Raw genomic sequence first — 121896 nt, forward strand, 5'->3', positions numbered from 1 at the left:
AACGCTGAGATCTCAAGGGGGGCAGAGTGAGCGGAGATGGAGGGTGCTGCACAGAATGATTAAACTGCAATGGGCTCCTTTCAGAGCACTCTGCGTTACAGACAGAGCAAAGGAGAGCAGAAGTGGAAAGGAGGGGGTGGATAAAAAGGTAAATGATAAAGAGACAAGAAGCTGGAGGAGAAGATCAGGGAGAATACGATGAACATGAAGAGAGAGGAGGAAGAGAATTAGAGAAGTACAAAAGAAGGAGGAAGGGAAAGGAAAGAGATGAATGAGAAAGGATGACAAGAAAAACAGGAAGAATAAGAACAAAATGTGAGGAAAAGAAAAAGAATGAGAATGAAACTAAGTACAGAAGAAACAGGAGAATTATAGATGAACAGAACCAGATAAAGAACAGAAGAAAAAAATGAGAAGAATAAAAAGAAGAACAAGTGAAAAAGAAAGGAAAAAAAGATAAGAACGACAACAAGAAAGAAACCTGAAGAAGGCGGCAGCGACAAATAGGTGGATCAAAAAGAAATAGAAGGAATGGAACAATGGTAGAACAGCAGAGTTTTCTGTGGTGTTTTGGCGTGAGGTTTTTCTGGGTGTTTACTTCAAGCTAATGAACAAATGAGGAGCACTGACCTCCTGCTCTTCAGGGAGCTGAGGTTTCTTGGTCACGGCACTTAAAAAACTTCATACGAAACCCGGTTAATTAGTTGCTCGTGGTCCTAGGACGGTGTGCAAGGTTAAAGCATGTGGAGGCACACCTCATTAATCTGCGTGCAAGCACACACACACAATCCAGAACCTCAACACCTTTCCTCCGTCATTGATGCATGGCCGCTTATGAGCTGTCAATGTGTTTCTACCAGCTTTCCCAACACATCAGATTAAAATAGCAGTGCAGATCCTTGAAAAACGATGAATCATCCCAACAGTAGCGGTGAATCATCCCTTCTGTACCTGTGCTCCTTAACGGTGCTGCGAGGGGCTTCCAAAGAAGTGCAGGGGGCCTAAGTGTTGATTCATTTGGAGACCACCACACCGCTCTCCAGTGATGATGCAGCTATTCAAACACAATTGGCCTCACTCTCTGGATGGAGAGGATGGCCCTCCTCCTTCCCTCATCACAAGCACAATGCTGGCCAATGTGGGCGTCTGTTAGCTAACATAGCCAATCTGGCAACCACGCGGTAGTCTTTACCCTCCCTGGTTGGTGTGGGAGTTGTATGCACTGGGAGGCGATTCATAGCTAACAGGAAGAACTGGGGCTGACTAAACAGGGAGAAAATGGCTGCCAGTTCAAAAGCTCCATAAGTATGTGTGTGTTGTGAATTTGTCTATTTCAAGTGCTCACACACACACACACCAGAATACCAAGTGAATACACACACACACACACCACTTATATTATCGCCAGCAAAAAGCAGGACTCTGGAGCAGCGACACATAAGCCTCAGGGAGAGCAGAGCACATAGACACTTTCCAGACCAGCTTTGGATTCAACCTGCAAATTAACTTTTGGAAAGCTGTGTCTTGATCAGACCAAAGCAGAACTCTCAGATCCAGAAAACAAAGAAGGTCAGTGCAAACAAACAAAAAAAAAAACTGGACACACTTTGTATCAAAAAGGTTGCTTTGTATTTATTCATTGGAGCTTCTGTGTCATTTCTGATGTTCAGCACTTTTTCTTAATGCTTTTAAAAATAAATAAATGCTGTGCAGGTCTGACTTTTGCACAGCGGTGTGATATTCACAATATGCAAAAAAATAGGGAGCTCTACTGAAATGTCATCTTTTCAGAAAACACTTTCTGAACATAAAAATAATTTTGTGAAAGTGTTTTTTCTTTTGTGATTTTCTTAAGACGTCAGATATTTAACGGTAATTCTTATAATCAATGTTATAATTATGTTTCTGTCATCCAGATTGTCGTACCCTGTTTACTTCACCACGGCTAACCCTGAGGAGGGTAGTCACAACCTGCCCACTCCTGTGCCCCTAGTGGAAGCTATTCCCATATGACAAGATAATTACAATTGGATTTCAACAGTTCTTCGACGTGCATCTCTGATATTACGTTTACATTCCAATTCATATTAACATAAGGTTTTGTCCCCATCTATTGATTACTGGGCTGGACACAAGTAGGAGCACTTACTTCAAAAACTCATGCTCAACGCTGGTAGAACTAAATGAATAAGCATGAGGCATCATCTAGGCTTTGAACCACCTCGCTGCGCCCCACCCCACCCCACCCCCTCCACACACCATTATGCTAGAGCCCTTTCAAGAAGGTTCTGAGACTTCTCGCAGCCTGAGTTGAACTTGAAGGCGAGAAAGAAGCCTGGCCTTAGGGAATTTCTCCTGTGAATTACTCTCCACATCTGGCCAGACCATGCAGTTCAACAGAAACCCAGAGGCATCTCAAAAGTCCTTTTGGAACTGAGGCCACACCATTCCCCAGGCCACACGGCTGCTCTTTTAGTAGCTGTGGAGTGCCCTTGACGGAGCGTCACATTTGTAGACATTCGGCAATGTGCTTTCAGCTGGCAATTCGGGCTGCCAATCACCCTCTCCAGTGTTTGAAAACAACGTATCTGGGATTTTGCACAAGAAGCAGGTAATGATTTCCATGTCCTTGAAATGGAAAACAACAGCTTGGGTAATATTGCTGGGGACTTATCATCCGTGGAGTTTTCTCTGGACGGGTTCCTTCGGAGACAAACATGCACTGATGCATTTACTGCCAAGCCGTTTGCAGTTGAGTACTTCAAGCCTAAGTTGAAGTTTGAAGTGTTCTGTTGGATACGAGGGAGAAAAAATACACACGAGCAAACGTGTTTATAATTCTGACTGCACTGCTTCCAACTCAAGTCGTTACATTGAGTTAAATGTCACCTTGTGTTATTAAGTACAAAGAGAGCTGTGCTAATATTAGCATTGATAAATTGAACCAATGACGTGGCCAAAATGTACGGGGACACACATTTAAGTTTAAAAGACGACTCTCGATTAAGAAGACGTTCTTGAAACTTGGGCATTGAACTGTTACATGCCAGTTGATTTCAATATAAGCTGGAGAACTGGAGTGAATTTGGCTGGCCTTGTGTTATTAAATTTGCACAGTTCACTCACTAGTATCTGGTGTCTGAAGTTTGCTACTCTAGTTTTGTGCTTGAGCTTAAAGCAGAGGTGTCTACAGGAGTGCTGGGGTGGGCACTGCTGTATAATGTCATCTTCTTTCAATCTATCGATCCATCTCACACACCAACCTAGTCACGGATTGACCCACAGTTAGAACTCCTCAGCCGAGATTAGATTGTGTTCTCAGAACCAAGAGTTGTAGAATATATTTTATACATTATTTGGGAAATACAAACAGCTGCATTCATCATTTTGTATTTCTGATCTGTTTATTCTGTATAATGAGCATGACTATGTCTTTATTAACATTGCTTCCTTGTGTACTGACCTCTAGAGCGTTAAACAATGACAGATTTTGGTTTAGGCCACATAAATAACATTCTCCACATGAATCCTCCCTCCAGTTCATTATGGCAGAGAACTCTGCCTCTGAGCTTTGAGCTGCACTGGGCACTGGGGTGGTCAGGCTGTGAAAATGATTCATAACAATAATAGAAATGCACAGAAAAGGATCCATGCATGTGTGGGCTTAGGTACTGGAACGAGACAAGCCATAGCCTGTGGAGTCGGAAAGAAAGATCCTGGGGAAATGCCAAATTTAGACGAGTCTGCTGTGTTTTTTAAAGCACTTCTCCAACTCCTGACAAACCCAGAACCATAGTACAGCAGGGCTGATTCACAACCCTGTTCACACATGCTGCATAACAATTGTGCCGAAGCCAGTTCCATCAACAATCCTATATTTATCTGGTTTTGGCACTGGTGTGTCAAAAGTACCTCAAAAATAATGACTTATTATATTAGAACTATTACTTACTGTTTTGAACATCAAGTCCTGACGTCAGGTGTAAATTATTCAGGTATTATGTTGTTGGGTGGCATGATGGTGCTACAGGTAATTTCACTTCCACACAGCTCTGATGTCTCTGGGTTTGTATTCAATCGATGCCTGTCCATGTGCGAGAGCATTAGTGACTGGATGAGTGTGTGAAATTGTTCATTTGTGTGTGAGTGACTGGATGAGTGTGTGATACCCTGTACCCTGGAATGGCCCCCTGACCAGTTTGTGCTCCTGTCTTTGCGACACTGGCCAAGGCGCCAGTCTTGAACACACACATCGCAGATTCCGAGTAGGACCGTGACCCTGACCATTAAGACAGTATTAGCGCCCTGACCAGGGTGTTTTCCCAGGGTTTGCACCCAGTGATTCCAGGTAGGTCCAAGGACTCACTACAACCATGAAATGGATAAGTGGTTACAGACCATGAATCCATGAATGAATGAATGAATGAATAAAGAATGAACAATATGCACATTTTGTAAGAAAAAACAAAAATACTCAACATTGTGGGCCTTACCTGGGTCAGGAAAAAAAATCCTGATTATTTCAATATACTTAGTCAAAATGTCAAGAAAATGGGGCTTTTTTAAACTAAAAAGTATACTAAAAGATAAACATTAAGTGTTAATTCTGCCATAATAATAATAATAATAATAATAATAATAACATTTTTATAACAACATCGTGTTTTCTTTATAAATTGTGCAGATAAAAAAATTCATTTTCCACATACTGCAGACAGTATAAGGAGATGTTTTTCTTCTACCTGAGGGAAAGGGCTTTGGCAGATTTGTAATGCACACAGGGAGAATAAATGTTTTCCCTCTTGCATTTGTCATTTGATTTTGCTGAGGGGAAAAAAGGCTAACTAATAGGAAAGGGGTTTAAAGGGTTTTTTTTTCCAGGTGAAGCATCATAAATCCTGGAAAAAAGAAAAGGTACTCCCATCACATTGAGGAAACAAAGTACATTTTTCATAAATATCCTAAAAGATCACTTTAAATTCAGCCTGGAAATCTCTCGCCTGACAGGCCTGACACTTCATTCATAACAAAGCCGCAAGGGAGCTCAGCATAAACTCCTCCACACGGAGAGACGGGCCTCAGCTGGGGACCACTTTTATACTCTTACACTTTTAGATTTTTATACTTTTATACATTCATACTTTATCTCAAAAATTGCTGTTGTTCCTTCAGCCTTTTCCTCGTCTAAATCTGCTTTCTTCCGTTCTATCTCAAACTCAAGTGAAAACATCTAAAGTCAATAAATCTAATGTTTCTCATTAGGAGACTATCAGCAAGAGTATTATTAGATTATTCAGTCTAGTTTTAGGTGGTTTCTCTTGTTTTAAATGATTTTACCTGGAGATTAAAGTGTCTAACTGCATTTGCAGATCACTATATATTTATATGGCAGGTTGATAAATAGAAATACAGGTATAATTGATTGTATTCAGATGTGATGCTCAATATACAGCTAATCTTTCGTCACAATTAGCCAGCTCTCTGATCAGTTTGCACGCTGGAAAAAGCTCCGGTCTTTGTACGGCACCCTAGCTCTGTAAATAGCAACCAATGGTCTCTGTCCAAAATGGTTCTTTCTTTGTGTCACTGGCTGAGCCATGCCAAGAAAAGGCATCTGAATGCGTCTGAACCTTGAAGAAACCTCCAGAATTTGAAGTGACAAGGACATCAATCTACTTCTGCTCAATAGGTGGGTATCTTGATTTATTTTGGATGTCATATATTTTAGAGATGTTCTCAATTGTAATCACAAAAATAATTTTTTTTAAAATTCAGAAGAATTTGCTCACGATTTGCCAGCTCCACAGTGCAACTGATGTGTTTACAAAACACATTCACTGCAAAAAATGAAATCTAAGCAAGTAAAATTTACTTAAATCTAGTCTAAATATCTAGTATTACTCATTTGGAAATTGTTGTGAGAATATAATAAGACAGAAAGTGTCTTATTCCATTGGCAGGTATTTTTTCTTAATTCAAGAAAATGATGCTTAAAAGAAGCAAAAATATCTGCCAATAAAATGCCACTTTCTGTAGATAAAATGATTTAAAACAGGTAAAAATAAGTTAGAAATAAGTTGAATAATCTTATTATATTCTTACAACAATTTCCAAATGAGTAATACTAGATATTTAGACTAGATTTAAGTAAATTTTACTTGCTTAGATTTCATCTTTTGCAGTGTAGTTTCAGTATACAAGGAAAAAAACCCAACATGGCTCTGTCAGACACGCTAGGATTCCTGTCTGCTCACAGCAGAGAAACGTCAAAGACCCCTTGAAATGTTGAAAATCAGCATATTGCTTTATTCTTTATTTAACTTATTTTAGCATCATCATATTTAGGTAGGACCCAATCGAAATTCGGGAGGCCACTAACTGTGTGAAACTGCTACAAAAACTAAATAACTCTGGACACAAACAAGTTTCATTCAAACAAGGCATAAAAAGTTAAAGACGAGTTAAACTTCAGCGACGTTGAAACAGCAGAAACCAGTTACAGTGCTGTATTTCCTGCGTAATTGTAACACAACATTTCGAGAAGGGTATCTCTGCAGGCCGGAGGCAGCTCTAAGTGGGCCGTACAGCTCCAAGTGAGCGCGGAAGAACACTTTAAGCACGACTCAAGCACGTCGCTGGCTTCGAGATATGTAGTTGGCTTAAAGTCTCTGGAGATGACCCAGAGGCTAAAAAACCCTTTTTATTTGTTTTTGAAAAAAGTGATATGGAGCTGTTTCTAAAAGCTTGTGTTGATGAGCAGGGTCTCAGGGTCAATGCGATGTTTGTGGTTACACAATGCCCCTCACCCCAGAATTTTTAAGGCATGGAAACTGGACTGTAGGGCCCCTCACCTCAATTCTTGAGGCACAGATACTAGACTGCAGGGCACCTTATACACCACAGTTCAGACAATGTGTATAGTTTGATACTTTTAGAAACCTAGGCTGTCTGGTTCACTGTGATGTCCTGCTTTGTGTAAAATGCCCTGCACAAAATAGATATCCTAGTTATTTTCTTTCTTCTAACAGATTTCTATAACTAGTGCAGCTCAAATTGCTCTGTTTGAGCATTGTTTGGACGTTTAAGAGAATGTCAGTGAGTTCTTTGGGACATTGTGTTAGAATATTGTGTATTTTGTAGTACAGCTGTGACCATGTAATAACTGTTTTGTTTAGTGTATTAATATTGTACCTTGTAAACATTGAGTACATTATATGGAGTACATTTTGTGATTTACAGACTTGTTTGCGGTTGAATTAATAAGTGAAATTCTTGAAATAAATAAAGAGAATAACCATTTAACTGAGACCATGTACTGAGAATGATAATGTTTGCTCATGTATAGGCTACCACTCACTTCCTAACAAGAGACAACACAGTAAATATGGGTTCATCAGCACAGCTCAGTGCTGGGGTGCTATATATTCTTCGCCTGGCATTAGATTCATATTTCTCTACTCCAGAGAATCCAATTCTACTGTCAGTATTTCTCTACAGGGATTAGAGAGGCAGTGTGTGCACGTTTGCACATCTGTGTTAGTAATGGATGTAACTTAATGTATAATACATTCATTACAACTTTGTCCTCAAATATTTGTACATATGGTCTATTTCTGAAATAAATGATTGTATTAAAATAAATTGATAGCCCTTCGGGCGACACGGTGTTGCAGCAGGTAGTGTTGCAGTCACACAGCTCCAGGGACCTGGAGGTTGTGCGTTTGAGCCACACTCCATGTGACTGTCTGTGAGGAGTTGGTAGGTGGATTGGCGCCTCAGCGTGAGTGAATGTGTGTGTGTGTGTGTGTGTGTGTGTGTGTGTGTGTGTGTGTGTGTGTGTGTGTGTGTGTGTGTGTGTGTGTGTGTGTGTCGCCCTGTGAATGACTGGTGTGTTCCAGCCTTGCACCCAGTGATTCCGGTTAGGCTCCGAACTGGACCCACCGCGACCCTGAATTGGATAAGCAGTTTCAGACAATGAATGAATGAATGAATGAAAGTCCTTCTACAAATTCACATGCACAATCCAGGTAAGAAGAAAGGGAGGCGTTCTGACAGTCTAAGCCAGTGTTATCCAACTCTGATCCTATTCTACCAGTTCAAACAAACTTGATTCAACTAATTTTGTGAGTAGGGTGTTCCAAGACCTGGTTCTGATGCCAAATCAAAGCATATGTTATCATCTGAACACAAAGAGTAATACATAATACTCTACAACAAGGACATACTTCAATAAAGAATCATTTAAAACCACGCAAAGGAACTAGATGAAGTACAGTGAACATCTCTGAATGTCTGTTTATATTCTTAGTTTTAAGTTGAGCCAAATTTCCTGAAAGGTTGCACCACTATCTTGGAATTCATTAAACCATAACTACATTACAGTGAACTTCCGTCTTATTAGGTTCACCTACCTTGTAGCTACATGCACTGACTACACTGTCATATACACCCACTATGACCTCAGTGCTCAGGGTAGGTTTGCTGAATATTATGATTATTTGCAAATTATTTTTTATAATTATTTGCACCATTTTCCCCATGTCCGTTAATGGAAAGGAGCTGCTTTAAATATTTATTTGAATAGTGGGCCATTTTCTGTAGTGTTACTGAAGGGTTTACACATTTAAACTGATTATAATCCAATACTGTGCTGAGTACAAACAAATAATACAGTCCTATAATATTCTGTAATCAAATTAAAATAATGATTGTAGACATAAGAGACCTAATGGATTTCATAAGTTTGCAGTTCAACCCATAATCAGATTACCAAAAATATATAATTAAAATATCAGAGGTTTTATGTATTTCGTTTTCACTGAAACCTAATATTTTAAACTATATATCTAGTAGAGGGTATATAGTTCTGTTGGAGAGAAACTATGCCCTTTTTTTAAATCACAAAGGCTGCTTTTCCATTTGCTGGTTTCCGCCCACTTGCTGCGTACGCCCCTCCCACTTGCTGGCCTCCGGCCTGCAGAAATATGTAGTTGAACATTTCGAGGCTACTGGCGCCCAGAATATGAAAGGTTTTTACGTAAAGTATTCGTGAATTTAAAACGTACGGCATTCCTTTGTATAATCCGCATTTGCTTTGAACCAATAAACGCTCCGTGGGGGCGGGCTCAATACAAAGCTTTTAGAAGACTGGTCATAATTGTGATTGACACATCTGTAAACCAATAGTAAGGAGGTATACGAAAGCAAAGACTGGCGGTTTACAATGATTGGCCAATCACTGGGCTTCTGTGGAGCTCTAGAGAAGCACGTTGTGGAAGGAACTCTATGGGACCCCATTCAGGCGAAAAAGGTTTTTTAAAAAACCTTTTTATGACATATTATCTCCAACTTTTAGGGCACAAAAAAGGGTCTGCTTTTAGAAAAGACCATGTAACTCCAGAATACTGTAAAATGTTTTGTTTTAGTCATTTCGTTTCATTTTAAACAACAAACAAGACTTCTCATGCAAAAAGAAAACATTTTAACCTGACAAACTCGCCACCCCATCCACTTTAAATGGTACAGTAACTCGCCTCTTTGTTCCATTTTAAATGAGTTTGTTTAATCGTTTACTAATTGACTAATCGATAAATATAAACATATTAGTCTACTACCAAAATAATTGGTGGTTGCAGTCTTAGTTTGCACATATTCACATTTTCACTTGCCAATACAGGGAGATAATTGAATGTAATATATTTACTTAGCAATTAAATAATATGGTTGCAATCTAAATAAACTAAAATATGCATACACCAATCTAAAATATAGAAATGTTCAATAAACTGATTGATTTAAGAGGATTTCTCTTGGTTAGAGATCAGTTTTCGGCAGAGAGAGAGCACACAGTGTGATATTTTGGCCCTTTGGCTTTTTCAGTGCTGTTTTCAAGGACCTCCATTCAAAAAATCCACTTACTTCAATTTCAGATTCTGACATTGACATGGCTCTCTGTCTGGTCTCAGCCATGTTTTTGGCTTCAGACGTCAACCACAGATTGTTTGATTGTGAAGGACTGAGAGACACAAAAGGCCATGCCTTAGGAACATTTCCCTTTGAAAATGCAGCGTCCTGAACAATTTACATCTGAAGGAGGCACACTTTCAAAAGCAAAATTGTTCCGCAAACCACTTGAGCACTCTTTGAAAACACTTTTACACTGAAAAATGTTGGCATGCTAAAAGAAATATTTCCTCTAGTCCAGGGTTTCTCAAACACTTGGCTACGAAACATTCAGTGGGCTGAAAAGCATCATTCGGTGGTCCTTGGGTCAATACTGAGGTTCTGTATCCCAAGAGCTCAAATAAATTGGAGCTCAAAAGAACTCAGTCAAATGGAAAATATGCTTTTAGTCAGTTGTGCTGTTTTGATAGTAACTTGAATGCTAATGCATTGCTAATGTTTTAAATGCTAAAGCCAACCCTGTCTTACTGGAAGGCATCTTTAGGGTCACAAAATAACAAATACACAAAATATAATTGCACTAAATGCCACCATGTGTGACATATACTGGCATAAGCTGAAAAAGTAAATTGCTCTGTAGTTTTTGAATAAATTGTTATTTTCCGTTTAGAGCAGGGCACCCTCCATGTTTATATCACATGACAATCAACAATGCGAAATTCTCCAGCTGAAGAGGCCCCAAAACTGTGCTATTAGCATTAGCCCTCGTTTTCTGTCCTGTTTCAAATTCCTCTCCCAGGGATCATCGTGTTATGAACTAAAACCTAATTCTGTCATCAAAGCACAAATGTTTTATTACAAACAGTGTCTGCAGCTCAGAGTATTCACTTTTAAGCAACACTGAACGCAGCAAATGCAGTTTTGTCAACCTGTCTAAACCCTCAGCCACAGGCCGGCTGCTCACACTTGAGATGACATTCTTTCCCGGCAGTAGTAAGTGGTTTTTGGCCTGGTTAAAGTGGCAAGAAGTACCAGACCACACTCTCCCTTGAGAATCTGGCAAAGTGAGATTTTATTGTCTAATACCTCTTCCGCAAAAGTGGGCTGCGGTCTAAAAACACCATGTCACCCACACCTATTGGTCTTAAGGTCATTAAAATAAGGTTTGAAAATAAAGAGATTATATCCGCGGAAGGAAGCTAAACGTGTAGTTTTTCCACGGTATGGAAGTTGTGTTCGTATTTCGCAATCTAGCGGCGACAGGGTGCAACTAGTGCAGCATTTAAAGTGAAAGAGAAAATCCTAATGAATCCTTGGTGTCCCGGATGTGTACTCTGAATTTTTTGTAACCAATTTATTTGGTATCTGAATTTCGTCTGCCGAATTTGAGCAACTTTTTTGAGCTTGAATTTTTTAATCTGAATTTATTAGCCTTTAATATAACAGTGAAAACGTGTTCTTGAAAATTCACGAGTTCAATTCAAGGGCAATTATATTCAGATGCATAATTTCAGTGCAAAAAAAATTCAGTGCTACAAATTCAAAGGTGGTAATATTCCAAAGTCTGATGAGACAGATTTGCTTCCATACAGGAGACTGTAATAAACAAATCACTGGTGAAAATGGTGTTGTTCAGTTGTTGTACAGCTCTAGTGTCCACACATCAGCCATCATCCTCCTGCTTCCCTGCTGCAGACCATTGGTTTGGAATTTTGGGATTAGAATGTTTGGGTTCAAACGCTCGGATGACATCATCAACTCTGCAGGTATGTGTTTGGTTTTGAACGTTCTGGACTCAGATTTGATCCTGACTAGATCAACACAATACACGTGAGATTTCTCTCTGACATTTTCGCATATTTGCTTCAACGATGGCTTTCTTCAGACCGACGGTTCTTCAGCCTGTGGTTCAGGTCCATCGATTCATCGAGGGACCAGCAGTTTTCTTCAGCCACGGTATGATTTAAAACATTTCTGTTAATGTTAATGTGTTAATGTCGACCGAAGTAATTTGTTAAAAATGTAAAAATATTTAAATAAAAGTAAAAACTCATTTTTACAAGAAACTTGGATGTTTACACAATGTTTAAGGCCTTTAGGTCAAACATTAAGAGGATACAATGTTGATATCTTTAATAAAGGCAAAGTTATCAAATCAATATTTAAAAAATAATAATAAACTATTATTTTAAATAAAGCTGCTTTGCTGCCATTTGGTTTTCTGTATACAAATCTACAAATCTGCTATAACTGTTCCTAGGTCTGCCTTATGCCTCAGCTGGGGTCCAGTTTATTAACATCCAGCCAGTTTTCCATCGTTACGGACTGGAGAACCACCTCTATCCGGGTTTCCTCCGTCCTATTGGTGGGTTTCACCTCAGTTTTTAACATCAATTATATTAAATCTTACACGTCTGATTGTGAAAGGTACTTATTCCTTATTATTTATGTGTTGTCCATGATTTTTTATTGTAGGCCCAGCAGTATCACCGAGGTACTTCGTGGCACCAGCAAATGTTCAGTTTAACACCGCAACATCTGCAGGTAAGAAAATGTTTGTAAATTGAAATGGCTCCAGCTTTGTTTGGTAGATATTTCTGATAACATTGCCAGTGAGATACAGTACAGTATAAATTTGCTGAATATGTTTTCATATTTAATTCAATTTCACTGTAATGTCTGGAGCTGATGTCCATTCTTAATAGTTTACTGTATAATTTACTGTACTTTCATGTAAAAATTAATTTAATTACAAAACTATTACTCTATTTTATACTGGAAATGTTTTAGAAGTTATAGAGTAAAGCTCTAGTTGGGTCAATGTTAACATCTTTAGAAATACCATAAATTATACAAGAATTATCATACTGCATTATGTACTTCCTTTAAAATATTGCATGTTGTGTTTTAAACCCAACATCAGCTCAGACCTACTCTGTAGCACTAGCAGAAATGTTGATGATTAGTTTAATTCAGAAATGACCAACATTTATAATCTTAACAGGGGGATAAATCTTTTACACACACACACCTGCAGCAGATGAACTGAAAGCTGATTAGAGTATTCACTGGTTACTTTGATATTTGCAGGTTTGTGCTACCCCCTCTGTGCAGCTGGCCAGCTGCCCCTTGCACAACCTTCGGCTGTAAACATCTGCCAGCAACAGCTCTTCGGTCAGTGTCTACAAGAGCAACACTGCAGTCTGCACTTTACTGTGGAGACGGGGAGGAAGAGGATCAGAGAGCTCTCTGATGAAGAGGATCTTGAGCCCCCTCACAGGAGACCTCGTCTCAGCTCCACCGAAGACACCTGCGACGCAGTTGTGGACAAGGAGGAAGACCTGCTCTTTCCTGACCTGATTGAAGAACTGAACGAGGAACCAGGCATTTGGGAGCTGGCGGAGGAAATGATCAACCTACTGGATGAAGTTCCTGGTATCTGGGACGAGGGCTTCTCAGTGGCTGTTTAAATTTCTGCTGCATTTTGTAAATATGTAAATAATGTGGGATATTTAGACGTAATTAAGTTTCCTTTCATGTAGGTTAATATGACTGATAAATAATTAAGTTTCCTTTCAGTGTGACATTTTAATCATTAACTCTGTTAAGTTTCCATTACAGTTTTTAATTTTAGTAGATCGTTAACTTTAAGTTTCCTTTCAATTCTTAAGTTTTAATACATAATTAACTAAGATTCCTTTCAAGTTTTACATTTTAATAGATCATTAATCTTAAGTTTCTTTTCAAGTCTTAAATTTTAATAGATCATTAACTTTAGGTTTCCTTTCAAGTTTTACATTTTAATAGATCATTAATATTAAGTTTCCTTTTAAGTCTTAAATTTTAATAGATCATTAACTTTAAGTTTCCTTTCAATTTTACATTTTAATAGATCATTAACTCAAAGTTTTTGCTGAAGTCTTAAATGTTAATAGATAAATAGATTAATAATAGATAATAGATTAACTCTAAGTTTCCATTCAAGTCTTAGTTTAACATATTATTAACAGTTAAATGTCCGTTTAAACCTTAAATTTTAATATATATTAACTCTTAAGTTTCGTTCAAGCGTTAAATTTTACTATATCATTAACTTTATTAGGTTTCCGTTCAATTCTTAGTTTTAATATATTATTAAAAGTTAAGTTCCGTTCAAGCGTTAAATTTTATTATATCATTAACTTTATTAGGTTTCCGTTCAATTCTTAGTTTTAATATATTATTAAAAGTTAAGTTCCGTTCAAACGTTAAATTTTATTATATCATTAACTTTATTAGGTTTCCGTTCAATTCTTAGTTTTAATATATTATTAAAAGTTAAGTTCCGTTCAAATGTTAAATTTTATTATATCATTAACTTTATTAGGTTTCCGTTCAATTCTTAGTTTTAATATATTATTAAAAGTTACGTTCAAGCGTTAAATTTTATTATATCATTAACTTCATTAAGTTTCAGTTTAATTCTTAGTTTTAATATATTATTAAAAGTTAAGTTCCGTTCAAGCGTTAAATTTTATTATATCATTAACTTTATTAGGTTTCCGTTCAATTCTTAGTTTTAATATATTATTAAAAGTTAAGTTCCGTTCAAACGTTACATTTTATTATATCATTAACATATTTTTAACTATTTTATATAAACATAAATTAATATAAATATTTTTATTATATCATTAACTTTAGTTAAGTTTCCTAAAGTAGTTAATTTAGATTAAGTTAAATTAGGTTTTCAAATAAGTTTTCATTCTTTTACATTCTATTAAAATTGGCTTCTTTAAACTTTTCACCAGTCTCTTCTTTCTTCATTTCTTCTTTGTGTTTCACTTTGTGTGTAAAAGGCTAAACACTATTACTTGGGTAGAAAATGAGTTATTTAGTCTTTAAACTGTGAGGCTGTCTCTCACTTTGATTTGGGCTTGGTCTGTAGTTATCTGACAATCCTGAGACAGGTAATTATTCACATTTATCTTCACAGTATTATTCAGATAATGCATTACTTTAGCAAAATGTGTTTTTGTTCAAATTATTAACCAAAGGGTTACAAAACAGTTCTCTCTGCATGACTCAGCAACTTTAGATCTATATTCTTTCCGCAGAGACTAGCGCTCCAGAATCAATAGCGGCAGTTCTAGGGGTCGGCTGTAAAATGCAGTCTGCAGCCAATATCGATCAAACTCAGCTTGACAGCCCAATATTGGATTTTGATGACAAGAACTGATACGTTTATCTAGGAGCTAGCTCGCGCACTAAGGCCGGCTCCTTTGCGAGTGCTGAAATGTGATGAGTGCAAGATTTTTCTTCCTCTACTCAGATGAGAGCAGGGATGTCAAAAAGTGATGTGCCATTAGGAGCACATAATCCACCCAGACTGCAAATCTGACCAGGCACTATTGCAATTTTTGGGAAAAGATTTCTATTTTATTTATCTCCTTCACTTCAAAATAAAAGTGCCTATGAGTGTTCTTTGGGTTCTGTGTGCTTGGTGTAGTGTGGTGCGAAACACCACTGCCTTCCACACAGAAAGTGCTTAGGCAAGAACATCCCCCTAGAACAAAAAGTGTCCTTGGGCAAGACTCTTAATACTACATTTGTCTGTAACATGATCCAATTGGAAGCCGCTCTTGATAGACACATTTGATACATACCATAAATGGATATCTTTGCAGTAAGATCATTGATCCTGTCAGCAGATAAAGAGCCTATATTCTACATTTTTTCCCATAGTCTTCTCTGCAAACTGTCACGCCCTCGTCTTGTCACCTCTGTTTTTCCGGCCATGTGCTGAGAGAGAGCATATGGCTATGTTTGTTTATGTTCGAGTCTCCGCCTTTGTTCCGCCTCTTAGTCAGTGTCATGTGTTAACCCGTCCTCCTTGTTATCTGTCCAGGTGTGTCTCGTTTGTGTCAGCATTTAAGCCCTCTTGTCTCACGTCCTGTTTGTCGTTCATTTCACATTTCACTTCGTGTTGTGGCCCAGTCATGTCGTGTTTATACTATGTTCCGAGTCATGTCGTGTTGTTTCTTTCCCTCTCCTATTCCAGTCGTTTTGTTTTCTAAGTCATGTTGTTTTGTTTCCTTTCTACCCCGAGTCTAGTCTTTGTTATTTCCCAGTTAAGTCGTTTCGTTTTGCTTCCTGTTCATGTCTTGTGGTTTCTTTTGTTAAATTAAAGGATTTTGTGTTAGCAAGTGCATCCGCCTCTGTCAGTCCGCCTCGTGATCCGTGACAGAATGAACGACCCCAAGGACGCAGATAACACAGACAATCTTTCGGAGAGGAACATAAAAACGGCAGAGGATATACTGGCTGTGAGGGTTGGTGAACAACCTCTCGTTTTGCAATCCTTTCTGGGAGTTCCAGCGGAATATGAGGGAGGTCCTAATTGGAAAGGATTCGTGTTCCAGTGTTGAAACTATTTCGAATATTTGACTTGTCCTCCTCCTCCTGCTCTGGTCCAGGTCGTGTTCATGAGATCTCTCCTTAGAGGAGAGGTGTTACGGTGGGCTGAGGCCGTAGTTAAGGAGAGATCTCATGACATTGATGTAGAGACATTTTTTGAACTCTTTACGGAGAGATTCTCCCATTCAGCTCCCAAGGATGTCTCTGCAGTTACCCCAGCTTCCGAGGATAAATCCCTCAGGTCCGGGGAAATTTTTTGGGGGGGGTTAAGGGTAGGGACTGTTAGCCTCAAACCACTGGACATGGGAGATGAGGCTAACGGGCGCATCTCCGGGGAAACTACAGTCAAAGAATTCCCTCGAGAGTGCGCCCATCAGTGCCCCTAAACTCGCTAAATCTAAAACCCGTGCTCGACGAGCAGCACGAGCCCCTGCCTCCGTGGACGTCGTCACACTTTCTCCAGTCTCCGTGGACAACGTCGCAGATTCATCTGCCTCCGTGGACGTCGTCGCAGTTTCTCCTGTCTCCGTGGACGACATCGCAGATTCCTCTGCCTCCGTGGACGTCATCGCACTTTCTCCAGTCTCCGTGGATGACGTCGCAGATTCATCTGCCTCCGTGGAAGTCGTCGCAGTTTCTCCTGTCTCCGTGGACGGCGTCGCAGTTTCTCCTGTCTCCGTGGACGTCGTCGCAGTTTCTTCTGTCTCCCTGGACGACGTCGCAGATTCCTCTGCCTCCGTGGACGTTGTCGCAGTTTCTCCTGTCTCCGTGGACGACGTCGCAGTTTCTCCTGTCTCCGTGGATGACGTCGCAGATTCCTCTGCCTCCGTGGACGTCGTCGCAGTTTCTCCTGCCTCCGTGGACGACGGCGCAGATTCCTCTGCCTCCGTGGACGTCGTCGCAGTTTCTCCTGTCTCCGTGGACGTCGCCGCAGATTCATCTGCCTCCGTGGACGTCGCCGCAGGTCCCCCTGCCTCCGTGGACGTCGCCGCAGGTCCCCCTGCCTCCGTGGACGTCGCCGCAGGTCCCCCTGCCTCCGTGGACGTCGCCGCAGGTCCCCCTGCCTCCGTGGACGTCGCCGCAGGCCCCCCTGCTTCCGTGGACGTTGCTACAGGGCCTCCTGTCTTCGTAATGGCGGTTCCCTCGGCCGTTCCGGCCCCTGTGACTGTGGCCTCGGCCGTTCCGGCCCCTGTGACTGTGGCCTCGGCCGTTCCGGCCCCTGTGACTGTGGCCTCGGCCGTTCCGGCCCCTGTGACTGTGGCCTCGGCCGTTCCGGTCCCTGTGACTGTGGCCTCGGCCGTTCCGGCCCCTGTGACTGTGGCTTCCTGTTCATGTCTTGTGGTTTCTTTTGTTAAATTAAAGTATTTTGTGTTAGCAAGTGCGTCCGCCTCTGTCAGTCCGCCTCGTGATCCGTGACACAAACTACATGAAATGAAAGGCCCATCCTGTTTGTTAGAGTGGCTTTGGTGATCCAGAAGAAATCATCCAACATTAGTACCTTGCCTCAATAATGTTTGTGCATTTGGACTCAATCAAATCCTCACAGCTATGTTCTAAAATTTAGTGTAAATCATTTTTAAAAATGGTTATTTAAGCAAAATGGAAAAAAATAGTTATAAATACAGTTGGTTTCATAAGAAACCTTGGATGGGTGTCCACAAATCTTTGGACATACAGTGTATATTGTAAAGCTCATAAAATTGAATCCCCGGTTTCTCTCTCTCTAATGTGCCATTCACTATGGTCCCTGTAGAATGTGCACATCAGCCAGCTGTGGCTGCTTGCTGAGGCTTTAATCAGAGTGTAATGGTCTTGGTGAAGGAAGTGAATGAAACAAATTGCTCTCATTCCTCTGCTGTGACAGGAAAGTTGCCCAGCACGCCAAAGAAATTTGCACTGCCACAGTGACAAGCCTTTATTTATTCCTAAGGCTGGTGAATCTACTGAACAACCTCTACAACTGAACAATACAGAGGAACCTTGTTTTTAAGTTTCTACACCTACTACTTTACAAAGGCCTTGTCTGTTGCCTCAATGTTTGGCAGTGTGTCTCACATTCCTGTAGTGCTAAATGCTAACAATACTAGCACTCCACAAAACATTCTTAGAACCATTAGCAGGTCACACAGAAACAACCATAAAAAGATAATCTGCATTTTTTTTAGTTTTGAGCAAAGCCTATTTTAGACTGACACGGCAATGAGTAATCACTTCCTGTTAGTACAAATGATGTATTATGTTTATATTTTATGTACTAACCTGCCAAATCCACATTATAGAGATAAGTATATAGTCTACTAGTCTACACAACTGTGATGTAAAGGTTTAATTCCCAGCTAAGGCAGAAACACTATGCTACACCTCTAAAAGTCCTTTGACCAAATTCTTAATGTTATATGAACCTTGCTCTGTAATGTGATTAAAACTGTAAGAGACTCTAGTTAAGTGTCTTGTCAAATGCAGTACAGTGACCCCTCGTTTTTTGTGGCGAAAGTTCCAAGACCACCCGCGAAAAACGAATTTCCGCGAAGTAAAGGAAAGATATTTTTTTTTTATGTATTTAACGAGTATTTGGACTTTTAACACCCTCCCTGTACTGATAACAACCCACCCTTTGCATTAAACAGTCATCCCAGTAAACAATTAGCCGTTGATTCAACGTTGAAATAACGTAATGACTGCCGTCTAATCAACATTCTCTTAAGGTTGAAAATAAAAGTTGAAAAGACATCCAAACACAGACATTGAAAAGACAACTATTAGACGTATTTTGGACGTCCATTGATGTTAATAATTGGTCCCGAAATAAATTACTTGTATAAAACGCGTTTTGGACGTCCAATGACGTTATCGATTGGTCACCACTTAACTAACTTATTAAGATGGATTTTGGACGTCCATTGACGTTTAAAATATGTTCTTGACGGACAGACTACTTTTAGACCTATTTTGAACGTCCAGGGACGTTCCTTGTTTACTGGGATTCTATAATGTTTTTCAGCTGGAACTACATGTGAGATCCTACCAGTTACTTTAATAGAGTGGTTCCTAAGCAGTGATTTTGCGTGAGTAAATTTCACTCGGATGTGGACATGAACGATACATGTACTGTATTTAAGAAATACTTGTAAATGATATATTTTTTCACCTATAGGCCTAGTCTAATACATGTAAACAATAATAAAAATACTTTTAATTTATATACAGCGGCCATTAGCCCCCTTGAAAAAACCCGCGAATCCGCGAAAGATGAACCGTGAAGTAGCGAGGGATTACTGTAAATGTGAAAGAGAAAGTGGAACTCCTGAAAGTGCGTAATATTTTAATATACAAAATTGTAAAATTCTTACATATTTTTGCAAAAATCTCAGCATTTTACATTCAAATTTACTGAAAGTAATAAGTTAAATTAAAATAAAGCTGCACAAAAAAAAATAATAATACAAATACTCTAAAAATACTTCTTTTTCTGATCACAGGAGTGTCATTGTCCAGATATTATATTTGAATGGCGGCCCATTTCCAAAAAAGCTGTGACACTGACTTGATAATGTGTGTCTGTGTGTGGTGTCAGTCTGAGTGCATTAGACACAGTCGTGTTTAGTTTCTGGGATTTCTACCCAAACCATCTGGACATAAGCATTTGTGTTGTCAAACTCTGACCACTGATGCGGGGCTAATGGACAGCTAATACAAACTGGACCTGAGAGAGTATGTTAGCCATCAAGGTGTAGACGTAAGGTGATAAAGTGACAGTTTGTGCATTGTATGCAGGCGAAGGCAATTATCTCATTTGAGAAAGAATTAATATCATGTGACAAAGTGTGGGATTTACTTTCTCCCCCACATAGCAGAAGATAATTATTCATATTAGTGAACATTTGAAGTGAGTCTAATTCGTGCTAACAGCTGTGCGTAAACAGCTGATTATCTTTGCACTGCAAAGTAATGGGAGGGTGAACGGGTAATTCAGCTCATGATTTCTCCACATAGACACTCAGCCGGATTTACACTCTCCTCTCTTCAGCTGTGACACAAAACCAATAAGCATTCTTGTACCTAATTGTATTTATGGGCCTGTAATAACCCACAAGTCTGAACAAGGGGGAGTGTCTCTAATGTTATTGACAACCAATTACAGGTATGACACATAACCCATGTTTACAAATGATGGGTACCCATCAATCATGCAAGCATTTTAAGGCCAGGGGAGGGTGTCCAAAATGGCTCCAGTGCCCAAACAGCCAAATAATTTCTCCGTCCACCTTAACCACTTATTAGTACAGTGGCTCGGTGTGAGCTCGGTGAAATAATTACATTTCAGCTATTTACACCATCACAGTCAGAGCTGTTTCTGAACCAGTAACAGAGTAGAAGCTGTAATGACATATTCTCTGCTCAGGCTTCATAAATTAAAATCATAGTTTTTAACTTATTGTAATATCTCAGTGTAGTTTTGATTATTGTTAATTAGGATCTCAATTTGCTGAGTAAAAGTTTCAGGGAGAGCTTTAGCTTTGGAGCTTTAATAGAGAAAATGTATGCTATAGCACAGCTCGTGGCTAAAACATAGAAGAATTAAGCAAAGTAGGAGGCAAAACAGGAGCTCTGCAAATGTGTGTGTGTGTGTGAGAGAGAGAGAGAGAGAGAGAGAGAGAGAGAGAGAATTATAATATTTATGAAACATTTACATGTTACATAAATAAAATTCTGATGTCAGAGATGCTGTGTTGTCATTGGTAGATAAATCTGAAAATCATTAATTAGCATTTTAAAAATGCTTAGGTTCAAGTGTGCATTAACATGCATTAATGCGTTAATTTGACAGCACAAAGCAATATACTTTTCTCAAAACACATGTCCATTAACACAGTTGCTAACAAACTCATGCTAAGAGGTTTCTTGCCAGTAGTCTGTGCCCAATTTGCCTCTTCAGCATTTTTACGCTTTTTGACACCTAATAGAGACGTGTGCTTCATTATCTTGATGCCCATCTGACATTACCATGGCAACTTATGTGCCTCCTGCATACTTCTCAAGCCCCACCATTCCCCATCCCCCAAAAAAGCCTGAACAATAATAAAAGCTTACTGTGGAGCAAGAGCTAAACTTTGTAACACCAGTTAAAATCCTGCAAAAAACGTAAAGAATCACACACACTCCTTAAAGGAAAAATCTGTCATTTTCTCTCATTTCTTCACACTGTGAAACCACCATTTTACTGACACCTAGTGTGTTATATGTATCTGAGAAGCTGTACTAAACATGTCTGCCACTATGTTTTATCTGCTCTGTGGTTCAGTACACACAGGGACTACAAAGGAATTAATTACTCTGTTTTTTTTTCTGTAGAATGTAAAAATAAGTGTATAAATTCACTTTCATAAATATTGTTGCTACTTTTTGGTGGAAAAATCATGTATTGCTAGTTTATAATGATGTGTTAAGTCATCTCAAACAGACTTGCTCATGTGGTTTCTGTCACCGCAGTCAATCACATGTTATATAGCATTAAATCAATGTCAGAAACCACACAAGCAAGTCTGTCTGAGCTTATATAAGTACTTGAAGAATGTGCGTGATTAGTTAAGCAGTCAGTTTGTCCCAGTGGTTTGCTGCTAACATCTATTACTTGTTAGCCACATTAGCTTCATGTTCCCAGTCAAAAAACTAAGAACTGAGAAATTCTTCCATGCCAATGAAATTGCTTTCTGAAAGTGTTATTGCTTTTAAGGATGAAATTCAAAGGCACTTAATTATATCCTAGAGTCTTTATTCCAACCTTAAGTATATAAGAAATAGATTGTCTTTATGCTGGATTCAAGTGGAAAGGCATAGAACTCTGAACAAGCCTATCCTTGAGTAAGATTTAATAGATTTAAATGATTTGGAATGATGTGGAGTTATTCTGGCTTTGTCTCCAAGACCAGGCCATGTCAGAGGTAGAATAATAACAATGCTTGTATTAGCAACTCCATCTGCTGGTTAATTATGATACTGAACAGGAAGCTGACAAGCTGAAGGCCACAAAATGGAAAACTAATTGACTGTAGAACCTCTTGCAAGTAGCACTCATAAAATGTCATGTAGTATTAGTACTGCATATCTGATCACTAGTACTGGGACGCCCCTCAACCCTGTGGAGGTGGTGGGAGATATGAAAATGATGGCTAAGTTGTCATCTGTGATGGAAATCATGTCCCATCCCATCCAGGAAGCTCTGAGTTCACTGGGCAGTTACAGGCTACACTTTAGTGACAGGCTGATTCATCCATGGTGTGTGCGCAGGTAAGATATCACAGGTCCTCCCGTCCAGCTGAAGTCAGACTGACTCCATAACAAAACAACACAATTGTGCAGTATCTTATGTGCAAATAAAATACCTCAGTTCCTCTATGTTATTATCACTATTACTCACTCATTCACTCTCACAAATAAATAAATGCAATTTTTATAGTCATATTTTCCCTCTTTTTATATATATGTAAATATTAACTTATTGTATAATGCCTCTGAAGCTACTGTAAATATATTTTGTTACTGTAACACTGCAGATTTCCCAATGTGTATGATTAATAAAAGATCTTATAATACCACTACAAATGGCTATATCCTGCAGGGAAGCTTCTGCACATTTGGGACCTGAGGGAACCACTCATCGGCTTCAGTCATATTGAGAAAGAAAATAAATATAAACCCAAGTATCTTATGGACTTGTTCATGAGTTATGGAAAGAGGGAATGTGAGACTGACCATGTTTTAGATGCGGGAAGTGAAGCAAGGTGAGGTGGTTGAAGCATCTGATAAGGATGCCCCTGGGTGCCTTCCACAGAAGATACATCAGACACAGCCATCTGCGAGGAGGCCTCGGGGTAGACCCTGGACTTGCTGCAGGGATTTTATCTCCTGGCTGGCCTGGGAACATCTAGAGATCACCAAGAATATTTAGAGGAAGCAGCAAAAGACAAATGCCTGGGCGTTACTCATCCTGTTGAACCTATAAGAAAAGGATGATGACAGTAATGTTGACAAACCCATAGTGGCTTTCAAAAAAGACTAAGTAATATTTTTTCCTTAAAATAGCAGTTTTAAAATGATTGTGATGCTCCAGTGTCCTGTAATAGGGAGAACAGAGCCTCTGTCGTTGCTAATCTGGACTCAGCACTGCATAAACTACACTGTGTAACTTGTTTCTGTGGTCATGCTGTCGGCTATGAAATTATGAACTTAGTACAAAAAGTAAAGAAATTTGTGTTTGTAGATTATTTATTTGTTGTAACAATGCTTCTTGGCAATAAATTTTATACAGTTGAAAAGCCTGTTAAATTCCCTTTTAAATGGTGCCACATTTGTAAGGAACATGCATTTGTGGGATGAGCAGTAGAGCTGAGCATGTGGGTTGCGCCCATACAAAATTTGCCAAATCTTCTCTGCCAATGCCCATTTCTGAATTTGTGAAAATGAATCACAAGAAGCAACCTTTAATATGTGTTCTCAGTAAATCATAGTTTTGTGTTTACCTCATAAGAGCAGCGCTTTGCTGATGGATTTGTCTCAGCCAAATTCACTAACACTTCATGTATTATGATATTTTCAACCTAATTGCTCACGTTCATCTGCTCCACACAAATGAATTTACCCACCGCCAGTCTGACATTAATGTTCAGAGGCATGGTCAGCTGTAGTCTGGGTGCAGATGGGGTTTGAATACATTGCTCAAGGGCACCATAACAGCAGGCAGAGCAGAACAGAATGAGGTAGTTCTCCACACCTCTTTCACACCTGCCTCCTCCACAGGGCAATATCCTGGAGTTGTGTGTCTGTCTGTCATGAGTGGTTGCATTTAAACCTCTTCATGAATCTCCGGGGTGTAAAACTGAGATTTACAGCTCTAGCACCACATTATCAGCAAACAGCAAAACAAGCACTTCCTGTATTGAAGAGTACTACTTCCTTATTTTCCTGGACTGTAACTCAAATTGTTAAATTATTGCCAAACACTGTAATAAATGACATGATTTAGTCAGAATCGAAAAAAATGACTATATCAAGGGATATATTTGCATTATTATGTATTTTTTAAATGATGCTGGATACATGGCAATGGAATAAGACACTTTCTCCAGAAGAAAATGAATTGTGAGAAACATCTATAAATCTTTAAATATTCTTTCATTCTAAAAACGGTAAATATATTGATGAGATTTAAGATGATTTCACATGTTAAGTCCTGCATCTTTCTAAATGTGAAGCTGAATATTACGTACTGTGCAATGCATGGAACAATGGTCCAATATTATTTTGTGACTCCCTACAGCAGTATTTTAAACATAAGCATGGCTATCATCTATTACTCACTCACACATCAATGTAATTATTAGGTTACTTGATTTCCAGCACAATGGAAAGCTAGCCCTAGATGAACAGTACTGAGCTTCCAACTGCTGGAAAAGGAGCTCACATCCAACAGGGACTCGGATGGAGCTCAAAAACGCAGACCAAGTATGAGAAATATTGCTTCATATGATAATTGGGACTATTCTGAGTATCCACTTGGAAATGCATTATCATTATCAAAATGGAAGATCTGTAATAGAGCCTCTCACCCAGACTCACTGACTCCCACTCTCATCATCCAAGTGCTTATATCAGATAATGGAGTCTGCTAAGTAATTAAATAACTACATCTGGCATGTTATTACTTCTCATATGGAAGAAAGGAAGGCAGGGTAGTAAAGTAGTGGAGTAGAGACATGGATGAAAACAATTATGCCTATAGTCGGAAAGTAATTGCACATCTTAAAACCAATTAGAAAATAATAATACATAATTACACTGTAACTATAAATATGCTCACACTATGTACATTTATTTAAATAAATGTATTTGTTTCCACGCTGATGAATGTTAAAAATAAGTCTATGCTGAACCGGCTTCCTGTCTATTATCCGGTCTATTATTAACATGAATTTTGTCAGTATAACAGCACTTCTATCAGAGGCAGGTCAGTCAAAATACCAGGAAATATCCGTCTGTGAGGAAATAATTCCTGGACAATCACTGCCTAAACTCGTTTTATTTTCCTGAGGCTTTCTGCACACTGTCAAGGTCTTCCTCTCCACAGTAAATTTCCAATTTCATATCAGCTCAGTTTATGACCTTCTGTGATCATCTCAGCAGACATTGTCTTTCAGCTCTATCACCACAGGCAAAATTAAAGTCTAATTAAACGTGGACGAGAGGGGAAAATCATCCCTGCTCTAATTTGTTGATATGGTGTTGGAACAAACAGAAACACACATTGCTTTCTCATCTGATCAGAATTAACTCTGGAATACATTCATAGCTAAAAATGGCCAAAACAACAAGTGGATTTGTAAAAACTGAACTGTTTTAAAAGATCTAATGAGAGAAAAAAATGATAGCATTGTGCTGGCAGGCCTACTCTATTCAGGTCTTGTACTTACGAGATGCCCTAAGGCCAAAGGCAAAGCTGAGTGAGAAACAAATAATGACGGTGTCTGACACAAATAAGAGTTCCAGGAACCCTCTTTCGAAATAGTGTCTCGGCACAGAAGTAAATGGCCCTCCCTCTCCTGGGATTGGGAAATCACCAGAGTGCAGCTGCTCACACAAAGTCTAGGCTTACAACACCGACCACACTCTAGACTAAGGCTGTTTACACTTAAGTGGTTTTCATTTTGGAGCTGACCAAAATGTACAGACTGGGCCTCCTGTCCTTCACTCTCCCGCTTCTTATGTGCCATGTTAAAAATGTCCAAATTCTCACACTGTTTGTCATTTTTTAAAAATGAGTAATCTCCAGTGCCCTCTGGTGGACATGATATTCAACTCCATATCCTTTAATACATTTGTACATTTTAAAACCAGCATAAAAGCAAACCGGATATTCACTTGGAACTGTTATATTCAGTCTGACAGCACAAACGTTTACCACCAATACTGTTAAAGGCTGACAAGTTCCATGACGCCAGGTGCCCCTTCACCCCCGCTCTGTGCCCGATGGGCATTGCACCGCACCCCTACTCTGGATCTTGTGGGTGGTGAGCCCACGCTGCCATTTCAGGCTGAGCCTGGCCAGGTTACGTGGGCTGCACAGCCACCAGGCGCTCGCCGTCAGACACTACCCCAGGCCTGGCTCCAGGGGTAGGTCCCGGTAACCCTCTCGGGCAGAGTCCTAATGGTTGTACCCACAGGGATGCTTCTTGGATCATGTTTGTCTGGATCTTCACGCCAGACCCGTTCGCAATGGGAGACCAACTCTCAACGAAACAGCCCTGGAGGTCATGAGACCACACAAGCCCTTCCACCACGACAAGGCCCTGATCCAGGAAGGATGACAGATGGCATGCTCCCTTCAGGTAAGGGGTGAGAACCTACCCCAGTGAAGGAGTTCAAGTATCTCGGGTTCTTGTTCACGAGTGATTGGAAGAGGGATAGCGAGATTGACAGTAGGATAGGTGCAACGTCTGCAGTAATACGGTCACTGTACTGCACCGTTGTGGTGAAGAGAGAGCTGAGCCATAAAGCAAAACTCTCAATTTATATGTCAGTCTACGTCCCCACTCACCTATGGTCATGAGCTCTGGGTAATGACAGAAAGAACAAGAAACAAGCGGCCGAAATTAGCTTTCTCCGACGGGTTGCTGGATGTACTCTCCGTAATCGGGTGAGGAGCTTAGTGACTAGGGAGGAGCTTGGAGTAGAGTCGCTTCTCCTTTGCGTTGAGAGGAGTCAGTTGAGGTGGTTTGGGCATTTGATCAGGATGCCTCCTGGACGCCTCCCACTGGAGGTATACCAGGCATGTCCAACTGGAAGGAGGCCCCGGGGTAGACCCAGGACACGCTGGAGGGATTATATCTCCTGGCTGGCCTGGGAACACCTGAGGATCCCCCAGGAGGAATTGGTGGATGTTGCAAGGGACACAAAGGTCTGGGCTTCTTTGCTCGCCCTGTTGCCACCGCGACCCTGAAATGGACAAGCAGAAAAGATGATGATGATGACTGTTAAAGGCATGATGTATAATTTATGTTGAAAGATTTAAAAGTATCAAGAGTCAGATTCATGGGTCTGTTCAAAATCTAGGCCTCTTTACACAAAGGAATTAAAAGTGAATTCTGTGAGTGATGTGATACATGTACCAAAAAAATAATAATTATGTTTTAGAATGTAGAAACAACTCATTACAAATTCGAGTATAAACCAGTGTATTAAACAGGAGAAATGTCACATTCTTGCAGCCTTTCTGAGCAGGCCCCGGGACCCACATTTACCCACCTGGACCCTGAACATTTACCCAGTTCCATGGACTGGAACCTAATTTCTGATTGATTTCTATGTTCCTGAGTATTTATAAATAATATTTTCTAGTGTTATTTAAACTAATACTATTTTGTCTCCATAAAGGCTTTAAAATTTTAGGATAATATCATTGTTAAAATGTTAACCAGTTCATTAAGTTATTCAATGTGAAATGCTCTGTTCTAGAAATTCACACTCACATTTGTTCACGCTGGCGGCAATAGGACCCAGACTCTAATAATGAATGGCCTCACAGAACACTATAATAACTAATAATGACAAAACAAATAATGACTGACACCTAAGAATTGAGAGTTCAGAGTTAAATATTTATACTAAAATGTATTATTTTAAAATCCTATTATCAGGATGTTTTTTCAAAGAAGTTGCTGGAGGGCCTCTGGTAGCATGGCACTGAGGAATGGCTCCAATAAAGTGCCCAATTCCCACTGTCAATATAGCGAAGGAGTCAGATCTTAACCACTTCCACTGTCATTTTGTGATCTCTGTCCTCTGTCTCCCACAGGAGCCAGTACTCCCATCCACTATCGTCCTCTGCCATTTGTTGGGCCCTGGCTTTCCAGCTGACATCACAGTCTCTCTATACCGACTAACTCAGAGAGGTTGAGGGTGGTCACGATGGTCATTAAACAATTCTCGCCCTCAAGACAATAACCATTGCATATCTTTAACATGTCTGTATCTTCTCTATCTCTTAAGCCACACCCCACTTCCGAGAACAATGTGGTATCAGTGTAAAAAAATGTAAGGGTAACAACAACAAAAAATTACAGTGAACGAAAAATTAACCAAAAGCTTTTTATAAAGAGTCAGAAAAGTCCTCAACCCTGTGCTTACACAGCACATGCAAGAGGTGTAGCAACGGTGAACACACTCTGCAAGACTGCAATGCACGTTGGGAGGCCCTTTGCTCATCCAGGTCCCCCGGAGCTCTCCACCAATGAACGCAGACCATGTGGACTCCATATTTCTGTAGGACAGAAACTGCAGACGTTCTTGTTATTTTACGTTTATCTGTTTTAGAACACTGTACAATCTTCCCAGCATACTGAATCAAGAGCTATACGTTGTGTTGCAGACTTACATGTGTGTTTAGTGTGTGTTTATTAACTCCGAAGCCCTGAATTTTTACTCGTTTGAGAAAAAGGCGGCACACTGGGAGTAAGAGCGGGGGCCCTTTAAGAGCTGAGCGAACTGCACCCGCTGTATGTGACGTCACCGTCCGCTGGACGAGGGAATAAAGTGGACTGCGTGTGACGTCAGGATCGGGTCCCTTATACAGTGCTACACTCAGAACCGGTGAACATCACTGAAGCGTTAGCTTTAGCCTCAAGGCGAACTACTCCCTAAGAATATCAAGCACTCCACCAAAAAAACCTCTCCTTCTTCTCGGTTTCCTTTTATTTCTTCTTTGAGAACCCAACCAAATCAAAGCTGAAGGTCTTTTAAAAAAGGTACGATGTTTCTCTTTTACTTTTAGCCCCTTAAAACCCGCTGTTGCCCGGTGTGGTAACGTTACCTCTTCGCTTTTATAAAATGGCTCCGCTTCTTGTTTAGCTGCCGGAGATTCGGAGGAGGAGACACTTTACATTATAAACGTTTTAATTAAAGCGGCTTCACATTTATCGCCTTAGACGAATTTCACCTTCCACCTTAAATGGCACAGCAATTGTAATGCAGTTTAAGGTGGAACGGAAAAGTCGAGTAAAAAATGTGGCGAATAAGAAATCAACCAAGTTTTCTTGCCAGCTTCGGGACGGTTCTACTATAAAATGGCGTCTGACAAACTAAATATACGTTTGGTTTTTATTGGGGGGGGGGTTAACGTTTTAAAATCTGTTATGTTGTATTCAACGACGGAGGTTTTACCTGCTAGCTGGGTACCTGGTTTTTCCGTCAGGACAATAAAACGTTTTTTAAACTGTCAGGCGAACGGTTATGAACAGTCCTGTTCGTTTGTATTTGATATATACGCGGACACACACGGTGTTACTAAAATTAACCCGATTTTAAAACGATTTCACCGCGTGTTTGAGGCGTTGTGTCCGGCTGTACGTCGTGTTCTTTCCTCTCACATCGGATGCAACATCATGGCAGAAGTCTTTGTCCGAGAGTCAAGGCCACACTCCTGTAGCTGCAGCTTAACGCTAAACACGGCCACATTCTCGATAATAACACACACCAGTGACTACGTTATCCAAGGGCTAGATTGTTACATTTAACATGAATGAAAATTTCTACGCTTATCTTTTTCTTACAAGGCTAGGCCCCCCTCCCCCATCTCGGCTCTGGCTTCTGAAGGCCTAGGCCATCACTCAACTGTTCTCGGTCTCTGTTAAAGGACACACATCCTGCATTTTCTTAGCTTTGGTTTTTATAGGTTTACTTTTGACAATGTTGTGAGTTTATATGTCATAAAGAATAGCTGCTTATTACCTGACTATGTTTCAGTGTCTCTATGCTGCAATTAATTTAACTGATGCTTTACCCTTATGACTGATGTGTAGTTGACTGCTGTTCTGTTTCTCATTTATAAATTAAATTATGAATTGTGTTCATTGACAGGGCTGAATAAACTTTTTTTTTCAAGCAAGCAAGATAACTTTTCTGTGTTTTGGACCATTTTAAACAATGTCTTTTCTTTCCCCTTCAGGTCGTTTTCTCCACCCCCACCCTTTCTGTATTATTCTTTTTGGGTATCCTTCGTTGTCAAGCCGCCAAAGTGGAGAGTGTGGTTGCAGAGGGGGGTGCTTCTCGTTTCAGGTGAGTTTTAAGAGATTTGCCCCCTTTGTCTCTCTCTGGGATGGAGCTGAATCTGTTCTGCCTGTCATTTGTACTTTTAAATGTGATGGTTTTGTTTTTTTATTCTTTTATTATTAGAGCTGCAGATGGTGGCGCTTATGTGTTCTGAAATTCAATTGTGAAATTCCTTCTTGAATATATCGCACATTGATCTGTATGCAGATAAAACATATTTAACTTCTATGTAACCTGTCTTGCAGTGCTTCTTCGGGCGGAGGAGGAGGTAGGGGTGCACCTCAGCACTATCCCAAGACTGTCGGCAACAGGTCTGTTTAGTATATATTTGTCATTTTCTGGTGTGTTTCTGGAGATATTATGTAATTATTTATTAGGTGCCGTGGTTAGTTTGTGTCCAGGATTTTATTTCCTAATGTAACATTTTTTTTTTTTCTTCAACAGCGAGTTCCTGGGGAAAACCCCAGGGCCTAGCGTAGCGAGATGGGTTCCTTCACGAAGCACTAGACGAGAGGTCAGCTCCTCCAATGAAAAAGAAAGACACGATGCAATCTTCAGGAAAGTGAGAGGGTAGGTTAAATTTATATTGGGTTAAATGTATAGCTAGTTTTTGATATTTAGTAAATATTGTGTAATTCTCCCTCAGCATACTTAATAAACTGACTCCTGAGAAGTTTGACAAGCTATGCCTTGAGCTTCTGAATGTGGGCGTGGATTCAAAGCTTGTCCTCAAAGGAATCATCTTGCTGGTGAGTATCTTCACCCACTATCTCTCAGTATCTATATTAATGTGTTAGGAGAGGTGTCTAGTTTTAATGTTCATGTACTTCTTTCTACTTTTCCGTTTATAACAGATTGTAGACAAAGCCCTTGAAGAGCCCAAATATAGCTCACTATATGCTCAGCTATGTCTGCGTTTGGCAGAGGATGCACCAAACTTTGACAACCAATCATCTGAAAGCCAGTCATCACAGAAACAGACCACTGTAAGCCTCATGAAGAAATAATTGTATGTAAATTTGGTTCCTTTTTGTAGGGTTTTGTGGGTAGTAATTAGCTTGGTTTTTTTTTTTGTTTGTTTGTTTTTGTTTTTTTTTTTGTAGACATTCAGGAGACTTCTGATTTCAAAGCTTCAAGATGAATTTGAAAATCGTGCCAGAAATGTTGACAGTAAGTTAATAGTTAAACATTTTGATGGTTTGCTCTTAGTGAATATGCGTGTTTATGGAAACTATTTACATTTTTCATTTCAGTCTACGACAAAAATGATGGCCCTCTTACCTCTGAAGAGGAGGAGCAGCGTGCCATTGCCAAGATTAAAATGCTCGGCAACATCAAATTCATTGGGGAGCTTGGCAAACTTGATCTCATTCATGAGTCTATCCTTCATAAGTGCATCAAAACAGTAGGTACCAGTCACCTGTCTTCTGTGTTTTTGTAATTGTTTGATTTTCTTATTAAATTTGCTGTGTTTTCTCAGCTTCTGGAAAAGAAGAAGAGAGTCCAACTTAAAGATATGGGGGAGGATTTGGAGTGCCTCTGTCAGATAATGCGAACTGTGGGGCCTAGACTTGATCATGAGAAAGCTAAGGTAAGCTTTCTTTATTGATCAGTGTACATAAGGTTTGAAAAGAACATATTCAGTTTTTTTCCTAGGTATTGGCTGCATTTGTGCTATTTTTTTTATTTATAACACAATGAATTTCTCTTGCAGTCTTTAATGGATCAGTACTTTGGCCGGATGCGATCCTTAATGAACAACAAGGATTTGCCTGCAAGGATTCGTTTCCTGCTGCAGGATACCGTTGAGCTGCGAGAGAACAACTGGGTGCCTAGGAAAGCTTTTATAGATAATGGACCTAAGACTATCAACCAGATCCGCCAGGATGCAGTGAAGGCTAGTATTTTCCTTTTACTTGGGTTTTGGTCTGTTCAAGAAGTGATGGCTTATGTATTGTAATACATGATATGATGATATGATAAATAAATGAACATACACTTTATTTGTCTACTCTTTAATTTATTTACTTATGTATTTTTTCCCTGTAGGATTTGGGTGTGTTTATTCCAGCTATGACGTCAGGAATGAGGACTGACTTCTTTCAAGATAACCCCTTCTTGCAAACACGCTTAACCAGAGAGGCTCTTGGAGGATTGGCTGATATGTTCGGACAAATGCTAGGTATGTCCTGACCAGTGTCCCCTCTTTCTCTTTGGTATGTACTGTGTAGTTTTAAATGCAGTATATCTCTTGTATGAAAATTAAACTTTCGTAATATCTCACTAGGTAGTGGGATTGGAACTGGGCCTGGAGTCATTCAAGACAGATATTCCCCCACAATGGGTCGTCATCGTGTAAACCCACTTTTCAATGGCCACATGGCTCCTGCTTCTCAGTCTCAGTTTGACAAGCCATTCATGAAACCCAACCAGGTAAAAAGAAAAAAATTGATTTATATATTTGTAATTTTTCTTAATGTTTATGGTAGTGTTCATGTGTAGTGTATGGATTGATATCCTTCCCCTTGTTTCCTCCATAAGGGACAGAATCTGCTTTTCCAGAACCAGGCCCAGCAGCAAACTCAGTCCAAGGATATGCCACCACGCTTCAGCAAGAAAGGACAACTGAATGCTGATGAGGTTTGTGGTGTTTTTGTTCCTCTATAAATTTTTGGTTCAATTATAATGAGGGAAGCTTGCCATCGCAAAGTGTACTGGGTTTTGTTTGTTTAATAAATAAGATTACACTCATGAAAACATTAAAAATACAATTTCTAAATAAGAAATGGCTTAATTGTCATTTGTATTAAACAGATTTTTTTTGCTATTGCATTTACCTTTTATGACAAAGAGCTGTATAATGTTTTGTAGAACAGAACAACAGTCTAACTGCCAAGGTCCTGGTTTGAAGCAGTTTCATGCATAACTTTCTTTTATCTATGCAGATCAGTCTGAGACCTGCTCAGTCGTTTCTTCTGAATAAATCCCAAGTGCCAAAGCTGCAGCCGCAGATGACCACAATGATTCCTCCCAGTGCCCAGCCTCCACGCACATCCACTCCTCCTCTTGGGCAGGTGATTATCTCCACCGAACATTTAGTACAAAATTCTAAACCTACAAATTACTTTTGTCCTTAAGTAGTTTCATCTTTGATTGCAGCCTCCACAGCTTGGCCTGAAAACCAACCCACCTCCCATTCAGGAAAAGCCTCAAAAGACAAATAAAAAACCACCACCTGCCAGAGAGGAGCTGCTCAAAATGACTGTACGCATATTTTATAATTACTGTTCAAAGCATTAAACATTGCAGTTGCATCTTTTAATGTGCTAGATTAACTAACAATGTTGGCTTTCCAGGAGACCGTTATGAACGATTATATGAATAGCAAGAACATCAGTGATGCTGTGAATGGGGTTAGGGAGATGAGAGCTCCCAAACACTTCCTGCCAGAGATGCTGAGCAAGATCATCATCTGCTCACTGGACAGTCCAGATGACCATAAAGAGCATGTCAGCAGTCTGATCCATGCACTCCGTTCTGAGGGGCTGATCACAGGGGAGAACTTCATGCAGGTGTGTGAAAGACTAACCTTTTTAAGGCTGGATTAAACATTAGATGGATTTTACTAAACGGTTTGACCCTTGTTTTCACAGGCATTCCTTAATGTTTTGGACCAATGTCCTAAGCTTGAAGTTGACATTCCCCTGGTGAAGTCCTACCTGGCACAGTTTGCTGCCCGTGCGATCATTGCTGACCTCATGAGTATTGCGGACTTGGCCCACCCTCTGGAGAACGGCAACCACTTCCCTCTCTTCTTGCTATGTCTTCAGCAAACAGCTAAGCTGAAGGATAAAGAGTGGCTGACTGATCTGTTTCAGCAGAGCAAAGTCAACATGCAAAAGATGCTGCCAGGTACCCATCTTTGTCTTTGTTAATGCTTGCAAGAAATCATTTAGAGCATGGGTTGTTCTAGAACCTTACGTGCAGATTTAGTTTATTTGGTGTGTTGCCGTCATTCGATGTAGCCCATGGCATTGAGAATGTTTTCTTTCTGCAGAAATAGACCAAAATAAAGACCGCATGTTAGAAATTCTGGAGGGCAAAGGTCTCAGCTTCTTGTTCCCCCTTATGAAACTGGAGAAGGAGCTTCTGAAACAGATTAAAGCAGACCCATCTCCCCAGTCCATCTACAAATGGATCAAGGACAACATTTCTCCCAAGCTTCACACCGACAAGGGATTTGTCAACATTTTGATGACTAGGTACAGTATCTCTGCATTTGTGTTTTAGTTAATTAAAAAATAAATTTTTTACTTGTGCTTTCCACCGTTTACCCTTCGTTGTTCTTCAGCTTTTTGCAGTACATTTTCCATGAGATTTATTCCAACGATGACGACGAGCAGTTATCAGCACCTTCAAAAGAAAAGCTCGACCAGGAGAAGCAGCTGCTACTTGCCTTCAAACCGGTGATGCAAAAATTCCTGCATGATCACGTGGACCTTCAAGTCAGTGCTCTGTACGCGCTACAAGTGCACTGCAATGTTAAGAGTTTCCCTAAAGGTATGCTACTGCAAGCAAGCTGTAGTTTTTGGCATTATAATTGATTTTGGGAGTGAGATTTTAATTTAGGCACTAAGTTGCTAATGAACAATGATTTGCTTCCAGGAATGTTACTGCGCTACTTTGTCAACTTTTATGATATGGAGATAATTGAAGAAGAAGCCTTCCTTGCATGGAAAGAAGATATTACCCAAGAATTTCCTGGAAAGGGAAAAGCCTTGTTCCAGGTAGGTTTGGTGGAAGTTGTCAGGTTATTTTGAATTTCTGTTCATGTGTTCTGATGTTTGCTTGTCTGCTCTTTACTCTTCTAGGTGAACCAGTGGCTCACCTGGCTGGAGACAGCTGAAGAAGAGGAGTCTGAGGAGGAGGCTGACTGAGAAACCAGCTAAAGCCTTATGGTGCAAAGATGTAACTGTGTTGCTTTTTTTCTTTTTCTTTTTTTTCCTCTCTCTCTCAACCCTACTGTATTGTCACACTTTTGCTTCCACCCTTGTTCTTTTTGTTGTATAACCTTTTGCTTCAATGACTTGCATTCTCCATCGCTGAACTTCAGTCTGCATTTTTTTTGTTCCCTCCCAGCTTCCATCATGCAGCATGTAATGGTTTACTGTTTATGAACCACCTACGAAATGGTATTAGCATCTTGAAACTACTCCATTTTGCTTTTTGAAAACACCTATTTGCAAGACCCCTTCTTGCTGCTGTTCACTAACACAACTGTAGAAACGCACTTTGTGCTAAGTGTCATGAGTTGTTGCAATACGCGCTCCCATGATTGTTACAAAGAATCCTTGACTGTAATCATTGGAAAGCATGAGTTTTAATGGTCATCAGTTTGTTTCTACCTCTTCAGTAATGGGTTAAGTGCCGGGTTGAATTAAGTCCCTCCTTAAACGGGGCCTGAGCTTTTCAAAGGAGCTTGTGAAAAGAAAACCATGGTTTATTTTTCTTGCTATAATCTTGATTGTAAAGGTTTTTTTTTGTTTTCCTCCTTTCTTGATTAACAGAAAGCCATGTGGGAGAAATGGTTATACAGCCCTTTTTTTGTCTTGTTTTTTTAATTATTTTTAATCAACCCATGTTTGTCCCTTCCATTACTTGTCAAACTTTTGATACTTGAAATGTTTTCTTTACAGCATGTTCAGGGATTACCAGACATGGCCTGTTCAGATGTGACAACCTTTGAAACAGCAATGTGTAAACTTGAGATTTTTAAATTTAAAGAAATCTTTTAATTGGTGAAATAAAGTTAAAGAAAAAGTATGAATATCTGAAATTGGACTAGCCAATTGTTTTGTGAACCTAACAATCTCTTTGCCATAATGTCGAATGAGTATTTATTGAACCTTATCATGAAAGAAAATCAACGGATGCTTTATTTCTAGGTAGAACAATGCACTTGTGGCAAACATCTGTACAATGAAATAATTGCTATTTAAAGTGTTACTGTAAAACATGAGAGCTCAGAATGTTGTGTACCACTATTGCTTAACTTTCAATAAAGTTACACACCAGGATTCAGTGGGCTTTTGTATTTGTGGGCATGGGTAGGGAAGTGCTCTGAATTACAACATGTCCGGGTTTGTGGTCACTTCTTTGCTGACTCAACTGTGCACGTACTTGTAAAATATTGCCTTGACTAATAGAATGAGATGCTTTGGTGGAGCTGCACCTGAGCCTAAGATTACACAGGCTACTGCAATGCATCTGACAACTTGGTATAAATTTGTTTTGCAATGTAAATGTAGGAATAATTCTAAACCATTTCTGCTGTAGTTTCAATTGAGAGTCCAGAGACTAGCTCTGAAGTTGGAGGGTTCAAAAATAATGGAAAGCCCCATCGGCATTGAAACTTTGTTTCTTTCTTCAAAAAACAGACCTGCTTTTACATGCGACAGCTGGGAACAGAGACAAAAGTACAGGAAGTTGTATCCGGTTCTAAATGTTAACTTTCTGAAGCTAATGAAGCAAAGGTTTTGTTGAGTCTAAATCAAGCTGTGTGGTTAGTTACCATCTTGTCCATCTGTCCTCAGTAGCACAATAGATCCAGATTTCATTTGTTTAAAGTTTTCTTTTTTTTTTTTAGACACCTCTCAACACGAACTTAGTTCCCAACAGATGTCCCTGGCCTAATCTCTGTGCCTTAGATGATTGTGTGCTGTTCAGCACAGGAGCAGTTTTAGCCTGGTCATTGTAATTACAGCATTTGACTTTATTTTTTTTTATTTATTTATTTATTTTTTTTAAACATTTCCATGCAATTCAATTGTTCAGATGTAATCAGTGTGTGCACTTACTGGCCCTGATTTTATTTACTATTATGTGGTGATAAGGGGTCACAAAATCTACAATTCAAATAGCCAACTTATATAAACATAACCATCCACATTAATCTATGAATCTTCACTTCTTAAATGGTTGTGTAAAGTTGATAAGGATAGTAGTATATTAGGAATAAAATGTAATAAATTTTTTGGGAGACTTGTGCAAGTGTTTTTCCTTCTCCCATAAAGTCACTTTTGTTTGGAGGTATAATTTCCAAAAACAATCTTATTTCAAAGTACATTACTGACTTTGCAAAAAAAATTTTATTTGTATTCCAGTGCAGTTCATAAATCTTTTCTGCATATTTTCCCACACATTGAGCTCATGAGAAACCCATCAGAAATTGATCTACCATTTTTGCTCAAAGCTGGTTGATGATCTCTCCCCCAGAATGAACTCTTAAGGAAACAAATGTGGTTGAAGCTTCAGTAGCAGCTCCCCAAGCTGAGGTACTGGCCCCAAAACTAAATGACAGACAGAATAGCTACAAAATCTTGGGTGGAATATGTGGGAGAAAAAAACAAAAACTATTGGATATTTTACAAAAGGAGGGTTTTTCTCTCATCCAGATGATTAGAGTCCAAAAGCATGCTTGCTCAATAGGACAGACGAGAGCCATTTCTACCAGGCCATGGTCATTTACGTTATCCAGCTAACCAGAAAAACCCCCAGATTCAAATCATGATAAACCTGACAATCACGATCAGACTCAGTCACTCTCGTCGTCAGAGCCTCGGTTGGACGCCTCGTTGTTAGACACATCAGGCTCTGACTCATTGCCTGACCTCTGTGGTGACCTCTCGTTGTCTGAGCCCTGGTCCGAAGCCACTGCTGGCGAACCAGGCCGAGACTCGTCCTCAGAGCCTTCTGAGCGGCTCCGTTTGCTCTCGTTGTCCGACTGCTCCGAGTCCGACTGTGGTCGCAGTCTCTTCCTCCTCACTGGCTGCTCACTGCCAGAATCATCATCGTCCGAGTTTACTGAACGCCGAGGACTGCCGCCTTCGCTGCCTGAGCGGTTCCGCTCTCTGTCCGATTCGCTGTCCGAGGCAATCTGCTTCTGGTGGCCCCCAGCCTCAGAGCCGGAACCGCTGTCCTGTGGGTTCCTGAAGCAGAAACAATGCAGAGATTTTCAGACAGTCCTGAGTGATATTACTGCTGGAGTGAAACATCCAGGTTTGTGTCTATTTATTACGCTGTGGAAGCTGTGCCCTGATTGAAGAACAGCAAACTCTGTATGAATAATGGACATATATTACCCCACACGGACTGTGCTTTACAGAGAATTAGCTGTCAAATGCCCAGTAAAGATGTTTCAGCTTCACTTATCACTATCAGCTCCCTTCATTAAACCTAGATGTTTCATTTTGTCCCCCTCAGTCGTGCCAAACCACGTAATCAAACAGAAATTAAGAAGGTAAAGAGAATATCAAATAAGATATTACACACATGACTCATGTTTTCATAAAGAAAGATAGAGAATCTATACTGTGGGAGTATATTAAATCACAGCTTAAACTACCTTTACACTCTAGTAGTTTTATTACCAATTGGTAAGAGAGGGCTAAGTCTTCACAATCTTTTTGTTATTTGTTTGTTTTTTTTTAAGACAGGTTAAAAACGATGGGAATAGGACCGTTATGATGGCATGCAATTGTTGTTCTTTATTATGAACATTTCAGAAGAGTATTTCATCGTGGAAGCTGAAGCGGTTTTATTTACAAAATTACACCAGTATTTTGGGCTGTATGATATGGCAAGGCACTGAAACCCCAGACGGATGGCTGCCTGCCAATCTGGGTGTGTGTTCACAGCCCCAGTGCACTAGAGTGTGTGTGTTCACTGACACAGATGGGTTAAATGCAGAAGACATTTTGTTGTACAATGACATAATTGCACATTATTATACATTATAACACGTAGTTGGGATTTTTCTGACCAATATTGCATTCGCGATATGGTTCCAACTATATTCATTCATTCATTTTCTGTAACCGCTTCTCCAATGGTCACAGTGGGTGCAGAGCCAACCCGGAATCATTGGGTGCAAGGCAGGAACACACCCTGGAGGGGGCTGCAACTATATTCTATAAATTAAAATCCAGGCCTGTTGTGAAAACCAAGTAGCATCTAGACCTAGTGGTTGCCGTCGTCATGTACACAGCACTATCTGGGTGCCTTGTATTGGTCTAACTCAGTTATGCATGCTAGATGTGCCCATTTAAAACAGGTTAAGACAATTTTCTTGATAATGAAAGCTATAAATAAAATTGCAAATCTTCAGCATGCAGAAAATTACACTCTAATTGTGATTTCAATATTAAAACAATGAATCTTTCAGTTCTAATTCTACTACTTAGCTATGAAACTGCTATCAAGCCATTCACAACTTCTTTTCAAACTGCCGATTCTACATCACTGGTCAGCTCAACACACTTGTAGGGGGACTTTTATCGCTGCCTTGCACCCGATAGAAGCCCAGGGGTCTCATTAATAAAGGGTGCGTAAGCACAAAAAGAGGTCTGAAACGTGCGTACACAATATCTCATGCAGAAATTGTGACTTATAAAGAAACACATTGTGTAAGAGCTGTAACTTGCACAGAAACACAGGTCTATAAACAGGCAAGAGGCTGATGCACTATGTCATAATGGCTTTTATGGCGCTACTGAAACCTAGCTAACAGGCAAATAAGGCAACGACATGTTTCAGAGATCATGAAGATATTTTTGCAAACGATGTAGACTGGGTAATGAGCCGATTTAACACAGTTCACTCAAACTTGCGTTCGTTTGTTGGTAATGCCATGACTGAGGCAACCAATTTTACACTGCCTCGACCTCTGAAACAATAACTTTTACCGTGCAGTCTCCAAAGTTTCTTTTTGTCTTTCAATCCTCCATTGTCTCCGCAATCTAATGCAGAAACACATATTTAAATATTCAGGAGATATTCAGTTATTTGCATTGACCATTTATAGATCAGCGTTCAGGTGTGCGTACTCACGGTTTTATAAATCCCTCAGATATGTTTTTGGGCGCACGCCATTTTCTGGCTTTTCTGTGCACACTTTCACTCCAGAATCCAGGCAGTTTTATAAATAAAGCCCCTCCAAACTCCATCTCCAAATAATGGGACAAATGCTTAGAGGGTTGTGTAACCGAAGAGGTTGTAGATACTCCATGTTTAAAATAACGTAATTAATACAATGCAGCTTATCAAAGCAGTCAGCCCAACGCTTACCTCTCCTCTGCAATTTTCAGGCCATCCTCATCAGAAGAGGAATCAGACGAAGAAATGATGGCTTTGGATTTGATCTTCCCTTTAAGAGATGGTGGCATGCGCTCAGGTTTGGTCTAGAAGGAGGAAAAAAGGACAGTTAGCACTGGATCTTCAGGTAGAATATGCATACAAAATAACTGCAGACAGTGTAGAATGAGGCCTGTACCTTCTCAATCCTCTTGCGCTCCCTGGGTTTACGCTGTTTCTTGGGCCTTGAGCCTCCCTCCTCATCATCACTCCCATCATCTCCACCTTTAGTTGGTCTAAAGAAATGGTAACAGATACATGATTTATAAATAAATAAAGTACATGTATGTATGTATACATACACACACACCACTGCTCACCTCCTCCTTTTCTTGCGAGGCTTCTTCTCACCCTCTTCTCCATCTTCCTCCTGTTCACTTCCATCCTGAAGCTTCTTCTTTTTCTTCTTCTTGAGAGGCAGATCCTCGTCAGAGTCGTCATTAACGAAGTCGTCATATTCTGCTCCTTTCTTGCGCTGAGAAACAAGAACATTGGTTTTGATTTCACACAGCTTTCTAAACACATCCCACACAAGATGCAGCTAAGCCTACTGACACTCACCCGCCCACCACCACCTCCCTTCTTCTTCTCTTTTGCAGACTCCTTCATTTCCTCAGTGAACGAGAGGAGGTTCTTGGTCTTCTCCACATACTGAGCTCTCTGCTCCAGTAACTTCTTCTGCTCCTCTGCCTCCCGGACCTTTCTCTCCTCTTGTTCACGCAGCACCTGCTGCCTCAACTGTTCTCTCTCCTGATCCTGCTTTGCACGCAGCTCCTTCTCTTCCTCATCTTGTTTACGAGCCCGAGCCACATGGTACTGCGCCTGGCTTAGCAAGTCAGTGCACTGCCTGGAAGAACAATAGGTGTGTCATTTCAAGTTGGCATAATTAAACATAGTTTAAGTGCTTTGCTTAAGGACACAATTGCAAAATCTATCAGCCCGAACAAAGCCATGGCCACTAAAAGCAATAGTTTGTGAGAGAATCACTTTCACACTCTTTACGCAGTTGAATATCTGCCCTTAATGCTGTTCCGTGTAATGTTCTGGTGTGTTACACAGAGGGTTTGAAGTAGGACAATTCATTCCTGTATGTAAATTCAATCACTTTCAATTATTTTAGTTCAGGGATGTTCTGATTTTTTTCTTGGAGAGTTAAGGGCTAAATAAATTAACAGTAAAGAAGGCAGTTGGCCAGGTTTCATTAATTTTATGTTTGTATTTTTAAAAACAGGAAATGCATTTTATTTAACCATCTTATTATGTTGGCTACAATATTCATGAAATAAGAAATGAGGGTACTTAAAGTTAAGAATGCTAAGCGACATCCAACAACTAAGTCCTAATTTGACCGCAATAATGTGAACCTACCTTGCTTCACTTGCTGCAAGTGCTAGGTCAAACCTCATCTTGTCTCCAGCTTTACTGAGATAACTGAAGTACCTGTTCAAGTAGAAAGAGATGTGTTGGAGTTAGAGAGATGTTGAGAAGCCTAAAATTGGCTAGTTAAATGAACAATGTGGGCTGAGGGGTCAAATAACCTGTGGGCCAACTCCAGCTCCTTCACTGCACACAGCACAGCTTTTAGGTTGCTCTTCTCATCCTTCAGCACCAGCGTAGCCAGCCTCTGCAGCACCAGAGCCACATTGAACATCAACACCGTGTCACTCGGGGCCACATGGCGAGCCTGATGACCCACAGAAGAGAGAGAAAGATCACCAGGAGCACCAGAGAGAGGAAGGAAGAAAAAGACCCAAGTCTGGCAACATTTTGTTGCAGATGTTCAGTCATGTCTCTCCATACGACTCATCCATTTGTTTACCCACCCTCAGCAGCATCTGTTTACACTCCTGCAGCTTTCCACACTTAAACAGCGCTCGAGCGAGATACAGGAGGACTTCTGTGTTCTGGTACTTGTAGAACTTCTTCAAGCAGTTCTCGTACTGAAATCGCAAAGTGAATATGTCATAAGGACGGATAAAAGCTTTCAGGTCATCAATGAGTATTTGCTTTTCTGCCTCTCACCATTTGCACAGCACTGATGTACTGTTTCTGTTCCACATAAATGTGCGCCAGGTTCAGCCACACATCACTGATCTCAGCTGTCGCTTCCCTGACTTGGGCAAACACATCACGGGCATCACGGTAATAGCCCTTGTGAGCTAAAACTGCCCCTGTGTTGGAAATAAACATAGCAATGCGTCAGATTTGAAAAAGATTGGAATGATTTTAATGAAGTCTGGTTCCTCTCAACACCGCTATAAATAAAACTATACAATTAAGCATTTACATCAACTACTAGAAGATCAAGAAATGGACACCTCCATGTAATTACACTGTAAACTAGTCATTTATGACCATCATACTTTAATATGAAGTGGGAGCTTACCTATTCCATTGGCTGCATACAGATTCTTGGAATCATTTCTCAGAACTTGCTTGTAAATTGCTAGAGCTCTATCCTGGTGTCTCTTTTCCTGTTTAAAAACAAAAAAATAAGAATGAGCTTCTAGGAGTGGAATATTATTTCAAAGGATCTGGAAGCCAAGCCATGTTCACTGCATTAACTGAAGAAAAAAAAAAAAAAAAAAAAAGAATGATACACATCAAGCACCTTCTCCCGATCTCTTGTGGGCTGGTGCAGTGTCTGCAGCCATACATTGCCAAGTGCCAGCATAGAGTATGTATCATTCTGTGTAGATGGTTGCTTCAGGATGCGCTCAAACTTCTTCTGGCCTGGTCCCCACTCCTGCTTGGCCAAGTGAAGATTTCCAATCAGGGACCAAGCATCTGGGTGATCCTGACAAATATAAATTATATGATCAAAGCTCCCCTCCCAACAAATAAATAATGTAAGACAATAAGAATTTAATAAGCAATACATACCTGGTTGATCTGCAGAGCTTCTTTGAACCAATCTGAAGCTTCATAGAAGTTGCCTTTGTCACGGGCCATAGCTCCAAGACGCAAGTAACCTATAAAACAGGACAAAGAAATATGTAATAATATGTAAATATGCAACTCCCAGAGAGTGTGGGAATATTCAAAACTGAAGTATGGATACTTACAGTCCACATAATTTGGATGCTCTCTCAAGATGTTCTTGTACAGCTTCTCTGCCTCATGGAACTCACACATAGCCTCATAGAGCCTAGCCAGATTGTAAGAAGTGGTGACGGAAATTGCGTTATAGTAGTGTTCGTCATGTTCCCCTTCAGCTTTGGCCCTCTCCAGAGAAGCCAGGAAGTATTTCTTTAAAGAACCAATGAAATGTAAGGTTCAGTAAGGTACAGTACAGCCAGTTGTCCAATTATCTATTTAATTACAGTATATCTATATGTTTAATTTGATATCAGTTTTACCTTTGCCTCTCCAAGGTTCCCTAGTCTGAAATGCAAAGCTCCCAAATTGTTGAGGATCTCAGGAGGCACGTCAGCCTGTACCTTCTCCTGGAGGATACGTGTGGCTGTGCCATATGCAGACAAAGCCCCCTGAGAGAAACAGAAAGCATTAGATTGTCACCCAAGCAAATTTCAATTCAAGCAACCATTTTTTTAACATTTTGTAGCCATGTTCTCCGCAATATGAAACCAACTAATTAACTACAAAAAGATTCTAACAGGTTAGATATTTCATTACTGAGAATGCTGCATCACACATAAGATAAATAAAAAGTAACGAAAAGAAAGAAATGCAAAATAAGTCATTCTTAATGTGGAAAGTTATTCCAAGTATACATTTTGGATGGGAAGTTTATACCCACTGTACCTGAATATCTGTCTGTTCCAGTATCTGTGCAAGCTCAATCCAAGCCTCAACATCATCAGGATACTGCTCAGTGACTTTCTTTAAATGGCCCTAAGAAAACAAGAACGTACATTTGATTTTCTTCATTTAAGACAAGAAAAAAAAAACATTATCTACAGAAATCAAGACATACTTTAGCAATGTCCCTTTTCTCCTGATCATCCGAGGCTGCGTAAAGTGACCCAAGGATTTTCATGGTTTCATAATTGTTGGGGTAGGCTTTCAAGACCTTCTCAAAGCATTGCGCAGCGTTTTCTTTATCTCTACGATACACATACATCTGACCCAGACCAAAGAATGGCAACACAAAAGTGGAAGAGGCAAACTGAGTGGCCTGGTAGTAGTACTGAAAAGCTTGGTCATAGTCCTCCTAAAGGCAAAAGGAGCAAAAGATTAGCACCAACAAACTTAGGCAACAGCCATTTTTCATTGAACATCTTGGAACTCTGTTTTTACCTGAACATGGAAAGAGCGGGCTAACTGATAACAGCTTTCTGCTTGCATGGCTTCCACCTCTGTGTTGTGAAATGCATGAAGAGCCAAGTGCTGTACTTTGCTATAGTCCTGGAAAAAAAATATACACTTCCAGTGAAATTAAGTCTCAATTTTGAAGCACACACACACACATTAAAATGGATATCTCTCTTCACCTTTTTGAAGAAGAAGTGATTAGCAAGGTGGTTGAGCACCATGGGGTTGCTGGGATCGATGGTGTATGCCCTAGAGAGCAACTGCACTCCATTCTTGATGGAGTCAGCCTCTTTATTGTTGAGCTCCAGCACAGCCAGCCCCACCAGAGCTCCCACACACTTGGAGTTGAGTTCTAGGGCACGGCTGAAAGCCAGGCGAGCTTTCTCCAGCTTGTTGAGCTTCACAAAACAGTGACCCATTCCAAGCCTTACTTCAGCTGCAGATAAAAAAATAACAAACGTTCATCCGGAAACAGTACAAGAAAGAAAAATGTCATAGACTAAGGTAAAATTTGCATAGCTTACCTGGGCAACCCGGGTTTGTGCGAAGTGCTTTTTTATAGTAGGCCAAAGCTCCTCTGTAATCCTTTTTATTGAAGGAAATGCAAGCCTTACCTACAAGTACATAAGGTTAAAATTGGATATGCATTTTTGAGAACTACACAATTAATTTATGTCATGTTATTAATCCATAAATATCCATGTAATGCATATAAATTAGCACAGAATTCCAACTACATATTTTTTTCAATTTTGGACTGCAATAAAACAATCAAATACCATTTCCACAATAAGCATAGTAATAATAATAATTATTATTATCTGCAGATAACAAAATGATTCGGAAATATTTCTGTATCCCCGTATTATTGAAAAATACTCTGGACATCTTTTATCAGTCCAAATGTCATTAGACGTGTGCACACTATATAGGACACCAGCTCTTTTCAAATGATATTGGTAAGACCACCTTATAAGGTTTTGATATGAAAGATATTCATTTTGCATATCCCTATCAAAGAATGAGTGGTTTCACACAATCTTTACTCACCCAACAATGCAGGGATGTTGTTTGTGGACTGGTTCAAGACAAAGTGAAACTGTGCATCTGCCTGATCCATCTTATCCCCCTCCAGCAGGCAAAAGCACGCTCTTCCCAGCAAGTGGTTCTAAAGCAAATAGGTACACATACCATGTTTATACTATACAGAAAACACAACTGACCATAGCCATACGAACCCTGCTGAATAACACATCTGTGAAATATTAAGCCGTCTCTCCCACCTGATCGTACATGATGATCTTGTCTGCCATGGTATACAGAAGGGTGGACTGGTTGATGAGATCCTTCTTTGCATCTTTGTTCTTTTCTTTGCGCGCCTGCTGAACATAGTAAGCGGCTAAAGTGTCCAGACAGGTCATCTGGTCTTTCTCATGGTCTCTGTAGTCAAGGTTTCCGTCAATGCGAGCTGCCTCCAGCAGCTTGACAAAGTCCTCTGTCTTTCCCTGTTTGTAGTACTCCAACTGTGAATAGCCACAAAGTTAGATCAAATGCAACCGCATAGTTTCACAGCAAGAAACAAATGTCTCTGGTACAAACAACATTGTTGTTAACATATTTTTGTTGAAGTTTCACTCCACCATTAGTTGTCTCCAACGCCATCCTCTTAGATATTAGATATGACCCCTTCATCTCACACAATTCCACCAACACTGGGAGACTGAGGAGAAGCACCTGAAGAAGAAGGTGCTTGTCCTCAAACAGCTAACCCAAAGGGGCTCATCACCAGGATCCCTCCAGCAATCTCCCAAGGATACGGAAAATAACTACACCACTGGGCAAAGGGAGAGCCCTAAAGTTTTTATGTTAAAAATAATAAATTAGTAAAAAAAGGGCAAATTACAACTTACAGCAAGTGCAATCCATATGTGCAGCTGTGTGTGCTCTTGTTTGAGGATACTGATGACTTCATCTCCTTCAGGAAGCTGATCAAAATCAAGCTCAATAACCTAAAAGACAAAAAGTTCAAGAATGGATTGTTAGCTCAGAGAGCTCCATGATATGTGCTGCAGCTCTGTGAATATTATAGGCTTTAAAAGACCAGTTCGGAACATTGATATGATTCTGATATCTGAATTCCTGATGTTGATAAGTATAATAAATCTTTCATCAGTTCTGTGGGTACAATACTCAGGTTGTGCTATTATTAAAGAGCTTTGCTGCTGCTTGTACATCTGTGATGTTGCAATACTGACTGCACAGATTATAATGCTTTCACTGCTAGTACTGGCATTGCCATGTTTGCACATACAGGCAATATGTTGTGTTTTCTATTTCCTATTTCCATAAAGCATCAAGCAGTCTGCAATCCTAGTATCGTGCAGTGTCAATATGTCTAGCATGATTTATTTTACTGTACTTGCAGCCTTCAACGTTTGATTCCACCTGTAAGAATCATCATAAGGCGGGGAGTCCTAGCCTTTAAACTAATAAGCAATATATACTCTTAAATTTCTTATTTCGGTCGGGTTGTCCCTTTAACTTAACGTTAGCTTGGCGTAGCCATAAGTCATACTATTAATTACAGTAGCACTATAATGTCGGTCCTGACTTAGCTACACTTATTCATTTAATAGTATCTGACAAAAAATTCCGATGACTGTTACATCCAGACGCACTTCAGGCTCGCGGGCTGTTAGCCGTTAGCGTTAGAGCACTTAGCCGATGCTAGCGTCAGGTGAGCAACAAATACAGTGGATAAAGGACAAAAGTGAAGGAGAGAAACGTCCACAAACCTCGTCCGTGTCCCTTAGAGGGATTTCAATAGACCCTCGAGACATGGCGAAGACCCCAAAGCCCGAGATTCACCTCAGTACAGTTATTTCACTTGTTCTTTATTCAGCGGCGCCACAACCACTCCGCTCTCGGCTCCAAAGTCAGGAGCTGAAGAGGCAAAATAAAAGTCCTCATAACACAAACTCACTCCGCCCAAAACACACCGGGTGGGTTCAAAACCACATACTTCCACACGACAGACACTACACTAATGAGTGCACTTCTACTGGAGGTGTGGTATTTTTGGCACACTTTTTAAAGACGGTACTATGCGGTTCTGGACAAGTCGAGTTTCAATAAAAGCGCGATTCCGTGATTATCACACCATTGGTACTAGTGATGGGAATTTCGGCTCTTTTTGGGGAGCCGGCTCTTTTGGCTCGGCTCTTCATAAAGAGCCGACTCTTTCGGCTCCTAAATGGCTCTTTGTTTTACCACTTATTTCCACTGGTACAGAACAATATTACCTACATTTTACATGACTATATGGACAAAATATTATTGTTCAATATTAAAAATAATAAATAGTGTTGCAATGACCAATTTATGGCTGTCTTGTAATAACTCACTGATTGCACTCACACATTCAATTGTATAAATAACTGGATTTGTATTTAAACACCTTAATAAAAAATCACTTGTAAACTCTGAAGTATAGCCAATAGAACCCAAAAGGTAGGTATTACAAAATAGCTTATTGAATTAAATAATCATCCATTTCTGGGTAATAAAATAAACAAATACTCTGCAAAGAGCAAAACAGCAGCATTCAATGGTAGTGATTAAAACAACCACAACTGTCAACAAATATTTAACTGATTTAACATTTTCTTCAACTATTGTTGTTCTCTGATTGGTTGAATGACAAGCCTTAGAAAAAATGGCTCGGTCTTAGACGGGAACCGGCTCTCATCGTTCACTTAAAAGAGCCGGCTCTTTGAACCGGTTCGTTTGCGACCGACACATCACTAATTGGTACGGATTCCCTCAAAGGTCAAGGGAAGAAAAATGAATATCCGCAAATTCAGATTCAAATCAAAGTTCATATTAAGTAAAATGTATTGCACCATATCGTTTAAAATACAAAACTCTTAATTCTTCATAAACTATATGATAAAACATAAAGTAATCTCCCTGTAAACCGCAGGTGATGTGTGCAAGATTATGTCCGCAAGAGCCTGATGGCATGGAAAATGTATATTAACTAATTAAACTGCTATTTTTATAACTTCTGATTTTCACTAACCAGTCAGTTCACTATGTGATTTTACATTGAGATTTAAACACAAAATCTAAAAATAATAACAATTCTCTCAGTTTAACTCAACTGTTCACCTGTACTAATCAATCAATCATTATCATCATTTTCTGTGTGTGTCTAAACTGTGCCATATTCATTTTATATTTCGGAGTTCTGCCATTTTGTTGTGTTCGAAAACATGTACAGTGCACAATTTTCAATTCACTCAAACAATCCCACAATGCACCCAGATAATAGTGTACAACAGAGGATAACTAAAATACAGACCATAATAATAATAATAATAATAATAATATGGGATTAGCAATGAGCCTGTGCAATCAGTCAGTTTTTGAGTCAGGATAATTCTTTTCAGTTTGTTTATATATTTGAATGAAGAGTGACAGATGAGTGAGTGGGAGGGTCGATTAGTGTGGAGCATCTGTGAATCATTTGATATGGAAAACTGCAGAATGTTAATTAAAAATGGTCCATTACAACATTGTGTGCTGTTACAAGCACACAGGCAGTGGAATAAGTGGGTTATAGGCTGGGGAGATGGAGTGGGTGTGGGGGGTGGGGGTGCTGCATGTCAGCTGGATTTGATGTGTGGCAGTGTGTGTACTTAGATGAAAACAGACAAAAGCAGTGCTCAAGATCAGCTTTGAAGGGGCCTCTATTTGAATAGGGCAGTCAGCTATGGACAGCAGGACGCTGCCCATATATCAACCACACAACATACAGTCGTTAGCCATCAGTGTCCACACGCTCCATGTGTGTATATCTGACGCCTGGGGCCCTGTTCTGTGAAGTATTAATTGAATGGAGGTTTCTAAAGGATGATTATCTGAAAGGTATGTTTCTCTGAATCTCTTTCATCTACTTTTTCATCAATTTTTTCAGATGTGATTCACTGTTCATTTTTATCAGTTTCAATGACCAAAAACTGCACTTTGTAATTCTACAATTAAAGACTGTAGTCCATTTGTTGCTGTGCATGCTTTGTTAACCCCTTTTCATCCTGCTATTTGATGATCAGAACCCCAACAAAGCAGGTATTATTGGAGTGGTGGATAATTCTCAGTGTTGCAGTGAAACTTCTGTGTTAGTGACGTTTGTGTATATTGCTGAGAACAATATAGATATAGATATGATATAATGAGTAGATAGGACACAGTAGAGTTTTTAAACACTGTGCCCACTCACTGTACACTCTCACTCTAACTCACGTTAGACACAACTACCTTGTTGGACCAACTCGATCTAGAAAGTGTGATCCATTCATACCCATGCAACACAAAGTAACACAGCACCACCATGTCAGTGTTGCTGAAAATGATCCACCAGCCATAATACATCTTGTGGTCATGTGGGGGTCCTGATCATTGATCACAGGGTGAAAAGGGACTAGAAATATGCAGAGCAACAGATCTGACAATTACAGTCTGTAATTTACAATACAGACTGGTCATTTTAATATATGTATAAAATACTAAATAACATTATACAGTATAACTATATAACATTGTTTTCTAAACCACAAAAAAATAATAAAATTTTAATCAGTAGTTTGCAGTTAGACCTTCACTACAGCTTTTACTTTCTTCTGGAATTTTTGAATGAGACCTGCAGTGTTATTTCCCACATTTCCAAAGTACTGTTATAGACGTTGTTTGCATTTTCTGCTTTTTGAAATCCAAAGAATTCAAACATATCATCGCTGTCTAATCAATAACATGTATCTCCATTTTTGTCCATTTTTAGATTACTACATCATTTGAATAATTGGAATAAAATCTTTTTACATTGACTTCTTTTGAAATGTCATAAGGTTTTTTCCTTCTCCTCTGAAGTTGCGATTTTGGAGATACATGTTTTTGACTGGACAGCAATGATATGCAATGATGTCGAAGTCTGGACTCGGGGGCATCCAGGCCATTAGCCTAAGATCACAAAATTATTTGGTTGATTGTCTTGATCTTCTGAACAATGTTTGGGGTCATTCTCTTCTGTTAAAATAATCTGTTACAAATATAGCATGCAGTACAATACTCCACAGAATATTGCATGGTGTAGTGTATTGGATTGGCATTTTTTTTGCTGTTGTTATCAAAGACATGGCAGATTTGGCACAGTGATCTACAGTCAAAGAATGGTGTGTTGTTTTCTTTCCGCTTGGTTCCTTAGTGGCTATGGTGATTTTTAATGGAGGCCAGTAATTTCCCATGGATTTTGCTGAGGATATTGAGCCCACCTCTCCATCCTACCAACCCAAGACAGAGAACAGCAACCAGACCAGAGGCCAGCATGGCTATACCGCTCCAAGCCTGTCGTTTGACTCTGGGACCTGGTCCATTGAGCAGTCTCCGATGCTTGACTTCAGTGAAAGTAAGTCTTGTTTTGAAAAACAGCTTTCATCTGGCTGCTTGTTTTTTCATAAGTGATGGCTATGACTGCTCAATACTCTGCTATTGTTTCAGCCTTCAGGCCTGACAGCATGGATTTATGTGAGCTTGACATGAATGGCTTTTCAGAAGAAGAGTTGCTGAACATTACTTTCGAGACTTGTGATACAGCAGGCCAAGGTAGCGGCTCCTATTTCAGTGTTGAAAGTATTTGTTTGCTGTTGGGGGCAGTCCTTAGAAATATCTCATTCCAACAGGAGAGGTCCAGGCCTCCACTGTGGTGCAGTATCTCCAGACCATGACAGAACACAGCCACGGGCAGGACAAGCTGACTGTTCTGCAGCACATGCTGGACCCAGAGGGCACGGATGCTCTCATCAGCAGAGACACGTTCCACACCATCATGACAAAGTGGATTGCTCAATGTAGCCAAGACAGGTGAGAAATACCAGAGAAATGAGGTTACTATAGTTTTATGTCACACTTATTTTGATTCTGAACCTAATTTTGGGATACCAGTAAATGAATGTGTAGCAGCTGTGCAAATGTAAGAGGCCACCTTTCATTTAATCAATATGGAGATGTTGAAGTTATGTGTTTGGGTTTCCTCTGGGTGCTGGTGCATCCTACAAAAATCCAAAAATACATGTTGGTAGGTGAACAGTCTGTGTGTAACTATCCACAGTTCTTAGTGTGTGAGTGACTGTGTGAATGTGTGGTGCCCTGTGATTGACAGTTGAGCTGTCCAGGGTGTGTTCTTGCCTAGTACAAAATGATCATGGGTAGATTCTCGCATCATAGAGCAGGATGACGCTAATTGGCTAATGTAGGATTTTGCCCTTCATTTCTGTGTACTTTAGTTTATCTGATGACTACCAGACAACTGGAGCAGATCTGTGCAAAGCAAGTGGGAATGGTGAGCATCAGATCATCTTATTACATGACGGTTTATAGACTGTTATAGACTGTTAAAATACATTTGCTATTTATTTCTAGGAACTGAATGCACCTCTCAGCTGACTGAAATCACTTTCACAGACCGAGCCGACTGTCACTGGTTAGTAGAGTTATTTCATTTCTTCAAGCTGTGTGTAATGAATTGATTACACCGCGGCTAAAGGTTTGTGAACATTCTTCGTGAATGAATTCAGCTGTATATTAGATACTATCTTTGCTGACACAGGTGTCACCCACAGAGTGTGTAACCTGCATAGACAAGCACTGCTTATAGAGTGAGATTTCATGGGCAGTTGCAGCTGAAGAAGGACAGCTTCCCTGTTAATACACTTGACTCAAAGATATATTGGTAGAGCAGATGACCACAAACAAATATAATGTAAAGTTTGTTGCCCTGAGATGAGCTTTTTTGCTCCCTTGCAGTGAACCTAGTGACTTGTTGGGCCTGGTGGTGGAGCTGAAGCATGCTCAGCACAAACTGACTGGACAGAACAGCAGTCTACTGAAGACCATGTCCCAGTGTGAGGAAGCAAACCTTCAGCTGACCCTGGAGGTGTCTGAGCTGCGCAGCAAACTGGCCAGGTGCACAGTCATTACCCCAGAAGTAATTAATTGTCATTGTTAATGAATCAATATGTCATTTTTACCCCTAAAAATGTAACGATTATATATGAAAATGAATATTTATTATTTGTACATTTTATCTATGATGTGTAACTCACACAAGAAGAAAGATTACGTTTCTGAGTCACTTTATGAACATATTAATGCTCAAAAGAGAGCGTCCACCATATGGGGCAACCATGTTTAAAACAGGGTTAATATGGAATCCCTGATACATTCAGCCAGGTCACTAGGGGGCGGTGTAATGATTGTTGAATAATGATATCTTTATAAATAAGAGGTTTACTCTTTAGAATGCATTTTGGAGGGAATGTATTTTAACCATCTGTGTGTGTGTGTGTGTGTGTGTGTGTGTGTTTGATATCCTTAGTGCTCAGCTGCGTGTGGTGCGAGCTTGCTCTCTCTCTGAGGAGCTAGATGAGGTCAGGAGAGCTCTGAGAGAAAGCCAGGAGAGATTCACCAAAGTTCAGAACAACAGCCATGCACTGGTTAAGTCTCACTCCTAAACACTTCACTCCTGACTGGTCAACGTGATAGTTCCACTTTAACTGATTTGTATCATTCTGGTGGGCACTGGCTGGTAATTAACAGCAAAATAAATTTTTATTCTCATTTGATTTCCTCTGCTCTTCTGGTGCTCTATTTTCCTCCCACAGTCCAAAATCCCATGTTGTTAGGTTGTGGAAGAATGTCCACAGGTGGGAATGAGTGGGTGACCATGTGACTATGTGAGAGTGTGATGCCCTGTGATGGACAGGTGCCTTGCCTTGTGCCTTTCTTGTCTGGCACCCAGTGATTCCAGGTATGCTCTGGACACACTGCGACCCTGAACAGGATGACGTTCATTCATTGTCTGTAACCACTTATCCAGCTTAACCATTGGGTCCAGAGCCTACCTGGAATCACTGGATGCAATTCAAGGATACACCCTGGAGGGGGCGCCAGTCCTTCACAGGGCGACATACACTCACACATTCACTCACACCCACGGACACTTTTGAGTCACCAATCCAACTACCAATATGTGTTTTTGGACTGTGGGAGGAAACCGGAGCACCCGGAAGAAACCAACGTGGACACGAGGAGAACACACCAAACTCCTCACAGACAGTCACCTGGAGCTGTGTGACTGCGACACCTACCTGCTGCACCACCGTGCCACCCCTGGTTTTGGTTTAAATACTACTTTAAATTCTTAATTATTTTGTAGATGTTAGAAAATAGTTTAAAATGATTTGTTCTCTTTGAGTTTCCTTGCCAATGAGCACTTGGAAGACACATTATATATATACTGTGATTGATTTTAAAATCAATGGAATGCGCTAACTTCGGGTTTGTTTACTTTGTTCATCATGCTGTGTTTCCTCTTTCAGATGAAGGAGAGTGAGCACTTGAAGGCCCATATCAAAGCCATTGAAGAGCAGGTAACATTTTGACCAACCAAACATGAAGATAAGTGTACATTTTACACTCTCCCACTTATCTCTCTCGTAACAGAATGAAAGGTTGATGTTTGAGAGGAACTGTGCTGAAGACCGGTTGAACAAACTCAAAAGAGCCACTACTGACATGAGAGTGAGTTAAATATGCTGTTCATTACTTGTTGATGTACTATCATATTGCCTTATCATTGTGATGCTGGTTTGTATTGTTTGTAGGAAGAATTAGAGGAAACCCATGTGTTGCTGGAAGTGAAAGAGAGGGAAGTTACCAAGGTGAGAAGCACATGTCGACTTTGCATTAATACGTTACAACAACAGGGAAATTTTGCCATTGAGAATTGTATCTTCAGACATGTGGCATGAAACAGATTGGAAATATGGGCTGAATATCTAAAGAGTGTGTGAAATTGCCCACAGGTGTAAGTGTGAGAGGGACTGTGAATGTGTGAGACTGTCCACAGGTGTGAGTGAATGGATGAGTATGTGAAATTATCCAAAGATGTGAGTGTGAGTGAGTGTTGTGATGCCTTGCGATGGACTGGCAATGACTAGGATGTGTTCCTTCACAGAAAGTGGATATATGTCAATACATTGACTTGCCCTGTCTAATGTGCATTCCTGTTTTGTGTTCAGTAAACTCCTTATAGGTTCTGGACCCACCATTACACTGATCAGGATGAAGTGGTTTCAGAAGAAAAAAAGCCAGTTTATGTTTGATGTTTGATGTATATGCTTATCTTAATCTGCCATAAGGTCTTAGAAGAAGGAATAATAAAATCAGCAGCATGTAACATATGAAACAGCATTGATATATGTATTTATAGGCTCTGAACACTTCTCATTTTATTACTTTACAGAAGAACATTACACTACAGAAGTTGAAGGACATTTACCTTGAGCATCACAAAATGATTGAGGTATGCATGACCTGAAATTGTCTAATAAATTCATAATTAAACTGCTCCTAATATATAAGATCCTATTTTCAGTAAGGTCCACATACCCATAATCCATAAACGTAACGAATGCATCTATTTTAAAGAGCACCTGTGATTCTGGGTTCAGTCCCCAACTGTAGAAGTTTGGTGTTTTTACCTAGTGTCTGCATAGGTTTCCTGTATATATACTGTATATGCTCTAGCATCCTCCATATTCCAAAGACACGTGTAGCTAGGTTGATTGGCTGTGTGAAATGGCCTGCTGGGTGATGCTTTGCAATGGACTGGTGCCTTGTCCATGATGTGTTCCTGCCTTGAGCCCAATGATTTCATGTAGGCTCCGGACTCACCAAAAGCCAGAAGAGGACAAACCCTTACAGAAGATGACTGACTGACTGACTGACTGAATGAATGAATGAATGAATGAATGAATGAATGAATGAGCAGGTGTCCACAAAATTCTTTTTTTGCATCAGACATTCACTGATATGAAGTCAGAGAGAATATGTTGTCATGTATATATATCTGAGTACTTTTTCTCCTTTTGTACTGAAGAGCCTGCAGTCAGACATGATGAGATTACAAGAGCACTCTCAGCAAGCACTCTTGAGGTAAAGGGCAGTATTTTTTAAATGACCACTTCAAGATAGTTTGCACACTACGTGACTAAGTTAGGATGTTTGCTGCTTTGTGGCAGGTTTGATAAGTGTGCTTTGAGTCCTCCAGGCCTGAAGAGAGAAGCCATCACTAACCACTACTCACTACACCATGAGATACTCGACGCTCAGCCGGTAATGCACTACTCATTGTCAACACACATGGAGCAGTGGAGCTGTGTTTGTGTCACAGAACCAATGCCTCAAGGTTGAATGCAATCAAATACTCACAGTGAGCTTCTGATGTTCTACAATATATTCTAGAACTCTGGACTGATAGAACTCCATCCAGTCTCTTTGGGATGAGTGGATGCGGAATTTTAGATGTAGAACCAATCATCAAACATCCAGTCCTTACTTGGCTGAATGCAATCATATACTTACCAACATCTTCCAACATTTAGTTTATGGAGGAGACATGTGGCTCCATACCTGAGATCCTGCCCTCTCCATCTCCAAGATCAGACATGCAGAACATCATCCAAAAGATAAACAGCTGTTTCATACACGTGTCAGAAAGGCTGTACCAGAAAAAGACCGAACAAACAAATCTCTCTACATTTGAAAACTGGGGCCCTTAAGACACATAGGAAACACGTTACATTACACACAAAAATACACAACTACTATTAGCAGGCCATTTGTCTTCTGACAAAAAAAGCAGCACTGTTGGCTGCTGGCTGTGGCAAAGAGGATGTGACATGTGGCCCTAATTAAATGTTTATGTGGCCCTCATTTGTCAAGTGGGAGCACCCATCCAAGCGCAATCCTTCTACGTGGCCCCAGATGATGGCCAGACACAGTGGGCACAGGTCAGTTGTAAAGACATTGAGAAGACATCTGTCCCTGACACCAGCTGATGGTTGAAATGTATGTTGTCCTCACAGTAGTGGTTCACCAAGGTCATTTTAGGTCATTTTGACATCATACTTATGTAAATGTAGCCCTCAGTTTTCACTAAAATGTTTTTATATAATACTGGGAATAACAAAATAGCAGGTAAATATCACATTTTCTTATGGGTATTGATATGATTAACGACAGAAATAAATGTGTACACAAGATCAAATGTGTATATGTAAACTATAGGTAATACATATATAATTGTAGAATTAAACTACATTTATTTATTATATATTTTTTTACATTTTCTAACAAATTACATTGCTTGCCTTAGAGGCACTGATTTTTAAAATTAACTGTTGACCTCAGTAGTGGAAGCACGAGTGTGATTTGAAAAGCTGTGACTCACACTCATGAGCTGCTGTGTAAATTCCATCTTCAGCTCATTCTACCAAAAAGTAGTGGGTGTAATTGTTAATTTCAAGTGAAGGATTTGAGACATTTAAAATGTGAATGGAGAAAAACACACACAGTAGAAACAATCCTAAGCTATTACCAAAATTTAGGAATGACCGATCAGAAATGCTTCAGACTTTTAACACCATTAGCTGCAACCCCAATCAATATTCAGCATACGGGTTAAAACCTGACATTCAGAGCTTCAATCAAGAGGTTCATGCCAAAACCCATAAGAGTTCATTTTTTCACGAGGTAGTAGTGTTTACATATACAATGTAACATGGCATGTTATCAGTAAAGTTTGATCATTTATAATTATTTATTTAAAAAAATAAACTCTTTTGTATTCTGTAACAGCATTTATGCTTTTGAAATCTTTTTACATATGAAAGTGGAACACTTGAGAATAAGGTTTGTTGGTATAAGATGTCAGGAATCAGGATGACTCTGGTGAATAAAAAATAATATATATATAAATATTATTTCTAGCTTCATAATTAGAGGCTTTTATTGCATTCATTGTTAGGAACATTGTCCTTTTTAACTCATAAGATTGATTGATTGTGTTCTGCACCATTACTCTCTTGTCTATGAACTCATTTTCAGGATGCTGTATACAATTCTCCATCTGAAACTTTACACAGAGTATTCTTACAGGACCAGCAACAGCATACAAACTCCAAACAACCTTTTCTGACAATGTAAGAAGCTGTTATTTTGTCATTGAATTATCAAATCTACCGTTATTCCTACCCCAAAGGCATCTGATATGAAAAACATGTTTGGTGATGGTTTAGCGCTGGAGCCCCAAGGCTAATGTAGCTAACATGGAAAGGAAGCTTAGCACCATTTGGCAGTGTGTCAAATTCAAATATTTTTACCTCAACCCATACCAAGTTAATTCCAGGCATGTTTACATGTTTTTCTGATACTGTATAACATGCTGCTACCTATAAAACATGATTATGAGCAAAACTGGGGCTTCATTATGTCAGCTACTGTTTTAGTTATGAAGGCTAGTTCAGAGGCTTTTTAACACTCTAGCCCTCTACCCTCTTAAACCCATGTGCTGCAGCTCCAGAGAGTCCCCCATTTCCATTCATGAGTTCTATAGAAATTATACAAGTGGTATCTACAAATATTTGAAAATGAGTTACTCATGCTAATGTGTTTTCATAGGTCTCTAACAGCAGTGTTATTGTGCTGTGGCTGTGCTTGAAGGGTGAAGGAACTGGAGCTGCTCAGAGCTCCATGGGAGGAACAGGAGCATAGTCTGGCCAAAGCAAAGCGTCAGGCTGAGGAGGCTCGTAGGGCAGCAGCTGTCACCTGGTGGAGGGCTCTCAGACTAGAGAATGAAAGAAACAGGGCAGGACATGGAGTCCAGGAGGCCACTAGAGAAATGCAGGCACAGATCAGCACCCTGGAGGCCCAGCTGAGAGCTGCCCAACTGGAGGTGATTATATCAGTTTATAGGAGCAATTAATAAATGTTACATTAAACACATTTACAGTCTACATTGGTGTGTGTGAGAGCATGTGTGAGTAACTGGATTTGTGTGAAATTATCCTCAGGTGTGAGTATGTGAGTAAATGAATGAGTATGGTTTGCCTTGTCCTGGGTTTGTTGTTACCTCGTGCCCAGAGATTCCAGTTAGGCTCGGAACCAGTGATTCTGACCATGATTGCAGAAGATAAATGAACAAATAGATGGATAGTTGAATGGATGGACAAATTATTACCACGTATGATGTACATATATGGTGGGAACAGCATAATAGGCAGCATTACTGCTTTGAATCTTTGTTCTTTGAGTCTTTGGCCCAGAAAAAGCAGAACACAAGAAAGCTCAGAGATGCTCAAAGCCAGACAGGAGCAGAGAGGAAGAACATAGGTGTGGAGACTGAGCAGTCCATTGACAAGAGTGGACAGGAGGCTGAGATTTGTCAAGAGGATGCAGAGAAGCTGCTGGAGGCCCTGAAGAGAGTGGAGGTTAAGGTGGGCGGTGCACTGCAGACCACTGATCAGCTCACTGAGGGTCACAGGAGGGTGAAAGAGAAGCTGGAGGCCATCAGCCACAGAGTGGAGCATGCCCTCAACAGAACTACATGCACTCAGAGACAGCTCAGTGCACTGGAGGCCCTAGTGTCCTCTAGCACACAGGTACATTTTCACTGTTACATACAACTTCTGAGACTACAAAGACACACTGGGTCTTTGATGAGAGAGAGAGAGAGAGAGAGAGAGAGAGAGAGAGAGACAATTGAAAGCATAGTAGCCAGTGCAACAATGCAAGTACAGGGGTAATGCTCACTCTATTTTTCTATTTTTTGTAGCTGGTAGGGGCTTCACTGCATTTTAACTGTAGGGATTAACAGCTCGACTGAGATAATCCTAAGTACAGTGAAATGCAGTACTCATTGTGTGATTAGATGAAGGCATGAATAACTGTTTCCAGGTCCTTAAACGACAGTATGTCTTCAAATTTTGCAGGCTTCTCTGCAAAAACCATATATCGAGCATCAGGCAGTGTATTAATAAGAATTGTTTGACTGTAAGATTTGAATCAGTCATTTGAAGTTGAATCAAATATTTGTTCCTGAATGTAGCACTGAAGTTAGATTCTCTGATCAAAATTCTATTATAATTTCTTGTTATGATTTTTCTCAAACTTATTCTCAGTCCTCAGATATTTCCGCAAATTTTGATGTGACCTCCAAGGACGTCATCCATCCAGTAGTTTGCAGCAGCATTACATGCTCTGAACTAAAGTCCACTTCTCAACTTACCTGCCTGCACCTGTCTTCTCTGACAAATGGTACAGATTTACTCATTCTTATATATTTACACAAATATCTGTGGCTTTTTCTCTCAACAAGACTGTCATATGTCATTACTACCAGAACAATGCTAGTCTATATATTTCTATTTTTTAACCAAATTTGATAACGTCAACTACCTTTCAAATTCTGAATGAACTGCCAATAGACAGGGTTCAAAATCTTGCTACACACACCAACATTAGATAGGTCTTGAAGATACAGTTCTGTGCAAAAGTCAGACACGCATTCATGGGCTGTTAACGGGACCCTGCCTATATTGACTAAATGTAGCCCAGTAACACTCTATGGGGCACACAGTATGTTGTCTTAGTTAAGAGAGATTTTTGTGTTTTAAGCTGGGCTGACCCAGCTTAAAACCCCATATGTGGGGCCAACAGGGGACTAAAAGTGCTGCTATCCTGCTGGGCTGCCCATATGGACCCCACGTGGGTGTGTTAGTTGGAATGATTTAAATGATGATAAATAATGTTATAAGTTAATAACTTATAACATGGAAAATAATAAATAAGTGGTGGTTTCTAATATTTACACAGCTTCATACCGGGTTTTGTAAAACATGTGTTATTAAAATATGTTTAATTTGGTCTGTATGTGGGAAGTGAAACTGCTCGATTTCTGCTTCTTCCTGCTAGACCCTCAGAGGGCTTCTGTGGCTTTGGCCCCAACCCTCATCCTGCATCAGGGTGAAACACATGGGATACATACCCCAAATCTTATGGGCTGTGTCTCAAATTTTAAGGTCCCTGTTGCCTACATGTAGGTTAAACAGCATTTTTAACCAACTGAAACAGATAATGGGGTGACTCATGCTAAACAGCGAGTAAACAAATAATCAATTTGATCTTCTGCTAACATTACCCAAATACTAACGCTAATAGCTTAGCTAGCAATTAGCCACCTGGAACAAGTTTGAAGTTTAAGGTTAAACTTTATAGTGAAGATTTTATGCTCCATAGAGGGGGTCCCCCCCATAAAGGTGGACATAGGGTAATGTTTAAGATAGAATTTTATAATAATAGTAGTGTTTTTGAGAATGTTTATGAAATGTTTCATTTGAGTCTGGGTTTACTCTTTGGGTGTGTGTATGCCAGGTATAAAATTACATCTATGTATCAGCATTCATGTTCTGACCTATTATCATATGACGCTTGCATTTCCTTCTTCAGTATGCAACATGCAATATTGAACAGTGTCTCATTTGCTTGGCAAATCAGAAGGTAAATTATATGAGAGCTGTGTATTGTGGCAGCTGCTTCATGGCCTGTTTGCATTGGCTCGTAGCTCATTCAGTAACTTCTCTATTTCACAAAAATAGCTCTTCGGAGTTTGGTTCCTTTGGGAGTTGATTTGGATTAATTCACTGTTTTTCAGTGGGGTTGCTAGATTACAAGGCGGTGTGCCAGTTTCAGGATACAAACTTTTATCTCATATGTTTTATTATTTCTATAGTTTATTAGATTTTCTGTTTTTCTTGGATATAAAATTGAAAATTGACTTGATATGGTCCAAAAAAGCAATGCTTTGCTCTTTTACCTCCAATAAAGTTGAAAACATTTTGTCCTTTTCCTGTACAGTTACCATTTGGGAGATATGCGGATTTGTTTCAACAGTAACAATATACAGATACACTTCTTAAAATTAATGTGTTCTTTAAAGTACCATATCTCGTCGGCAGGGGTATAAAGGCCTTCAGGGTTGGACTAGGAAACTGGGTTCTGTGGATAGAGTAATATTGGAATTGCAGTGTTTTTTTGGTGATCCAAAACCAGCCATTTAACATCAGTCTATGACTTCATTAATGCTCTTAAATGACAAAAACCCCTCACAAAAATGTTTCAACTGTTTGTGTAAATTGGGAACTAGTCACTATTATTAAAACTCTTCAATAGGCCACTTATTATATAATTGTTTTTGGGAAAAAATCTTGTTCCACACACAGTGACCTGGGGGACCCATGATGGATGGCGGGTAAAAAAAACATTGAAGCCCCCCGCCTCATATTGAGCATATTGAGCTGTACTGTGGCATTATGTTGGCAGCATAAGGAAGCATGTTGTTGACTTCACCCTCCCAGCATGGTGGCACAGTGTGTGACAGAGGGAGGCCTATATAATGTATGGAATTTGTGACAACTAACCTGGGAAGTCTAAAAAAAGGAATATACATATTCCTGAAAAATTGTGTGAAGTAAATATTCACCTCTGATTCTGAGTTCATGGCAGTTGAGCAGATAAAAAGATCCCAGCTCCATCTTTATATTCTATTTGCATTTACTGTACGTCCATCAACTGTTGTTAAGTAATAAGGTCATACACAGAGTAATGCTGACACACACATGATTAAGCTCTGCTTCAACAATATAGGATACAAAGGTCAGTTAAATATGATGTCACTGATGTTGAATGATTAGTTGGTTGTGGGGAGTTGTGGGTGTTCTGCCACTCCAGAGCTCAACAGTTCAATGCTGGGTGGCTTTATACCCCTTTAGCAAATGCTCTGAATTGGGCATGACATCTTCAGACTCATGTTCAACTGCTTCAGAGAATTAGCACTTTACATTGGCTAATACTTTTCAATGAAGATTTGCTAGCAGTATATCAGCAATGGTATACCTTATATAAAGTAGGTGAGGGAACTAGTTTAAAGGGGTTTCTTGATACTTCAGGCGAGTGTTTGACTTTTCTCTTGGTCTGTTCTTACAGTTTTGAAGAAGGGCAGCAGAGGTTTCCTTGAAATTCTTGATAGATGGATTGGCTGTAGGACGTTGTCCACATGTTTGAGGGTGTGTGTGACCGCTAGAGTGTGTGATGCCTTGCGAAGGACTGGACAGTGACCCACCAGAACTCACCGCAACCCTGTTCAGGATGAAGCAGTTACAGTCGAAGAATAAATTAATGAAATATGTGATACCACTCCACCATATGCTTCCGTTCTTATGGCAATACGGTGTCATAATGTAAAATCATAAAGCTTATATTATATAGTGCAGTTATTCCTGGAATGAAAGAGTTTATGGCCCACAGCGTGGATCCCCCACATGGGTGCGTCCATGTTTGAAATACATCTATTAAAGAATCTCATACACATCCAGGTCAGGAAATGAAAAGAAAAGAATCACTGAAAAACAATTATAGGCTACTTACTTTAAAATATCATACATTCTGCAAATCAAACCTTCTTAAAGCCTGTGTTTACTGCAGGCAGTGGGCTGAATGTCAGTGGCTTGTGATTTATCAAGCTGAAGAGCTCTCCTTAACACACTTCAAATAACCAACACATCGTACCATGTGCTTCTACAGTGTGTTAGTCTCTTCTGAATTACAAAAGGATGCTTTTCTGTGATATTGCTATTGAATGACATGGAGCTGGCTCACAAATCTGAACATGGTTCTTCTCCTGAATCGTAAACAACCATCCGTCATGAACCAATGTGATATTTTAACTTGCTCTAAATGACAAATGCAATGGCATTCATTGCAATTGCACTGTACATAAAGACAAAAAGTCCATTCTCTGTTCTATTTGATTGAAAATGTTCTTACAATGTTTTCTTGAGGATTTCAGTGATGCTGCTGTGAAATATTCACCTACAGAGTTGCTTTATATGGCCAAAACTTTCTGGACACCTACTCATCAAACAGTCCTCTCCAGTCCATTCCAAGGCTACTGAAAAGAGCTCCATCACTCTTTAGGACGTCCCAGTGCTTGGGGGCTTTATACCCTTCTAGGCAAAGCTTGGCACTAAGCATACTGATGTTCAGCTCAATGTGCAATGTCATGGAGTATATACACTCTGTGCGCATCTGTGATAGTCCACAATATGTACTCCTGAACTTTTGGACATTTCCTGTTAATTGGTGTTTGCAGAACGGCGGTCACTTTTCCTGTTTAGCTCCAAAGGAAGTAACACAATGAGGCCAGTGTGGGCCGTGGGTTCTCAGCCACAGGATCAAGTGCTTCATGTAAATGGTTGCCAGGTTATTGTTGCCCATAGATATGGAGACTGGGTGAGAGAGAGAGAGAGAGAGAGAGAGAGGGAGAGAGAGAGAGAGAGAGAGAGAGAGAGAAGCCTAAAAAAGTGTCGAATGCCTCACCTGCCAATCAGTCGCCTGGACCACCTTCAGTGCGTCATGGTGCAGGGGAGGCCGGCTATTTTGGTGCTTTTCAACACTTAGTCATTTGCATGACAGGCCAGTGAGATGCAAATGAGCCCGTGTGCCTCTTTGTAACTGCTTCTGTTCAAACAGGTGGCTCGCTTCTGCGCGCTGGAGCCGAGGATAATAGTCACAAGGTAAGAGCTCTCTTCTTTATCTTACTTTTTTTTTCCCAGGGATGGATATGTAGTCGGTCATAGCTGCTGTTCTTTCACTGTGGGCTTCTGTTGCTGGTTTATATGTTTTAAAAAGGCCTGGAATTAACTTGAAGGTAATGGCTGTTATGGCAGTTGGTTGGTGTAGCTTAGTGAATAACACCACTGATCTTCACCTTGTAAACTGGGGTTCGTTTCCCAGCTTGGGCAAGCACACCACAAGACACATAACTCTTATTGCTACATGTGCCTACTTAATATTATTGAAACTGTAAGTCACTCCAGATGAGAGTGTCAGCAAAAATATGTAAATGTAAGGTATGAAACAGTGGTAGGAAGTGAGATCCAGCCATTTCTGTTTGATGGAAGATAATTTAGGAAGGATCACTGAAATTGTTTCCACAGAGGATGCTCGTTCGCACTAATCCTATCTGGGCACCCGGCACCCTCGCGCAAAGTGAGCATTTATACTCCAGCCTTGTAATGAAGCTGTCACAAAATCAGAGCAACAGGTTCTTCTAAGTGGTCCGACAAATATCCTTCTCCGCTATCTTCCATTGAAAGTTAAATGTTGTCTTTCCCTTCATCTGTAAACGTACATTTTTGGAGATACACTGTATGTTTTGCCTCAACAGTGACTTTTTACAGTATTTTACATGGAGTTCCCATATGCACATAATTTACATGTTACAGCAAAAGTTCCAAAATGATACTTTGCTTGGGTTTAATATTCTCTACCACCCAGCTCCAGGGTTCTGGGCTTGTGGAAGCAACCCCTGCCTCAGGTCACTGTCTGTGAGGACACACCTGTGAGGTGTGTTCTTTGTGGTTTTCCTCCAGCTCTCGTTTTTCCTCCCACAGCCCACAGTCCAAAATATTTGCTGGTAAGGAGGCTGTGTGAAACTTCCCATAGGTGTGAGTGACTGGTTGAGTGTTTAATGCCCTGTAATGGACTGGCGCCTTGTTCAAGGTGTGTTCATGCCTTGCTTTTAGTGATTCTATGTAGGCTCTAGACCCATGGCGAACCTGAACAGGATGAAGTAGTTACAGAGAATGAATAAAATATTTGTGAAGTGTTGTTTAACTTCTCCAAAATGATCATTTTACAGGGGAAGGACATTAATCCCCTGAACTTTCATAGACGGCAGCTGGCATTTTCAGAATATGTAATATGCCAATTTAATGAGATATATATACATACATTAATGGGTGGCTTTTAAATTTCCATATATGGCATACATGGACACAGGGTGTATAATGTTTACATCCAGAAATATTATTCAGTAATTACAGAGAATATCATACACGCTGGCTGAGCTGTTTTAAAAATACTGAATGTGAGGAATGTCAGGAACTGGCTACTCTGCGGAGTTTAAAAGGTTAAAGAACTGTTTGAAAGATTCCTCAGTCCTTCTCCAAACAGTGGCAGTCTTTCTGGCACTTTTAAGAGAGTGCTGTGCATTATTCTGACTATTCAACATGACTAATACGATGATATTACATACAAGTGTGAGGAGAATGAGAATGGGAGGTAGGACAAATTGTTTACCACTATATTCTGTCTAGTCATCCAATCCTTCTCCTGTGTGCTTCCACTTTATCCCAGTGAAGTCATTGATTGTGTGTGTGTGTGTGTGTGTGTGTGTGTGTGTGTGTGTGTGTGTGTGTGTGTAAAATACAGAAAGAAAAGGTTCTGCAGGTTTGGACAAACATATGGTCACTGTCAAGTCAAAACCTCTCCAGAAATTTCCAAAAAAGGAACATTACAAGACAAGAAATCACTCTATTACTATAGCAACTCATAAGGAGCTTTTATTGGGTGTCATTTTAGAGCATTTCTTCTGAAATTGTTGCATGGTGTAAAGAGCTGCTGTCATTTTCGAATATTACCAAAAAAATAGTAAAGTTTAAAAAATGGTGATACAAGGTTTTGTTCTAAGAGCAACGATATGCAGTTGCTTAGTCAAATAAACCGAGAGTCTTTTTTGCATGGTTTATCTGGCATTATCACTTACCAGAACCATTCTTCATTTCCTCTACAGTGACATGTTGGCTGCTCTGTGGGATGTGTCAGGAGAGGGAGGATAGGAGATGGGGAAAAGCCTGGATATGTGGATGTCAGTCTTCTGTGATTCAAGATGATGTAAGATCAGTGAGGACAAAAACAAGGTGGTGCACAGAAGACGGAGCCATTCTTCGGCTGCGGCTTACTGAAGCGTTGAGAGAGAGAGAGAGAGAGAGAGAGAGAGAGAGGACACAGCACTGCAGTAGCTGCCCAGAGAGAGGCACGAGAAGCCTTCTCCTTAAATGGTCAAAGCTCCCAGGAGTCAAAGAGAGGCTGGTGCAGGGAGAGAAAAAAAGTCAGAGAGAGGAAAAGAGAGAGAGAGAGAGAGAGAGAGAGAGAGAGAGAGAGAGAGAGAGAGAGAGAGCACGCTGAAGATTGGGGAGCTTATGCTGCGGAAGGGAAAAAATAAAACAAACCAGAGAAGATAGTTGTAGGAGAGTTGTGTAGAGAAGTGGGGAAGAAGCGCTGGTTATTTCTACTGGACTTCAGGTACAGTCTCTATATGGGTTTGATATATGTAAATGCATTGCTTTGTTTATTCATTGCTCGCATGAACTGACGAGGGATCTTCGCTTTGCTGAACATGACATGGCTGCACGTGAAATTCTGGGAGTCTCATATGAACATTGCATACAGAATGCGACTATTAAAGAGCACCCTAGCGGAAATGTACATGGCTACATCATGACAGCTATAGCCAGTTTAGACATAAGACATAAGAGGTGAGCGTGGGATGGTTGGAGCTTTGTTGGAGCTTTGGGACAGCTTTTCTTCTCGTGCAGAGAGCTGAGCTGCTTGCCGGTCCCTTCGTTTTCACATATGACATGTCGATTCAGTGTAAAGCTCAGGACTGTCACTGTGATTGGTCTGCTTTGGCTGGTTATTTATTTATGGCAAGATGAGCCACAAGTGCCACTCACCTGCCTTGATCATTTCTCTCACCACTTTTACACTTTTTCTGCATGTACTTGCTGCTGCTGTTATCTTCCATGCTTCCTCCTTTGGGCTCGGAACTGGCTTTGCTTCACCCAACCAAATTTTAAACAAATCTGGCGAGATGGGGCTGGCTTACATGAGAGAGAGAGAGAGAGAGAGAGAGAGAGAGAGAGAGAGAGAGAGAGAGAGAGAGAACACCAAACATTCACTTTCTCATGCATCCTCACCGCTAAGTGACCCAAAGGTTGCTGGGTTTCTTGGGCTTGACCCTTTGCATCCTCACCAGATTTATTTTCTTCACAAAGCCATCCCTCTTAAGCCAGGGATCTCAAAGGCCTGCTAAAAATAGCTCTGGTCAATGAGAAGACCAAACAAACTTCAGAAAGAATGAGAGAGAAAGAGAAGAGTGACTTGCACAGCATAGATGGGGCAGGAAATAATCAGAGTGATTTGATTACACTGCAATATTCATCTGTGTGTCACACTCAGCACTCATTTTGGCAGATGTTCTTGTGTTATTGAAGTATTACAGGCATAGGCAAAATTTACATTAGCATTGTTAACAAAATACTGTTAGTGTAGCAAAGTGTGTCTGAGTGGGAATGCGAACCTCAGTAGAGATGTTTTCCACTGTTCTATACCAACTGCAAATCACAGTGTTATACTACTGTGGGAGGGGTTCGCTGTTCGCTGTTGGTGGTATTTTTTGCTGTCTCTGTGGTGGTACCCTTAAGAGTACATATTTGAACCTTATTCTGTTATAATTGTAGATTTTAAACTCGATTTCATTAACTCAGTTTCATCTTCAAGACTTATATTATGTTTTTTTCTATTTGACACAGTTCTATAAAGAAAACTTACAAATATTCACCTCTGCTTCTGGAGAAGATACTGTACCTTTAGGGAACACTGGACTTTAAAACCATTGTTGTACCTTTAAAGGTACATTTACACTGTTTGTACGTTTAGTGACCAATAATGTACCTTTTTTTCTGAGAGTGCATTAAGAGTGCTGTCTTATATTACATGGCATATCACATGTACACTGGCTGTTTGGCATCTTACATTCTCAGGTATAAGGTACTGTAGAGGTACATTATGGGTCACTGAAGGTACAAACATTGTAAACAATGTAAATGTATCTTTAAAGGTACAACAGTGTTCAAAAGTTCAGTTGTGTTCCCTCTCCAGAAGGAGAGGTGAATATTTGTTTTCATTATAGAACTGTGTCAAACAAAAAAAACATTATATAAGTCCTGGAGATGTAATGGAGTGTATGAAATCAATGCAAATTCTACAATTATACTATAATCTACAATTATAATTAAAGTTAAAGGTACAATTAAAGGTACAAATATGTACCACCACAGTAACAGTGTAGGTAAAGTCCTCAAATCTGAAAAACTGGACATCTCTCCTTGAGGAAAGAAAGGCTTCATTTACATGAAGCAACTTCATGTAAAATTACAATCGGAAGAACACTGACGAACACAAATCACAATAAAATATCTTCCCCAAATCTCTCAGCCCTACTTCCATTGCCCAAGATGAAATGAACAGAGCGGAATGAGCTGAAATCAGGCAACTGGATCAATGCTGGTCACATGGCAGGCTGCATGACTTGTTTCAAGATCAGTGCAGGAAATAAACATCTGCTGTTGTAAAAAAAATCTGTTCTCAATATTCTACATCTACTACCTTAAATAAATCATCTCTTCGTTAATACACCATTGTGAACAAGTGTTTTCACAGTTTTTCAGTTCATGTTCATGGCCTGCTGGTCTATTCCAGAGATATGGGCACACATTTGTGGACACCTGCACATCCAACACTGAACCTACAATGAATAGAGACTTCACAGAAATTGCTGTGAGGACTTGATGGCATTCAGTCACGAGAACATTAGTGAGGCCAGGTTCTGACGTTGGATAATTAGTTTTGGATTATAAACTCCACTCCAGTGTTTAAACACTCCAGAGAACATGGTTCCACTGCTTTACAGCCAAAAGCTCAAGGGGTTTATATCCTTCTAGCTGACTCTTGGCATTGGGCACAGTGATCCAAATTCATGATATAGTGTGCATATTTGATGAATTTGTTATTTTGTACCTGCGGAAATGACATGATCTGGAGATTATCTGGGCTGTTTTTCTTTTGAGAACATTTTATGAAGCCTGAAGAAGAGCTTTTGACTTGATACCATATCTTGTTTGGAGAATGTTTTTGGAAGCTCAAAGAAGACTTTGACTTGATACAGTATCTCCAAGTGCTCCTTGGGGACAGCGCTCGCAACTATCCTTTCCATGTTTGTCTGAGGAACTCTCATGGCTCTCAAGCTAGTAGGAAAATATACAAACTTAAAACTTTTTTTTTTTTGGCTTTTTGAATGTCACAGCAGATCTGGTCCAATGGCAGATTAGCAATCCTTTAGTAACAGGCCAAAAGGGAAGAGGAGCATTGCAGTGTTTTGAAGATCACCATGGTAATACTGCATCTCTGTTTCAGGATTGCAACAACAAGAAAGCATCCCTGCTCACAGATGATCCTGCTGACCCGTCTGACGTGTGGCTGAACTGCGCAAAGTCATTTGTTCCACAGGCTTCTTCAGGTATTGGACAAACACATTTCCAGAAAGTGTATACTGTATGTATTATTTGCTATATTTAGCCACTGGTAATCTCTTGCGTCAGTGTAATTTCCCCTCTTGCTTACATCAGTTTCATGGACAGATATTTTCCAGAAGAATGGCCAGGTCAAACACCAGTGCTGTTAATCCAACATGCCCAAGTCAAAATATGTACAATAATCTGTGTGCTTTTTTATTGAGGTGAAAAATATTATTTTATTGGTATAAAGAGTTGACACCTGCTCATCTCACATCTAACCAAGTGTATGAATAAGGAGTTTATCCTCCTTTGCTGTAGGACCAACTTCTATTTTTGGGTAAGCTTTAACATTAGCTTTCTTTGAGGTACCATTGTTGGATGATTAGATCACTAAGATCACAAACTCTTCTCAAAGATATTAGTTAGATCTCCATCACTTCAGAGAACCTTGTTGCACTGGAAGTGTTATTCTGCCTTTAGCTGATTACTACCATTAAGCATGGTGTTCTTAAGATCATATGTAACTGCTACAGGGAGTCACATTAATACAAGATTGTATTATACAGATTATATGAGTTGTTTATGTACATCTGAATGTGTGTCCACTATAAAGTAGCTGAAATCACTCAACAGAAGGGGTGTCAAAAACGTTTAGACGTGTATATCATTTCTTGACGGTTAAACTGACATTCTGATGTTAAATGCTAATGCTGTTTTGTTAAACACAGATATTTTCTTTCACTAACAGTTACTAACAATGTGTTGTAATGAAGTTAATAACTCTGCTCAAATGTCAGAGCATAAGCTAACAGCTAACATTTCTTTGATAAAATGGCCTAAACATTTGCCAGTTCAGCCAGCTAGCTGTTTTTATGCTAACAAACGTAGCAAGTGACATGTTGTTCTAGCTAGGGTTTATGCTGCTGTTAGCATCATGAATAAAAGAATATGACCATATTTTCACCAGCTTTTACTCACCACCTGCCTTGTTTGGATTGGAAATTATCTTGTAGCATGTTTTTCTTTATTTCTTTTTGAAGATAGTAAAAGCATTGCAGTGTCTCAGATTTCTACAATGCATATAACTTTTTTTTTTTTTCGTGCTATATCAACAGACTCAAGTAACGATGATTTTGAAATTGGACAACACATGGACAAGACTTATTTCCTATGCTGTATCTTCACCGATTTGGTTTTAATTTGCATATCTACACAGAACAAAAATCCCATCAAACACACAGCAAAATGTCAAAAAAATGAATTTTCAGCCACTTACCATTGAATTACAGCAAGAATCTTCGTACACTAATACAATGTTAAAAGCGTGAATAGTGTACGAATATCTGGCCATTTTTCCCAATAATGTGGCACTGACTATAGCTTAGTCCTACCCTTAGGATGAACGCTTGGCTAAAACCCCATAGCTGAGTGTGCACAGACGCGGGAGCGTTATTTTGAACAGTTTTGGTGTGTTGGTTCCTCTCTGTCAGATCTTCTTCCTGTGGGACTGGTTAGCAAACAGAGCCCACCAGAAGAGAAGACCTGTGAAAGAGTGTCTGCTGCTGTTCACAGCCATTTACCGGAAACTGCCCCTCTCCTGGGCCCTGCCTGCGAGGAGCTCACCGACAGTCACACATGGGAGAATGTAGCCTGGTCAGTGTTTACATTCTTCCAGTTCTTACAGGACGAGTCGCGTGTGTGTTTATGTAAAATCCTCGGCCCAAGAGGGCCCAAGCTAGGTGAGACTGTGCAGGAACAGCAGAGTTTACATTGTCTCCGACCAAAGCTCCAATTAATTGCTGTTGCTCTCTACTAGTTCCTGCAAAAATCCAGAGTGCTTTTAGTTTGGAATGAACAGCTCATTTGTCACTTTGAACAAAGACACATTTTTCTTAGGTAATGCAACAGGATATGGCTCTGCTGAGTGCTATGTTGATTACGCACAGTGACTAATTACTTCTAATATGACCTGTTTAGTACTAACACAGGTGGCTAAGTTCCAAGCGCATTTTATCTGGAAATCGCTATCCTTTGTTCTATTTCAGGTCAGAGGATCCAGACTATGGTGCAGTCTCTCTATCAGAATCTCAAATAGAGAGTAAGAGCAGCATAACTGTACTAGAGGAGGGTGGTAGTGGCCAAACCACCAACCCTGAGGGGAACGAATGTCCCAGACTTAAGCAGGAGGACAGCGGAAGTAGGCGAGAAGAGTCAGCTAGTCTTGGACGCTCATATTCACAACACTTTGGAGGGAGTAGAGTCTCTGAGTCTGCAGAAAAGGGCCAAAATTTAGAAGAAGAGCACGGGGAGTGTGACCGAGCTACTGATACAAACCTAAGGTCGACCGAAAGTTTACCTAAGAGCCTTGGAAACAGCAAAGAAGAATCAGAAGCCAGTGGAAAGAGCCAAGAGCAGACAAGAAGCAGCAGGATCTTAAAGGATACCCTCACTAGCTGGACAAGTCATGCTGCTGAATTAGGATCAGGAAAGGAAAGAAGTTCTCAGACTTCACAAGCTGCTAGTGTCCAAGCTCCGCAGCCGGTGACTACATATTCTGCTGGAACACCAAAGGTCAGTTTTCTGTTTCAACTCAACTCAACTCAAACTCTGTTTCAACTCAACTCAACTTTATTTATAGAGCACTTTAAAAAACAACTCAAATAAAACAAAACTTTAAAACAAAGCAAAAGTCTCATGCTGAGTTGAAAGCCAAGGAATAAAAATGGGTTTTAAGATAACTTTTAAAAATCGATAGTGAGGAAACCTGCCTAATATAAAATGGTAGGCTATTCCACAATTTCAGCGCAGCAATTGAAAATGCTCTATCCCCTCTGAGCTAATGTTTCTCTGAGCTAATGTTTCGACCTTGGCACCTCCAGGAGCAGCTTAAGGAACGAATGATTAAAAGTTATTTACAGATATGAACACTGTCTTTAAAAGCTAAAGTAAAGTCTGTGCTTCATTATCTGTAACCGCTTATCCAGTTCAGGGTCACGGTGGGTCCAGAGCCTACCTGGAATCATTGGGCGCAAGGCAGGAATACACCCTGGAGAGGGCGCCAGTCCTTCACAGGGCAACACAGATACACATTCACTCACACCTACGGACACTATTGAGTCACCAATCCACCTACCAACGTGTGTTTTTGGACTGTGGGAGGAAACCGGAGCACCTGGAGGAAACCCACATGGACACGGGGTGAACACACCAACTCCTTACAGTCACCCAGAGCGGGAATCAAACCCACAACCTCCAGGCCCCTGGAGCTGTGTGACTGCGACACTACCTGCTGCGCTACTGTGCCGCCCTATAATTAATTAAATGTAATTAATTAATTATATTAGCTTTACAGAGCTGGGAATACTACACTTGAATAAGTACAGTGACCTCTTTGAATTAATGACTTGGGTAAAGTTAAGTACTTCCCAAAAACAACTTGAAAATCTATGTAAAAAAAGTGTACTTAAATTGTTATTTTGGAACCGTTGATTTGTAATAAATCACTACTAATATATAATTCAAATGATATTAACTTATAATGATCATTTAGTGTGTATTCTAATACAATTTAAATATTTTTATATGCTTAGTGTAGTACGAGATATATACTTCTAATTTATAAGTATTTTATTTTGTAAAACTGTATAATTGTCGTATTTTGTGTTACTATTTCATTTTCATATGTTTGTTTGTATTAGGGACAGATATTTTTATGTTATTAATAATATTTAGGTTCCAAAATGGTAGAATTACAAAATTATGACAATTTTAAAAGTACAGCTATGTACTGACTAACTGATAAAACTGCAGCAGATCTTAATCAATTTGTCATCTAGCAGCACAGGAACGAAGAAGGTTACGTTCAGGTTTTCTCTTTTTGAAGCACTTCCGTAGTCAATGGTGTGAAACCAATGAAAATATCTTTACAGATGCTTTTACCAGTGCAGCATAAAAAAGCAGCACAAATCTGCATTTTAATGACTGAAATGTAATTGAGTAAAATGTAGATTCTGTACTCCCCAGGGTACTATTGTAGAATTAATTGTTAGAGTTTTAATTTTTCACTAATTTATTTAAAAGAACAAATTCAGCAAAATGTTCCTAAAGTTCTTGTGCTTACGTTAAAAAATGTAACTAGTCTCCGGTTCTGTAGCTTATGGAGCAGTTGCTCACTTTGTTTTGGTTTCTTCTGTTTTTTTGTGTTTGTAAACATAATGTTAACTTTAAAATCCACAGTCGAAGCAGGGGAAAACAATCCCTCCTCCAAAATTTTTGTGGTTTCCGGTCAGCTTCTTATCTGTCATCAGATATCAGCGGCAAAGCTATACAGCAACTCAACTGCCTACTTAAGCATCTTTGCAACAGAGCGGAAATTATGTGCACACAGCCGACAAACTGGAGTTCCACTGTGATAAGAGGTTGTAACAGAGATGTTACACATTTCTAAGCAAGTTCCTAATCTGCGGCTTTTGGCAAGTAATAATATCTTTGTTTGAAAAGGACCATAATGGTATGATGCCCCATTCCGTGCTGGATATGCCTATACCTCACTCAGGCTACAGGGAATGTGTTGTGAAGGGTAACTCTTCCTTTTAAGGGATGTATCTCAGCTGGGCCTCATATTTAAGGCAGACCTCTGGTTGAGGAAAGTGAAGGAGCAGGAGAGTTCTTGATTGATGGATGGAGAATGTCAGTGAGAAGTCTGGCATTACAGAAATACCACTAATAATGTCAGGACAGAGAGTACAGCCTGTGGTATTGTCCTTGATGACTTGTCTGACATTATTGTCTTTGGCTCAGGCAAGTAGGTGCTGATATTTTCCCACTCCATCACTTGTTGTTGATTCAGTGTGAAGAAAACATGAGCACTACTTGCAGAACTGTCATTTCCAAACCTTTCAGATGTACATTTTGATTCCTTGGCTATATGAGAGTTTCATTGCTGACCTTGTGTCTGATAGGAGTTTTTGCATTATACACCCACGCTGAATCATAAAAACCTCCACTGTTATTTAACACAGTTGTCAAATAAATCCTCCACCGGATGTTTTCTCTCCTACAGGAAATTCATTTCAGTGGTATTGCTCTCTCTCTCTCTCTCTCTCTCTCTCTCTCTCTCTCTCTCTCTCTCTCTCTCTCTCTCCCTGTCTCTGTCTCTTTCTCAGTCTATCAGTCTATTTCCATCCCTAAGAACATAGAAACAGTGTCTCCCGTTTTGTTTGGGTTAACAGGACGCCAAAGATAGCTTCTTTTAAAACTCGGATGAAATGAGAATAGATTTAATGGAATTAGGAATGCGTTCCTTCGGGAGCATGAAGCAGTCTCTCAACTTGGACTTGCACTTGCACTCTTGACATTAGGCAAGTCGTGTTTATGCTTTACTTTAACCGACAGATGGCTTTGTAAAGCTGCAGTGGCTATATTTTCTGAAAGTGGCATATTGTAGTAAAACACAGAACGTTTCAGCTGCATGTGGATTTATGTGGATTTTTTTATGATTAATAGATCTAGTCTTGATGGATTTTGCAGAATACACACTATTTTAGCAGCACCACTTAGCATAAATGTGCATTTCGTAGTTCTATAATTAAAGACTGTTGTCCATATGTTGCTCTGCAATGTTGTTCTTCAATGGTCAAGAGCCCGATGGAACCAACACAGAGCAAGTATTGCTTGGGGGGTGGATAAGTCTCAGCGCTGTAGTGACACTGACGTGGTGGTGGTGAGTGTGTGTTGCACTTGTATGAGTGGATCAGACACAGCAGTGCTCCTGGAGTTTTAAAAATCCTCAGTGTCACTGCTTGACTGAGAATAGTCCACTAACCAGAAGTATGTAGCCAACTGTTTCTTGTTGGGAGTGACCTGGGAGCTCTAATGAAGGACTAGAGGACGATCAACACAAACTGTGAAGGTTCAGATGAGCTACTGTCTCTGACAGCAACACATGAAGTACAGTATACATATCTGCAGCACCTCAAAGTGCACCTTTATGGACAGTGGAGCTGATAAAAGTGACAAAGAGCATAAAATCAAGAAAGTCATTAAAAAATTTTAGCCAATCAATGTATGTTACATTTAATTGTCATTAAATCTTGCATGTTTTACTTCATTGCTACAGAATGTGAAACTATAGTGTGTTTTTCCGTTTCACATTTGTAGTGATTTCAGGGAAGTCTGTGATGGATACTGTTTACAGGAACATACTGCAAACTGTTACGAACGGACATCAGATCCCAGAATGCGCAGCAAATTAAGACAGCAATTCATCATTGTATAAATGATATTGTTATCCCCTGTAATGTAATGGAGTTTTTAGGATTCACAGATCCAGACTTGATGATATCAGCCAGATGATGGTGTTGGTGAGCCCATGTAGGGCCAATAACTGAGTATCTAAGAAGCCATCAGTATTTGCTGAAGGGACATGACAAAAACATTTCCTGTCAGTTCCCTCTGGTAGATGCAGGGAGATGGATCTCAGTGATAAAAGAAAAAAAATGCAAAAGAGCGGCAACAGGCGAGATCTCTGACAGACACAATGCCCTCAGCGATCATCTGTAGGCAAATCACATGCCACACAATTTTGAAAACTTTACCTTTACTGATTTCCTCACATGTTGTGAGGTCCTGGCCATGTGTTTAGTCCTTTATAGCAGTGCCTTGTCCCCTGGAGAATGGTATAATATAACACTTACGATTTTTGAGACATATGGCTGGTCACCACAAGGACATTAAACTATTTTTTTTTATTATTATTATTTTTTTAATTCAATCATTTCTCCTACATCCCTGAGATTAAAGTTAGAGCTTAACTTATTGGGAATGTTTTCTTATTCTTATCAGCTTCTCACAAGTTAAACTAACTTATTTCATATCGACTTCTCACACGTTAACCTAAAAGACAGACAGGCACTTGCTCAAGCCAGAGGCTGGATAACATAGCATATTTATTTACTTCAGAGTTGTCTTCACTGTTTCAGAGTGGCACCTTCGCTAGCTTGCTAACTGCTATGCTAGCTGCTTGGCTAAGACTTACTGCTCTCTACCTTCAATTAAACATATGTCAGAGTTGTTGTTTTTTTTGGCACAACTAAGCATGCAGTACATTTCCAGTCACACAATGACAAAGAGATTGTTGGAATGGGAGATTTTACAGGAAAAACTGTTCAAACTAATAATTAAGTATTAATTATTTTTAGTTTTAACAAGTTTTAACAACCTTCCCACAGTCTAACAAAATGATCTCCAAGGTAGAGATAAAACATCATTAAAATATCATTATAAACTTGTGTCTTTGTACAGTTTAAAGCTAGCAACCTAGTTTTTAGCTACTCAATTTTTTTATTTGTTTTTATTTCTGTTCTGTCTTTTTCATATCTAGACAATATATTGCACATTCTTTGACTCCACAACTACTGGCAACACTATTAGCAGTCTGACACAATATGTTCCAGTATATGCTGGTCTTGTGAATAAAATTGGTCTGACCTGGAAAATTACTGCAATCTTAGATGTAAATAATACAACAAAAATCATAAAAACACATTTGTGAATTTTAATGCATCACTGTAAGTTGTACATTGTTAAACCAGTCATTATATTATGTGATGCCCTACCTTTAAAACAATAACGTTTTTAAAATATTTCTTGTGTCCATTAATATATATTTCTCTACTTAAATACACTGCCAAGAATGGACAAGCAAGTCGTTCCACTACAAAGTATAAATGGCTGCTGATATGTTTTTTTGTTTTTATTAATTTTAGTAGACTATTTAAATTACGTAGTTTAAGAAACTATTTAATCATTTCATACATTTTATTTATACTCTGTAATTTGTGGTCAGAAATAATATGAGTCCATAAAGCTGTATTTGTTTGACGTTGTCTCGGACAGGATTTCTCGGCTTTATGTGGTGAAGAAGGGTCTGCAGTTGAGTGGGTTCCTCCCACTTCTTGTTTAGTTGTCGTAGAATCCTACACATCTTTCATCTTCCCTCACACCCGCTCTCGCCCTCCGGGTGCCCCCACTATGCCCACCCTGCCCGAAGAGGAGGAGGATTCTCCTGAGGAGGTCGACAGCTCCTCCAGTTCGCCATCCACTGTGAGTGAGCCTCATTATCTCTCTACACCTCTCTACAACTTTCTACCTTCCACTATATCCCTCTGCACCTCATTACTAATAGCAGTCACACTGATGTAGTGGCGATGGCAGAAACAAAGTAAAGCACTGTAAGTAATCATTTTAGACCTTTTCTTGTAAAAACACATGTTAGTAGATGGATTGGTGACTCAAAAGTGTCCCTAGGTGTGAATGTGTGAGTGTATCTGTATCTGGGTTTTTCTGTGAACAAATGATTGTAGGTTGACTGGCTGTAATTGCTGATATTCCTGTCTGGTGTGGCCTGCAACGGACTGGTGTGAGTATGTGAAGACCTTGGCTCCGGACATACCCTGACACTGCCCAGAATGACGCAGTTATGTAAAATGAATAAATGACTGAATGAAGGATTGAAATCACCCATGTGATCTTAAGAGCCCACACACAGCCTTTTTATTTTATTTTTATTTTATTTACTTCCTGCATCTTTCTCATTGCTACTAGCACAGCAGCAGATCTCCAGCTCAGCGTATGGTGAAAAATAACTCGTAATTAATCCTTCAAGCTTCATTTAATACTGTTTTCACAGTGAGTCATGTTTATCATTGCTGTGTGCTGCTTTGGAGAAAGAATAATTTCATTTGCCAGTAATTTTTCCACTCATTTACTCTTCTTTCTCTTGCCTGGACTGAACGCTAAACAAATGTTAAAGCAGCACTGTGTAAGATTTATTTATTTTTTTGTTAAAACTTAAATATATAAGGAAAAAACACATAAACATATAAGGTACATGATTATTTCAGAGAATGCATGCATAATCCATAATTATCTGAAGAAAATATAATGAAAATAGTGTATAATTTCATTGGGGAATATCATGTACATTTTTGCTGAATTCTCTTTCAAAAACCTCTTCCAATAATCAGATTTATCCACTGCAGAATAGGGACCAAAAAACAAACAATAGTCCACATGACATGTTCTTTTACATTTTGAGTGTAATTACACATTTTCACCAGAGAGGTCCCCAAACCCCAAAAGTTGAATAAGGCATTTTTTGAAGTAAGTCAGGGCAAATGTCACAGCAAGCTCAGGTTTTATTTGAGTGCTTTCAAGCTTTTTATGTTGTTTTTGTAGCCATCAGCTCACTTGGATCTGTTCTATAAATAGCTCAGCTCGTTCCGTTTGAGGTCTGAAGGACATTTTATTAGGCCCATAATGGTCGCATTCCTAACTGTGTATGTGTCTCTGTCATATTCTCTTTGTGACTAAAGCCATAGCATTATCCAAAGAGGCCCAGACCCAGAAGAAGGACAGGATTGACTGTTCTGTTTCAGGATTGTTCAAAGCATGTTATGTTCTGTCCCTTCATTAAAGTAACAGCTCGACTCTTGAGAGGGCTTAGATGTCCCACACAGAGCTCATAAAATTCAGGATCCAGATAAGATTCTGCCTAAAGAACATAATAAAGTCTAGAAACCTGATCTCAGATTTAAGGCCAAACAAATAAAAGTCACTCTATTTTCTGCATTATGTTTTTTTCATTAAGACATTTGAGACAAGCAGAAGATTTTTTGCTGATTTTAACGCAAATTTTGAACCTCACTGAAATGCAGAAGTAATTTGAATCATTTTATAATTACTAATTAATAATTCATTATTGCTTAATAAAGATGTTTTTATTATATATTTTTTTAAATTCAGAAAAATGTATTGAAGATGCAATAGGGCGGCACAGGTATCAAAGTCACACAGCTCCAGGGACCTGTAGGTTGTGGGTTCAAGCCCTGCTCCAGGTGTCTGTCTGTGAGGAGTTGGTGTGTCCTCCTTGTGTCCACGTGGGTTACCTCCGGGTGCTCTGGTTTCCTCCCACGGTCCAAAAACACACGTTGGTAGGTGGATTGGTGACTCAAAAGTGTCTGTAGGTGTGAGTGAATGTGTGTATGTGTGTGTCTCCCTGTGAAGGACTGGCGCCCCCCCAGGGTGTGTTCCTGCTTTGCACCAATTATTCTGGGTAGTCTATGGACCCACCACAACCCTGAACTGGATAAGGGTTACAGATAATGAATGAATGAATGAACTTGGGAACAATGTGTTCAGCCATCGCCATAATATTAAAGGCCCGTCCTTGCTCCTAGAATCATTATCCATTTTATCAGCTCTAATTACCAAACAGGAGCACTTTATAGTTCTACAATTACAGAGAGTAGTCCACCTGTTGCTCTGTATACTTTAATACTCTAGTTTCCTTTCACCATTCTTCAATGGTGAGGATCCCCATAGGACCCACAGGAGCAGGTAGTACTTGGGTGGTATATCCTTCTCCGCACTGCAGTGACTCTGATGATCTGGCGGAGTGTTAGTGTGTTGCAGTGTGTACAATGTACAAACAGGCCTCTTTTATTCAGGTGGCAGAAGTAGATTTCCTTATCTATCAGTGGTGCCCAGTTGATGGTAATTGGGTGTATTTTAGGAGATCATTGCATCAAAAGTTATTTGTAATGAAGAAAGAGTTGAGTTCAGTGAAGCAGAAGGAAATGACTATGGGATTTAAGAGACTAATCTCATGATGGAAGCAGGATGTGATTACAAATAGTCTGTTTTCCCATGGGATGAGTCTTTGTGTGTGTGTGTGTGTGCTCGCAGTGGCTCTCAGGGGACCACGTCTTGTGTAGCCAAGCATTCATTAGAAGATCTGGAGATGTTAATGTTAGTACACTGTAGATGGGAAATGTTCTGGACCACCTGCTCAACTTGCCAAGCTTCCTGTCATAGGCGCTAGGCTCCAGGGTTTTTTCCATAAATTCCTTGCGCATTTCGGACTTTTGTTTTGTGCCCCACTCAGCTGTAACCATGGAGAATGCTCCCAGCGCTGTGGTTTTCCACCAAAAACACAGAAGAGCACAGCACTTCACGATCCTCTGTGATCCTCTAATAGAGAAGATCACGCATGTGTTGCTAGCCACCCACACCACGTTAGAAAGACAAGACTAAGATAGGTGATACCTTCTTTTGTTAAAGAGTCTTTATCATAGAAATTCAAACCCTGCTCATTTTGAAGTGTGTATTAATGTGTTCTGTAATCATTGCTTGTTGTTAACTCTGCCTGTTTTGAATTTGGTTTTGTGATGTCACAAACACCTGAGCATTTACATTTTCACATTTCAGCCTAGAACTTGAATTATTTGACCCAACAGTTTGGGACAGAACACTCTGGGCAGAACAACCAGGGTAGTGATTATGTTCAAATGCAATTTTACAGTTACTAATCTGGCTTGGTTCCCTTTCAGATTTCACATTCAAATTCTGTGAAAGCCCACCTACTTTTCATGTTTAGTTTTTAGATTTACTGTACATTTCTGATACTTTTTCCTTTGTAAATTCACACCTTAAAAATGAAATGTAGTGTCACCGAATTTAAGGTCCACAAAGAGCAAAGCAAAAGTAAAGTTTATCCCATTACAAAAAGATAAACCAGACTAAAGGCTTTGGGGTGTTAAAGGATTTGGTCTAAAAAAAAAAGCTTAATATTTAGGCCTTTTGGAAAAAGATTACAATTTTATTTTATCCCCCTTTATTCAGTAGCAGTTCAGTCATACATATTCCTGTAGACGCTGGACCAGACCAATTTTTATGTGAGAAACCGTATAGGATAGTCAGTCAAAGCAGAACTTATTTACATATTTCTGCCTTAAAGGCACAGTAAAGGAAATTAAAGAGAGGTCGGGAATGTTTATGTCATAAACTTTATACTTTAAAGCAGAGGTCTTCAAATCGCCAGCTGGTATGACACTATAACTACAAATGGTAATGACAGGCCACATGTGGAGTTATAATGCCATTTTAAATTTCAGTCCTGGAACCTGGATATAAAGTCCTTTGAAGATATGGATGTAGAATATGAACCCTTTAAGTTTCATCTAGATTTTATGGTTAGATTTAAGGGTGTGTTGATTTAAGGATGTATTGAATTAGTTTGGGGGCGGCACGGTGGTGCAGCAGGTAGTGTTGCAGTCACACAGCTCCAGGATCCTGGGTTGTGGGTTCGAGACCCGCTCCAGGTGACTGTCTGTTAGGAGTTTTGTGTGTTCTCCCTGTGTTGGTGTGGGTTTCCTCCCGCAGTCCAAAAACACATGTTGGTAGGTGGCTTGGAGACTCATAAGTGTTCGTAGGTGTGAGTGAATGTGAGTGTCTGTCTCGTGCCCCCTCCAGGGTGTGTTCCTGTCTTGCGCCCTGTGATTCCGGGAGGACTCCGGACCCACCGCGACCCTGAACTTGATAAGCGGTTGCAGACAATGAATGAATTAGTTTGTGCTGTTTATAAGTGGCTTTTCTAATATGTGTGACCTTGTTATCCTTATATCCTTCATTTGTTCACTTCTTCATTCATTCATCTTCTGAAACTGCTTTATCTTGATCAGGGTTGCAATGTGTTTGGAGCATTCGCATACATAGTCCTCTGTTTCCTGTGCAATTGGAGAATTAAATTAAGAAGGAAACTCTGGACACTAGACTAGATATCGGCACTAATCCACTATGTTTTAAAATTTTATAGTAACGATTTACAGTAAATAAAAGCCTGTCTGTTTCTGTGTTTTTCAGTACATACCTGTGGAAACCAAGGTGATGAATGTGACTATTGCTCCCCCTGCAATCGTATTGCCGAGACAAACCAACAAACAAGAATCATGCCCTTTGGAGAAAGCCAGGTTTGGATTCTATCATTCAAGGGTGAATCAAGTAAAGTAGGGAATGTTTAACAAATCAGTGCCTTCACAGCAGTCAGTGACCAGTAACAGTGGAGCAGTAACAGTGGTGCAGTAACAGTGGAGCAGTAACAGTGGTGCAGTAACAGTAGAACATGTGTCTGTGATCCAAATAAATAATAATAATGCTGTCAGAATCTCCAAAAGAGTAAATGTAAGTTAGGGTGGATGAAGAGTAAAGCATTCTTAGCTTGTAATAGTAGTTCTTTGTTTTTAACAGCGTAAAGGGTAACTGTTTACATATTTTGTACTGTTTTTGCACAAAATTTACAACATGTGAGAAATGTGCTGCCCTTATGTTTATTTCTGCTCGCTGTCTCAGGCCACACAGCCCTAGGCCTCGGCTATCAAGAACCTCTGGTTCCTCAGGGCCCATCACTACAGTAGGTATGTTATTTAAGCTTATGTTTGTCATGTGTTGAGACATAGAATGTGTTGTGCACTAATTTACGACAAGTTTAGTCTGATTTCAGAAAGTGCAAGACCACATAGGAAGCTTTAGGAAGTTTTAGTTTGGTCAATTGAATCCTCATTGATTTATGGCTTCAGCACACTCTTATTTTGTCCCGGAGCCTTGTAAATGTCTAAATTTGGTCATTATAGCGCTAGGAAACATGGGGGTCTAACTCGTGAGGCTATTTTGGAAAGCAAAATCCGAGGGACTGAGACGATTTTGCTTTGATTACAGTTTATTCTGGCAGGATGCCCTGTGCTGAACTAAGAATGGGGGATATAGATGACGTGTTTGTGTGTGAGTGTCTGTGTGTACGGCATTTCAGTGTCAATCCATATATGTGTATATCTGCGTGTGTGTTCATCTCAGATAATGACGGTCATGTGATAGACCTGGTGAAGGATCAGCTCCCGGAAATGCAGCTGTCTGAGGAGGACAGGCAGAAGAACCTGGAGCTGCTGGAGGAGGCAAAGAAAGTGAGCGATCGCTTTTTGACCCGTAGGGGGCGGCGGTCCACGTGCAGTCTCACTGAGTCTCCCACAGGTAACTCCAACTCTAGACAAAATCCTCAACTTGAAATGTATAGGTAGTTGTAGTTGTTGGGAAGGGTTTACATTATATGATGGAAATTTGTTGTTGTGATTTTATTGCATTCAGCTCTGAGAGAATCAGTGAAACCGGGTACTGTTTTTATGCTTTTCTATTCCATGCTTTTCTATGGAATATATCCACAATTAGTGCCACTTAGAGTAGATGGAATCATTAATTACATTACATATACATACTGATCCACAGACTGATTTATAGGGTATGAATTATGGGTTTATGCTGGTGATGGACAGCTTCTGACTGTTGGTGTTTAAACAATGCCGATGCATTCAATGCTGTAATTAGGAGGATGTTCGTTCTGAATGATACATCTCAGTGATGCACTCTGAAAACAATTTGTGAAAAATCATGCATATCCTGATATCTGGACACATTGCTACACTTGTAAAACAGATGCAAAATGCCCCCTGCAAGGATTCATGACCAAAAATGCCAGAGCTTTATCATAGCTTGCTTAATGTAAAATACTACAAGAGTGCAGTTTTCTTTTGAAGCTTACCGTAAACACTAACATATAAGTGCAAAAAAGTGAAGATAAAATCCAAGTGTGTTACTCTGAGTACTCACTGGAGCGGCAAGTCTTTTAACCCTGTTGGAAGGGACAGAAAGACTGTATAAACAATGTATAAACTCCAGGATTATTCAACCAGCAAAGAGCTAGAACACTAAAGCTGGGGTTGCCTGAGTGGTCCAGCTATCAATGATTTGGCCCCATTTTCAGGAGTTTCAAACCCAGAAGATGCTCCAACATGACGTCCAAGTTTGAGGTCTCATTGAGGTCTCACAGTGGGCCCCCCATTCTCGCTTTAACTAACATAAAAGAGAAGCCATATTAAGGATTCTCCTTCAAGTACATTAAGCTGTGGTTGGTTTGATCTAGTTTGGGAGTACAATGATCCCTCGTTTTTCGCGGGGGATGCGTTCCAAGACCACCCACGAAAAAACGAATTTCCGCGAAGTAGAGGAAAGTATTTAATGAGTATTTGGACTTTTAAAACCCTCCCTGTACTGTTAACAACCCACCCTTTTCATTAAACAGTCATTCTATAATGTTTTATTTATAATGTTTTAGCTGGAACTACATGTGACATCCTGCCAGTTTCTTTAATAGAGTAATTCCTAAGCTGTGATTTACTGTAACTAAATTTCACTCAGATGTGGACATGAACAATACATGTACTGTATGTAAGAAATACTTGTAAATTATATATTTTGTCACCTACAAGTCTAGTCTAATACATGTAAATAAAAAAAATACTTTTAATTTAAACATCTTTCACGGTTTTCCTAGATTTTCCCTCAATATCCGCGATATAGAGGCCATAAGCCCCCTTGAAAAAACCCGCGAAGTAGCGAATCCGCGAAGGATGAACCACGAAGTAACGAGGGATTCCTATCATGTGATAGGAATGCTAGCATGTTAGCTGACACGAATTGACTGCAACTGACTTGCAAGAAATACAATAAAGTTTAAAAGAACGCTAGGTAAGATTTTGTATTATTGCTCCTAAGCTCCCCCTACAGTTGCAGATTGTAATTCACTTTTATAGCACCTGATGGTCCTGAAATCAAAGGGGAGGGAGGAGGAATGTGGTGGGTGTAATTTCTCCTCACCTCCTAAAATTACATAGTGCGGTTTCTGGAGTGCTGGACCTACAGTAGCAATGACAGAAGCCCTTTTCTCACTATTACAGGTCAGTGGAACATCACAATGATTAGAAAGCTAGGTAAACATACAGTGTAGTGTGTGTTGAAGCTATAAGACTGTACATTATGTTGTCAAGGCATGTCATGCCAAGAACCTGAGAGTTGAAATCTATATTTCAATCTGTATACTGATGTCACATCAACTGTAATCTTCAGTATTTCTGTTGAAATCTGATCTACAACTGTACCCTCAGATATATCTATATAATTGGCCTTGAATAAATCCTTATAGAATGGTCCTATATGAATATTTTATCCCTTTTTTGATTATGAACAGTTAACGTAAACCAAAAACATACGTATTTGCATGTGACTACTCACGGCAGCATCTTAAATAGTAATACTCACAGTAGGCCTAAGGCAGACTGCACCTGTAAAAACTGTCCTTGATTCAGCTTTGTCCAGTGGCTGCATTCAGAGTCAATATATTTCTGAAGGTTTATGGACATCTCATCCAGCATTTCTTCTAAAACGATGGGTATAAACACATGGCTTGTCCCTCTTCTGAGAAGGATTTACACTACATTGTGGAAAATAGCAGTGACATTGCATTCAGAGTACATCACTGAGGTCAGGTGCTGGTGTTGGAGGATTATTTTTGGATCATAAACATCATTCTAAATCATCCCAGAAGCATTTGATGGTGCCACCTCACTCCACAGATGTTTTGACAACTGTTGTGTTGATATAAAACAACCAAAAGACATTTTTTTAATAAGGAAAACACAAAGCAGGATTTTCAGCCTGGTGATGCTATCAGACAGATCATTGTGTGTGCAAACCCAAACATGGTCAACATGAGTGTGTTTGGATTTCAGCTCTCTCACCCAACCCAACTCCAGGCTCTTCTCCTGTTCCCTCACGCAGCAGCTCCCTCTCTGCTCCCCCACAACCAGGTACAGCTTTATTCAATATACAACAAAGTAGGGCTGGGCAGTTAATCAAAAATGAATCAAAATCAACATTCAGTACTTTTAATCGACATAATCTTGTCTATATCGATTATATTGATTACTTTATTCTGTTATGACCCCACTGTGTGTTTATGTACTGCCCCTTTAAAACCACGCTATTAAGCTGATTCTGCACCTATCTGCCACATGGTAGCAACCTAAAGGCCGAAGGTGAGGCAGCGAATCGAGCAGCTCGTACCAAAAAAAAACAAAAAAACACAGAGTCTGTGGTTTGAATGTGTTTTGCTTCGACTTTAATTAAGACAACACTGGACAAAAAGAAGTCAAATGTAAACGCTGATAAAACAACGGTTTCAGCGACTACAGCACATTCATTCATTATCTGTAACCCTTATCCAGTTCAGGGTCACGGTGGGTCCAGAGCCTCCCTGGAATCATTGGGCGCAAGGCAGGAATACACCCTGGAGGGGGCGCCAGTCCTTCACAGGGCAACACAGACACACACACATTCACTGTGGTAGGAAACTGGAGGAAACCCACACGGACACAGGGAGAACACACCAACTCCTCACAGACAGTCACCCGGAGCGGGAATCGAACCCACAACCTCCAGGCCCCTGGAGCTGTGTGACTGCGACACTACCTGCTGCACCACCGTGCCGCCCTGACCACAGCACAATCACACACCAAATATAAACAGTGCTCAGAAAACAAGAGAGGAACAAGCTCCCAGCAACATTAGAAAAAGTATTCCATCTGTAATACTGGAGCATATTTACAGTACAAGCCTCGTCACTGAACTATGAGGGTCAAAAATACAAAAACAAAACAATCGTTCATTAATCGTAATGGAGGTAAAATGTACAATTAATCGTGATATTGATTTGCGCTCATATCGCCCAGCACTACAACAATGTTTAATGCTAAATCTCACTGAAGACTGAAATAATTTCTGTTTAACACCACATAAGTTACACTCAAGCTTTGATGATAATTTTTATGTCTCTCTTATACTTATTGAACATACAGAGGCCCATTTTACAACACTACCTCCACCATGTTTCACAGTTTTGTCTATGTGGTCACTGTCATAGTCTGTCCCATCGTCTGTGTAATATTTTTTCTGTTTTGTGTTTCCCAGCCGTTTCAGCTACAGAGGTCACGGTCACAGCAAGCCCTCCTACAAGTCCTCCAACAGTTCAGGTGTGTTATCACTGACTCTTAAGTTCACCATATACTCTGTATCTCTTTCATGATTCATTGATCTCTACATATATTACATGGGATTATAGTTATATTGACAATACCCTCATAGTTTTGTTCCAACATTGCTGTTTTTACTCTTGTGAGTTTAGAGACTAGAGATCCCTGCTGTGCGTGACCATGGAGAACCAAATAAACCAGACCAAGAGGTCGGTTCATTTTTAAATCATATATTGTCTATTTTTATATATTGTCTTTTCCTGTCATTCCTTTTTTAGTGAATAGTTTGTGAATTCAGCTATTTTAAGGTGCACTGTTAGATTACACTGGTACTGGTTACACACACACACACACACACACACACACACACACACACATATATATATTTATATACACTTAGAAGCCTTAACATTAAGGCCACTGCCATGTTTCTTCGTATGTTGGCCATTTTTATCAGCTCCACTGATTACAGATTGTTACAGATTTTTTGTTTTACTTTGTATGCTTTTTAGCCCTTTTCACCTTGTTCTTCAATTGTCAGGACCATGATAGTACTGACGTATTATTAAGGTGGTGGATCATTCTCAGGAGTCAGTATGATGCTGTTAAAGGTGGAGCAAAGTACAGCTTGGTAGGTTGTAATGCGTATGTTAATCTGCATTAAAATCACTGTAACCATGCCCTCTCCTTCTGTGCAGAGTCTGAACAGGCTGGTTGACTGGAAGCCTCCTGAGAAGCGTAAGGTTTCCTCTGGCACTCTGACACCTCGCCATGCTGCTGCTGCCCAAGCCCGAGAGCCCAGTGGTGCTCTGAAAAGTCTAGACTCCAGTCAGGGAAAGAAGCCTGGTCCACCTCCAGCTGTCCAGAAACCTGACAGCCAGACCCCAGCCACCGGAGTGGCCAAACCTGTCCCACGCCCACCCACCCAGCAGGCGCCCTGTACGGCAGAGATCAAAACCATTGGCGCATTCCCCCCCCTCATGAGGGCCGTCTCCTGGGACACTGTGGGCCCCGTGAGGAATGGTGCGCCCAATGAAGATGAGAGCCCTCCTTTCTCGGACAAGCTGAAGTCCCCTGGCTACAGAGATTTCCCACTGCCTCCTGTTCCGAAACTGTCCAAACTGAGAGAGGTAATGGCTTCAATTCTAAGTATCCTACAAGGGACTTACCTAATCCTAACCATATTCCATCTGGATTAAATCCTGGTTTTGAACCTTGAACCTCTAGTTTTCCGGCTAATAGGTTTGGATAAGATTATGTACATTTGATATCAATCTGTGGTAATTCAAGTGCTGACTAGCCCTAGGTTTAGTGCCTTTCTGGCTGGAATGAGGAACACTGTAAATGAGTACAGTAATGTATGCCCCTGTGTTGATCTGATATGATTATATAGTCACAAAAACAAAGCAGTTCCAAGTTTATTAAACTCATCTGACCTGTCTGTCCTTATTCAGGAGCATAAGCTGATGAGAAACCAGAGCATCTCAGGATCAAAGCTCCCAGACCTGAGCGAGACGGCCGAACAAGATCGAGGTGGGACTGAAAGTTAGCAGTTAGTTTTCTGTTAACGTAGCCCCTCTGTTCCAAAGTTAAAACATTGGCCCTAGTTCATCGGGTTTCCCAGACTGGGAATAAGCCTAATCCTCGACTTCACAGCATTTTGAATTGTGATTTTCACATGGTATAGGACTAGGCCTAATCCCTGTCTGGGAAGCCACCCCATGAATTATCAGATAGTCCTCACATGAACCTGATAAACTTGAGCCTTAACGCGCTATTACACACACACACCAGAAGATGGCAGTAAACAAAAAACTATTAACTGTTGGACTTAATGTTAGAGAAGGTCAGCAAGTCTGCACGTTATAATCAGCAACAACGTGTACTGATTCTAGGCCAGGTAACTCGATCTTGTGTGGATTAGTGCTTTCCCTGCTGTAAGATGTTCAGTTCAACCATGTTTAAACACTTCAAGTTGAAGACACAGACACAGTTAGTTTGAAAGGTTTGTTAAACTAGTGTTTTGACTCTATTTGTCCCTCTCAGGTCCCTTATCTCCTACAAGTGTTTCCCCATCAGATGAAGAGTCAAAAGAGAAAGCCGATGCCATGCCCAACATATCAGACATCATGCTGCGCAAACTCAAGCTGCACAGAGGCTTACCAGGCTGGTCAGAACACACTGCTTTGTCCATTTTACAAAGCTCATCTCTGTTCATCAGAATGACATATTTAGAATAAATGCCTTTAAAGTTGTTTAGATGTAATTTCATTTAGATGTAATTGCCTTTACTTAGTTTCCATGGATATATGAATATGTAATAAGTCTCCATTCATTCTGCAGCTTGCCCACAGTTTGACAGCCCTCCCAAATTTTGACAGGAATGGGTTTCTGAGGTTTTTGATGTTAGAAACCTTGTCTGTCTGAATCCCCTCGTTTAGAGACTGTCTATGGGAAACTGATACGTCTTCTAACATTACCACCGCACTGACATGTAAATAAACTCAATTTTCACTGGAGGGAATAAAATCAGACTTAAAATTTTCCACCAAATGAGTGTCAAAACCTTTTATAATTTTTCATTCATTCATTATCTGTAACCGCTTATCCAGTTCCCAGGTTGCGGTGGGTCCCAAGCCTCCCCGGAATCACTAGGCGCAGGACGGGAACAGGAAGAACACCAGTCCTTCACAGAGCAACACACACTCACACATTCACTCACACCTACGGACACTTTTGAGTCGCCAATCCACCTACCAACGTTTGTTTTTGGACTGTGGGAGAAACCAGAGCACCCGGAGGAAACCCACGCAGACACAGGGAGAACACTTTTAAATAATTAAAAATAAATAATTTAGATTTTATTTTTATTAATTTATTTGTTTCATTGTATTTTATTTTTTCCCCGTTTACTCTCCTGTGCAGATCAACGCTGATTAACACCGCCGTTTAATTACTTTTACACCAATACAGTATCGCGCTTTTGCTCCCTACAGCTGTAAACAGTTAAAAAGTGCAAAGCATAAATGACTAGATTGATTAATAAATGAATGAATGTTGTTAATTTAGTGGCTCATGCTGTTGCCTATATTCATAGGAATTTTATTAGATTCAAACTGATTTAATTTAGTGTTCTCCCTGTGTCAGTGTGGGTTTCCTCCGGGTGCTTCGGTTTCCACCCATGGTCCAAAAACTCGTTGGTAGGTGGATTGGCGAATCAAAGGTGTCCGTAGGTGTGAGTGTGTGTTTGAATGTGTGTATGTGTGTGTTGCTCTGTGAAGGACTGGCGCCCCCTTCAGGGTGTGGTCCAGCCTTGCACCTAATGATTCTGGGTAGGCTCCAGACCCACCGCCACGCTGAACTGGATAAACAGTTACAAATATATATTTTTATATGGTCTTTTGTTTTTTGGTTTTCATGTCCTGCAGTTTAGCTTTAGACTGGGATTTTAGCATTTTGCTAATGCCGATATGATACAACATGTCAGGATTATTTACCAAATCAATGATGACTAAACACCCGTGTCCTTTGTTTCAGTGCCCCTCCGCTAACAGAGAAAGAAGTGGAGGTGAGTGTTTTTTCCCCTTGTTTCAAACACTAACATGCTATGACTCTGGAGAACTCTGTGTTCTCTGCTGCATGTCAGGGCAGCAGAAGGGGACAGATGATCCCACCAGGGTGGAAGAGACAGAGAGAGGGAGGGGGGTTCATTAAACAAACCTTGATAGAGTAGGGATTGTGAGGATGATTACGGGGATAATTTTTTTATTAGAGAGTGATGAGTCACAGAGGTCAAAACCATGCTTGCTGCCAGTTAAAGCAACTAGCAGCTGCTCTGGTGGACAGTACAGTATGTCCCTGCCTGACTGTGTTTTGAAGGCGCTGATACATGGAAACGTCCATGGCATTCTGTCTGCGCTCCCAAGCCCAGCTTAGGATGAGGCAATTTTGCTGGGCCTTAGCGGTTTCCTGTCCCCTGTGAGGAAGCACAAAACATGCCTCTGTGGATACAGTGTGCTCCCAAGATGACGCTAGCGAGCCGGACAAGGTCAAGGCCCGGCCTTCTGCTCTCCTTGCCTTCCTTGCCAGTCTCTGCTCATATCTAGCCTGCGCTTTGATCGTGACAGTAAACCACAAGGGGTTTTCAGGTCATTTCTGCATTCCTCTGCATCCCCAGCTCTGCTTTGATCTCGTGCCTAATGGGTTGAATCCGACAGCGGGCACAGCAGATAGGTGTAGCTTAAGTCCTGGGCAATTTGTAGGGTTTATGGGAGGTACAAGGTTTATCAGATACAAAACATTCTTTGTCTTGGCTTCCTCATATGGATTTCCAGCCTTGTCAATGGAATTGACCTTGTTTACAAGCGTGTATTGGTTTCCATTTGAACTGCTGTCTCCGCAGCTGGTTTCCTGGCTAGCACATTAGGCCAGAAACATACCCTGTGCTTGTACATTAACACAAACTCTGCAGTCTGTTCAAATAATTGCGTTAAACTTTGCTTTACACCATATTGCAGAAGTGTTCTTTCATAATTCAGCGTTCCCACTGTGTATGCCGTTTTAGTGCTTAGACATTGCTCTTATATTGCTCGGGAGTTTTTGTGACGTTCCAGTTTCGTTAGATGTTTCTGGCCCTGATTAATATTTTTAACCCACTATTAGTCATCTCCAATTCTGCTCTATAAGCTGGGCTCACCCACCACACACACACACACACACACACAAACAGGACCGTCCCACAGGCCGGTGGATAGTGCTGGAGTGTGCCATGTGCTGAAGGGTTATCATAGATCAAAATGAATAACTCAGAGATACTGAGCACAGCGGCTAAAACATAAGAAGGGGCCACTAAACTCAAAAGGGGACTCATGAGATTCCTGTGTCCTTTTTTTCTCAGAAGAAATAACTGAGAAGCTTAATTTTGTCTCTTTAGTTTTTCCATCTGATCGCTCTGTATAGGAGAAACTACAGAAATATTAAAGACCTGTGTTCTCCGTCCTGCAGAATGCCTTTGTGCAGCTGTCCCTTGCGTTCCGCAACGACAACTACACGCTGGAGACCAGGCTGAAGCAGGCAGAGAGGGAGCGCAACCTCACAGAGGAGAACACAGAGAAGGAACTGGAAGAGTTTAAAAACTCGCTGAAGGTGAGTGCAACTGCATTGTTCACACTACTACACTGTCTCAACACCCCCAACCAAGGACTAACAGACAAGATTAGGAAAGCCCTATTTTGCTGGATGCATCATTGGCCATGCATTTGTCACACAATATGTCGCAACAGTTTTTCAAATTTATTTATTTATTCTTTGCTTTTCAGAGCACGGCGACACTGTGGCAGAACGCGGAGCAAAGGGAGTCCTACCAGCGTCTAGTCGAGACAGTGGCCGTGTTGAATCGCCTTGCCAATCGCCTGTCCAGCCGAGCTGAGATGGTGGGAGCAGTGCGGCAGGTGAGCTTGGACACACTTGCTGACCCCTGCCGTAAATCTCAGCAGGGAAGCTTCTGACATCCACGAGTATTCCTAGTCTTGTTTTCATTCGAGAAACGGGCCTCCCTTCAAAGGCATGAAGGGGCACAGGAATGTGTTTTTTCAAGCAGATATGTTTGTGATAGATTTATCTCTGTGTTAGTTTGCCCTTAGGTTAATGCGCAAGCCAAAGTAAACGGTGTGAATGAAGAAATACTCAGCTGTGTGTCTGTTGCCTGTGGCAAGACTATTAATGTTGTCTCTAGGGCCTGGCTTTGAACGCCTTTACCTTTGCTGACCCACTTTGCATTCCCTTTTCAAAATGTACTCATTAGTAATTAGTAACAACAGGGATCCTGAAACCCTAACAGAAACCCAGCACGACTTACAGCATCACTCTCTGATGAAATAACCACTCCACGCTTCAGGGAAAAACTCTAGAATGATTATAAAGACTGTACTGTATGAGTTAGTGTTGCTTAAACTATTTTAGTGATTACAGCTAAGTTGTGCTCAGTATTGGAAACTTTCGGCATAATCCAATAATCAAAAACCGGTAAACAAGATCATTTTATCTACATTTACATAGGCCTATGTTTTATGCTTTTACACCCATTGCAGGCGTAGGCATACAGCTGTGTACACAGTTCATATGTTCTCCATGCCAACTGACCAAACAAAATGGGACATCCAGGAGCAGCTAAGCCTCCAAGCCCAAAGCCAACTGTTGGCTAAAAGAGTAATGCACCTCAAAGCTTTGGGATGTGAAGCCGTGCAGCTGCAAACTTTGGAGTGATGAGCCATCATCCGTTTCCACTAGGATGAGTTGTCCAACAGCTTTGATCCTTACTTGACCTGAGGCATATTTAAGAAACACTAGGTATCATTTTTTTTATCTTAAAATTACAGCTTCCAAATCATTGTGATGCTCCACTGACCTGTAGTAGAGAGAACAGAGCCTCTGTCAATGATACTCCAACATCTGCACTGCAGAAACCACACTATGTCGTTTTCGAGGAGGGTTTGCTGAAGAATTAATAACAATAATGATTCAATGTCACTTGTAATACCACTTATAAAAAGTGCTGTCTTGATAGTTACAGACAGCTGTGAGTCTGGCAGTGTTTGTCCTTTGTTATTATATATATATATGTCATCTTCTTGTGGCAGGAGAAACGAATGAACAAGGCCACGGAGGTGATGATGCAGTATGTGGAGAACCTAAAGAGGACTTACGAGAAGGACCACGCAGAGCTGATGGAGTTCAAGAAACTGGCCAACCAGAACTCCAACCGCTGTTATACCGGCTCTTTAGAAACTGGAGGTAAGTGTGTTTGCAACAGTCCAGGAGCTAGAATCTGTCATCTTTAAATGTTGACATTAACCAAATATGATTACTATGCATTTACATTGTGCTTGAGTCCATTATGAATGCTGAATGTTTTTATACTTCTCTATTCTAGATGATGGAGTCCCACGTGCATCAAGATCCATGTCTCTGACAATGGGAAAGGTACTGTTACAGGAGCATTGCTAATTTTTACCACCAGGAAGTAGCAGACAATATTTATTAACCAGTTTATTCTTCACAGAGCCCCCCCCCATGGAGGACCACCATGTTTAAATATGTCATTAGCTATTATGTATATTAGTATAATGGCTGTTTCATCATGGGGTTCTGGGTTCATACCCTTCCTCAGGTCACTGACTGTGAGGAGTGTGGTGTGTTCTCCCTGTGTCTGCATGGGTTTCCTCCTGCCATTCAAAAACACATGGTGGTAGATGAGGTGGCTATTCAAAAACTGTCTATAGGTGTGAGTGTTCAATACTCTGTGATGAAATGGTGCCCTGTCCAGGGTGTGTTCCTGCCTAAAGATAAAGCAGTTACAGAAAATCACAAATGGCAGATGGCTTTAAGTAGGTGATGAAAAACTGAAACAAATCTTGCTCTGTCTTTCCAGGCTTTACCCAGAAGGAGAGTCAGTGTAGCTGTGGTCCCGAAGTTTAATCTCCTGAACATCCCTGGTCAGACCCCAGTCACTGCGGGCCCCGGCCCTACCGCTGGCCTTGCGTCCGCTGGCCCCAGTACTGGCCCGGGGGCACTTCCTATACTGGTGAGCCCCATTTCAACCGGCTCTTCCTCTCAGTTACAACAATGTAGTAGTGATGTTCTGCATGTGTCAGGTGATGGATGATGCTTTATCCAAGCTGCATTCACCTGGTGTTGACTGAAGTCAGCAGGCAAATAACAAGCACTAATGACTTGTCAAGATACTGCAGTAGAAACCTATTTTGTGGTGTCAGGCTTTGTGACTTGGTTGGTGTTCCTCACATCTCTGTTTAGTGCGAGGCCAACGGCACGAAAAGCGAGAGCTCTTCAGATCCAGCACAGCAAGCTGCAGGAGAAAAGTGAGTAAACAAAGGAAACTTTTAATCGGTCACTGTCAGAAATGCTCAGAGATTACTAATGAAAAATTAAAAACATAGTTGCATTAAAGGCAATGTGTACGATCCTGAAGAACTACTTTTCACTGTCATGTTTGTTTTCATTCAGAAGCTCCATGGGGCGACATACACACAGAAAAAGCCTGAGACATTTTGTACTGAGCCATTTGTTTCTGTCCCATTTACAGAGCCAGGGTTGTGTTTAAACACCAGACATATTTCCATTGCACAAACAGACAGGAGAGCGGGCAAATGCTAAGCAAACATTCTTTGAATTTTATAAAAATTATTTTTTTAATTAAAATTAATTAAAAGAACATTGCCTTTAATATGCACAGAAGTTTAAAACAACTTTTCTTTCTGCTATAAAATTACAAAATTGGAGATACAAGAGATACATATATTTTATAACAGCAGCACAACCAGTGTTGAGTACTGTTCATTTCAAAACAGAGTGGGTAGTGTCTGTCTTGGACACTGCATGGAGTTCTGATATTAACAAATCTCGCAGTGCTGCAGGATATTTTGTTTGTTTGTTTGGCCTTCAGAAAGACTATCTGAAGGAGTGGCTCAGTAAATCATTTAGAACAGGAAGCCGAGGGTCTTATAAAGCACTGCAAATTATGCAACTCCCCTAAAACGTTCAGAATGTTCAAAATAGCACTGGACCGTTGTGTAAAAGCCCTGGCTGCAGCTGGTTTTACAGCTATTCTGAGAATTCATCTAAACATTTGGGCTCGAGTGTATGACAAAGACCAGGCTTTAGTCTTGGTGCTCGCTCTTGTTAATAAGGTCCTTATTCTATTTACTCTCATGTGCAAGACTTCAGCACAGAGAAAGAATAACAATCAAAATAAAGTACGTGTTCAAAAGCACGGGACATTGTTATACCTCCATTGTACAACTTGTGACTTGAACACTGGTGTGCTTTTTGTTTTGTTTTTCGGAAACTGGGTCTACGAAGTGCTTGCCACTTGAAGCGGCACCCAAGCTCACCATTAAAGTGAGGGCCAAAAGGGCTCAGCGTCACAGCGCGCAATGGTGTGCGTAATGGCACCCGTTTATAGCACCAGCGCTAACTCTTCTTTGCTCTTCCAAAACAATGCAGTGGAAAAGTCGTCGCTGAGCAGGAAGGTGAAGCAGCTGCATCGGCCAAAGCTTCCTGCAGCATCGATGAGATCAGAGCAGAGATCAAGGCTAAGATTGAGGAGGAAGCCTACAATAAAGGGTAACGTCTCAATAAGTTTCATCCAGCCACCCCACCACACACACACACACACACACACACGAATCCTACTTTGTAGGACCCACCCCCATGTATATAAAATCAAACACAACCGTAGAATAGATCACACTGAGGCCAGCTTCTGCTCTGCTAGAGCTGTAAGTGCTTTCATATGGTGAAATGGAAAGTGTAACATCTCAGCCATGAAGCAGTATACTATGCTAACTCAGAGCCGGGCTGTCGAGTGAAGTCCACAGCATGTAAAAACTGCTGTCTGTATTTGTGGCACCAACATCTGCATAAGAACCATGCTGCATGAGCTTCATTCATAGGGGTCAGCCATGATGAAATGCTTAGAGAATTGGGTTTGAGACTGAAAGGTCACTGATTTGATCCCCACAACCAGCTGAAGTGCTCTTGAACAAGGGACCGACCCCCAAAATGCTCCCAAGGTGCAGAGGGTGGCTGCCTGCCACTCTGGGTTTGTGTGCTCACTGCCCGTGATCACTAGTGTGTGTGTGTGTTCTCTGCCACAGGTCAAATCTCATTGTACTGTTGTACAATGACCATAAAAGCATGGTTTCCATTATCGAGGACCTCCAGGACCCTGGAGCTGGGGACACTCTGGGACACTCCCAGATGCACTACCGTGCCGCCCTACGATGCCATTAGTTAGGGTCAAATATGGATGCTGAATTATTAACTCCTGCTCACAATGATCCAGTTTGTGTTTGCATCTGTAGGTACCAGGAAGGCCTGAAAAGAATGAAAGAGCTTCAAGAAGTTAAGGAGGAAGAAGAGAAGGCAGAAGAGAAGTTATTGGAGCCTGAGGAGATAACTGGAGATGAGTCAGAAAAAGAAAAGAAGCCAAACAGGTAATAACCTCAAGGATATCTTGGTTTTAACCATTGCTTCCCAACATAAAACCAACAGATGATCCAAACCATTGATCACTCTTCCAGACCCCAGCACACTCGAACCAACAAAGAGGAATGGAACACCTGGTTCAGAGGTGCTGGGAGCTGTTAGAGACCAAGATCATAGATCATCTAAGGGTCTGATTGGGGGGAAAAGTGAGATTCACATTTAAAATATCATTGATCCATGTCAAGTTTCCCCTATCTCATCTTCTTTTCACAGTAGGTATGCGGAAGCACTGGAAGTTCTTGACCGGATTTGTCCAAAAATCTTCAAACAGAATCGGACTCTGTGGATTGTTCTTACTTTATTCTTAGTTTCGTTCCTTGTGGTCAATCTCATAAACCTCTTCAGCAACCACTACAGTGTCCAAGAAGACACGTCGACAGAGAAGTCGGCTGTTCCAGGCAAGAAGAAATTTTTTGGACTGCATGTAGGATCTAATCGCCCCACCCCAGAGTAGCAGGGAGCCTTACAGACATCCACTGTTCAAAGACAGATCGAGGAGTTCAACTGAACTCTGGAACCCTATTCAGTGATTTTGGAGATCTTCGGATCACCAATAATTCAAGCCAAAGCTGTTGTTTTAGAAGAGCACTCAACCTGCAGTGGGCTAATGAATAAAATCACCTATTGATCATTAGGGACCAAGTGTGCTTTGTAACCTAACCTTATTCAGTATAGGTTTGGTAGGTATCATACCTCACCTGGAGGGAATACTGTGGTTTTTTAATCTTTGGCTACCAGCATTTTCTAAAGTAACATTTTGATAGACACATTATTTTACCACTCAGCCCTTACTATAGTAACTCTCAGGTTTTATGAGATTTAAAATAAGACATTTTTTTAATACACTATTTAAAAGCTTTACATTTTGGTATGGTTTTAATTTTTTTTTAAACTCTACATGGTTTATTTTATTTGACATTCCAAGGTAGCTCCTGAAGTGCAATATTTTGTAACACATAATTGCCTTTGATTTGATGTGTTGGATTCTGTTCTATAAGCACCATGGTGTGAACAATTTTCCAGAAATTTTATAGAGCACTTTGAATTAGCATGAGAGATTTCTGTCATCCTTTTAGATATTTGCACATGTGTGATAACGGTTGTGCCACTCCACCTTTTAATAAAGGTGCCTTGAAAAAAAACAGCTCTGTAATTTCACCCTGTGTAAGAGAACGGATGCCTGACTTCTTTAACCCGTGGTTGAAGATTCGAATCAAAATCATAACCCTTCATATTTCCTAGGAAACTACATGCTGTTTCCTATACTGCGTTAACTATACAGCATTGGCCGCACCCCAAACTAAGCTTGAGACGGGAGAGGGCTGGCGGATGAGTTCTGGGCAGCTTTGCCATGGGTACGGAAGCAGGGACCCACCTGTCACTCAGCAGGAGAAAAGTCATGGAAGAGAGTGTTGTGACAGGGTGGTGGTTAGATGCGTATTTAATCATCACAGGAAACAGAAGGGAGAGAGGAGGATTTATAAGGAATGGAATGTACAAGAGGATAAGTTTTGGGTGTCATCCTTCAACCAGCTTAATTTATTCCATAACTGCTTTTATAGAAACAGGAACAACTGTAGTTAATACACACCATTCATTGGGTTTTAGAAATACTTACCATGTAGTTCCATTTTATGGGGTAAACCACTACAGTGTTGTGCATCTACAGACTGTAGCCAAACCAATATTATTTGTGTGGTGTATTATTCTAATACAATAATTGACTCAAATCTCAAACTGGACACCTGTAAAGAGAACCTACATGAGAGAGATTCTGGCTCTAGCATATGGATATCACCAGTCTGGTCCCAGAGACGTCTAAGTCTTCTTAGGTTATAGTCCAAGAGTCCAAGAGAGCATAGTTGGTCGTGCTCTCCCTGGGTGAGTAGGATGGCCCTTTTTTCCCTATCATTCAGTATGAAGTCACTGCAGGTATCCCAACACATCAGAACAGATCTGGGCACTTCTCCTTCTCCTCCAAGTGTCAGAGTGACAGACACATCTGCAGTTAGATATATGGGAAAGACAAGATTAAATATGGTTAACATTTTGGGTGCACGATACATTATATACAAACCTCATTTCCAAACATGTGGGACATTGTGTACAATGCAATAAAAACCATAATCTATTTATGTGTAATGTATAATTCTTTTTTTTTTCTTTTAAGTGAAAAAGCACAAATAAAACCTTTCTAGTGATTGCACAGACCAACTCAGCTGGATTTTTAAATATAAACAAATTTAGAATTAGATGCCTGCCACACACTTCAAGAACACTGATTTCAGTACAACGCTTTAAAACGTAATTACTCCAGGGTGAGTAATTACGCCCCAGGAGCAAAACACTGAAAAATTACCAAGTGTTCCTTTAAGGTCACTATGCTAAATTGAAAGAATCAGCTAGAGAGGTATAAAACCCACCATCTAGTACATTTGAGATGGGCTGGAATTGAGTTTGTGGTCCACAGCTAATCATCCCATATCAATGCTTGACCTCACTAATGCTCACATGGCTGAAAGTCATCAGATCTTCCCAGAAATGTGCAAAAAAACAAGTGTAAATCCCACAAAACGGAAGAACTACCTAGCGGTTGCCTTGAGTTCAAAACAAACTTTTGGCCTTAGATGGTACTTTCTATTGTGTACAGTACAACACTTTCACAATGAGGCAATATTGTGCTGACCTCATGAAGGGCAAAACAGCTAAATCCACTGTAAGATCCACTGTAATATCGCTGATGTTGGCAGAAAAATGCATCGCTTATTTTTCCTGACCTCCTGCGTCATTTCCCTCTAACAATGAAATGGCAGGGTGTGTGTGTTCATTTGTGGTTGTGTAGAGATAAGATGTTTTGCTGGAAGAGGGACAGAGGCGTATGACAGTAAAAGATCACAGGAAGCCAGAGGAACATTCGCCTGTTAATGACTGAGCAATGGAGAACAGGAAATAATTGTCCAAGTGTGGTGCTGATGCCCAAGCTAAACAAACAAAATCTCAGTACAACAACTGTCTCCCAGTAGACTTCATCTACTGTGGGAAACGGCTTCAAAGGCTCTCTGTTTACACACGACTCAAAAGCGACATAACTACAGGTTTTCTGTGAAACCATTTTCTCTTACAGTGTCAATACTATCGAATGCAGTCAGTCTTCTTTAATTTGTCCTAAGAGGGTTCTGGAAACCTGAGTTGCCCCTCATCAATCATCAATCATATTCTCAAGTTTTTCTTCACGTTATGAAACGCTTCTTCTACTGACACCTAGTGGCCTGAATGTGTCAGGGATTCTGTACTAAAACAATTTTGAATATGGCCACACCCATGTCAGGGACCCAGTACATGGTGTCCCACAAACTTGTTCATTCAGGGACTAAAAAGCTATTTAATTCCTTGTTTGGTATGGACTGAAATTTGTAGAAAACATAAAAATAATACATCATAATTAATAAAATCCCATCTGCACCTTGTCAAGTGTGTTCCTGCCTTGTGCTTAATGATTCAATGTAGGCTCTGGACACACAAATCTGATCAGAATGAAGTGTCTACAGAAGCTCAGTGGATGAATGTACAGGGTGGGTTATTTATATGGATACACCTTAATAAAATGGGAATGGTTGGTGATATTAACTTCCTGTTTGTGGCACATTAGTATATGGGAGGGGGAAAACTTTTCAAGATGGGTGGTGACCATGGCAGCCATTTTGAAGTTGGCCATTTTGGATCCAACTTTTGTTTTTTCAATGGGAAGGTCATGTGACACATCAAATTTATTGGGAATTTCACAAGAAAAACAATGGTGTGCTTGGTTTTAACGTAACTTTATTCTTTCATGAGTTATTTACAAGTTTCTGACCACTTATAAAATGTGTTCTAAGTGCTGCCCATTGTGTTGGATTGTCAATACAATCCACTTCCCCCACTCTTCACACACTGATACCAACACCACATAAACAACTTTACTGGATAAAATCCCTTAAAACAAACACACAATGTGAAAACAAACATCTAGAATAATCTTAGAATATTTGCACATAAATCTCATGATTAAAAGTGGTAGATATACAAACTAGATGTAATGACTTCTCTTGACACCTTCGAACAGAATGTTTTTGAACTGAATGGAGTTTTGCTCAGATAAATGTTTTTGTAAAGAACTGTCTGTCTTCAGTGCTCATTATTACCATCGAGACACCTCACCTCTTCTAAAGCCCCTGTCCACTTATTTCTGACCTCATCAGGGATGCCAGCACACCTCCTGTTTCCTCTTCCCTAGTTCTGTGTCCTTGTGATGACACTTTCCACGGGGCATTTCTGAAGTAACCTCCCCCTTCCCTCACTCTCTCTGCACCCCTGGGGGGAATAGCCGCTCTATAACCTCTCCTCCTGTCACTCGGACACTCTCATCGTCCCACCGCAAAGCTCAGGAACGAAAGGGCTCCATCATGGCCAAAGTTGAGATGCTGTTGCTACTATTCTCTGTGACGTTCATGACGCCTGCGCTGCTGATTGATATCAGCAAGATCACAGGTAAGACACCTTCACCAGGTCTGTATCAGCTGACTAACTCTGTTATGACCAACTTTAATATCACAATTTAAATAGTGACTATCAGTTTAAAGAGATAATTATGCCTTATAATATTTTGAATACTTACCATTAGTTGGAATATTTATGGTACCTTTAACTCCAGTAGCTCAACACTAAAGATCAAGTGAGGTTTGCTTCTTTTGGTGCCTTAATAACAGTCAAAGAATATTAAACTCAAGCTGAAATTTGATCCTCATTTAGGCGTTCATTACATTTAAATACTGAATATCATATTTCACTGCAAAAAAAAAAAAATATTTTAGTCAAATTATCTCTAATTCTGAGATTGCTGTAAGAATATTACACACATTTTTATGCTTTTCTTAAGTAATTTTATCCAGTGAAAGTGTCTTATTCCATTGGCAGATCATTAGTCTTTATATTACATCAGTTAAACATGTAATAATGTATTGAGTAGATTTAATACAAACCCCATTTTCCAAGTTGAGATGCTGTGGTAAATGTACATAAAGATGGAATGCAATACTGTGCCAATAATTTCTATCAGCTTAAATTCTATCAGCTTTTGACAAATACATGCCCACATTGAATTTGACGGCAGCAACATGTTTTAAATTAGATTAATTGGCAACAGGTCACTGACATAATTGGGTTTAAAAAATAGCCAAGATCTCAGTTAAACTATCAGAAATAAATATGGGGAGGGATGCACCATACTGTGAAAGACAAATATTCTTTCACAGAATATGTACAAAGAAATTCACAGAAATGACTGCAAGCGCAATTCAAGAATCACATTTCTCAATGTAATGATGCCATAATCTATAGCAATAAATCATTAAGACCCAGCTTTTTTGGGCCTACACACATTTAAAGTGTCCTGTGGTCAGATGAATCAAATATTTAAATTCTATTTTGAATTAAGGAAAGCCACGTCCTCCTGGCTAAAGAGCACTGGAACCATCCAGTCTATTATAAAATCTAGCATCTGTGTTGTTATGGGGTGCATTAGCGCACATGGCATAGATTATTTGCACATCTGTGAAGGCACTGTTAATGCTGAGCGATGTTTACAGGTTTTGGAGCAACATGCTGCCATCCAGACCTTATTTTAGCAAGAAAATCCACATTCTGCATGGATTACAGCAACAAGAGATGTGCTAAACACGTTCAGACCGATTGAAAACCTTTGAAACATTATGAAATTGAACATGTAAAATGTTGTTTTTATACTATTATCAATTAAAAATAGTGTTGAAATAATGTGCGCATCATTGCACTCTGTTTTTATTTACATTTTGCACAGTGTCCCAACTTTTCTGGAAATGGGCTTTGTATGATTACACTTCACAAATGTTAATGTTAAATGGCCTGAGTCATCCATCTGATATCAATCTGTTCCTAATCCACTCTATTATTCTTTGGGAGCAGTTAACCCCAAACACGGCAGCATCTATGGTGTGTTCCAGGCATCAAACATGGGCAAGTATGCCTTCAACGCCTCTGTAGCTCGAGAAGTGTGTGACCAGCTGGGAGTGACCATAGCAGACAAGATGCAGGTGCTGCAAGCCTTGAGTCATGGCTTCCAAAGCTGCAGGTACAGCCTGAAAACACAGAACGTGACATGATAGAACTCTACCCACTCTGAAAAGAATGACGCATTAGCAAGATAATGATCTTAAATTGACTCATTATATGTAATATTTCTCATTTGAAAGATCATTCAGCCTATTTCTGGACATTTTTTGATTGTTCTAAATAATTTTATCAAGTGTAAGTGTCCTATTCTATTGGAGCAAAAAATATATGCCAATGGAATGCCACACTTTCTCTAAGTAAATACACTTATACCAATCAAATGGTCTAGAAATTAGTTGAATACTGTTATTAATAATATATATATTGCTACTAATACATTTCTGATAACTACCTCCTAATGAGAAATATTAGAGTATGGACTAAATTTTTGATTACAACCATGTTTTCACCTAATAACTTTTGCAGAGCTGTAAGTTTCATTCCTGTTTTTTCAGGTTCGGATGGATAGATGAACAGATTGCAGTAATTCTCAGGACAGAGGTCAATCAGGCCTGTGGTCAAGGAAAAGTGGGACTCATCCCATGGCGAGCTGGTCTCAGTGCACTGTTTGATGTCTTCTGTTTCAATTCAACAGGTAGACGAACAGTTCAGATCAATGTCTTTTCACCGAGGTCTCTGGGTTTTAGAGTACCCTGCATTTTTTTAAATCAAAATGAATTCATGTGGCCTACGTTAACATGTGGATTGAATTTATACCAAGAGGTCCCAAAATAAGGGTAAGGACCCAACCTACTTTTTGTAAAAACTGTATAAAATCACTGCAAAGAAAATCCTTTGGTTTATTGGCTGTTTTATGCATATGATCTTGACATCGGATACATTATTAGACGTTAGATTAGTAAAATAATCTTAAAATTTGGAAATAAAAATAATAGGATTCAAAAGCTTGACATTGTCAAACATTTGTAACAAGTCCCTGGGACAGACGTATACCTGTGGCCAGATTTTGAATCACTGTACACACACTAACAAACATGCTCCAGGCCCAAACTATAGTCAGGTGTTGTTTTTTGATACAACTCCCTTCCATTTAATTTTATCTCTTCTAACAATCAACTGATGTAGTTATATAAAGCATTCTCATAGTCAGTGAGCCAGACTAAATATTGGTGTACTTTGATCCCACTACCCCCTGGTCCAACTTCGTCAGCCTCTGACCAGTGTTCCCTGTGAGTCTCCAAGTTGCCAAACGTGTGTCTCTCTTGGCAATAAAACAAAGCAGGTTGTAGGGCATTTGGAGGAAATGGGACACTCTTGAGTACAGAATTCTCCCAAACTATTTTCCTCAGAAGTGCTCGGACGTAATGATGCCTTCTCGTTTCATCCGCAGATTTTGAAGCACATGCTCAAGCCCATACATCCACAAGTGGGACGTCTACGATACCAACAGTTCAGACCCCTAAAGGTGGAATTCTACAAGCTAAAACTACTGAATCTGCTTCATCTGCTCCCCACTCGCCTTTCTCTGAGACCTATCACACTCTAAATCCCTCCTTTAACTTCCCAGAGGACAATAAAAAAGTTCAGGCCTTAGGCAGCGCGAACCCCAGCATTGGAGGTTGGTATCTGCTATTATACTATTTTAAATCTCACCCATTCTTTTGGCAAATACAAATAAAGCAGTTTGTCTTAAATCTTGTACCTCCATTCTCTGATGTCCTAGTTGTCCCAACTGCTTTGCTCATCTCAACCATTCTCACATTCCTCCTGGCCGCTGTGGTTGCAGTCTGGTACTTTAAAATGTAAGTACCAAATCAAATCAAATGCTGCTTAACAGAATTAAATAAGTATGGGTCATATATATATGTATATTATTAGTATCTTTCTATATCTCACAATTCAGAATTTTTTACTCAGCACAAATATTTCTGCTCAAATGCCCAGTATCTGTCATCAGGGTGAACTGAACACAACCCTGAGAGAACCTCCACTCACAGTTCCGTCCTGTTCTTCCTGGATTGGTTAATTTCCGCAAATTTCAAGCAAATCAGCTTTCTCACTGCCCTCCACTGATTTAGTCACTGCCGCTGTCCTCTGCCAACTGTTCTGGCACAAGAAAGGAAAATAAATTAAAAAACCTCAATGAATTCCATTCAGATCATTCTGTCTGTCCCCATTTGTATACGGAGGGGGAAAATCTTAATGTGTTCACACATCTAAACAAAATGATCACATTTCAAAGCTGTCTAAGAGTGTTTAAAAGAAAAATGTTGCAACTGTATGTAAAACCATATGTAAATCATATTAAATGTGTCTTAGTTTTACATTCATGGCATTTGGAAGACTCTTATCCAGAGCAGTTTAAATCATTTTACAGTGCAAGGATAATGCAGCGTTAGGGGTCTTGACCAAGACCTCTGGTGCACTGCCTGAACTGGGATTCCAACCTTATTTTACCATGCAAAGAACAATTACAACCATTGTCCCTTAAAAATGTGGCTTTGATGCCTTCTCTTTTGAACTAACCCTAACCCTAGCAGATCCTCTGCACGACTGTGGGACAGGAAGCAGCAGGAGTGCATAGAGACTAATGTCTGGGACAAATGCAGCACCAAAGAAGTGAGAGAGTCTCAGACTCAGATGGAAAACAACCTGGAGAACACCGATGGTTTCTGTGTGAACAGTGATTATGAGAATGATGACGAGTGCAAAGGCAAGTCCTCAACTTAACCAGCCACTACAGACTTGGAAGGCTTTTCACAAAGCTAGATTTCTCAGTTAGCCAAATAACACAAGGGTTAACTCGAGGATCGCCCAATATTTAAGTCCCTCTCTGTAATTCGGAGCACAAAAGCTGCTTGCATTGCTACTTAAAACAGCAAAAAGCAAATGTACTTATTTATTTTTCAGGTATTTTTCTTCAAATCTTCTTGTCTGTGATGTTTATGAATTTATTGATTACCGTTTAATGTAACCTGTGTTTTTTATAAATAAATTTGCTGGAGCAATTGGTGTGTTTCAGTGAGTGTCCGAGTTTGTCCCATTTCATGAACGTGTAAACACACACTTCCTTGAATTTTATGCTTCATCCTCACTATCTAACAGCAGTCATTTTCAAGTTATCAAGATCTCTAGCACCACCACATGCCAGTTAGACCTCATGTAAATGTATAGCATAAAAACTTGTCTATAGTCTTCATGTTTCTGCTTTTTAAATCATTCAGATTTATCCCTCCCCATTTCATCTGCAGTATGAGTTAAAATAGAGTCCTTAGAACGTGGGCAAATACTGTGTAAATATATCAATGCAGTGTGGCAGCAGAGTACTGTTCAGTTCATCTCAGCCAAACTCAGAGCTGTGAGATTTCAAACATTCAATTCAAAGAGCCCGTTTTTTTCTTTCCCCAGCAGAGAACAATAGACCTTTGGCATACGTTTAATGAAAACATTCATTTCACATCCCTTATCTCATTCACCTATAGGGCAATTTATTAGTCACTACAACAATGTAAAGAAATCATTCTTATCTTTTAAGTGCAGTTCGATTATATCTTGTTATATACCTTTATATACAGTTTGTGCAACATTTCCGATCAGTTACTAAACAAAGTGGAAGGAAAAGGCCACCAAAGGCAGCAGGCAATCTTTTAAAGTGTTGAATGAACATACAGTACACGAACAATTTCTGACAACAAACTCAAACATGAATGTGTTGTAGAAATGCCCTTGATTTCTAATGTTTTACATTTAACAAATAAGGTTTGAGTGATCTCTCTAGTGCTTATCTCTCAACTCACAGTGGTTATGGTGTCACTGAAGGATTGAGATGGAGAGTGGAAATGTACCAACAGCTAGATCAGCTAGTCCAGGGATGTCCAGCTCTGCTCATATAGGGCTTCAACTCCATCAAAATATGCTCAAAATTCACTGATTTGTCTCAGGATTTCTCCAGATTATTAGCACACCCCTGATCTAATCTCATTCAAATAGCTGTTAAATCATACTTTAAAGGCCACAGTTCAGTAAACAGTCCTCTTTCATTATCCTAAATTCCCTCTCTGCTAGGCAAGTATTTCCACCACTATCTCCAATAGGGGGAGCTACTCGCCTGCATTTCTAATGCCTACTGCCTCCTCCTCCTCCTAAGCTCCCATTTAACCTCCTAAACTTGGAGGACGTGTTGCTCAGTGCAAAATCGCATGCAACATTACATATACATCCTTATACCTGCTTTGACATGGAAGACGGCATTGGCTAAAGTGAGGCAGGGTTTCTTCATTAACCTGAGCAGCAATGTCAAGTAATACCAGCACACTGCTGTCCCTGATGCATGCAATCAAATCTAAAAGGCAGCATGCATGTCTATATGCGTATGTATGGCTAGAGTCTTTAGGGAACAGGTGCTGCATTGTCAGTGCTGTTGAGAGCCCAGGACCTCAGACTTCACAGCATCCACCAAGAAGCTGAGTTCATTGCACAGTGTCTCGTATCTGTAGGCCATACGGATCTGAGCCACGTTTGTTCGCCGGATGTCGTTCCCTTCAGGTCCATCTTTCAAATAGTCAGCGCCGAGGAAGTGCTTTTTTTCCTGTAGGAGAAACATTGGGGGCCAAGTTTTTAGCACTTCATGACAGATTACACTTCGATATACGGGCTTTTAAGTGATGATCTGATGCAAAATATTCAGTTTCCCTTTATCCCAAAATCATAAATATATAATCTGTAATTAATAAATAGAAGCTTGAGCTAACAGCTTGCCAAAATCATAATTTGTTTAACTCCACCCAATATTACGTGTGTTTTGGACACTGTATGATATTATTATCTAGAACAGCGATGGGCAAAATAACATACTATAATAGTTTATATTATTCTATAGTTTTCTTTCAGTACGTTAAAAAATATTTCTCACTTTAGTATTAAGTAGTGTCTTTTTTTCTCCAAAACTCTACTACAACCGTCTCTCTGTACCTTGGTTACAACATCACATTTGCTGCTTTCCAAGAATAAAAAACTGAAACAGCAGGATCAAATAAGTCCAGAGTATGACTACTTAGCTAAAGCTGATTAAATCCATGGGGATAAATACAATGATCATTCAAATATTGGCATTCAGGAATATTCATTCAGAAATACCAACAAGTAGTTTGTTGCTGTGCAAAGATATAACATCATCTAAGAACAGCAGCTCTCTCTTTCAAATTTTGAGAAGATTTCATGATGAATGGACCAATAGATATGCTTCAGATTTGCATCTTTTTACACTGATTTTTTTTTCTTCTACAGTTATGATTTTGGAGAGACATTTTTATTCTGGAACATGACGATTTGAAAGATGTAAAATACTGCTTGTACCAGCCCTACTATTGGATAGAATTTCTGTACGTTAAATGTTTTGCCATTAACAAAACTTTAAGACTGGAGAAGTATTACCTGATGAGACATACCACTCTGCAGCACACTGTTCCGGGCGATCTCACACAAGTCACATGTGCTGAGCTTCCACAGCTGGGCTGCAATAGCATACTCTTCCATTAGAGCTTCCTAAAAAAACAACACATGTAACAACACATGGTTGAGCTCCTGCTGAAATGTCCAATTATATGTGACGGTGTCTGTTTCTGACCTTTGTGTAATGGAACTGCATGGGGTCATCGGTTGAGAGGGACACACAAAGGCCCTTGTGCAGAAACTCTCGCAGTGGGTTCTTGGAGTACTCCAGGAACAGACTGTTATTGCTAAGAGGGGACATGGCAATGGGCACCTGGGCTAGGTAATACAGGTACTGCAGCACAGGACTCTGAGAATACACACACACACAGAGATCCATAGGATATTGATGTCTTTGTTATGGTTACTTCTAACCTGCAAACAGTTTTTAGCATAGGGTTAATGTAAATGTGCATTAGCATGGGCCTGCACTGCTTCTCCAAGGCTGCTTTGATCATGCTTTCATCAGGCAATCAAAGGCAGCAGAAACACAGCACCCCTTTAAACGTAATGTAGCTCCACTTCAGCATGATAAGCCAAAGGAGAGTTGAAGCTGGCAGGCACAGGAAGAGAGTGTTTTGAACAGGATATCAGCTGAAGGCTGTCTAATCGCTTCTAGTATTAAGATTACACAGCAAAATAATCCCGGCTGGCGAAAACGATCGTGAAGGGCCTAATTTTACCTTCTTTAGGTTCAGGCCATGAGAGATATTGTCTGCAGTGAGGAACGCTGAGACCAAGTGGGTGATGGAGCCAGCCTCGCCGCAGTGAGGTCGGAACTGGAATGTACTCAGACCCCGTTCCCTGTAGGAATAAACACCATTAATTTATTGTTAATTTACTGTTATGTAAACAGTGATCCTTTCCATCATGTACGTCTGGGTCTCCTGTTTTAAACAATAAGCCTAACACAAAAATACATTTTACTTGACTTAACACAAACTAGATTTAGTGACTGTTAAGCTCACAATTTAAAAATATACATCTGTAAATGCACAAGGCCTTTCTCTAAAGCAAATACAACATTAGAAGCAACAGTGGGTGTGTGTGGGGTGCACATCATTAAAAATAACATAAATAAAGTTCCTATGGTGACTGATAACCTTTACCCTGAAAAGATGACTTAATATCTTTTATTCCCCTTCACAGCGCTGTGTTCATTCCAAGAACCTCAACTGTAATCCAACACATAACTGCTACTGATATGAGGGGGTATTTTTAGAAGGTGTACTGCAGGACTCTCACTCTCTCTCACATCCATGCAATTGGAAACCCATTCAAGCATGTCCTCCAGAGATTATTCAAAGTACTAATACAATAGCTTCTCTTTACTGGAACAATTAAAGCAACCCAGTAGGTCCATTAGTGTGTGTGTGAGCACTGCGGTCAGTTCCCTGTTTTGACAGGTGATGTGTCTGCTTCCATCTAATGGAAATTTCCAGTGTGGTCATGACTGAAGTGCTGATAACTGAAAACACACTTACTTCCTCAGATTGTTGAGCACCATGATGTTGGCGTACATATGGAAGAGGTAGTAACTGTAGGGTGGGTTGTCGCCTGTGGTCCACTGCTCAGGTTTGGGACTCTTATATGAGAACATGTGATCACTATGTTTGGACTCATCATCCACACTGTCAAAGCCTGTCACCTGAAGAAGGAACAGCAGCAGACTTGAGCAAACGGAAGAGTCAATCACATGTGGTTTCAGGCCTGGTGGGATGAATAGCTAAATTATAGTCAAGAACCCAATGACTTGCCAAATTATCTGTGACACACACATGACTTGGCAATGCTGCTACATTAAAAACACAATCACTTGAAACCAATGATGGGAATTGGCCAACATAAAGAAAACTTGAATGTTTTTTTTCTTGGGTGTAGTGTTTAAGGCTACAAGCTGTCTGTGGTCTTAACTCACATATTTCAGAAAGATATGAAGCTCTTTATGATTCCCAGGATTCACTGTGGCTTCAAACAGGGGAAGGAAGATGTTCTCCAGCATCTTGGCAAAGTTGGGAATCAGTTTCCGTGATTTAAAAATGTCACTGCAAAGAAAAAAAAGTTTTTTTGCTCAACGTCTCAAACCCCCAGGTTCAAACTTGTGGAGATTTGGAGTTACTGAACTTGGAGATTTGAGAAAGCATTGCTTACTATATTCGGGGCACCTGGATAATCCAACGCATGTTGGGGGAGTGCACTTTGTGCTGGATAAACCAATGTGAAAGGCTCTCCCACTCTTCAGGGGACCGACCGTAAATAGAAAGACGGGGCTCAGCATGCTGGTATTTACTCTCCTCCAAATCATGAGCAACTTCCTGATAAAACAGAAATGATTTAGTGGACATATAAAAGGTAAATTAGTCAAGAAAATCACATGAAATGGTCTTTATAATGTTAATGAAAACATTTTTTTTTTGCACCTTAATCAAAAGAGCAAAGTACTCTCCCTTGATGTAGTTGTCAGATTTCAGGTAGATTTCTCGCAGTTCACTTGCACCTACTGGATTGTACTTGGAGTTGAACTTGTCAAAACGGTGAAAAGTCTGCCTGCCCTGTGAGAGGTTTATATATATTAAAAAATAATAATAATAAACCAACCCATATAAATAGCACAAAACCTACAGGGAAAAGAATATATCCCATATCGGGAGCCGACAGCATGCACTTACAGCATGGACGTCCAGAGAGTCCACAGTGAGGTCGTAGGGGTCCATATTGAGGTTGTTGAAGACTTGTTTCAGCGTCAGTTTCTGTCCAGCCTTCTCCAGCACCACACGCTCAGCATCTGTATTATAAGAGGTCTGGATGAAGTTAAGCAGATGCTTCTGGTTCATGCAGGCAGCAGCATGAATGTGAGTGTCTACCTGTCAACACACAATAACAAACACATTTTTGTAAACATTCATTATTCATACTGAGAAATATTGATGCATGTTATTATAGTCTTCATTATTCAGAATTAACTCAAATCTAACGTTTTCAAAAGGCAAGACATTTGATGAATTCTTTATAGTAATTTTCATTAAGCTTGTCATTTGTAATTTTAATCTTGTTACTTTTATGCAGCTGATACTTTTTGGCAACATCTGGCAGTTATTTTCAATTTACAAGTGAATATGGTGAAATTATCTCTTAAGAGATGAGTGGAGATAGCAACACTCAGAAAATCGCTTCTGTCAATCACACTTAGGGTCTCCCAGTGTCTGAATTAACCTTGGTATATTTAATAAAGATTACTGGAATTTAGCCTGAAAATTCTAAATGAAGAAATAAAACAATGCAGAAGATTTTTTCTCAACTTGATGAAATATGATGTGATGAAGGGACAAATTCAACATAAATTGACCTCTTGCTCATGCGAACACACAATATGTTTAGAAATCACTGGTACGTTAGTGCTCAAATTGGGTGAAGGCTCATACCTTCCTAACATTATAGAAATCCCGGTGTGGGACACCCTTGAGTTCTTTGAGTTCCGCCATTTCATTAAGCATCTCATGCAGGTAGAACTTTGATCCCAGGAAGTTGAGTCGTCTGTGGCAGTATGTTTTTCTGTATACAGAAGACATTCAAGTCTAAACAAATGAAGTTGTCTTACATTTCATTGTTGTATGTTGAGTTATTCTCGTTTGCTTAAATGCAAACACGCACTCACGTAGGGCCATCAGCGATCATGGCTAATACATGGCTCAGGTCCATGGCAAACGTCTCCAGGTCTGGGTAAGGCAGGCAACGGGGTCTGTTCATGCGGAGAGCCTCAGCGTTGTCATACACGTATATAATCCCATCCTTCATTTTCAACTCATAGCTCAGGTTCTCTGGGATGTTCTCCATGTTGTAGGGATCCATCCCCTTAAGAGGGCATGGACAAAGATCTGTAAGGTGGATGGATGAATACATGGATTGATCAGTCAACAGGATGTTTAAAAGTGGATACAAATTATATATATATATATATATATATATAACACCATAAACCTGAAGTAAACCATAATCTTTTCCAAAGTTAAGTGTATGTTTAAAAAAAAAAAAAAAAACAAACAAAAAAATTCATACCTGGCAATACTTCATCTTCCTCCCTCCACTTAGTATTCTCAGCACTGCGCAGAAACTGGCCAGTGGTGCGGGGGAAGCGATGGTAAGCTAGCTTTGAATATTTCTCCCGGATGAATAAAGCCTTTAGGAGACTTTTAGCTGCCTGTTCATAGTCCTCAACTGTGATCTAAATCAAAGAGACAGGGGACTCTGTTCTTATTCAAATTACAGGCAAAGTAATGTGCAGCACTTATAACAATGCAATTTGATTCACAGATGCCTATTAGTGCATCTATTACATCTACAGGTTATCTACAGGTTCAACTACCAATCCATAAACTTGGAAGATATTTTCAACAATTTTCCACAGGAGTATCAACCAAGAATAAAAACATTTAGGCACACTTTTAATAACAGTAGAGCGTAGGGCTGTTACAGCTCCCAAGTTAAAGTCCTATGAATATATACATTAAAAATAACTTACCTATAAATTTACCTCAAATGACAAGTTTGCAATTTGAATGATTAGTTTTCCTACTCGTTCTCTCTCATGGGCTAAGAAACTCACACACAACTTTTCCATGTAACCCATGACATTAATTATTATTATTCATGTTCCTATAAAAAAATCATCTCCCTCAGTGAAGTATTTTGACATCTTAACACCGCTTAGATTGTTAGGATGTTATTGTTAGCTTAGCCTTTGTCAGGACATTTCTTGGTAATAAAATACATCTGTGGTAGTCCTGGTAGAGTGTGCAAGTGAACCCACCCCAGCACAGTAATCTCCACTGATGGTGACCCTCTGGTACTCAGGGAAATTGTCCGGGATGGAGGGAAATGTTGAGGTGGGGGACAGAAGTGGAGGAGCTGCAGCCCGAGCCCAGTCCACAGTCACAGGGATTTGAAGAGACATGGATTGAGACCGGATCATCTTAAAACTCTTCTTCCTGTACATTCAAGAACAAATATATTTATCTGATGATTACTATGGCTTATTTTTTTTTCCTGTTTTATAATGATCACAGTGCTGGAAATAATTTCATTAAAAGATACTTCTTCACTGCAGTATTACACAGCCTGTTTGATTAAGGCTATCTATAAAATGAGGAGTAAAGAAGATGAAATGTTCACTGAACACAACACCGCACACAGGATTCTGGTGCATCATCTGGGGTTAAACATCAGGAAAAAAAGAACACCAGTTTAGATAAAGAAAACTTTACTTACTTATATTGAAACTAAGTTTGTGTACACTCTGTTTAGTGAAACCCAGGAGTGCACTTTTTTTTGTTGTTATATTAAACATTAACACAAACTTCACTTTATATATTTACCATTTCAGATGTAACATGTTAATATTTAAATATTAGTAAACTAAAGTTTATTGTATATTATAAAATATATGTGCTGATGCTAACCTCTTAGCCGTCTCTTCTGACTGCTGTTCGGCCAGTTCTCGGAGCAGCTCTCTTTCCCTGGCTTCCTGAAGGCCAATGGGGCAATCCTCAGGCACGGTGTACATGGACAGAGCATCTTTATTTTCCTCTTCCTTCAGTGCTGAAGCGTACACTTTCTCAGCCAGTAGACGCACCTCCTCATCCACATCACTCAGGGTGATCTTGGGGAACTGCCGGGGCATGTCTGCACAAAAACAAAAGGGCTGTTAAGTTCCACCCTGAAATACAAGTAAGCAAATTAAATTAAAATCACAATAATAATTTTGATACAAATTCCATAATAGCAACACTGCAGACAATCTGGGACAGACTGAATAAAGTCTAAAGAAAGAATGTACTGTATTATTGTTATAGATATGAAAGCATATACATAATTTCAGCCTTCTGAAAAAGACCAACACATACTATGAACGCTGAAGAATAAAAGATAAACAAAATATCTCTGATACATTTCATTTAAACCTTTACAAAACATTACAGCAGTCTTAAATATAACAAGCAAAAGTTGACTGTGACAAAAACAACCTGTGTTGCAGCTGTTAGTCACCTCTCTCTTGGACAAGCACACTTATGTATAACGTGGCTCCTATCAACATAGCTGTAAATAAAAATCCAGTGCCAGGTGGGTTTCCAGGCCAGACTTTCTGAAGCATTGGTGACTGGACCAATGAACAACAAGTTGCCTACACACTGCTTTAAGACATTTGTATCTCAGTGCCCACAGATCCAATACTGGACTTCTAGCAATAACTGAGATTTTCATTAGTAGTAGCCAAAAGCCAACAGTAGGAGGCAGCTAAATCGGCCGTCCTTTGTGAGGCACAAATGTCAAGGTTTCCATTCCTTGCAGTCCTTTTAAGAAGCTTAAATTCCAGACGGGTTTGTGTGCTCGCTCTCTTGCTTATCACCCAACAGCTGCACACCGTAGAAGCAGCAGAAAAAAAACACTGAACGTAAGAGTATCTTAAGGAGTATAAACATGCAAAGAAAAACAAAACGGTTCCAATAATTAATTAATACAGAAGCAAGCCTACAGCATTTCGGTGATTTGGAATTTACCACATTTTATTTTAAATTACTGCATTATCTTGATCAATAGAACAAATATAGCCATTTTAAACAGCCATACATGGGTTATAGCAATAAAATCAATAATGTTATAATTATGGTAAATCTGAAACTAGAAACTATATCCTACATCTATCTTGCTAGTGTTTAAAGCCAAAACTAAAACTAGTTTCTAAAAACTATCGTAAAACATTATCTAAATCTTTTTCTATTCTATCAATGTCTATCTAGCTTCCATCAGCACCACTGAGAATGATTAGAAATTCACAGAGGAATGTTTCTCAGAAACAGAACACGTTTAATCAAACAGATGCCTTTGAATAGAACTGCTTTATTTTTGCAGATATTTTGACAATATAGAGCCATTTCCATTTAATATGATCAAATACCTGGGTTATGGCTTGTTTGTACTGTACAGTACAGTTTGAAATATTGAATCAGAAATCTAATTAAAGCTCTGGGCTCATATTCATGAAGCTTAGAGTAGTTTTGAAATAGGATTTATTTCTATATGTGCAGCCATAGTAAATAAAATAAGAATCAGGAGTTCTACTTTGAGAAAACTTGTAAACACAGTCTTTATGCTCTAATGTGGGACTGCTTTGTGAATACTACCTTGGTTTTGTCCAGCTCTGATCCTAAAAAGCCTTTATCTAGTACAGTGCAGTTATTTCTTGGATCAAACATCTTGGCTCTAAATAGCCATTAGGTTTAATAGGTGTATTTTAGCAGAGAAATTAACGAAATATGCTGGACTCAAGTTCTAGCCACACAGTACAAATACCTTTGCAAATTTGTGGTTGCAGTTCTTACCTTCAGCCCCTGCTGCTGCCATCGCTATTCCGGCCGTACTCCGAGAACGTACGTGAGTATGTTTGAGTGTTTGTGATGTGGGTTAAATCCAGTGGCGCTCTGAGTCACTGCTTTGTGGCCACAGTGCTTTTGTTTTCTTGACCGTCTCCATCTCTCTCTTCTATTTTAAGAGGCCAACAGAATCACGTCTACAGAGCCACTAATCCTGTGAGCATGTCACAACCGCCTGTCAACAGACTGGAAGCCCACTGCTACTCCATGTAAGCCCCATGTTCTATCACACCCTGCCACACATATACACATAACAACACCCTCCCCCCACCCACACCCATCTTCACTTGCTCACCACAGAGCTCCATATTGTAGCCTCCGAACCCCACTGATTGTTTTTGACTGAAGGGGTCCAGCAAATGCTACCCCATCATTAATCCCAGCTATGACCTTGCACTGGGAGCAGGGCGTAGGGGCTCAAAATAAGTAATCCTGCCGGCCGTTAGTGTAACTGTCATTTCGTGAGCAGGGAACTGTCCCTGTAACAAAACCCTAACGCACTTGGGAAAAGCCACAGTACCCCATGCACTTCCAATTCGTGTACACTTCTGATTTCTGGCCAGACTGAAACTGTAGAACGCTGGTCTGTTTACAGCGGAGAGCATGCGATGATCCTCTGCTCGGCTCATGCAAAAGCCTGGGCTGGCTGTAAACGGTTCATGTGAGATGACAGAGGTTGGAGGGAGGGGTGAGGCTTACCTGATCCGCCTGTTGTTCTCTGAGCTCTTGCGGGTCTTTGTGTTATCTCTGCCTTTTATTATTAACAACCGTCGCATGCACTGCTGGCAGGATCAGCTGTAACAGCTGCTTTTATCTGTTACCTCACCAGGGCTCAAAACTAACCGGGCAACATGCCTGTTGTAGCCCAGCCAGGCATGTTGTGCGGGTTGTAAACTTACAACCCGCACTGAAAGGTGCATAGGTCACCAGGACCAAATATGCATTTTATTTCCTGTTGTTGGAGAGAGGAGAACAAATAGCTTTCCGTAATATCGTAGTGATTGGTTTTTAAATAAGTTGAATTATGAGTTTTTTGAAGACTTAGGTTTCTTGGGGTCATTTCCAAATGGCAAACACCCTTGACAGCTCTCATTTTATGAACTTTGCTTGGCGATATCGACACAATGTATATCAAGCTATATTTCTTCATTTTGCTTGATACATTATAATTACGATCACGAAAAAAAAAATTGCCAAGAACATCCAAATAAAAATCATGACATCACAATCAAACATAAACATCTTGGCTCTGTCAATATTAATATTTTTTAAACAAACTTTAATGTGCAATGATTTGAAGGTGCCCTGTAATTTATGTCAGTCAATGACAGATATAAATAAATAACTGTATACTGAAATAGTGAAAATGTATTTTAAAATCATATCATAGATACTGAAACTGTTTATCTTGCAATACATACTGGTATTGAATAATTCTCCAGCCCTGGCTCAGAGTTGAGACAAAAGGTCATCTCAAAGTAGCCTACGTCATGTACATTTGGTCTGAGGTCACCAAATGCATCAAAGGAAAGATGGAGCTTCTGGGCTTTTTGAAGTCAAGATCAGACATAAAGGATGTCTGATATTGAAAGACATTATGACATAAGCAAAAAAAAACACTACTTCTTAGTGCAGTGGGGAAAAGCATATGGAGAAGTGACCATACAAGCCCACAGAAGCAAGTGACGTGATCTTATATGAATGTAGCACAATTGTAGTCTGCAGAATTGATTTCAGTTAATTTAGAGTAGTATGAGTGATGGAAGATGAATTGGAAAATGGAGATGTAAGATCTGTTGTTGCCATATGAGCAGACTTTAACTAAAACTAATATTTCTGCCCATGACATCCTTGCACGCACCCTTTAAAAAGGCAGTCTACATAGAGCAAGGTCAGACAGCTGTTAACATGATGTCTGACTGAAGTTATAATAAATGTTACTGCTATGGGAAAAACAGAGTAGAAATATGTTAGTTTAGCTTACTTGTTCTAGCAGTTACCTGTATTAATTAAAAATATCTGAATGAACACTTCCAATCTGTCGTTTATGATGCAGCTGTAGCTGTGCAAAACTGACACACCACAGACAGAGCTTCTGCTCTCATTCTCTCATTTCATTGATCAGTAAGAGGTGTGGATCAGATGGCTGGTGGATGGATTTGAGCTTTAGAAAAGAGATTAATGGGATGCTGGAAGGATTTCAATGGTCAAGGCTGAGAACGTTAATGCAGGTCAGTGGGATCAGAGGAGACACCATAGCTTCTGAACAATAGGAACAGTTCAGCTCCTCTTAACAACTGAATGAACACAACTCCTTTCTTTCTGATCCAAGTTATCCCTAGTAGTGATCAAGTGGTCAAGGTTTTATGCAAATTCACTGGTTAAAATTAGTTGTTATAACAGTTTGGATATGTGTTCAACTCTCATGAATCAGTGAGAGTATCTTCATATAAAGGTATAGAGAAACTCACCTTTCCCTAAACAGGGACTAGACAGCTGCTTCACAAGGCGGTTGTCTGCTCTCTTCATTCTCTGTTCTGCCTGACAGAGGTAGGAATAAAAATCTGATTACAATAAGGAACTTCACACAAAGAGCAAAACAGCATTTGCATTAGTGATAACCACCTGTGGCTGAAAGATTAATTGCTTTGATGTCTAAATCAAATTCTGAATAAGAGCAATTTTAAAATGTCAAGAGCTGTGATATTTGTATAGCCTACGATATCAAGCATATTTTAAATGGGACAGTAAGCTTAATTAAAGAGTGAGATTAATCAGAGGCTATCAAACACTGTGTACAGGATAACAATTACAAATAAATATCTGGCACTCCACATTCAACCATCAGAATTAAAGACTGATATTTCTGGTCTCCTTGGTCTTTAAAATTGGCCTGGAGTATTTAATAAAACAGGATTTTTCAGCTATTGTCTCTAAAGCAGTAAGTGAGATTTGGTCAACAGAAAAAAAAGAGCAGAGGGACATTCCTATTTTATCACCTTCAACTCTGAGTTGAAGTTTTCTGGCTAACTCACAAATCCAGCTATGGATCCTTCCCTTGGTTTTGCTGTATTTACTATCCATAATCAGATGGATAGGTGTATGCTGTGTCTGTCACAGAAGGTAGAAAGATTGATGCCTTACTGCCCATGCTCTCTCAAGCGTCAGTAGCTTACAAGGCAGAATTTGAACATGAAGGTACATGTTACCTTGCTTTGGAGACAGCGATATTTTATGATGTTGCCAGGTCACTGATGGCTGACGGCAATCTGGGGGAGTAAGTATAAGTTTTTAAAAAACTGCAAATGGCATATTTACCGCACTTGTAGCTAACTTGGTTCCAAGGACACTTCAGGTGTGTATGTAGAGTGATGAGAAATGATTATTCTTTCATTTTTACTGCTTGTAGCGTGGATCACACTGATGACCTTACTGGCCCAAGTCCACTTGTCTAACCTTTAGGCCACAGCTGCCCCCGTAAAACTAGTACATAGGCTGGGTCCATCACACAGCTTTTACCACTTCTACCTAAACACACTAACACATCTACTTCTACGCTTCTTTCAGAAATCAGGCAAAACGAGGAAGTTTAGAAAATGGGACTTTATACAAACATTTATTTCAGAAATGACTCAGCAGAATCCGCCTCTGTGGACAGGAATTAGGACGTTTTAGACACAAATGTAGCTGTGGCAGCAGTCAGGGTTCACCTTGTCTATAAAACGAATATAAAATGTTTATTAAATATACAAATACAATATAGAAATAAACTAGGAATGAAAACACTTTTAATAATATATGTATATATGTATATGTATATATTCGCCAGGAAAAAAATCATAGCACGAAATACACTTTAAGCATTACAATATTTTCCGTGTTAACTTCAAACGCTTCAGACGTCTGGTTCTATTGACCCTCACTGTCAACAATTCCGCTTGTGTGACTTTCTCCATGACAAAGAGCATTTAGCCGCAAACCAACCAGATGACTTTGTTCGCACTTTAACTGTTTATTTCTGTCAGTATTTTGGGAAGTGACTGGCATTGCTCTTTAAATATAGGCTAGAAATGGCGTAACGTTCGAGCACAGAAGCTGAACCTGAGCCCAGATATTCACCTGCAGAGGAAAATTCCCCGAGGGGAAAATGGAGAAAGATAAACAAATGGAACCTGCAAACCCCCACAATCTGAACCAACGCAATGTCACTTACCACCGGAATATCACTATAAACTCAGCCTCGGCAAAATATAGCATCACCAACGGTGTAATTACAAGACGTTTCAAAGCAGCTAGCCGCGGATTAGCCTCGCGCAGCGCCTTTAAAAGACGCGGCTAACGGACACGACTTTATTAAAGTTGTTTGCTAACGTTAGCTGTTATCGGCTCCTGTTTCTCTCAGGTGAGCCGCAGCTCTAATGTCTGTGGCTCTGAGCATCGTTCAGCAACGACAACCTCTTACAGTAATCATACTCACAGCGGATATTAATTCAAACACCTTTTTTCTCTGTCTTCACACAGTCTGAGGACCATGAGTGTTTCTCTCCCTCAGACAGACGCCGGGACGCCGTTTATTAGAAACGAAGCGATTCTCTGCTTGAGGTCCCGAACAGGTTCATTTGCAGGAAGATTAATGAATGTGAACAATTCTCTACGAACGGTGCGAGGTCTAAAGCTCCCCCGTGTGGAGACTCCCCTCACTGGAGAACACAGAGTAGCCATTTGCGTGGAAGTCCATTGCGTCCAGCTGAAGAACACACAGGCTGCAGAGGTAGGATGGTGCAGTGGCTAACAGCACTGCCTTCCACAAAGCAGCCTGGGCTTCCCACTCTGCCAAGGAACACCACACCATACAAATACCTGGGCAAGACTCCTGATGATGCATTAGCTTACATCTGTAGCATGAGTAAAGGTGTAAGTTAGAGATTTGAATTATAACCATGAAACTAGCTAAGCAGGTAACCACTGCACTAAAGTTAATATTAACTCCCAAAGCAGCTAGCTAGAAAATGAGAAAATATACCTTTCAAACAGCTGACAATGTTTGTTGTTTGT

The 121896-nt window shown here is 40.1% G+C and overlaps 6 protein-coding genes across 16 annotated transcripts; 4 read left to right on the top strand and 2 right to left on the bottom strand.

Moving 5' to 3' along the window:
• The first annotated feature begins 11661 nt into the window (after positions 1-11661).
• Positions 11662-13487, top strand: LOC136671298 (uncharacterized). Its single transcript, XM_066646958.1, has 4 exons — positions 11662-11859; positions 12164-12268; positions 12379-12447; positions 12994-13487. Exons 1-4 carry the CDS (start codon positions 11775-11777, stop codon positions 13371-13373), a joined length of 639 nt encoding a protein of 212 aa, XP_066503055.1. The 5' UTR covers positions 11662-11774; the 3' UTR covers positions 13374-13487.
• Positions 13488-27085: 13598 nt separating this feature from the next.
• On the top strand, positions 27086-36503 carry eif4g2a (eukaryotic translation initiation factor 4, gamma 2a). Its single transcript, XM_066648022.1, has 23 exons — positions 27086-27112; positions 28148-28244; positions 29059-29096; positions 30296-30405; positions 30645-30710; positions 30844-30969; positions 31046-31148; positions 31254-31385; positions 31503-31569; positions 31653-31804; positions 31880-31990; positions 32114-32296; positions 32449-32581; positions 32687-32832; positions 32941-33039; positions 33345-33473; positions 33559-33663; positions 33756-33971; positions 34053-34311; positions 34457-34661; positions 34751-34959; positions 35065-35186; positions 35271-36503. The coding sequence occupies exons 1-23, from the start codon at positions 27086-27088 to the stop codon at positions 35334-35336; spliced, it is 2901 nt and encodes a 966-aa protein (XP_066504119.1). The 3' UTR covers positions 35337-36503.
• Positions 36504-37219: 716 nt separating this feature from the next.
• Positions 37220-47793, bottom strand: ctr9 (CTR9 homolog, Paf1/RNA polymerase II complex component). The gene is made up of 23 exons (XM_066647859.1): positions 47661-47793; positions 46776-46874; positions 46149-46388; positions 45916-46033; positions 45390-45479; positions 45045-45301; positions 44851-44958; positions 44528-44764; positions 44356-44445; positions 43950-44078; positions 43656-43839; positions 43474-43562; positions 43202-43387; positions 42977-43064; positions 42613-42761; positions 42414-42530; positions 42129-42274; positions 41959-42030; positions 41152-41437; positions 40911-41065; positions 40730-40826; positions 40525-40637; positions 37220-38387 (listed from the first exon to the last, which is right to left on the bottom strand). The coding sequence occupies exons 1-23, from the start codon at positions 47703-47705 to the stop codon at positions 37994-37996; spliced, it is 3489 nt and encodes a 1162-aa protein (XP_066503956.1). The 5' UTR covers positions 47706-47793; the 3' UTR covers positions 37220-37993.
• Positions 47794-51165: 3372 nt separating this feature from the next.
• mrvi1 (murine retrovirus integration site 1 homolog) lies at positions 51166-100012 on the top strand. Its single transcript, XM_066648023.1, has 38 exons — positions 51166-51328; positions 51421-51525; positions 51603-51783; positions 52726-52906; positions 54300-54350; positions 54424-54501; positions 54585-54641; positions 55862-55917; positions 56004-56097; positions 56707-56774; positions 58486-58717; positions 59076-59423; positions 59597-59599; positions 59943-60078; positions 64351-64394; positions 69919-70021; positions 71510-71672; positions 72065-72590; positions 77916-78122; positions 82722-82828; positions 83208-83272; positions 83709-83882; positions 86474-86551; positions 87711-87772; positions 87925-87981; positions 88471-88902; positions 89227-89305; positions 89819-89942; positions 91310-91340; positions 92777-92917; positions 93091-93222; positions 94411-94564; positions 94704-94753; positions 95202-95354; positions 95585-95649; positions 96794-96913; positions 97654-97785; positions 98051-100012. Exons 1-38 carry the CDS (start codon positions 51166-51168, stop codon positions 98289-98291), a joined length of 5193 nt encoding a protein of 1730 aa, XP_066504120.1. The 3' UTR covers positions 98292-100012.
• A 1804-nt stretch (positions 100013-101816) lies between these two features.
• Positions 101817-106930, top strand: lyve1a (lymphatic vessel endothelial hyaluronic receptor 1a). 2 transcript variants are annotated; one of them, XM_066647726.1, is made up of 6 exons: positions 101817-102364; positions 103817-103982; positions 104419-104558; positions 105315-105542; positions 105648-105726; positions 106465-106930. In XM_066647726.1, exons 1-6 carry the CDS (start codon positions 102280-102282, stop codon positions 106652-106654), a joined length of 888 nt encoding a protein of 295 aa, XP_066503823.1. In that variant the 5' UTR covers positions 101817-102279; the 3' UTR covers positions 106655-106930. The 2 variants fall into 2 exon arrangements, with proteins under 2 accessions (XP_066503823.1, XP_066503822.1); XM_066647725.1 differs by having other exon boundaries at positions 101953-102364; positions 106462-106930.
• Positions 106931-107251: 321 nt separating this feature from the next.
• Positions 107252-121477, bottom strand: ampd3a (adenosine monophosphate deaminase 3a). Of its 10 annotated transcripts, none has more exons than XM_066647711.1 (18): positions 121319-121456; positions 120456-120556; positions 120051-120110; positions 119313-119382; positions 114871-115093; positions 114222-114399; positions 113471-113636; positions 113070-113289; positions 112837-112966; positions 112084-112278; positions 111835-111966; positions 111566-111729; positions 111333-111459; positions 110899-111062; positions 110098-110218; positions 109551-109724; positions 109358-109468; positions 107252-108512 (listed from the first exon to the last, which is right to left on the bottom strand). In XM_066647711.1, exons 4-18 carry the CDS (start codon positions 119368-119370, stop codon positions 108336-108338), a joined length of 2340 nt encoding a protein of 779 aa, XP_066503808.1. In that variant the 5' UTR covers positions 119371-119382; positions 120051-120110; positions 120456-120556; positions 121319-121456; the 3' UTR covers positions 107252-108335. The 10 variants fall into 10 exon arrangements, with proteins under 10 accessions (XP_066503808.1, XP_066503809.1, XP_066503812.1 ...); XM_066647712.1 differs by lacking the exon at positions 121319-121456 and adding an exon at positions 121055-121191; XM_066647715.1 differs by lacking the exon at positions 120456-120556 and having other exon boundaries at positions 121340-121477.
• Positions 121478-121896: the final 419 nt, after the last annotated feature.

Source organism: Hoplias malabaricus, chromosome 16 (assembly GCF_029633855.1).
Source record: "Hoplias malabaricus isolate fHopMal1 chromosome 16, fHopMal1.hap1, whole genome shotgun sequence".
In the NCBI taxonomy this organism is placed as follows: Eukaryota; Metazoa; Chordata; class Actinopteri; order Characiformes; family Erythrinidae; genus Hoplias; species Hoplias malabaricus.

What these genes read in the sequence shown, in the direction of transcription:
- LOC136671298 (XM_066646958.1), top strand. Translation starts at nt 11,775, where the DNA reads ATGGCTTTCTTCAGACCGACGGTTCTTCAGCCTGTGGTTCAGGTCCAT. An exon ending in GGGTTTCCTCCGTCCTATTG is followed by an intron (nt 12,269 to 12,378) that starts GTGGGTTTCACC and finishes TTTTTATTGTAG; the next exon opens with GCCCAGCAGTATCACCGAGG. An exon ending in TAACACCGCAACATCTGCAG is followed by an intron (nt 12,448 to 12,993) that starts GTAAGAAAATGT and finishes TGATATTTGCAG; the next exon opens with GTTTGTGCTACCCCCTCTGT.
- eif4g2a (XM_066648022.1), top strand. Translation starts at nt 27,086, where the DNA reads ATGCCTCCTGGACGCCTCCCACTGGAG. An exon ending in GACAACTGAATGCTGATGAG is followed by an intron (nt 33,040 to 33,344) that starts GTTTGTGGTGTT and finishes TTATCTATGCAG; the next exon opens with ATCAGTCTGAGACCTGCTCA. An exon ending in CAGGGGAGAACTTCATGCAG is followed by an intron (nt 33,972 to 34,052) that starts GTGTGTGAAAGA and finishes TTGTTTTCACAG; the next exon opens with GCATTCCTTAATGTTTTGGA.
- ctr9 (XM_066647859.1), bottom strand. Translation starts at nt 47,705, where the DNA reads ATGTCTCGAGGGTCTATTGAAATCCCTCTAAGGGACACGGACGAG. An exon ending in TGGAACAGACAGATATTCAG is followed by an intron (nt 44,079 to 44,355) that starts GTACAGTGGGTA and finishes TGTTTCTCTCAG; the next exon opens with GGGGCTTTGTCTGCATATGG. An exon ending in AGCGCAAGAGGATTGAGAAG is followed by an intron (nt 40,638 to 40,729) that starts GTACAGGCCTCA and finishes TCCTCCTTCTAG; the next exon opens with ACCAAACCTGAGCGCATGCC.
- mrvi1 (XM_066648023.1), top strand. Translation starts at nt 51,166, where the DNA reads ATGGATTTTGCTGAGGATATTGAGCCCACCTCTCCATCCTACCAACCC. An exon ending in CAAATAAACCAGACCAAGAG is followed by an intron (nt 87,982 to 88,470) that starts GTCGGTTCATTT and finishes CCTTCTGTGCAG; the next exon opens with AGTCTGAACAGGCTGGTTGA. An exon ending in TGTCTCTGACAATGGGAAAG is followed by an intron (nt 94,754 to 95,201) that starts GTACTGTTACAG and finishes CTGTCTTTCCAG; the next exon opens with GCTTTACCCAGAAGGAGAGT.
- lyve1a (XM_066647725.1), top strand. Translation starts at nt 102,280, where the DNA reads ATGGCCAAAGTTGAGATGCTGTTGCTACTATTCTCTGTGACGTTCATG. An exon ending in CATGGCTTCCAAAGCTGCAG is followed by an intron (nt 103,983 to 104,418) that starts GTACAGCCTGAA and finishes CTGTTTTTTCAG; the next exon opens with GTTCGGATGGATAGATGAAC. An exon ending in CGCGAACCCCAGCATTGGAG is followed by an intron (nt 105,543 to 105,647) that starts GTTGGTATCTGC and finishes CTGATGTCCTAG; the next exon opens with TTGTCCCAACTGCTTTGCTC.
- ampd3a (XM_066647715.1), bottom strand. Translation starts at nt 119,370, where the DNA reads ATGAAGAGAGCAGACAACCGCCTTGTGAAGCAGCTGTCTAGTCCCTGT. An exon ending in GGAAGATGAAGTATTGCCAG is followed by an intron (nt 113,290 to 113,470) that starts GTATGAATTTTT and finishes TCCACCTTACAG; the next exon opens with ATCTTTGTCCATGCCCTCTT. An exon ending in ACTTTGCTCTTTTGATTAAG is followed by an intron (nt 111,730 to 111,834) that starts GTGCAAAAAAAA and finishes CTGTTTTATCAG; the next exon opens with GAAGTTGCTCATGATTTGGA.